This window comes from Mustelus asterias, chromosome 25, assembly GCF_964213995.1.
Source record: "Mustelus asterias chromosome 25, sMusAst1.hap1.1, whole genome shotgun sequence".
NCBI classification, from domain to species: Eukaryota; Metazoa; Chordata; class Chondrichthyes; order Carcharhiniformes; family Triakidae; genus Mustelus; species Mustelus asterias.
Genome location: NC_135825.1, coordinates 7,203,187 through 7,347,365, shown reverse-complemented (window position 1 = coordinate 7,347,365; position 144,179 = coordinate 7,203,187). Strand labels below are relative to the sequence as shown.

The 144,179-nt window shown below is 44.8% G+C and overlaps 1 protein-coding gene across 1 annotated transcript; it reads right to left on the bottom strand.

The window, feature by feature from the left end:
- Positions 1-31,609: 31,609 nt before the first annotated feature.
- Positions 31,610-128,036, bottom strand: blacat1 (BLACAT1 overlapping LEMD1 locus). Its single transcript, XM_078241965.1, has 2 exons — positions 127,915-128,036; positions 31,610-31,914 (listed from the first exon to the last, which is right to left on the bottom strand). The coding sequence occupies exon 2, from the start codon at positions 31,871-31,873 to the stop codon at positions 31,772-31,774; it is 102 nt and encodes a 33-aa protein (XP_078098091.1). The 5' UTR covers positions 31,874-31,914; positions 127,915-128,036; the 3' UTR covers positions 31,610-31,771.
- Positions 128,037-144,179: the final 16,143 nt, after the last annotated feature.

Here is a 144,179-nt window from a genome sequence, read left to right as displayed (position 1 = left end):
AATCAAACCCAGGTCTCTGGCACTGTGAGGCAGCAGCGCTTGCCACTGTGCCTCCCTCCGTGCCGCCCCCCCCCCCCACCGTGCCGCATTTAAGGCAATAGATGGTGTGCCAATCAAATGTGCTGTTTTGTCCTGGAAGTTGTTAAGCTCGAGTGTTGTTGGAGCTGTAGTCATTCAGAGAAGTGGAGAGTATTCCATCACACTCTTGATTTGTGTCTTATAGATAATGGAAAATATGGGCGGCACGGTAGCGCAGTGGTTAGCACTGCTGCTTCACAGCTCCAGGGTCCTGGGTTTGATTCCCGGCTCGGGTCACTGTCTGTGTGGAGTTTGCACATTCTCCTTGTGTCTGCGTGGGTTTCCTCCGGGTGCTCCGGTTTCCTCCCACAGTCCAAAGATGTGCGGGTTAGGTTGATTGACCAGGTTAAAAATTGCCCCTTAGAGTCCTGAGATGCGTAGGTTAGAGGGATTAGTGGGTAAATATGTGGGGCTTGGGTGGGATTGTGGTCGGTGCAGACTCGATGGGCCGAATGGCCTCCTTCTGCACTGTAGGGTTTCTATGATTTGGGGAATTTACTTGCCACAGAATATCCAGCATCTGACCTGTTCTTATAGCCACAGTTTCTAATAAATGGAATTCTTTTCCACAGAAAGTTGTGGAAGCCAGGACATTGAGTGTATTTAAGAGATAGATAGATTCTTCATTGGTAAAGGGATCAAAGGTTACGTGAAAAAGGTAGGAGAATGGGGTTGAGAAATTTATTAGCCATGATTGAATGGCAGAGCAGACTCGATGGGCCAAATGGCCTAATTCTGCTCCTATATCTTATGGTCTTATATATGACTTGTCCAGTTGAGTTTCTCGTCAATGTTAACCCCTAGAATGTTGATGGTGAGCATACACCCCCATTGAAAGTCAAGGGAAGGTGGCTGAACTCTCAGTTGTTGGAGATGGTCATTTGTGTGGCATAGAGCTAGTTGTCACTTATCCGACCAAACCTGAATGTTGTCCAGGTCACACTACATGCAGCAAAGACTGTTTCATTACCTGAGGAGTTGCAAATGAAACTGAACAGTATGCATCAGTTCCCATTTCTGACTTTGTGATGGAGGGAAGACCATTGGTGAAGGAGCTGAGGAACTCCTGCAACGATGTTGTAACTTTTCACACAACTGCCAGAAGGGGAAAAAATCAATTTGGTCGCAGGTTTCATAAATGTGGAATTGTATTAAATATAGAATAAAAGATATCTGAGAATGATTATGAAGCTATAATTCTATCAAGGAGCAGAGGCAATTTACATATAAAATAATGGATTCTAGGTGAGATTACAAGGAGGTAATCTATTCAAGTGGTTGAGATGATGATAAAACTGAATTCTGATCATTTGAATTCAGAATGAGACTACATTCTTTTTTTTTAATGTGTCTTGTCTCCTGCCAAATGCGGATGTGTTTCATTTTCTGGCAATTACATTTCTTACCTTGATGAACCTAAAAATTAAGCTGTGGATGCACAATTTGGTAATACTTCAGGGGGGATTATTGTCAGTTCAATAAACGCATAGTATGAAGTATTTATAAACTTTTATTCACCCCACCTGATTCAAATTAGAAAAAGGGAAGTGCTTTTCCAATACTAATACAGGGCGGCACGGTAGCACAGTGGTTAGCACGGCTGCTTCACAGCTCCAGGGACCTGGGTTCGATTCCCGGCTTGGATCACTGTCTGTGTGGAGTTTGCACATTCTCCTCGTGTCTGCGTGGGTTTCCTCCGGGTGCTCCGGTTTCCTCCCACAGTCCAAAGATGTGCGGGTAGGTTGATTGGCCATGCTGAAAAATTGCCCCTTAGTATCCTGGGATGCATAGATTGGAGGGATTAGCGGGTAAAATATGTAGGGATATGTGGGTAGGGCCTGGGTGGGATTGTGGTCGGTGCAGACTCGATGGGCCGAATGGCCTCTTTCTGTACTGTAGGGTTTCTATTCTATTTTTCCAAATGATCCATCTTTAGTGCTTACTTGAAAATAACATTTTCAATCAACAACTGGTAATTCATGGGGGTTGCTAGGTAACAAAACACAATACCAGTTGCCTAGAGGATACATTTTCCATTTTGTGAAAATGCTGAAATGTGGCAACTATTGCTATTGCTTTTCTGCAAAATATCCTGCCCCCTGGGATGACTAACATTGAGTGCGAGGGGACAGCAGTATCCCTGAAGGCACTTTAAGTTACTCAATCATAAAACTAGTGTGAGGGCAACTATATTGATCATAGCATATCCAGTACAGGCTGCCACTAACTCACACTTAACATTTGTTAAAGTTATAGAATAATTTGAAGGGGTGGGGCGGGGTGGGGGATGCTGTGATTAGCTCAGTTGCCCCCTTTATCCTTGAGAGTGGAAGGCATTGGCAAACCATCACTGACAATAACTACCATCAACTTGGCTCAGAATGATGTGTTAGCAGACAAATGAGCCAAGGAGTTGCCTTCAGGCACAGCACACATACTATCCCATAGAATATACACTTTATTCTGTATTCATGACAAGAAATAAAGACATGACTGCTTTAATATACAGATGCATTATTTCTTCCAGCAATTTTGTGTAGTACTTGGAAAGTGAGGAGTGGTGTGCAGGGTTTATCAACAGATCCCTTTGTGAATGTCCAACTTGTCAATCATAAACATTTCAAAGTCATAATTTACATAGAGCAAAAGCCCCAAACTGTTTTGAAGTAAAAGTATATGTCTATGATGCAATGTTTATACATGGAATTAGGAGAATCAGGAGCTGATCTAATGTCACCATTTTGTCAGCTGTCTGGTAAAACAGGAATCCCCTGAAGAAACCTTGATATTGTTATGGACCCTTTTTCTCCAAATCAGAACGAAAGAAAATTGGATGGATCTCTTTGACAATTAAGTAAAGTTGTCAATCATAATAGGTTTTGGAGACTGCCTGCCTGCCAAGTTGCCAGGCACGGAATCCTTCCAGTGTATAGCCAGGCTGTGAGAAACTTGCTCGCAATACTGCCTGATGTAGCAATTGGAAAGGGAGTGGGCTCGGGACTAATTTTAAATTTCTATCAACTGCCCATCTTGGCACCTGTTTAGTCAGATTGTGCTTGCTGGTAACTGATTATCTTTTTCTACTAAAGAATTTTAGAAACAAGAACAGCAGATTCTCCCTCAGCATAAAAAATATATAAATACTCTATTTTTATGAAGTTCAACAGGATAGACAGATCTTCAGTCTGCACCATCTATATGTGCACATATATGTAGGGCCATAATTTCCTGACTCCCCAATATGGATTTGGGTGTACCCCAAAGATGTGCTGGGGAATGCCTCTTGGAAATTTCCATGTAAAAGTTTATTCCAGAGGGGCTAACTTTCCCTGGACAATTGTGTTGGGCTGGGAACCAACCAACAAAGTGATTTAAATTACTAACTTATAGTTAGTAATTACCCTCATAGTTACTCTGAAGAGCTTCTAACTTCAGAGTAACTGTTTTAAACCCCTAGTCCAAGTCCTGCACGGTACATCCCACACAATACATCCTACACGGCCCCGACCTCCCAGGGGACACCCCCACCCCCCACTCCCCCCCCCAAATCAAGAGGCCCACCTCTCACAGTATTCTCCACTCCCCCAAATCCACAATTCAACCCCTCTGACTTGAACAACGCCCCCCCCCTCCCCCCCGCCAATGTCTGGGTCACCCCATTTCCAGATTCCCCACTCGCCCACCCCCATATCTGGATCTCCCCATGTCCACATACCACCACCATGTCCAGATTCCGCCCCCCCCACCCCATGTCCAGATTCCGCCCCCCCCACCCCATGTCCAGATCCCACTGCAATGTCAGGATCCCCTCCTGTCCAGATTGCCCCACCATGTCTGGATTCCCCCCCTATGTCCAGATCTCCCCCCTCCCCATGTTTGGATCTGCTTCCCATGTCTGGATTCCCCCCAATTTCCGGATTCCCCTCCCCACACATCCAGATTCCCCCATGTCTGGATCCTCTGCCCATATCCGTATTTCCCACATGTCTGGATTCCTTCCCCTCCCCACCCCCCCACCACACCCACCACGCCCAGATTGCACTCCGTACCCAGATCCCCCCATGTCTAGATTCCTAGATCCCATCCCCGCATGTTCAGATTCCTCTCCCCAACCCTGCCGAGTCCAGATCCCTCTCCTGTCCGGATTCCCGACCCCATGTCCACATCCACCCCCCTCATCGATATCCGATTCCCCATCCCCACATCCCATTCACTTAGCTTAGAACCCTACCGTCTTCATTTCAATGGGACCTTTAAATTCACATGCTCCTTCGCTCTGCTCCTTTTGCACTTCACCACTGGAGCTGGGGACATGCTTTACTTGTTCAACCTCACCTGGCCTGAGTCAGGAAAGTCGGGTGACATCTTAAGCACAGATAAGTCTGCTGCTGACTGCCACTTTGAGGGAGTTACAGGCCATATATTTAAACCCTTACACATAATATACACTTCCTGTAAAGTATATAATTCGTTTCCTCACACTATTTCTGTTTGCACCCTTTGATGTTGTTTTCATGTCATGCTTGAACTTACTATTAATTTTCTTCACTTGAATCCTGCCCAGTAAGACCCTTTATTATCGCTTAGTAACACCTTGCTCCTCTGATACCTTATCCACATTAATGGAAACAAAAATTGAGTGAGGTGCAGAACAGTCACCAGTTGAATAACACCGGTTTTACACTATCGCCAGAAGACAAAATTGCTCCCCCCACCACCAAAAATTTAGCAGCAGTGCAATCTCTGTTTTTGGCTGCTTTTTTTTTACTGTTCATTATCCCTTGGGGGCCATTGCATCTTTCTCCTCTCCCATTGTATTTAGGGTGAAATAGATTTCTTTTCGGAATTAATTTCCTCAAGTTAATTGGAGACTTTAGAATTGATTGGCGGAAGGCTTAAATAAAATATATGTACCAAATGGCAAGTGAGAGAACTTTTTAAGGATACATAAACATTAGTTTGTTTTAGCAAGTACACGACTTCAACTTTAAGGAGTAATTTTCTGCATTTCTCCCTCTTCTCCCCCTGCTGATGTGACGGGCAGAGAATAAGACCTCCGCCAAGTCTCCCTGCAGTTGAGTACTGGTAGCTGCAGAAGACAAAATTTGAACAGCTGGTGTGACTGATTTAGCTGTCCATCCTGCCTACAGGGAGGTTTGAAGCCCCCTGGGCCACACTGACACTGTTCATGTCAGTAAATGCAAATTCTTGACCTAATATGCCATGGTACAGCACATTAAGAGTTTGCCAGTGTATGGACAACTGCCCATTTCATATACATTTTTTAAATTGCCGATAGCTACCAGAAATCAGCAAAATATTATAGCCTTTAGCTGACAGCAAGACGGGCTATAACTATCTAATTGCAGCAGCGGTTCACTAAAACACTTCATAGCATAATAGAATCAAGTAATTAACAGACGACACATAATCCATCAGTACATAGATTTATTGGACATGCTGAAAATTCTACCAAAAGTGCTCACTCACACTGCATAGATTTGTCATTGAAGTACATTACATAATAAATAATAATTACATTCAATAGACAGCAGCAATTTATATGTTCAGTCCTTCATTTACCAGGACAGAATATGAAAATATTTGTATGCCAAACACAGTGTAAAACAAATGACTCAATAAGCTTCAGATAATTACAAAGGTGATTAGTTTTCCGGGACGACTTCCAAAATTCTTAACACCAGTAACAATTCTGGTAAATATTAATTATTATAGTTTTTTTTGAAGTCAACTTCATTATGACATTACATATTAACCATTTGGCCAGATTTTGCTCTCAAACTAACTGAGCTAATGGCACGGCAAATCAGACGTCTGGCCATATACCAAATCCAAAAATTGCTGACCAAACTGCATTGCTCCAAAATTAGCTTCAGGCAAATGCCTTTTTTGTGGTCTACCTTGTCATTGAATGTTGTGGAGTTTCTGCATTTGCACAATAGACACAAATTAAGCTCACCACAGAAAGTTGAAGTTCTGTCATTACAATCACATGTATCTTTTTAACAATGTGATAACTGCTAATTACTGCCAATCAGCCTCTGGTGCTGAAAATCAAGTGAAATTTAAATACAAGCAGAAAGACTAGACAACCACTTCAGGTCCAACCACATCCAAAACAAAATTCTGATGTTAAGTCCCACTGGAACCATTGCTCTGTCTTTTATCTTTGAGATGTGGACAGAATTGCAGTATAGTTCCATCAATTTACTTTAGTAGTAGTTAGATTTCTTTATTCAGACTTTTCCTTCTTATTTAACTAAGTTGACACCAGAGGGTAGGGGTGGCACAGTGGTTAGCACTGCTGCCTCACAGCGCCAGGGACTCAAGTTCGAGTCCAGCCTTGGGTGAGTGCCTGTGTGGAGTTTGCACATTCTCCCCTTGTCTGTGTAGGTTTTCACCGGGTGCTCCGGTTCCCTCCCACAGTCCAAAGATGGTGGATTGGCCATTGCTAAATTGGCCCTTAGTTTAGGTTAAGGGGATTAGCAGGCTAAATGCATGGGGTTATCGGGTTAGGGCGGGTGGTGGGCCTGAGTAAGATCCCCTCTGTTGGAGAGTAGACTCATTGCAGACTCATTGGGCTGAATGGCCTCCTTCTGCACTGTAGGGATTCAGTGGGTGCAATGTTACCTGCCGTTCACGCCACACTCCTGCTGCAGCAAGGTCGGAGAATTTGGAAGCCAGACAAATCTCCATTCACTGCAGTGGGATGGGAAAATCCCACCAGTGTGAACGGTGGTGAGAGCCCGGCTTATGATTCTATGATCTCCCTCTGCCTGGCAGAAAAGGGGCAGTGGTGGAGTTGAAGTCCAGGTTGTCAACTCACTGACTTGTTCCTGCTCTGCTGGCAATTTTCCCCATGGCCTCTGCTTAGATAGAGGCAGGTGCCATGTTAACTTGTGCAGATCAGGATGCTTTAGGCTATGGTGCTATTGGCATTGCCTATCAAGCAGAGCATGCATTGTGGTTACTCTCCTCAATAAAACCTGGTGGTGGAAGAGGCTCCAAAAAAGAAGTCTAAAATTATTTATGTAGGGCCAGAAGGAACAAGAGTAAATAATGCAGAATGCTAGCATGATAAGCCCCTTTGCTCTGCCCACCTCAACATCGGCAATTGCTTCTGCCGCTTCTTGTTTCCATCTTTCTGCTGGCTGGGTCAGCCTCCAAGCTACCTGATATTGTGAGAGGTCACTGCTGCATGTTACTGAGGCCTGGTCCTCAAAATAGGTGAGCCTATTCCTGGGGGGATTAGACATGTGGTCAATATTTAAAATCTATCCTCCTAAGTCACACCAATGAGTTCTGATGGGTCAGTTGGTAATGCACTTGCCTCTCTGAGTAATGTTATGGGGTTCAGTGGGACCTTTAAACTCATAACCTAGACTAATACTTCCAGTGCAATACTGAGGGAGTACTGCATTGTCAGAAGTGGCAGCTTTCAATTAAGATGCTAAATTGAGGCCCCATCTGTCCTCTCGTTGACTTAAAGGATCCCATGGCACAATTCATTTAAGAGCAGGGAGTCCTTCCTGATGTCCTGGTCACCATTTATCCCTCAGCTACCATCATTAGGACAGATTATCTGGTGATATTCACATTACAGTTAGTAGAACATTGCTGTGCAAAAATTGGCTGTTGTGTTACTTGGACTACAACAGTGACTATACTTTGAAAGTACTTCATTGACTGTAAAGTGCTTTGAGTATAAAATGCAAATCTCCCTGTAATCGCTCTTCTGTTGAACTAATTAGGAACTAAGTAAACTATCTAAGGATTAACTTCTAACTTGTAAGTAAGTGCCTGGCAATTATCCATTTTTTTATATAAATAAGCCACCCAAATCTTTAGGTTAGCTTAAAGCCTGTAACTCACACCCATCCTTTGTTCTTTATATAAAACTAATTAAACCCTCAGAATAGACTGTAATCCGTAACTTGTTCTTGAATATCCATCATTTTGTATGACTGAATCCATAGATTACAATATGTAATTCCATTCTAGATAATCAGTAGTACTTGTCTCCTATGGTGTGGACATGGGAATCACACAGTGCAGAAGGAGGCCATTTGGCCCACTGGCCTTTTGAAAGTGCTCCAATTTGACCTCCTGTTGTCTCCCTATTATCCAGAAAATTCCAAACAAATTTGCTTCCATCATCCTGTCAGGCAGTACATTTCAGATCACAATAGGTCATTGCATGAAGAATTTTCTTCTCTTCTCTCCTCTTGTTTCAATATATTTACTTTTGGGAAAACTGAAGTAATGTACCAGTCTGCTCCAGGAAAACCCTATCTTGAGCCCAAGGTTACAGTCTATGACTAGAACCTGTCTGCAGTGGATAAGTTCACCTATCTTTGCAGTACACTCTTTCAATCTGTCTATATTGATGATGACACACATGCAAAAATTTCCAAAGCTAGTGTAGCCTTTAGTCCAAGAATGAAGAGGAATAAATCTGCCTATGGAGCAATAGTCCTGTTCACTCTGCCCTCTGCATGCAAGTCTTGGACTGTGCACCAGTGTCATGCCAAGAAGCTCAACCACTTTCACTTGGGTTGCCTTTGGAAGCTTCTGAAGATCAGATGACAAGACTAAATACCAGACACTGAGATGCTCACCAGAGCTGGCATCTATAACACTCCAAGCATCCATACCACATTGAGATCGTCACAACTGAGCAGGGCTGGTCATGTAGCCAGAATGCCTTGACACTTGCTTACCAAAGCAATCTTCTATGAAAAGTTTGAGTCAGGAGTGTGCTCTCATGATGGTCAGTGAAAATGCTACAAGGACGCTCTGAAGGCTTAGGAGTTTTGATATCGACTCTAAGCGCTGGGAGAAGCTCGCTAGGATTGCTGCACCTAGTGCAATAAAATAAAAAATGCTGCAGCATTAAACACATACCAGAAGCAGGGAGAAAATGCATGCAGAGGAAATCCCAAGCCAGCAACTCGTCTTAAACTCAATTCTCTGTGGTATCCTGTCCTAATTGCAGCAGAATCTTTCAGGTGCAGTTCAGTCTGAGCAATCACCCACATACCCACTCAAACCCGAGCAAGCATTACAAATGATGAACAAGATCATCTTCGCCTTGAAGGACAAACAAAAAGACTTATGGGAAAAATTATAGAATGTCATAGAACAGAAACTCACGGAATGACTTGAATGATAATGTTGAAAGCTGGATATTTCAGCAATTAAGAATGGGTAGCTGAACAGATTCTGGATAATTAGGCCAATTATTAACATCTTACATACAGGTTTAGATTGTGACATTCATGTTGGAAGGATGACATTCAGATTTAGCACACCGTGCACACAACTCAAAACTTAGCTATATAATGGGAGATATCATCCACACTGACTAGATTCTAGCATTAAACTCTCCTGAATCGATTCTGTCACTTACAATGTCATTCAGGTTTCTTACTAGTGGTACAAAACACATTAAGTAGCATCACTCCTTTGCGGACTAAATGCTGCTCTCAACTCTAGTCTAACCCAAGTGTAATGGCAAAGAATAATCTCTCCATCTTCTCCCCACCACCACACCCCCCGCCCCCCCCGCCCCCCGCCGCCCCCCCACCACCACCATCCCCAGCTAACACTAAATGAAAATGGGAAGGGAGGAAGGTTAAGTCTTTGAGCTAATGCCTAGCTTTATCCTGCCATTTTAATAATCCGCCTGCATAACTCGAGATACTTGACACAGATCAAACTTCAGAGGCAGCACCATCCTGAATGACATTCAGCAGAGGTCACGGGCTGAACTGATTCTGTGGAAATAATCAGTTTAATGAGGCTCTGATGCTGAAGTAACCTCTGACAAAACTGTCACCATTTGAATTATACAACACAGGAGGCCATTCAGCCCTTCCTGCCCAAGTCAGCTCTTTGGTAGAGCTATCCTCCATTCACTCACTTTCTCAATTGTCCTGTAATAATTTTCCCTTCGCGTTTTTATCCAATTCTTTTTTGCATGTTACTGCTAAAGCTGCTCCATCACCCATTCTTGATCCTAACAACTTGCTTTGTTTAAAACAAAATTTCCTCATATTGCCCTCATTCTGTGGCCAGTCAACTTAAAATCTGGGTCCTCTGGAGAAGACAAATGCAAGAAGTGTCGTCAGATTTGTTGGGAGATTCACTGGCTGCTTTAACCTTTACGAACTTTACGAACCCTACCTTAATTAATAACAACAGAAAATGCTGGAAATACTCAGCAGAAATGGCAGGATTTGTAGTGAGAGAAACAGAGGCTTCAGGCCAATAACTGTTCATCAGAACCAGCTTTATTCTGTTGATGTACCAACAAACTATGTAATAAATATATTTAAAAGCTGCTGTAAATGTAAAAGCTAAATACCGTGGATGATGGCAATCTGATAAGAAAACAGAGAATGTTGCAAATACTCAGCAGGTCCAGCAATATCTGTGAAGAGAGAAATAGTTTCAGGTCTTTGATCTTGCATCAAAACTGAAAAAAGTTAAGAATTTAGTTGGTTTTGAACAACTAACAGTGGGATGTAGGAAAGAAGAACACAAAGGAAGTTCTGTGATGGAGGGCAGGGGAAATTGAATGGCAAAATACTTCATGATGCAAGACCAAAGTGATTGGCAATGGGAAAAGTGAAGAAAGTAAAGGAATGTGTGGAGGAGATATGAATGGCAGGACAGTTGCTGTCTGAATGCAAAGTTAATGAATAAGAGGAAAAAAACGGCAAAGAAACATAAAATAAAATAAGGCAGAGGTTATGATCGAAAATGGTTGTACTCAATGTTGAGTCCAGAAAGTTGTAAAGTGCCCAATTAGAAGATGAAGTGTTGTTCCTTGAGCTTGTGTTGAGCTTTATTGGACCACTGTAGGGTGGCCAAAAGGTCAAGTGTGGGAGCAAGGTGGAAAATTAAAACAATAAGAAACTGGAAGCTCAGGGTTATGCTTGCGGACTGGAACAAAGTTGTTCCACAAAGTGCTCTCCCAGCCTGTGTTTGGTCTCTCCTGCCTAGAAGGGACCACATCATGAGCATTGACTACAGCTTATTAAGTTGAAAAGATGTACAAGTAAAATCATTGTTTCACTTGGAAAGTGTCTGAGGCCTTGGGTGTCGAAAAGGGATGAATTAAAAAGGCACATGTTGCGTGTACAGGAAAAGATGTTGTAGGAAAGGGAGTGTTGGCGGTACTAAGGTGGAGTGGATCTGAGTGTTGAGGAGGGAGGATCCCATCAGAATGTTGAAAGGGAGGAGAGGGGAAGATGTCTTTGATGGTGGCAGCACTTTGGAGGTGGCAGAAATCATAGAATCCCTACAGTGCAGAAGGAGGCCATTTGGCCCATCGAGTCTGCACCAACCACAATCCCACCCAGGCCCTATCCTCATGCATTTACCCTAGCTACTCTCCCTGACACTAAGGAGCAATTTACCATGGCCAATCCACCTAACCCGCACATCTTTGGACTATGGGAGGAAACCGAAGCACCCGGAGGAAACCCATGCAGACAAAGGGAGAACGTGCAAACTCCACACAGATAGTGACCCAAGCTAGGAATCGAACCTGGGTCCCTGGCGCTGTGAGACAGCAGTGCTAACCACTGTGCCACCATGCCACCCACGGCAGATGGCAGAAGATGATCTGTTAAATACAAGGCAGGTGTAGAGGAAAGTGAGGACCAATACTGCATTCAGATATAGATCCTTGAGAACATCAGAGGTAACGGTGCGGGAGCATGAAGAGAAACCATTGCAAGTGACTCTTTGGGTATGGTTAGAAAGATAAGAATGGAACCAGGTGAGAGCATTCCCATCAAGCTGCACAATAGAAGATAGGTGTCAGAGGAGGATGGTGAAATCAGTGCATGAAATACAATGAACATGGTCGAAGGTCTTGTCAACTAAGGTTGGGAGAGTTCTTAATGGAGGAAAAATAAAGACATATCAGAAATGCGAGCATGGAAGGTTGGACTGACCGAACCAACGTGACAGGTGAAAAAACTAGGAGAATAGAATAGAGCCCCTACAGGAAATGGAGTGTGAGGAAGTGTAGACAAGCTAGTGTGGGAATCAGTAGGCTTATATTGAATGTTGCTTATTGCTTATTCCCAGAAAAGGAGAAAGAGAAGTCAAGGAAGGGAAGAGACGTGTCAGAGATGGACCATGCCTCATCCAATATATCTTTCTTTCCCTCAACCCTGGTTGACAGATCTCTCGATGTGGAGATGCCGGCGTTGGACTGGGGTAAACACAGTAAGAAGTTTAACAACACCAGGTTAAAGTCCAACAGGTTTATTTGGTAGCAAAAGCCACAAGCTTTCGGAGCCTTAAGCTCCTTCTTCAGGTGAGTGGGAATTCTGTTCACAAGCAGGGTATATAAAGACAAAAACTCAATTTACAGAATAATGGTTGGAATGCGAATACTTACAGCTAATCAAGTCTTAAAGGTACAAACAATGAGCATTAAGACAGGTTAAAGAGATGTGTATTGTCTCCAGACAGGACAGCCAGTGAAATTCTGCAAGTCCAGGCAAGCTGTGGGGATTACAGATAGTGTGACATGAACCCAATATCCCGGTTGAGGCTGTCCTCATGTGTGCCTAAGGGTCAAAGTGGCAATGCCCAGGGGGCACCTTGACATTGCCCACTGGGCAATGGGCAGTGCCAAGGAGGTGGGGTCAGAGAGAGCGGGGCCTGTGGGGGGAAATCTTTGGGGATAGGGGTCCCACTGCCACTCTGCACTTGAGATCAGTGGCAGATGGAAAGAGGACAGCGATCAGAGCCAGTCATCGGGTTTTATCACACAGTCAAGTGTGACAGATCTCTCTGCCATGTCCATACTATCTCATGCACTTCTGCTCTACCCCTCTCCTTCTTCCCAGAACTCCCGGCAGGTTTCTTTCGCCTGGTTTCCATTTCTAAAACCCTGTTGGGGAAGATTCCAACGTAAGAAATGATACAGTGAGAAAGCCCTAGACATTAATCTATTTAAATGAAGGCCAGGATTCTCCCAAAAATATTCTAAGTGCCGAATTTACATAAAAACTGGAGTAATTTTCGCTGTTTTTTTAAAGCAGGTTTTTGAAAATGAATCTCCCACATTCTGTGCACTGCAGAGTGCCTCAGGGAGAGCCAGAGGCAGGGCCTATTCCCACTGGAGAGGCTGGCAGCATAGCACTGAGCGGGCCACTGCGCATGTGCCGATCTGTCAGTGAAGATTGGTGCCTGTGCAGTAGCGCCGCACTGCTGGCCTTCCGACTACTGGCCAACTTGATTGCTGGCCAGCCCCATGACCCCACAATGCTGCCTCTCTGATCCCCCCCCCCCCCCACCATGCCCTGATCACTGACCTCCCGGACCTATCCGGGTCAGGAGCGACTCCTACCCCCCCGCCGGCCTGCCTCGATCTCCCTCCCACACCCCCCAGCCTCGATCTCCCTCCCACACCCCCACTCCACCACCGGCAGCCCCGAACTCCCCAGCAGGACGACCCCTCCCTCCCACCCCGATGACTGGCCCTGATCGCTGTCCTCTTTCCATCTGCCACTGATCTCAAGTGCAAGAGTGGCAGCGGGATCCCTACCCACCCCCAAGGATTTCCCCCCCACAGGCCCCGCTCCCTCTGACCCCACCTCCTTGGCACTGCCCATTGCCCAGTGGGCAGTGCCAAGGTGCCCCCTGGGCATTGCCACTTTGACCCTTGGGCAGTGCCAGGGGGCCAAGCTGGCAATGCCCAGGGGGTGCCCCCCGTTACCCCCGATTTCGTGGGGACCCTGAATGACCTCCCTTCACTCCAGCAGGGTCAGGTTGCCAGCTCCCTGTTACTGGGGAGCTGTTGAAGCCTCACTGGAGTGAAACACTCCTGCCGGGAGAGGGGAGGGGGGATAGATGCTAGTGGGCCCGGAGACTTCAGTCCTGGGCCCACTAATAAGATTAAAATGCTCATTTAAATATTTAAAGCGGCTCTGCACCAATTTAGATCATACCTTTTGCCCCCATTTTGTTTCATGTTTCTTTGCTGGATTTTTTTCACTTGTTTTTCTCTTATTTTCTTAACATTCGGACAGCAGCTGTCTTGCTATTCGCACCTCTTATACTTGTCCCATTCCCATTCCTTTTCATCTTGCACCCTCCATCTATTGGAGACCTCCCCTTTTGCTCTTCTTCCAACCCTTGCCCCTTTCATTTGATTAAAAAAGGATTAGAAAGGCACAGAAATGGCCCATTTGGCTTGAATCAGCTTATGTCAATGTTTATGCTCCACTCGAGCCAACTCTCGATTACATTTCGAACTTTTCCCACTCCTGATGAATGCTCGCAGACCTGAAATGTTAATGCTGTTTCTCTTTCCACAGGTGTTGCCAGACCTGCTGAGCATTTTCAGCATTTGCTTTTGCACTAAATCAGGCTGAGATGGAAAGCTGTTCAGAGATGGTATTTTCATTTCAAAAAATTGTTTTGACTGAGACCTTGTTGAAATTTAGGCTCCAGCTGACACAGACCTGTAATACCCAATTAAATCAAAAACTTCTTTCACACAAAAGCCTTCAGGGACAACCCTATTGTATCTAGTAATGCAAAAGGTCACACACTCTAGTATTCGTTAAGCATAAAATCCCTCACACAGGCTCGCATTACTTGCACAGGCAAGAATGTTTCCTGGTACTGGACCTTCTTGGAAAGATCAATGTTACTTCGGGCAAACAGGTCTTGTCCCCACACAAGCCCATATCACACAATATCCCCCCACAAGCCCATATCACACAATATCCCCACACAAGCCCACACCACACAATATCCCCACACAAGCCCACACCACACAATATCCCCACACAAGCCCACACCACACAATATCCCCACACAAGCCCACACCACACAATATCCCCACACAAGCCCACACCACACAATATCCCCACACAAGCCCACACCACACAATATCCCCACACAAGCCCACACCACACAATATCCCCACACAAGCCCACACCACACAATATCCCCACACAAGCCCACACCACACAATATCCCCACACAAGCCCATATCACACAATATCCTCACACAAGCCCATATCACACAATATCCCCACACAAGCCCATACTACACAATATCCTCACACAACCCCATACCACACAATATCCCCACACAAGCCCATACCACACAATATCCTCACACAACCCCATACCACACAATATCCTCACACAACCCCATATCACACAATATCCCCAAACAAGCCCACACCACACAATATCCCCACACAAGCCCATATCACATAATATCCTCACACAACCCCATACCACACAATATCCCCACACAAGCCCATACCACACAATGTGGTAATGCATTTTGGAAGGTCTAATATAGATAGGAAATATACAGTAAATGGCAGAACCCTTAGGAATATTGATAGGCAAAGGGATCTGCGTGTACAGGTACACAGGTCACTGAAAGTGGCAATGCAGGTGGAGAAGGTAGTCAAGAAGGTATATGGCATGCTTGCCTTCATTGGCCAGGCTATTGAGTTTAAAAATTGGCAAATCATGTTGCCGCTTTACAGAACCTTAGTTAGACCGCACTTGGAATATAGTGTTCAATTCTGGTCGCCACACTACCAGAAGGATGTGGAGGCTTTGGAGAGGGTACAGAAAAGATTTACCAGGATGTTGCCTGGTATGGAGGGCATTAGCTATGAGGAGAGGTTGGAGAAACTTGGTTTGTTCTCACTGGAGCGATGGAGGTTGAGGGGAGACCTGATAGAAGTCTCCAAGATTAGGAGAGGCATGGACAGAGTGGATAGTCAGAAGCTTTTTCCCAGGGTGGAAGAGTCAATTACTAGGGGGCATAGGTTTAAGGTGCGAGGGGCAAGGTTTAAAAGAGATGTACGAGGCAGATTTTTTTACACAGAGAGTGGTGGGTGCCTGGAACCCGTTGCCGGGGGAGGTAGTGGAAGCGGATACGGTAGTGACTTTTAAGGGGCATCTTGACAAATACATGAATGAGATGGGAATAGAGGGATATGGTCCCCAGAAGCGTAGGGGGTTTTAGTTAAGTCGGACAGCATGGCCGGTGCAGGCTTGGAGGACTGAAGGGCCTGTTTCTGTGCTGTAATTTTCTTCGTTCTTTGTTCTTTGTACAAGCCCATACCACACAATATCCCCACACAATATCCTCACACAAGCCCATACCACACAATATCCTCACACAAGCCTATATCACACAATATCCTCACACAAGCCCAAACCACACAATATCCTCACACAATATCCCCACACAAGCCCATACCACACAATATCCTCACACAAGCCCATATCACACAATATCCTCACACAAGCCCATATCACACAATATCCTCACACAAGCCCATATCACACAATATCCTCACACAAGCCCATACCACACAATATCCCCACACAATATCCCCACACAAGCCCATACCACACAATATCCTCACACAAGCCCATATCACACAATATCCTCACACAAGCCCATATCACACAATATCCTCACACAAGCCCACATCACACAATATCCTCACACAAGCCCATATCACACAATATCCTCACACAAGCCCATACCACACAATATCCCCACACAATATCCCCACACAAGCCCATACCACACAATATCCTCACACAAGCCCATATCACACAATATCCTCACACAAGCCCATATCACACAATATCCTCACACAAGCCCATATCACACAATATCCCCACACAAGCCCATACCACACAATATCCTCACACGAGCCCATATCACACAATATCCCCACACAAGCCCATACCACACAATATCCTCACACAAGCCCATACCACACAATATCCCCACACAGGCCCATACCACACAATATCCCCACACAAGCCCATACCACACAATATCCTCACACAAGCCCATACCACACAATATCCCCACACAAGCCCATACCACACAATATCCCCACACAAGCCCATACCACACAATATCCCCACACAAGCCCATACCACACAATATCCTCACACAACCCCATACCACACAATATCCCCACACAAGCCCATACCACACAATATCCCCACACAAGCCCATACCACACAATATCCCCACACAAGCCCATACCACACAATATCCCCACACAAGCCCACACCACACAATATCCCCACACAAGCCCATACCACACAATATCCTCACACAAGCCCATACCGCCCAGGAAAGTAGATCACTTGCTCACACCCCCAAAAGAGAGAATGCACAAAGCTCGTTACTGACTTGCAGCCAATTCAATTTCCCTCATTACAAAAAGTAACTGATTTCTGTTGTTTGCCAAACATGTGTAAAGTGAAAGGGCACACAACAGGAACATTTGGATAAATCATGAAGAAATTATTTTAAAACTTACTTAATTGTTATAAGATAGCACCATCTTTTCACAACTTCTTACACACCCAATCCTCATTTTATAGCACTTGCGTTATCTCTGTTACATATTCCACCATTATTATAATCCTGTTTGTATAATGATCCCCATTGCCAATACAAGGCTGTCAATTAAAAAATTTCCCCATCCTCAGTAAAGGTCTCTCAGCTATACATGCTTTCTATTACCCAAAGAATTGGATAAATACTTTAAGGGAATAAAATTGCAGGATATGGGGAAGGATCAACGGATTGGGATTAACTGGATTACTCGTCAAAAAAAGCAGTGCAGACTTAATGGCTTCCTTCTGTGCTGGATTATTCTATGATCTTGTTACCTGCTTCTCATTATAACTTTATTTTAAACCCTACCTTAGCACAAGGCTTTGAATTATGGAGCATTATTGACTACAGATGTATCTCCATACATAATCTTTAGTTATAGACCAATTTCTGTCACTCATTTTACCTCAGCGAAAGATTATTAATTATTGGAACCCTATTACATGCAATACCTTATGTAAGGCTTTTAGTTCTTCACTGCACATTCCATCCTGAATTGTAATAATCCTGTTGCATATTGTACTCGCAGTGTAAGTCCCCCAATCATAAAAGCAGCTGGAAAGGGTGCAAAAAGGATTTACAAGGATGTTACTGGGACTGGAAGGTTTGAATTATAAGAGACTGGATACCCTGATATTACTCTATTACATCCTCTGGCTGAGTGCAACACTTTATTTAAAAGAACGGCCTCTGTTATAACCCAACTGCAGGATATGCCTTTTGCCTTTAGAAGATCATTCTCTAACACAAATTCTACCCCATTACAAAGCTTTTGGACTTAAAACAATCCCGGGACTCCACTCTACTTCATTACAAGAACCATAGAATCCCAGAGTGCATAAGGAAGCCATGCGGTTCATCGGGTCTGCACCGACTCCCCAAAAGAGCATTCCACCAGGGCCCTATCCCTGTAACCCCACATATTTACCCTGGTAATCCTCCTAACTGACACATACAGTCATAGAAATATACAGCATGGAAACAGGCCCTTCGGCCCAACTTGTCCATGCAGACCAGATTTCCTAAACTGAACTAGTCCCATTTGCCTACATTTGGCCCATATGCCTTTAACCTTTCCTATCCACGTACCTGTCAAAATGTCTTTTAAATGTTGTAATTGTACCCACCTCTATCACCTCCTCTGGCAGCTCATTTCATATAGGCACCACCCACTGTGTGAAAAAGTTGCCCCTCAGGTCCCTTTTAAATCTTTCCCCTCTCACCTTAAACCTATGCCCTCTAGTTTTGGACTTCCCTATCCTGGGGAAAAGACCGTGGCTATTCACCTTATCTATTCCCCTCATGATTTATAAACCTCTATAAGGTCACCCCTCATCCTCCTACTCTCCAGGGAAAAAAGTCCCAGCCTATCCAGTCTCTCCTTATAATTCAAACCTTCCAGTCCCTGTAACATCCTTGTAAATCTTTTTTGCACTCTTTCCTGTTTAATAACATCCTTTCTAAAGCAGACTAGAATTGTGTGCAGTACTTCAAATATGGCCTTACGAATGACTTGTGTAGTTGTGACATAACGTCCCTATTGCTGTACTCAATGCTCTGACCAATGAAGGCAAGTTTGCCAAACACCTCCTTCACCACCCTATCTACCTGTGATGCTACTTTCAAGGGACTATGTACCTGCACCCCTGCAAGGTGAGAGGGGAAAGATTTAAAAGGGACCTGAGGTCTCTCTGTTCAACAACACTCCCCAAGGCCCTAACATTAACTGTGTAAGTTCTGCCCTGGTTTATCTTGGCAAAATGCAACACCTCACATTTATCTGAATTAAACTCCATCTGTCATTCCTTGGCCCACTGGCCAGTTGATCAAGATCCCGTTGCAATCTTAGATAACCTTCTTCACTGTCTACTATGCCACCAATTTTGGTGTCATCTGCAAACTTACTAACCATGCCTCTATGTTCTCATCCAAATCGTTTATATAAATGACAAACAACAGTGGACCCAGCACTGATCCCTGAGGCATAGTGCTGGTCACAGGCCTCCAGTCTGAAAAACAACCCTCTATCACCACCCTCTGTCTCCTACCAGCAAGCCAATTTTGTATCCAATTGGCTAGTTCTCCCTGGATCCCATGTGATCTAATCTTACTGACCAGTCTACCATGTTGTACCTTGTTGAAGGCCTTGCTAAAGTCCCTGTAGACAACATCTACCGTACTGCCCTCATCTATTTTCTTGGTCAGCCTACAAAAAACTCTATCAAATTTGTTGGACGTGATTTCCCACGCACAAAGCCGTGCTGACTATCCCTAATCACAGTAAGAAGTTTAACAACACCAGGTTAAAGTCCAACAGGTTTATTTGGTAGCAAAAGCTTTTGCTACCAAATAAACCTGTTGGACTTTAACCTGGTGTTGTTAAACTTCTTACTGTGTTTACCCCAGTCCAACGCCGGCATCTCCACATCATTATCCCTAATCAGTCCTTGCCTTTCCAAATGCATGTAGATCCTGTCTCTCAGAATCCCCTCTAACAACTTACCTTCCACTGACGTTAGGCTTACTCATCTGTAGTTCCCTGGTTTTTCCCTGCTGCCTTTCTTAAATAACGGCACACCATTTACCTCCCTCCAGTCTTCCGGCACCTCACTCATGGCTGTCGATGATACAAATATCTTCGCTGGGGGCCCCGCAATTTCTTCCCTAGCCTCCCACAATGTCTTGGCATACACTTGATCAGGTCCCAGGGATTTATTTACCTGTATGTGTTTTAAGACCCCAACACCTCATTTTCTGAAATTCAAGACATTACTATTTACTTCCCCGAGTTCACTAGCTTCCATGTCTTTCTCCAGAAATATTAGTTTAGGATCTCATCCATTTCCTGTGGCTCCACACATAGATGACCTCATTGATCTTTAAGATCTCTCCCTAGTTACTCTTTTGCTCTTAATATACTTATAGAATCTCTTTGGATTCTCCTTTACCTTATCTGCCAAAGCTATCTCATGTCCCCTTTTTGCCCTCCTGATTTCCCTATGAAGCGTATTCCTACACCTCTTGTACTCCTCAGGGGATTCACTTGACTTCAGCTGCCTATACCTGACATATGCTTCCTTCTTTTTATTGACCAGAGCCTCAATCTCTCTAGTGTTCCCTACTCCTGCCAGCCTTGTTCTTCACCCTAACAGGAACATGCTGGCCCAGAACTCTCATTATCTCGCCTTTGAAAGCTTCCTACTGGACATCTTGGGACATTAAGGGGCAATTTAGCATGGCCAATCCACGTAACCTACACATCTTTGGACTATTGAACTTTGGTTCAGTTATGGAACAATCTTTATTATGCACCCTACCTGTATACTGGTTTTGGTTGTAACATCATGTGTATAATGCACCCAAACTGAAGTTTTTGGTTACACAATGATTCCTCTTCCACACTTACTTCAGTGTCTGATGTTAGTTATTTTAAAAAACTCAAACACACTCTACCTTAGTATTTCTATTACAACCCTTCCTCGGTAAAGACTTTTAGGCAAGAACACATTCTAAGAACACATTTAGGGTGTCACGGTGGCACAGTGGTTCACACTGCTGCCTCTCAGCGCTGGGGACCCGGGTTCAATTCCACCCTCGGCTCACTGTCTGTATGGAGTTTGCACGTTCTCCCTGTGTCTGCATGGGTTTCCTCCAGGTACTCCAGTTTCCTCCCACATTCCAAAGATGGAGAGTGCAGGTTAGGTGGATTGGCCATGCTAAATTGACCCTAGTGTCAGGGGGATTAGCAGGGTAAATGGGGGTTATGGGAATAAGGCCTAGGGTGGGATTGTGGTCGGTGCAGACTTGATGGGCTAAATGGCCTCCTTCTGTACTGTAGGGATTCTATGATTACATCTTTTTCTTTAATCCTAGTTGCCACAATATATAACCCTATGTTATACCGACAAGCTGGGGCTCAGTGGTAGCATATTTGCCTCTGGGGAAGAAAGTTGTGGGTTCAAGTCCCACTTCAGAAACTTGGATGCATAACCTTGAATGCTCTATCTGAAAGGATGGAGAGAGTTGTTTTCAGTACAACTTTCAAAAGAGAACTGGATACATACTTGAAGGAGGAAGCATTTGAAAGGCTATAGGGAAGGAGGAGGGCAATGGGATTAGTTGAACACCTTTTCAAAATGAGCTGACTCAATTCAATGCGCTGTATTATGACACTTTCGGTGCAGTATTGCTGGAGTGTGGCACAATTGGAAGTGCTGGCTTACAAATAAAAAAAAAACAAGGCACCGTGTGCCCTTCAGACTAACATAAAAGATCTTTCGGCACTATTCAAAGAAGAACAGGAGAGTTCTCCCAATTTCTTAGCTAATATTTTATTCCCAAACCCATAACATTAAAGCAGATAGCCTTGTCTTTTGCCTCACCATGAGAGCTTATTGTGCACAATTTGGCTATATTTCATTACATTAAACATTAAAAGTAATTAATTTTCTGTAAAGTGGTTTGGAATACTGTGAAAGGAACTGTGTAAATTCTTTCTATTACTCTAAGTATAGGGTTATTTGTTATTCTTCTATTACACCCTCTACATTAATATAAGGCTTTTAATTATAGTGATCTATATTAAATATCCTAAATATAAGGCTCAGAGTATTCAAAATATCCCTGTACACACTGCCCACACTCAAATATGGCTTTCTTATAAAAGTTCCCTATCCACTCCCACTATAAGGCTATTTTGTTATAAAGCTATCTCTAATTCACATCAACCTGAATATAAGGCTGCAAGCTTGATTACTGACTCTTATACACATGCTGTAAAATGTTTAACTATTAAATTATTCCTATTGCTTTGCATTTTCACAAGACTATAATTATACACCTATCTTAGTCGTAAATTTGTTCCAGGAGCAAAGACCAATTCCACACAGGAAATGATGGTTTGTGTGAAATTATGGAGCGTGGCTCCTGAATTCTACACGGTAGATTACAAATCTTGTTTGTAATATCCTACTTTGCTGGGATAAACCTGTAACACAAGCTTTAAAGACATTGTTTTTCCAAAACGTTGCTGTGTCATGTTCTGAAAGTTTCATTCGCTGCACTGTATATATGTGAAAGAAATCACTCTGAACAGGTGTGGAACATGTGAAAGACAGTGCTCAGTGACCTCCGTATCTGGTAAGGTTGTACTTTGTGTCTATATATACATCATCTGAAAGATGAAACATAGTACACCCCGCCCCCCGTCACCACCTCCCCAACATAGTACACCCTGCTCCCAGTACTTACCTATGGGGAGCTACGCTGCACTAACTGCACTTGACAAATAATTCACAGAATGTGAATCATCTGAAAGATGATGTGGGAGAAACTAGTGTGCATTGAGTTCATTTTACAGGCATATAACAGACACAGAGCATATCAGTTTAGCAATCGGATGGCCTGGAGCCAATGCATTAGTGGTGGCCCCACTGCTAAATTAGTGTGGCCTTCTTTTTAGGTAGCCTGAACATTTATCTGAAACAGGCATTCAGCCCCTTGAATAAGTTAACTGGGGTACTGCTGACCGTTGGGGGACTTTTAGCTGAAATTGGTCAGTGATGTCTTGAGCTTGCCTAGCAGGGGATTGTTCAATGGATCCATGACTGCCAATGACAGGTAATCATTTAAAAACAATATTTTAAATAGACTGTTCTTTGGAACCAAGGGAAAGCAGGGAGTAGCTCTCCCAGTAACTTCTCAGGATCACCACCCCCCCCCCCCACCCCCGCCCCCCGTCACCACCTCCCCAACATAGTACACCCTGCTCCCAGTACTTACCTATGGGGAGCTACGCTGCACTAACTGCACTTGACAAATAATTCACAGAATGTGAATCATTTTTGGATGGTGCAAGTGTATAAAAGGTGTTATGTGGTGCGAGATTATTTTCCTGAAGCATGAGGCAGAGAAACTGCATTTTGATGAGGGAGTGATTACATTTAGGTTATTGAGTAGGATGATCAGCCATGATCGTAATGAATGGTGGAGCAGGCTCGAAGGGCCAAATGGCCTCCTCCTGCTCCTATCTTCTTCTATGTAAAGCTGCTCTTGAAATCCGAAGGTACACATTTGTCTCATAAATGGTTTGTCACACTACCTGCACATCACCCAAAAAATTAAGATGCATTAATGAGCAAGGATAGAAAGAAATTTATCAGAAATATAACTGGACTACCAACAAATTGAGATCCACACTAGTCCTACATGCATAAGCTAAACTTGATCCAGAGGTTGGGGAATTCTAATCTTTGTATCATACTGAAATGCTCCTGTCATGTTAACTAAAAATACTGTAGGAGTTCCTCCAAGCCTGAGGAGGGCACTGTCACAATATGCCATGCACCTTATATATTTTCACCGCAATGGAGAGATCTATCAAATGAAATAAATAAACATGAGTTCTTTGTACTAAATCTTCACCAATTTTTAAGTAATTTGAATCCAGAGAAATAATATATATATATACTATATTGGGTCACAGTAAAGAAAGTGCATTCTTATTAAAAAGTACACCTGTAGGTGACTCAGAAATCCACAGATTACACTCGATGAGACTGTCGGATTGCACAGATTTTTTTTGAAGAGTAGATCAGGGTGATACTTTATTAGAAAAGTAACTAAAATTGTCATTTGTCTCAAAGTGACTTTCACTTGATGATATTTCTGCATAGAATTTAATTAATGTTAATATCTTCTATCACTGCTGATTTTTTTGAACAGCAAAGCCAATGGCAACATTCATTCTTCAAACAATTCAATATTATTCCTTGGAGTATTTACAGTATTGTATGGATATTCACTGTTTGCATATTACCTTTAGCATGGAGTTGAAATTCCCCTAAAAACTTTAGTTAAAAACAAGTATAAAATAGGAAACAACAAATTGGGAATACAACACTCTTGCCTCTCTTGTGTCCCAATAATTGTGATTAAACCCAAATTTGAACATGCCAAATCAAAAGCAAAATACTTCAGATGCTGGAAATCTGAAATAAAGGCAAAAAATACTGGAAGTACTCAATCAGGCAGCATCTGTGGAAACAGAAACAGATTAAAATCAATAACAAAAGATTATAATAAGAAGTCATCAACATGAAACCTGTGAACTCTCTTTCTCTCCATAGATGCTGCCTGAGTATTTATTGAATTTTCTGTTAGAACTAGTCAAGTTTATGGATGCATGTGTTGCATTACCTGCCTCTGTCTTCTAGGTATCACTACTGGTCTTTGTAAATACAATTAAAAGCTAACTGGATCAGATTAACTACATTGGTAATGATTGCTCGAGATGACAATTTAGATTTGTATTAAAGTCTCACTTGCACTTTTTTTTTCTCTTTGGTATAACAGATAGAGCAAAACATTGAACACTGCTAAAACCAGATTGTTTCTGAGATTAGTTTAACAACATTTTACAGAATGGCACAAAATAATATGTCGGTAAACAGTATCTCTGACAGCATCAGAAAAGACAAAAGACAAATTTATGTTTTGAGTGTGAGCCTTGAATGGAAGCTAGTTAATGCTATTTATCTGGAACATCAAATCTGTTATTGAATAAATATCAGTGGTGGATGGTTATAACTGGAAACTGGCAAATAAAAAGGCTCCTGTAGAGGACTAAAGAATAATTGTTAAGTCAGTAGTTACTTCCACTGACTATTTAAAGGGGCTTGCTTATCTTCCAGATCTGAAAAAGGCCACATCAGAAACAGTAACCTTTTCCCTTTTTAGTTGGATCACTAGAATTTTTTAAATTTTGACTTAACATCATTTGTACTTTTCTCTTAACATCAGTAAAATGCAATGTTGTGTTCAGAGTTCCCATCCCAGATTCTATATCCTCGATAAATCTCCGGTACTCGCAAAGCACCATAATTGCAATGAAACAACATGTCACAACCATCCTGTCATTACTGGATAAAAAAGGTCTGTATTTATTTCTTGTATTACTTGTACATTGATTCGTTAAAATATCCATTCACCTATTCATTGACACAATAATAGTCAAAATGTTGCTGATTATTCTGAAAAATAAAACAGACAGCTAATGCACTGATACAGTTTATCAGTCGTAAAACTAGTGCATTTTCACAGATAAGTAAGATTTTACATGGCACCTTCCCTTGGTACATAAAGGGATGGTAGACATCGAGGATACTCAAGACCACCAGGATACATTTCTGCACACATGACAACTGAATACAACCGTATTCATTTAAGCATGGTAAAGGATGAACAAATAGTGGTCAAATAAGTTTCTTCGTCCAGAACTAATTTGCAACCAGGAAAAATAAAACAAACCTCCTTATTCCCTGTGCATTCCTCCCACTCCCCGCCCGGCAAACCATCCAGTGTTAGTAGATGCAATGGGTTGTAATTGTTTGACTGAGTCTCCTCCATATAAATAGGAATATACAGCCTGTCTCTGTTTTCTAGCAGGTATGCGATCAATACTTTACAGCTATTTTGACATTCTTAGGGTTTAGATTTTCATTGATAATCAAATACCCCATCAATCAAAGAAGTTAATTACCAGTATGTATAAAAATATATTGTACACAGTTAAATAGAATTATGTGGACTATAGAGGTTATCTATATATTTAAATATATGCATTTATTCATTTTACACAGAAATTCATTTTTACATGATTAGATAAGGTCTCATTGTAACTGTATAGTCCGGAGTAACCAGTTCTTCATCCTGATATATTTTTTCATTCTACTTTAAGCAGAACACAAATTAAGACTGTATTAAAGATCCTGAGACAAGTCATCTGGAAGTTCAAACAGTCGCCCCAGTTCAGGATAATTGAAGGGAAATTACTAAAATTACACAGAGTATTCCAAATGCAGTTAGGGTTGCTTCAGTAACAAAACCCACAACAGTAACAAAATTACAGGTGGCAATCTTCCATATCTATTGGTGAAACTGCAAATTTGTTGATCCTGAGTCTGCCTTGTCGCTGGTGTGAGGTGACATTCACACTTCATGATTAACCACCGTGATGTTATTAGTTCAGGAAAAAAAACCTGTGCAGATGATTACCAGGGAAAGCTAAATTCATGACATACCATGCATGCGTAATATAAGTATATTTATGTGATTATCTTTCCCCGATCCTTAAGTGTACCATCTTTTTTTTGAATCCTACAAACACTGTAGAAAGAAGAACATTAATATTGCATACTGCATTGCAATCAGTGATCAGAGTGATCACAAGCATCAACGCCAAAAATCGTGGTGACCACAAGCTCCATAATCAGTGATTATAGCGACCACAGGCATTTAAATCAGTGATCATACTGACCGCAAGCCTTGATCAGCTTTTGTCCATATAAAGTGAAACCTGATGTGTGTCTGAAATAAAGCATAAACATCTGTGGAATTCTTTAACTTTAAATAAGTATTTTTGATTAAATTAGATATCTATTTGGAGTGTGGTTCTGAGTTGAATGAAGAGATCCTTTTTATTACACTCACGTATAAGAATTTTCTTTGCTTTAAAAGAAAGACTTTTGCTTGATGTTTAAAAGAAAATCCCAAGAATTAAATATTTATCTTAAACTTTGTCAGTGGAAAAATGTGGGACTAAATTTTCTAATCCTCTCAGATTCAGAATGTGCCTGATTGGAAAATCCCACCATTTTCTATCCATTGAAGTCAACTTTTTACACGTGATTTTCCGGTCAACCAGCTGCTGCTTCTGAATAAATGAAATTTACGAGCCATGTACCAAAGTCATACATGACCACTGCGACAACTGTGACTGCAGACTCACTGCATTTCTTGATTAGCCTTGGCTGGAGAAATCTAGGTCGCAATTCTCCAATCTCACCCATGACTGGGATTCTCCGGGTCCCGCCGCTGTGAACGGAACTTTGGCTGAGAATTCCAACCTTAGTCGACTTTCTCCGCAGTAAATATTTCTTGCTTTGAAACATTAAATTCAACTTTGTGTATTTACTTAATACTTCTGAACACTGATAAGTTAAGAAATAAAAAAGTTGGACATGCTGCAAAAGACTCAGCAGGTCTGGCAGCACCTGTGGAGGGTGAAATGGAGTAAATGTTTCGAGTCTATGGGCGCGGTTTTCCGGCCACGCCCGCCCCAAGTCCGGAAAATCTTGCCCAAGGGTCAATGGACCTTTGCATGATCCGTGTCCTGCCTGCTACAATTCCCATGGTGGGCGGGATGGTAAAATTTAACCCTACCTGACTCTTCTTCCAAAGAAAAGTTGCCGCATTTTTGTTTTTATTTCAGATTTTCAACACTTCCTAGTATTTTGCTTTTATTTTACTGATAAATTTAGTTTCATTTTATTAAACGTTCCATGTTAAATATTTAGCAATTGGATGAAGGGGAAAATCTTTTTATTTAATCATAGAATCATAGAAACCCTACAGTGCAGAAGGAGGCCATTCGGCCCATCAAGTCTGCACCGACCACAATCCCACCCAGGCCCTACCCGCTAATCCCTTTTTTTTACCCGCTAATTTACTCGCTAATCCCTCTAACCTACGCATCCCAGGACTCTAAGGGGCAATTTTTAACCTGGCCAATCAACCTAACCCGCACATCTTTGGACTGTGTGAGGAAACCGGAGCAAACCCACGCAGACACGAGGAGAATGCGCAAACTCCACACAGACAGTGACCCGAGCCAGGAATCGAACCCGGGACCCTGGAGCTGTGAAGCAGCAGTGCTAACCACTGTGCTACCGTGCCGCCATAATGAGTTATGATGATCGGGAATACATTGCCTGAAAGAGTGGTGTCTGCAGATTCAGCACTAACTTTCAAAAATGAAACTAAGTAAATATTGGAAGGAGAAAAACTTAAAGAGCTACGGGGGAAGAGCAGGGAAGTGGGGTTAATTGGAAAGCTCTATCAAAGGCAGTGCCGGATTTAGACTTGGTGAGGCCCTAAGCTATATAAAGCTTGGAGGCCCCTTGTTAAAAAGTTACGCCAAAAGGTCTCACAAAGGTGCGTACCAAAACAGGACCTTGGGTCGCCACAAAAAAATTGAAAACATAATTATGCCTTTTAATTATTTAATAGCAAGGTATTTAAAGTGAAAAATACAAATTATTTTCAAATGAATGCTTTTACTGATTACATATTTATCATTTGGCTGGCTTGAACTCTCTCTCATAGATTTTGGTAATTTTTTGAGTTGCTTTCTTTTTCTTTTCTGGTATCCGCTCTTAAATGTTCTCTTCATTGTAAACCTTCCGAAGTTTTGTGAGGCCCCTGCGGATTGTGAGGCCCTAAACTGTAGCTTGTTTAGCTTATGCCTAAATCCGGCACTGATCAAAGGGCTGGCACAAGCCCGATGGGTGAATAGCCTCCTGCTGTGTTGGGTGATTCTATGATTGTCTCATAATAATGGAGATTAAAAACAAATTTTTGAACAAATATTTTTATGCATTTCTATAGGTTATCAATAATAACCGTCTTTGCAATACTCTCTTCCCCCTCTTATTCTTTGGGATTAAATCGCGTGCCCAGCTGAGAGGCGAGGCCTGTGACTTGTTCCTAAACTTCCTGCAGTGCTCCTTTGAAAGTGGTCTGCAGGAGTGGAGATGGATCAGCCTTTTAAATTTGCCTGCTTTCCCTCCCTGCTGAGAAATCCCTCTTGCCCCGTTTGTCTTACTGCAAAAAGCAGTGTTATGTAACGTCAAACATGCCATGTCATGTAGTGAAATGTTTTAGAATTCAGCAATACCACCTTAATCAGAATTTAACAAGAGAAGCAAGTGTTCTATTTAGGTGGGTGAAAATGCTTGCTTGTTAGCTACTCAATCTCAGCCAATATCAGTTGGTGCGTCCCATTTGGCTTCAGTTCCCTTGAACCAAAGAGGCAAATTTCAATCATTGTTGTTAACTCTATCTGTCAGCTAAAGGAGTTGCACTGCTGTAAAACTGCTATCATTGCACAGAGTTATCATTTTCATAAGAATCTTTTAAAATTTAAACAATTATTTTCTCCTTGCGCATATCTCTAGACATAAAGCTCAGGATAGATAGCCGATGGCCCTCACAGTTATTTAAATTTCTAACTTTAATAGCCGAGGAATTGAAATAGGAAATGCTGCAAATACCTAGCAGGTCAGTCAGCCTATAGAGAGAAAAAGAAAACAGATTATAATCCTTTCAGATGACTGCCTATCATCCAAGCCTAAAATACCGATTCTGACTCTTGTGCATTTGTGGCAGTTTTTGCTTTTATTTCAGAGTTCCAGCACTTGCAGATTTTTGTTTTACTCACTGTGCAGGCGTTCATATGATGATTGGACACTTGACAGGTTACTTGAGGTGGCTTGGGACCCATGGAGCTGTACCTAGTGAAGAGCAATTGCTTCCAGGAGTGGAGGTAGAGAGGTAAGAAACATAACAGAAAGGAAGGTAAAATGTTTACAAAAATAACCAACTAAATTAAACAATGATAGTTTTAGATATATGAAAGTGAGAATTATATGAAATTAATTTAAGTGGTTCTTATTGGATCCTCCTAGAAGCTGCTATATTCCATGGATTACATTTTGGGTTGTGACAAGGTGGTGGAAATTACAGCACTGAGGTGGGCCATTCGGCCCCACTGATCCATGTCCAGTGCTCATGTTCTTCACAAGCCTCCACCCATCCTTCTTTATCCAACCCAACCTACTTCATCTAAGAAACATTTGCTCTCACCAAAGGAGGGATAAAAAGGAGATTTATAACTTTGACCTTTCTTAAGAAAACAAACTCATTTAAATAAATTTACGATTCAGTTTGACTAATTTCTCAGCTCTGCGGGTATCAGAGATGCTCCGTGGCCTGTCAGACTCATGAAATATGGAAAGTGCAAGTGTAACAGAGACTTCAGTCTGTTCCAGTGCAGCACATGGTATTTGCGGAACCCGACAAATAGTGATTTACCAAATCCCTTTCCTGCCTGTGGAAGCTGCTCGTCGGCAATAAATGACTTCCTTTACATTTCAAACACCCAGATGTTGCCATGTAAGAGGAGGTAACTGTGGGAAACCACTCTCATCCCATTATCCTCTTCAAAATTAAAATAAAAGCTGTTACCCGAGCTCATATATTTTGGGAGGACTGTGTTGCAGAATGATATCCTGAAGGTGAGAGTTCTAGATTGCATTGTAACCCCACTGGAGATCAAGCTAGAGCAGCTAATGAACAGCATTTGAACTCTAAGGTTGTGTCAAAAGCCTCAATACACGACAGCAATAATTGGTATTTAATGGCACAGCCTGATAATGTCTGCATTGCAGAGTTCCAATAGGGAACTCTCCAGACATTAAAAATTCATCCATTCGACACTACAACAAAATCATAAAGGTGTTTTAAAGCAAAATATGACATTTTCTCCCTATTTTCTTTGAACACCTTCATTTATTAGCTATAAAATGTTAGAACGAGGAGAAAAAAAGATGTTTTGGAGCCATGTACATGATGAGACCTCCAGCAATACAACCAATTAGAGTTGGCAGCCCTAATTTCCAATGAAAATGACAAGTTACAGTGCAGATAATAGCAGTTATTGGCAAGACTTCCTTCATTGTTTTGATAACAAGGAACAAGATATAACTATGATACATCACAATTCTTCATTTTAGAGGGAGTAATCTAACTGAATTTCCTTTCTAGATCAGTGGTACTGGGACATTGCTAGTACAGGAATAATTGTATTCCTTACAACTTCAATTGTCCCCAGTACTTCTTTTTTGAAGAAAAGGTAATTGGATTTAAGACACTAACAGCTCCCCATTCCCAAACACCAAAGAAAATATCAAGTGAAATTGAACACTCAGTACAATCTGCACTCTTCAGAAAAATATTTGGATACTGCACACTGACGTTTTTTGAAATACGTGGATCTGTAAAAAGAGAACAGATGCTAGAACCATTTTGTGTCGAATTTGTAGTATTTTCCTTTTGAGTGGAACTGTCGATAAGTAAACCACGTGTTCATGTCTTAAGTTGTGACGACCTATTTCCTAGAGGATGCTAATGCAAAAGAGACATTAATACACACTCCCAACAGGTCAGGACCGAGGTCTTGCTCTCTAGAAGGACAATGTCAAATACAGTCTATCTCATACCCCTGACGGCTAGTTCATTGCTATGGAGCAAGAGCATCACGTTGGATTCCAAGAGATACAGCTGGCCCCCTTTGTAAGTGGGGGCCCAGTTGAGTATACCATAATCCTGAGCCCATTTTTACACAGATGTTTCCCGTTCAGAACCATGTTCTTCCTTCTTTTTCTTAGAATTGCAAAAGCCATGGAGTCCACAGAAGCAAGCAAAAGTGAACTGGGGCATCACCTATGAGAGTCAGTGCATGGCATCAAATAATCGTTGATCTGAAAAATAAATAAAAGTGTTTTCAGGATTTGAGAGAAATATGAGGGAAATGTTAAGAGCAGGATTACTAATGCAATTTTATAGATAATGGCCGGAATTATACCGCCACGCCAAACCCAGAATCGGGGTGGGCGAGGCTCGCAGAACAGAATTCTCCATTGGCCTTGGGTGGAGTTTTACAAGCCTCGCCCGAGCGAGGCCATAAAATAGCGGCCAACAGCTCTGGTTTTTCTGGATCTTTATATGAGATCCAAGCAATTGCCAAAAAGGCCGCCCTCTCTCCCTTTGCAGTTTGATATCGCATTCTCTGCTAAACACAGTTCTGATTCAACAGGTCGTGAGTTGACGGTAACATTTTCCTTTTGGGGAATGGAAACAGATGTCAGAACTGTTTCCAGGTCCTGTTCTACTCAGAGGGTGGGGGTGGGGTTAGATTTCCCATTGACCCACCCAACCCCATCCCCACCCTCTGAGTAGGACAGGGCCTGGAAACAGTTCTGACATCTGTTTCCATTCTCCAAAAGGAAAATGTTACTGTCAAAAGGAAATCTGTCATTGGGCCCAATTTTGATGGGGATGCCCCCTTAATTGGCTTGGAGACAGTTTTGGCAGCCAATCAGTGGCCATGGCAACTTGAATGCAGGTGTGACTGTGCAAGTGTGGGCCTAATTTAAACAGACCATGGCAGCCATTACTGTGGCTGCGATTTCATTGCATTGCCTACAGTTGGAAAGATGTCCTAGGAGATGCAGAGGCCTGGACCCCTAGCAGGGCTGCCCCTCGCTGCCTGACAGCTTATCAACCATTCTGCCTGAACTAGCTAGGTGGAAATGTAAGCTGTGAGGAGGACACAAAGAGAGTCAGACAGGTTAAGTGAATGGGAAACACAATGATGGATGGAATATAATGGGGGGAAGTATGAGGTTATTCACTTTCGTAGAAACAATAGAAAAGCAGAATATTTTTCAAAGGTGTGAAACAGGAACATAATAGGAGCAGTGTACCTGTTTAAGCCTGGCCACCATTCAGTATGATCATGTTGATGTTCAGTGTACTTACATACGGTTCACAAACATTTAGTATGCAAGTATAGAAAGGCAAATGACATGCTAGCTTTAATTGCAAAGGGATTAGAGCACGAAAATAAAGAGGTCTTACCACAGTTGTTGAGGGATTTGGCAAAACCACACTTGGAATAGTGCATGCTGTTTTAGTCTCCATATTTAAGGAAGGACATGCTTGCATTGGAGGTTACTCCATTGTTGATTACATTTAAGGTTGAGATAGGCAGAACTTTAGAATCTCAGGGAACCGAGGGATATGAGGAGTGGGTGGAATGTGGAGTTGAAGCCAAAGATCAGGCATGATCATATTGAATGGTAACCAGACAAACTGCTCCTATTTCTTATGTTCTTATCTAACTGTATGCCAATGACTAAGACCCCTTCTGTGTCATTCACCCTTTCATGCAGCCTACCGAGTTTCCCGGACTGGCCATGACTAGCTCCCAGCTACGCGTTTGCCTTCATGCATCTGGTTTGCCCCAGGCAGCCTGCGTGTCGTATATTCACCCTCAAAATCTGAGCATGCCCTTCACCGAGCTCTCAAAAGCTCTTTAACAATGTTTATTGTGGTTAATGGATTGGACACAGTCTCAGCATCATCGCCCCCATAGCTCTGGCCAAACGTGCTGGCATCGGAAATGAAATTGTGAATCCGGCAAATGGTATTTTTGACCCCTGTCAGCCCCCGCTCCCTACATGCCCCGTGGGACCTAGGAATTCAGCCCGATCTTTCTGCACAATGTCCAGCCTCAAAATTAATTACTTAAAAGTGATGAAAAAGTAGCAAATTTTTATCCGAGTAAGTTAAAGTGCCCTGCATGAATTTCAGCTCACTCAACTCTTTTCGATCTACAGAACAAAGAAGTCTTATTTAATTTTAATTAATTTTATTTCACTTAAGAGAAATGAGCTGAAGTATTTCAGGTCAGCATCCTCATTAATTTACCAAAGCAAGCAGAGCTGTGATGGTTTTGGGTCTGGTGTTATCGTAGTTATGTACTGGATTAGCAACCCAGATATAAGTGAGACCAATTCCAACTCATGCTCGCTGAGATCTGGCTTTCTTTTGCAAGCATGGGGCATTGCAAAATGAGCCAAATAATCCATTAGCTGCAAATCACAGTCAAGCAATTACAGGATTACAATCAATGAGGGAAGCATTGAAGACATTCACCCAAAGAGGCTGCTTTATGAATGATCCTGTAGATATTGTACGGCAGCTTGGTGGTTATGGTAGCCTAATTGCTGTAAGTTCAAATACTATCATGGAAAATTGTGAAACTGAATTGGATATTAGCAATAGAGCATGTGAATGATCACATACTTATTGGAGTGTAAATAAAAATTAGCTGGTTCATTAATGTGGTTTACACTTGACTGAAAGATATAGGTTTACATGCATTTTCACACAAAAAATGTAAATATGCAAGTACCTTTCTTCATACAGCTGTTTACCACAAGTTAATATAATCTTAGTGATGGAAATAGGAAATATTAATTAACTTTAATGTAAGTAAACTGATTCAATGATGCATCAGGTGGCAGTCACATCTTTAGCCATTTAAGTGCCAGGCTCTGCAATTTCCACCAAATCCCTTCACCTCTCCACTTGTCTATCTTCTTTTAAGATCTCTTTGACCTAAGATTTTGTCCATCCCTCCTAAAATCTCCTCCTTCTTCCAGTTTTTGATTACACATGTTTAGCTATGTTAAAGAAAATATATAAAAGGCAAAAATACACTTGCATTTCTATAGTGCCTTGCATGTCCTAAAGTGCTTTACACTTCATACAGGGTGCTCTTACCAAAAACATTCTAAGTGCCGAATGAGCGTGAGAATGGGAGAGAATCACGTCTGTTTTTTCAGTGAGCTTTCAGAACGATCCTGTGGCACTTAGTGCAAAAAAAGAGGCAAAGTGTGATTCTCACCAATAGGGGGAGTGGACAGAGTCTATTCTTGGCAGAAAGCCGGCTGCTCACACTAGTGAGTGCTATCATGCACGTGCAGATCTTCAGTATTCTGTGCAATAGAACACTGAAGAGCTGTCAGTCCCTCCACTCCCTTGGATATCGAAGCGAGGCTGGTCACACTGGAAATCCAGGGCCGGTAAAATTGCGAGAGGCGCGAAACCGGGCACAAACCCGATTTTTCGCCTCTCATGGATCTTACCAGCTCACCATGCCAATCGACCAGCATGACAAGCCGGTAAGATAGCCCCTATAATGTCAAAAAAGCGATAGCCAATTTGCATGCAGCATGTTTCCCACAAACCAACAATGCTAACATAACTGGGTGGGCCTTCTTAAACAGCCTGCCTCAGCACTCACCAGCCCCCATGGCAACCATCTGCTTCTAGGGTTGAAGGGCCCGACTCAATCTGCCACCCTGGTTCCCCAGGGTGCAAATCGGGTTTAACGGTGCTGTTTAAATCAAGAGTTGGAAGATTTGTTGACTCAAACTGTCTGCCTTGGTAGTGAAAATCCACTCCTGAGAGTAACCCCCAATATAAGTGTATTAGGGAAAAAAAAGATATAATTGCACTTCAAAGGACCAACTCAGTTGCAACGTTCCCTGAGAAGTAAATATTGCTGAGATCTACTGCACACATTTCCTGTCAGCACTGGACATAACTCCTACCTAGCCTGCAAACACGGGCCCTGTACATGACTGATCCTGAAATCAGTGCAGTGCTGCAATGATGACGTTGGCATGCTCTCCTTCAGAAAATAAGTGTTTGGAAGTGTCACATCCATAAGTACCACCCAATCATTTCAGGCTTATTATGGTTTTTAAAAAAAATCTGAGACCTTTACAAATACCTTTGACCCGTTATAAATGAAAAATAATGTGCATGCTAACAGATGGCTGGAATGGATCCTTGAGAGAACTCTGGGGTAATTTTTCAAGCCTCAGTCATTCACAGTAGCTCTAAACAACACACATGAATGAATTAATGATTTGAAAAATGGATTAGGGTTTGAAATGTGCAGCCTGACTGATGCAAGAGGAATACATTCAATGTATAATCAACCTCAGGAGTATAAGTTTGACAACAGGATGATTTTCTGAATACGTCTTGCTCTCTTTTCTTTTACTTCACCATTTCTGCACTTCTCTCCCCACATTTATCCTAAATTTTCTGTTGCTTCCTGTTCTTCACAAGCCCCCGAATTCAGTTCAGGATCAGCTTCAAGGCAGATTGGGATTAACTTTTTTAAAAATACAGATTGCACAGACAGAACCATTTCAGAAGTCTGTGGTGGGCTACATGATGGGAATCCCTGTTACAACTAACTCTAGCAGCTCTGGGTTGCAGAGAGAAAGGTTATGGCCAGGGTACCCAGTGCTGTTCACCACAGAAATCTTCTTACGTGCGCTTGTTGAATTTTTCTTTCATTCGTGGGACATGGCCGTCACTGGCTGGCCAACATTTATTGCCCAACCCTATTTGCCTGAGGGCAGTTGAGAGTCAACCACATTGCTGTGGCTCTGGAGTCACATGTAGGCCAGACCAGGTGAGGACAGCAGATTTCCTTCCCTAAAGGACATTATCATAGGATCATAGAAACCCTACAGTGCAGAAGGAGGCCATTCGGCCCATCGAGTCTGCACCGACCACAATCCCACCCAGGCCCTACCCCCACATATTTACCCACTAATCCCTCTAACCTACACATCTCAGGACTCTAAGGGGCAATTTTTAACCTGGCCAATCAACCTAACCCACAGATCTTTGGACTGTGGGAGGAAACCGGAGCACCCGGAGGAAACCCACGCAGACACGAGGAGAATGTGCAAACTCCACACAGACAGTGACCCGAGCCGGGAATCGAACCCAGGACCCTGGAGCTGTGAAGCAGCAGTGCTAACCACTGTGCTACCGTGCCGCCCATTAATGAACCAGATGTGTTTTTCCGACAATTGACAATGGTTTCATGGTCATCAATAGATTCTTAATTCCAGCTACTTCTTATTGAATTCAAATCCCACTATCTGCTGTGACGGGATTCGAACCTGGGTCCCCAGAACATTAAGTGAGTTTGTGGATTACTAATCTAGTGATAATACCACTAGGCCATCACCTTCTCTGAGAACAGGATGAGAACAGGATCAGATTTAGCTTTGATATCTCTGACTGAATAACATATTAATACTTACTGTACAGCAACAACATGCTTTTGCATGCATTATTATGAATGATTATTTTCCATTTTAACAGAACGAGAAGGACCAGGTGTTAGAGAAATTCCAAATAATCAGGGATTTAAGACACTGACAAAACAACTAGCACTGAGTGAAATGACTCCAGATCAGACTTACAGACTAACGGGGGAACTGTCTACATAAAGACACATATAATCACAGTAAGAGATTTAAACAAGCATTTCTGATTTAAACATATATTTTGGATTTTAAAAGGTATTTTTAAAGTAATCTGTACACTTGAGCCAAAAGCAGGCTGCTCCAGAGCATGATGGGATGAAGACTAACCACATTCTTTGGAACAATGAAACCATAGAGTATGTATATTCTTATCAGCATAAGTTACGGACAGTATTGGTTCTCAAAGCCATAGTATGAATAGAACTGTTCAATTTGTACTGATAAGACAGTGCTTCTCAGACATGGGAATATCATCTGTCTGACTCGACCATTGACGTAATTGAGAGTTGGTGAAAACAGTATCTTTGAACTCTATAGCTAAGCATCAGGGGTTGCTAAGAGACAGGGGAAGAAGCATTTGGATTCTATGGACCAATTAAATGATGTCAGAGGGTAGAATGTAATTGGCTAAGGTATATGACAACTGTTAACAACGATTGATTTGTACTAGTGATGACTGGTTCGTAACTAACGGGAAAGTGGGAAAAGTGAACTTGAAAATGTATACTTGTCCTATCTGATTATTGTAACTTCAGAGTGGTATTGGAATCATAGAAACCCTACAGTACAAAAAGAGGCCATTCGGCCCATCGAGTCTGCACCGACCACAATCCCACCCAGGCCCTACCCCCATATCCCTACATATTTACCCACTAATCCACACATCTCAGGACACTAAGGAGCAATTTAAGCATGGCCAATCAACCTAACCCGCACATCTTTGGAATGTGGGAGGAAACCGGAGCACCTGGAGGAAACCCACGCAGACACGAGGAGAATGTGCAAACTCCACACAGACAGTGACCTAAGCCGGGAATCGAACCCAGGACCCTGGAGCTGTAAAGCAGCAGTGCTAACCACTGTGCTACCGTGCCGCCCAATGCTCAGGGCCTTGTGAGGTGTTAGACTGCCCAATGCTCTCCCAGCGATTGTCGGTCAAATAAAGATACAACTTTAACCAGGATGCTGACTTTGCGAGTCTTTGTATTAGCTGTAGTTTTTGGCAATACCTAGTCTCTGAAAAAACCCCGCAACACCAGGGTATTTAAATTTAAACTTTAAAGTTTTATAAAGGTAGGAGTAGATGTTAGGCAGTTCTTTTCCTGGAGAGTAGTAAGCCTCTGGAATACATTGCTAGATGGTGTGTTTAGTACTGCCCTTCTGTATCACCTTCAAGAGTGGACTTGACTGGAGCAAAAATTGCATCATTCGGAGGTACAGGTAACTTTCTTTGTAGATAATACTCAGTCCATGTGATCTCCTTAACAGTGTTTCGATCACTTGACAGGGCTGGAAAGCTATATTTCAGAGTACTTTTTCCCTTATTGGCCTTAGGATTTTTCTTGGATTTGTTTCCACTCTTAGAAGATGATTTGGCTGTGGTATGAAGCATGAGGGATCTGTCAAAATCTTGTGCGTCAGCTTTCATGGTGTATGGGCCAGGCTTGAGAAACTGAATGGTCTTTTCCTGTCCGCTGACTTCATATCTTCATCCACTTGTCTGGGTGAGTGCTGCTCCAACATCACTCAAGAGGCTCAACACTATCCAGCCAGCTTGATTGACACCCCATCCACCTTAAACATTCATTCCCTCTACCACCGATGCACAGTGACAGCAGTGCCTACCATCTACAAGATGCACTGCAGCAACTCACCAAAGTTCCTTGGGCAGCATCTTCCAAACCCACGACCTCCACTAACTGGACGGACAAGGGCAGCAGGTGCATGGGAGCACTGCCACCTGGAAGTTCCCCTCCAAGCCATTCACCATCCTGACTTGGAAATATATCACCGTTCCTTCACAGTCGCTGGGTCAAAATCCTGGAACTCCCCCCCCTAACAGCACTATGGGTGTACCTACACCATATGGGGACTGAAGTGGCTCTAGGAGGTGACTAACCACCAGCTTCTGAAGGGCAATTAGGGATGGAAAACCAATGCTGGCAAAGCCAGCGAATCCCACATCCAGTGAAAAAAATAAATGAAAAAAAAATTACATATACACATATCTACATAGAAATTATATATATAGATATGTGTATGTATTGATTTTTTTCATTTATTTTGTGTGTGCATATATATATACATATATATTATATATATGTATGTGTGTATATACGCACACACATCTATATACATAAATATATGGAAGTGTCAAGCCAGTTCACAAACAGTGGACACTAAACAAGGAAAAAAATAATTTAGGGAGCAGAAACATTGCTAAATAGAAAGATCTTAAGGAGGCTTTTTGATGTTGAAGGTGATGTAATGAGGCAAAATGAGGAAGAGGAAATCAGAGGGCAGCCACATCGAAGCTTCGGCTACAAATGGGGAAGTGAAAGTTCTAGTCAAAAGGGATGGGTTTTGGAGAGATGGGAAGACATGGAAAAGGGGTCTGCTAGGACAGACATTAATCCAGCATCAAAAGGAATGGGGGTGGGTGCAGGCTGGAACTTATGGCTGGAAAAGGCTTCTCAAATAAACTTGGATGAGAACTGGGATTCCAAAGTGAGTTTGAGGATCTTGGAATGGACCCAGTGAAATACAGAGAGTCAATGTATCATGGTAAGAACGGGGATCATGAGGGTGTGGGATGTTTACATTGCATAGGAAATTCCTCTGTGAATTCTGGAGATTTGTGTAGGGTGTGTCCCCATATCCGGACCCTGACTGAGGGCAAGCTTGATTTCATCCTGCGAGCCCCTATAAGAAACCTATGCTTGAGCTGGTAAAAATGGGGATGAGGATTTCAATAAGGGTGGTGGTGGGTTGAATGGAGTTTGAATGATTGAAGGTGGATGAATGATGATGAAGAATGAACCATGATCATTGGGAACTTTGACTTCTAGATGCTGTAGTCTGGATGTAGACCAGTGAGCCTAACGTCAGTACTGGGGAAATTGCTGGAGTCTATTATCAAAGATTTTATAACTCAGTATTTGGAAGGCAAATAAGAGATAATAGCGTGGTCAGGTAGAAATGATGGGCCAGTGGTGGCACGGTGATACAGTGGTTAGCACTGCTGCCTCACAGCGCCAGGGACCTGCATTCGATTCCCAGCTTGGGTCACTGTCTGTGAGGCATTTGCACATTCTCCCCATGTCTGTGTGGGTTTCGTCCGGGTGCTCCGGTTTCCTCCCACAGTCCGAAAAATGTGCTGGTTAGGTGCATTGGCCATGCTAAATTCTCCCTCAGTGTACCCGAACAGGCGCCGGAGTGTGGCAACTGGGGGATTTTCACAGTAACTTCATTGCAGTGTTCATGTAAACTTACATTAGCTACCCTCCAATCTTTAGGAACTATTCCAGAGTCCAAAGAATTTTGGAAAATAACTCAATGGATCTACTATTTCCAGGGCCACTTCTTTAAGTACTCTGGGATGAAGATTATCAGGCCCTGGAGATTTATCCACCTTCAATTCCATCAATTTCCCCAAAACCATTTCCCTACAAATGCTGATTTCCTTCAGCTCCTCACTAAAATATGTTTCTCTCAGCACTTCTGGCACATTATTCATGTCTTCCTTTGTGAAGACTGAAGCAAAGTACAAGTTTAATTCCTTAGTCATTTCTTTATTTCAGGGTACATGCTGAGAGATGGTTTCCCCTAGCTGGAGAGTCTAGATGTGGAGATGCCGGCGTTGGACTGGGGTAAACACAGTAAGAAGTTTAACAACACCAGGTTAAAGTCCAACAGGTTTATATGGTAGCAAAAGCCACACAAGCTTTCGGAGCATATATGCCCTGTTTGTGAACAGAATTCCCACTCACCTGAAGAAGGGGCTCGGGGCTCCGAAAGCTTGTGTGGCTTTTGCTACCAAATAAACCTGTTGGACTTTAACCTGGTGTTGTTAAACTTCTTACTGTGGAGAGTCTAGAACAGTGGGCCATAGTCTCAGGATAACAGATTGGCTATTTTGCACTAAATAAGGAGAAACCACCTCACCCAAAGGATTATGAGCCCTTAGCATTCTCTCTTCCAGAGGACTATGAACACTAAGTCGATGAGTATGTTCAAGACTGAGATTAATTAAGGGCAGCACGGTGGCACAGTGGTTAGCACTGCTGCCTCACAGCACCAGGGACCCAGATTTGATTCCTGGCTTGGGTCACTGTCTGTGTGGAGTTTGCACGTTCTTCCCTTGTCTGCCTGGGTTTCCTCTGGGTGCTCTGGTTTCCTCCTACATCATGAAAGACGTGCTGGTTAGGTGCATTGGCCATGCTAAATTCTCCCTCAGTGTACCCAAACAGGTGCCGGAGTGTGGCGACTAGGGGATTATCACAGTAACCTCATTGCAGTGTTAATGTAAGCCTACTTGTGACTAATAAGTAAACTTTACTTTACTTTAAATTGATCTCTGAGCAGGAAGAAATTCAAGGAATAGGTGGATTGATGTAGAAAAATCTTATTGATGGGTAAAGCAGGCTTAATGGGCTGTATGGCCTACTTTGCTCCAGTTCTCATGTTCTTTCTCCACCAATCTGTCTGTAACGCACCCTTTTTCTTCAAGCTTCTTTAATACATCAGCCCATAACTTCTGATCCCCGGAGGGTGGTATCTGGGAGGTGCCCCAGAAGATGGGCTGGGGGACCAGTTGGAAGTCCCCATGCAGGAATTGCACAGGAAGTTCAAATCTCTCATTACCCTCCACAGAGAGCCATCCAAAACTCTGATTTAAATTGCAGACTTCAGATAGTTCCAACTGTACTACCAGAATAGCTACCCAGGGAAAGTTACACAAATTAAACCAACTTCTGGGTAATTAGAAGTTACCCAAGCAAAACACTCCTATCCCTGTACTCAAATCCTCTCGCTATGAAGGCCAACATACCATTTGCCATGATCAAGATGAACGACGGAGCAGGCTCGAAGGGCTGAATGGCCTCCTCCTTCTAGTTTCTATGTAAACCCTTGAAGAATTTTAAACATTTCAGTGAGATCACCTCATTCTTCTAAATTCAAACCCAACTCAATCTCGCCTCAGAGGGTAGCCCTTTCATCTCCAGAAATCAGTCTAGTAAACCTTCCTTGCAGCAAGCAGCTGCATGTTTAAGGAATGATCAATAAAGAGAGGTTTTGGGAGGGGAAGGAGCAGTGCCTGAAAATCCACTCATACCTGCTTAATGATTACATGGTGAGATAATGGAGAGTGACTCATGCCTGTGGGAGAATACTGCACAAATTGGCCAGTGGCTCCAGTGATTTGAAGGAAATCGTCAACAAAAAAACACAGAGATATACTTCCTCTCATGTGAAAGTGGGATAAATAAATGATCAAAGTTAAACACCATTTTTCAAAAATGTACAATCTTCCATATTACTTATTTCACAACAAGATGCAGAAAAGATACTTGAGGCAAATTTACATTCATTCCACTGCTCCCAAAGTACAGAAGTCAATGGTGTTGAAAGATGGGGCTACACACGATGTTCTGACCGATATGCATAGGTAGGCAGAATGGTCTATTTTAGCATTCTGGCACAGTTTCTCTGCATCACACTGTTTAGTGTGCACTCGCTGCAAAGCGACAAAAAGAAACCCGTTGCTGTTGTTGGCAGCAAAACACTGGAAGACAAAGCAGCTCATTGACAGGATGTCTCTTCCCCACTCTCGAGCCCTCATGACCCTCTCCCGCATCACCAGATAATCCCCAAACAGCTCAGTGCCCTTGTACGATTTAGAAAACTCAGAAAAGTTGCAACATTTTTTTTTAAAAGATGCCTCCTCTTTGCTAGTTTCAGGAATTGTTTTTCTCCCCTGGATCTATTTTGGTTGGTCTCAGAAATTCGTCTCAGATGATATTTAAAAAAAAGTTATTATGCAATTCAGAGCTGGTGAGAATGTCTTGTTTCCAATGGGGTGTAAGGACGCACTTCTGCAGTAATTAGAAGCTTTGAGAACATTGACAATCCTAAGGATGCAACAGATTTTGTAAATAGAACCATAATGTATTTATGACACAACAATAGAATGGTTATATTACTGAAGGAAGCTATTCGGTCTGTCATCTCCCTAATAGCTCTCCACAAGAGCAGCTCAGCTAATCCCACTTTTCCACCCTTTCCCCATTGCCCTGCAATTCTCTTCAGATAATTATCCAATTCCCTTTTGAAAGTGACAGTCGAATCCTCCTCCATCATAATTTTTGGCGGTGCGTTCCAGATCTTAACCACTCGCCTGCTTAAAAATAGTTTTTCCTCGCATTCTCTTTGGTTCTTTTGCCCTCACCATAAATCTGGTGTCCTGTTGTTCTTGAACATTCCACCAATGGGAACCATTTCTCTCTATCCAGTCTGTCTGGACCCCTCTCAGTATTTGAACTCGAATCTTCTCTCAAACCTCTCTTCTCGAAATTTCTCTGATCTGATTAGATGGGGAGGAGAGGAATGAAGTGGCGGGGCAGCTGTGGAAGCGTAGATGTGGGTGAGGGGGTTGGGGGTGGTTGGGGAAAGAGAGAGATGCTGTTGGTGGGGGAGGTGGTTGTGGAATGGGTGAGCTAGTGTGCAGTGGGAAAAGCCATTGTGAGTTAATAGTGTGCAGGTGTGAATAGGCACTAGAGGGTGGGGGGTGTGGGGGGGGGGAAGAAAGAGGGGAAAAGGGGGTCTTAGGGAGGCAGTCCATGGTGTCAACTGATGACTCCTGGGGGCATACTAAGGGAATTGTGCATAGCAAAGGATGGTGAGGGTTAAAGGGAGCTATGGGAGGTGGGAGGGTGGAAGGGAGAGAGTTAGACAATGACAGGTGAAGGGATGCTGAGGGTTGTTGGAGGGAATATGGAGGTAAAAGTGGATTCGGCAGAATAGGGGGGAGACAGGTCTACTATCAAGATGGTAGGCTCCTTGGAAGGGTAGGGGACATGGACATTTATCTGCATGGCATGGAGGGTGATGGAGGAGGATTGAAGGGTAACTGTGGGAAAGTCAAACGTTATACCTGAGGAGGGGGTCAGTTGTTATGGGGGGGGAAAGAGGTGGGCCATGAGAGGAGAGGTAAAGGTATTGGACTGGACATCAAAAGTAATATGAACCACGGGCCACTCGCAACTATCTAGACCCTCATGGTGGCGATCTCCAGATGATACATAGGAGCTGGGTTATTGGGGGTGGGCGGAGACAGGGGTTAGTCCAGCTGAATGGGACCTCCAGCATGTAGTACTGACAATGCTAGGGCATTGGGACAGGCAACGTGTGAAGGGCAAAGGCTCCATTGACACATGGCCCACAAGGGTCCTGGCAAATGTCTTTGCCTCCCTGTGCATGCAGGATTCCAGGAGACATAGCGCCAGTCTGATGTCCCTCTGTAGATGGGTGGGGTGTAGGGGGGACGGGGTGAGCAGGGGATGGATGCACAATATTAAGGACTACATCAGACCTCATTAAAGTGCATGCTCTGTTTACAAAAGTGTAATAACATTAACAATCACAGTGCACCCATACAACCACAATGTGAAATCATAACGTTTTAATCTTTCATTCCCCACCACTTCTTTTAGGTTCTCCCTCCACATCCGTAGCCTGGGTGGAGGCAGCTTGCTGAGCAGTTTGCCCTGTTGTTGTGGGTGGCCTTACTGGCCATCCTCTGGAGAACCGAGACTTGGAGAGCACTGGCTTACTCTGGCTGGCCTGTTGTGGAGTAACTGCTCCCTCGGTGCTGACAGAGGGTGAAGCTAAAGGGGTCACATGCAAAGGGAATTCTGAAGGGCGGTTTACCCTCAGAGAGTCCTTCGTGGAGGTCCAAGGGGTGTCCAAATGCCACTTCTCCTCCCTTTGGGTGCCGAGGGCCCCTGCCTGACTCCTTGAGGATAATGGGCACCGGAGGGAGGTGAAGGTGCCCAGTCTCCCTTTCGTGTAGCCACTGCAAAAGTTCACCCGTGGCTACAGCGATGGAGTGCAGGTCTGTGTGCATCTCCGGCAGAAACTAGCTGTTCTGTTAGTTGAGGTCCTGCATGGTATCTGCCACCCCCTCCATGGAGACTTTGATGCAAACACATCAACATCACTTTATCAGCAGCAGGTGGGTGGGTAGCCTCTGTCTCATGTGCCATTCTGTGGAGGGGCCTCCAGCATCTCTGCCTGATGTCCCCCTCCTCTCACAGCATCACGGGCAGGGCCGATTCCAGCGACTCGCCATCTGACTTGGACGTCGCGCATGCCCTTCCCCCAGCAGGTCGCCCAAGTGTGCCAGCAGGCCTGCACAGTGGCACAGTGGTTAGCACTGCTACCTCACAGCGCCAGGAACCTGGGTTCAATTGTGGTCACTGTCTGTGCAGAGTCTGCACGTTCTCCCCGTGTCTGCATGGGTTTCCTCCGGGTGCTCCAGTTTCCTCCCACAGTCTGAAAGACGTGCTGGTTAGGGTGCATTGGCCATGCTAAATTCTCCCTCAGTGTAACCCAAACAGGCATCGTAGTGTGACGACTAGGGGATTTTCACAGTAACTTAATTGCAGTGTTAATGTAAGCGTACTTGTGACATTAGTAAATAAACTTTAAAGTGTCAGTTTAAAGTTGGCTGACCCCGCAGACATGTGTCTGTGCGGTGATCACCGGAATGTGAGAACCTGGCTGAACTAGACCTAGTACCCACCAGGCAGTGTGTCCCTGCGTCACTGGAGGTTGCGGGTGATTGTGGTGATGCCTCTTCGGGTGCACTATCTTCCTCTCCCTCAATGTCCTCGGCCTCTGAGGGCTGGCGGGACTGCTGGACAAGCTAGGGCTTCCTCTTCTGCCCTTCCCTTCTTTGTGCTGGCACCTGTACGTGAGAGAGGAGAGAGCGAGTGACTGCATGAGCTGCCTGCAACACAGAGGAATGTGTGACCCTTAAGCTTCTATGTGACTATATTATGCATGGATTCTTACTGGATGAAGGTCACCTTTGCATCTGCACAGGCCTGGTCCAGTTCCCCTCCTGCTCGCTGGGCTGCACGCTCCTCGGACTCAGTAAGATTCTTGAGATCAAGCCAGCTCCTTCTCCTCTCTGACTTCACTGTTGTGCCTCAACTCTTCCTGTGCAAAGAGAGACGATAGGGTTGAGAGCAGTTGGGTTCCATGTATCTTTCCCATGCCTCCAGTCTTACAAACATCCCACTGAATTGTGTGCCCATCTGATTGAAGCACTGCAGGCTGTCCACAAAGGCAGCACCCATCAGAGCAGCGAGCCCATGCAGATAGAAGGATAAAGCTCACAGGGACATGTCATTAGTGGTACTTGCTGGTGCCCTCAATGCCTGAGACCCTTCCCCAACCCCACCCCTCCCCTCCCAGACAGCATGTGAGCTCTCTGTGTGGAAGGGTGAGGGACTTACAGTGGCCTCCCCACCTGTAGACCAGATGGACTGCAGTGGGGCTATGAGGCATCATCTTATCACGCTGTGTAGCCCTTTAATGCATGGACTGCACGGATGGTACCCTTGTCACTGAGGCCTGTGTCCCCTTTACCATTGAGTGAGGTGAGTGTGAGCACTTATTCTGGCGTCAGCAATGTGCAGTCCGTTTCCTGTGCTGCAGGCAGTTCTCTGATGGAGGCTATGGGCACTGAACACCCTGGAGACTTCCCAAAAAACAGGGTTGGTCATCCAGATCAGCCTCCTCCTCCCACGCTCGAGCTACTCTGTATCACTAACAATCCAGGATCCCGTATACCCCATTAACTGCTTTCTCAACCCAATGCCACCTTCAATGATTTGTGCACAAAATGCCCACGGTCCCTCTGCCTCCCCTTTAGAATTATATCCTTTATTTTACATTTCCTTTCCTCTTCCTTCCAAAATTTATCGCTTCACAGTTCCCTGCGTTAAATTTCATCTGACACTTGTCCGCCCATTCCACCAGCCTGCGTATTTCTTTTGACGTATATTATCACGGTTCACAATACTTCCCACTTTTGTGTCATCTGCAAATTCTGAAGTGTCATCAATCTGAAACTTTGGGCTGGATTTTTGTGTTCCTCCTGCTGGGTGTGTTAGGGGAGTGCATATGTTATGTCGGCTGGCTAGTCCACTATCTCCCTGCCCACCCCCCATAATACTGGAGATGGGTAAGGCGCTCACTAGTCCGCCTTCTCTTAGGCCTATTGAGGTTCTTAAGTGGCCAATTATTGCCCACTTAAGGTCCTCAATTCACTTCCACCACTACACTACACTGGCCAACAGAAGACAGGCTAGAGTGGGCAGGCTGTTTCTTTCACCAGCTTTGGTGAAATGGGGGTAAGCAAGAAGTTACCTCCTTTGTGGGGATGCCCTGTGCGCAAGGGGGCATCCCCCCCCGGGGCATTCCCACCCCGCACCCCCCCCTACAATTTTACTCTCCCTTTTGTACCTTCCCACCTGGCCTTCAGACACCTCCCCCACCCCAAACCTCCTCACATCACTCCCCAGCCTGGTGGCGACATCCTCTTCATCTTTGGGACTGCTTGTAGTACCAGCAGCTGCCACTACTCAGTTCTGGTGCTGCCGGCCAATCAGATTGGTGGCGGTCCTTCTTGCCCCAAGAGAAGTCTGAACCTCACCTTAAGGCCATCCAAAGTGTGTTAAGATTACTGGTCAGCCTGGTTTAAAGTAGAGCTAAATCGTGGTATCACGAAGCACTTCTTCTTGCCTGCCTTCATCGACCGAGGCGTTGAGTATAAAAGTTGGCAAATTATGTTACAGTTGTATAAAACGTTGGTTAGGCCACATTTGGAATACTGTGTTCAATTCTGGTCGCCACACTACCAGAAGGACGTGGAGGCTTTGGAGAGAGGGCAGAGAAGGTTTCCCAGGATGTTGCCTGGTATGGAGGGTATTAGCTATGAGGAGAGATTGAATAAACTGGGATTGTTCTCCCTGGAAAGACGGAGGGTGAGGGGCGACCTGATAGAAGTTTATAAAATTATGAGGGTGAACAGATGGAAGATTTTCCCCAGGGCAGAAATGACAGGGGGCACAAGTGCAAGATAAAGGTTCAATGGAGATGTGTGCGCGGGAAGTTTTTTTACAGAGAGGGTTGTTGGAATGCACTGCCTAGTGAGGTGGTTGAGGCAGATACGTTAGCGACATTTAAGACTTATCTGGATAAACACATGAACAGATGGGGAATAGAGGGATACAGGTGGTTGGTCTGGATAGGACAACGTGATCGGCGCAGACTTAGAGGGCCGAATGGCCTGTTGCTGTGCTGTACTGTTCTTTGTTCACAGAAAAGGTAGGGGGGGGGAATAAGGAATCAAGCAGGAAAGTGGAGATCAGCCACGATCGAACTGAATTGCAGAAAGTGCAGGAGGGGCTGAATGGCCTATTCATTTGCCCATGTTCCTGGACATATGTTTCCAGCCTTTATCATTTTCTTTGTTTATATTGAAATTAGTTTCCCGTACAACTGTAAAACCACAGTGGTTTTCACATTATGCATCTCTGTTGCACTCAAGTGGGCAGAATTACAATTTACACACATACTGATCCTATATTTTTTACATCATGGATTAGCCAGCTCATTTATAAACCCTCCTTTATAACAAGAGTGGGAAACGCATTAGAAAGAAAACAGGGATGCATCATCAGCCAGTATAGTTGGAGCATGCAGCTACTCTGGCTTTCATGCATTGCTCACTATCTTTCGAAGGTGGGTAGCCGTTAACTCAACTGTAGATTGACGAGAATCAGGTTCCCATCAACAACATCAAGGCAACCTTCCACCCTGCGTGGTTATCTAATATGCCTCTTCTGTAGGAACCATGAATTGGATTCAATTTGAATTTGAACAAAGAACAAAGAAAATTAGAAAATTACAGCACAGGAACAGGCCCTTCGGCCTTCCAAGCCCGCCCTGACCATGCTACCCATCTGAACTACAAACCCCCTACCCTTCCGGGGACCATATGCCTCTATTCCCATCCTGTTCATGTATTTGTCCAGATGCCCCTTAAAAGTCACGATTGTATCTGCTTCCACTACCTCCCCCGGCAGTGAGTTCCAGGCACCCACCGCCCTCTGTGTGAAAAGCTTGCCTCGTACATCTCCTTTAAACCTTGCCCCTCGCACCTCGCAATTTGAATCGGTTTTTGGAGCAAGCAAAGAAATAGATTAAGGGCTGGCCCTGTCCCCCGTCTCCCCCCCCCCCCCACCGCCGCGTATTGCCTTTGAAACTTTGAGAGAGGAATACATGTTTTTTTAAAAAGTCCACACTGCATGGCGCCACAGTATCAGTTGCGGCTTGGTGTGTAGCACTTTCATATCTGAGGCAGAAAGTTGTAGGTCCAAGTTCCTCTCTGGAGACAATCTGGCTGACACTTGAGTGTTCACTGAGGACCATTCAAAGTGCAGCTAGACATTAGGAGTAGTAAGGTAAAGGATTCAGGTGGTCTGATTGGCCACTTATTGGCCATTACTGTCATATTCTTGTGTACTGCTTGTAACCTTTATTCTCTTCAGACTAACATTGGTAATTGCAGAGCAGATGGGCAGTGGGCATTTTAGCTCCTGCGCTTCTCATTAATGTAATGTGTTTGCAGCAATAACTACAAGCAGGCAGAATGATAGCGAGCATTCAATCACTTTGTATTGTTCCACCCTTACCTCCCCAACCCCAACTCACCTCCTCCGTATTATCCACAGACAGTGACTCATCGCTGATCCATTTTCACCACATCATCGATTTCTCTGCGCAAACACTATTGTGGCAGTGAAATTCTAATATGGTCCACTACATCTGGGTAATCAAACTGTGGATGTGGTGCTTCAGCTCACAGAGTCCTTAGAGATGGAATTAATGGATTGAAAGCGAACAGATTTCAATCTAATGTTCCTCAGAGATGCATTATAAAGAAATCATTCACTTCAGTCTATCCATTTCACCCAATAGATGAAACCGGAGTTGTATTTTCACGGGCACTGAACTGCCCTTGGGGGGTTTAACAGATGCCCAATAACTCCTATTAGAGCAGCAATAAAATCATTGTGTTTCAAAGCAGTTGATTTTCTTTCTTTGAACCAAGAAAATACTTTTTTTAAAACATGTATACAGTGGAATGGATTAAGGTCACCACATTCTACAAAAAATAAACAATTACCTCAGTTAAAATAATATCTGTGGTTTGACAATAATGGGTACCTCATAACCCTCGACTTGAAAGACAAATTCATACCAGCAAAAATAACCATGTTATTTTGATTGTAAAATGAAACGTAAGTTTGTATAAATCCACTTATTTTGGCTAATTTTCACCCTTGCTTATCTTAAGATGATGATCCGCATTAAGCCTTGGCTCAACAGGTGCTGCTAATCCTCCATTACCGAGCTCGAAGTGGTCACTTTTCATATGAGATTTGATTTGATTTATTATTGTCACATCTATTAGTATACAGTGAAAAGTATTGTTTCTTGCGCGCTTTCCAGACAAAGCATACCATTCATAGAGAAGGAAAGGAGAGCTTGCAGAATGTAGTGTTACAGTCTTAGCTAGGGTGTAGAGAAAGATCAACTTAATGCAAGGTAAGTCCATTCAAAAGTCTGACGGCAGCAGGGAAGAAGCTGTTTTTGTGTCGATTGATTTGTGACCTCAGACTTTTGTATCTTTTTCCCGACGGAAGAAGCTGGAAGAGAGATTGTCCAGAGTGCGTATTAATTATGCTGGCTGCTTTGCTGAGGCAGCGGGAAGTGTAGACAGAGTCAATGGATGGGAGGCTGGTTTGTGTGATGGATTGGGCTACATTCACGACCTTTTGTAGTTTTTTGCGGTCTTCGGCAGAGCAGGAGCCATACCGAGCTGTGAGAATCTAGGCAATAACTTTGGGGAGGTGGGGAGGGCTATAAACAAGCAAATAATGGATGCGTGCAAAAACGGAACGGCAATAATCATGGGGGACTTCAACCTGCATATTGATTGGCTGACTCAAGTTGGAAGGGGTGGGATGGAGGAAGAGTTCTTAGAATGCTGTCGGGACAGTTACCTTGAACAGTATGTTACAGAACCGACGAGGGAACGAGTTATCTTAGATCTGGTAATGTGTAACGAGGTAGGTAGAATTAAGGATGTTCTTGTGAAGGACCTTCTTGGGTCAAGTGATCACAATATGGTCGAATTTCTGATACAAATGGAAGAGGAGAAAGTAGGGTCCCATACCACTGTCCTCTGTTTGAACAGAGGGAAGTACGATAGGATGAGGGCTGAATTGGCTAAGGTGGACTGGGAGAGCAGACTGGTAGGTAGGACAGCTGAGGAACAGTGGAGGATTTTTAAGGAGATCCTTTTCAGTACTCAGCAACAATATATTCCGGTGATAAAGAAAGGCTGTAAGAAAAGGGATAACCAGCCGTGGATAATGAAGGAAATTAAGGAGAGTATTAAATTAAAGACCGATGCGTACAGAGTGGCCAAAAATAGTGGAGAATTGGAAGATTGGGAAAACTTTAAGAAACAACAAAGAATGACTAAGAAAGCGATAAAGAAAGGAAAGAAAGGTTATGAAGCTAGGCTAGCTCTAAATATAAAAGATGATAGTAAAAGCTTTTACAAATATATAAAAAGGAATAGAGTGGCAAGAGTGAATGTTGGACCCTTGGAGGACGAGAGGGGGGATTTAATAGTGGGAAATGAGGAAATGGCTGAAACTTTAAATAAGTTTTTTGTGTCAGTCTTCACGGTGGAAGACACAAATAATTTACCGAATATTAACAATAGAGGGTTGGTAGGAGGAGAGGTAATCAATACAATTAATGTTACCAGGGAGGCAGTGCTTGGTAGACCAATGGGACTGAAGGTGGACAAGTCCCCGGGCCCGGATGGAATGCATCCCAGGGTACTGAAAGAAATGTCAGAGGTAATAGCGGATGCGTTAGTGGTTATTTATCAAAATTCGTTGGATTCTGGGGTAGTGCCGGCGGATTGGAAAACGGCTAATGTTACGCCGCTGTTTAAAAAAGGAAATAGACAAAAGGCGGGTAACTACAGGCCGGTTAGCTTAACGTCTGTAGTTGGGAAAATGCAGGAATACATCATTAAAGAAGAAATAGCAGGCCATCTGGATAAGAATGGTTCGATCAAGCAGACGCAGCATGGATTCATGAGGGGAAAGTCGTGCTTGACCAACTTGTTGGATTTTTATGAAGATGTGACTAGTGCGGTTGACGGAGGGGAACCGGTGGATGCGGTGTTTTTGGATTTCCAAAAGGCATTTGATAAGGTGCCTCACAAAATGTTGCTGAAGAAGATTGGGTCACACGGATTTGGGGGTAGAGTGTTAGCGTGGATTGGGGATTGGCTATCCGACAGGAAGCAGAGAGTCGGAATAAATGGGTGCTTTTCTGGTTGGCAGATGGTAACTAGTGGCGTGCCGCAGGGATCGGTACTGGGGCCTCAACTATTTACCATTTATATAGACGATCTGGAGGAGGGGACTGAGTGTAGGGTAACAAAGTTTGCAGATGACACAAAGATAAGTGGAAAAGTGAATCGTGTGGAGGGCGTAGAAGGTCTGCAGAGAGATTTGGACAGGCTGAGTGAGTGGGCGAGGATCTGGCAGATGGAGTATAACATTAACAAATGCGAGGTTATTCACTTTGGAAGAAATAATAGCGAATTGGATTATTATCTAAATGGAAAGAAATTACAACATGCTGCTGTGCAGAGGGACCTGGGGCTCCTTGTGCCTGAGACGCAAAAGCCCAGTCTGCAGGTGATCAAAAAGGCAAATGGGATGTTGGCCTATATCGCAAGGGGGATAGAATATAAAAGCAGAGATGTCTTGCTGCATCTGTACAGGGCATTGGTGAGGCCGCAGCTGGAATACTGTGTGCAGTATTGGTCCCCTTATTTGCGGAAGGATATATTGGCCTTGGAGGGAGTGCAGAGAAGGTTCACCAGGTTGATACCAGAGATGAGGGAAGTTGATTATGAGGAGAGATTGAGCAGATTGGGTTTGTACTCGTTGGAATTTAGAAGGCTGAGGGGGGATCTTATAGAGACCTATAAGATAATGAAGGGGCTGGATAGGGTAGAGGTGGAGAGATTCTTTCCACTTAGAAAGGAAACTAGAACTAGAGGGCACAGCCTCAAAATAAAGGGGGGTCAGTTTAGGACAGAGTTGAGGAGGAACTTCTTCTCTCAGAGGGTGGTGAATCTCTGGAATTCTCTGCCCACTGAAGTGGTGGAGGCTACCTCGTTGAATATGTTTAAATCACGGATAGATGGATTCCTGATCGGTAAGGGAATTAGGGGTTATAGGGATCAGGTGGGTAAGTGGAACTGATCCACTTCAGATCAGCCATGATCTTATTGAATGGCGGGGCAGGCTCGAGGGGCTAGATGGCCTACTCCTGCTCCTATTTCTTATGCTCTTATGTTCTTTCAATGGGCTATTCCAGCACCGAGAGCATCGTAGATAGGTTCACAGCTGTCCATCCGTGTGCATTATCCAGCACAGTAAGAAGTCTCACACCACCAGGTTAAAGTCCAACAGGTTTATTTGGAATCACGAACTTTCAGTCCACTCACCTGATGAAGGAGCAGCGCACCGAAAGCTCGTGATTCCAAATAAACCTGTTGGGCTTTAACCTGGTGTTGTGAGACTTCTTACTGTGCCCACCCCAGTCCAACGCCGCCAGCTCCACATCATCATTGTCCAGCAGGAATTAATGGGACATTGCCGTATGTATTCAAAGAATAATAACTCCTAAATCACCATCACCCAACCTCAAGTTTACAACATCTCAATTGCTCAGGAATGCGCGTACTGTAAACCACCTAACGTTTTGCTTCTTTATTTTCTGTTTTCGGTTGTCCTGTTACCAGGGTTTGAAAATTGCAGTCAAGAGGAGAGATTGAACAGGCTGGAGATGTTTTCCCTAGAACAGAGGAGGCTAAAGGGTGACCTAATTAAAGGTACAAAATTATGAGCAGCCCAGACAGAGCCTGACTGAGCCAAACCGAGCCTGTTTTTCAATTCTATCCTTCTAGAAAATGGAGCCTCGGGCTTGGTTTACTTTTTCCATGCTCTTGCTAATCTGTTCAACAACTTTTAGTCAATGATGTATTTAGACTTCAAGACCCCTTTATTCCTCTACCCCATCCAGACTTGCACCTTCCAAGTAATAAGAGACCTCCTTATGCTTCCTACCAAAATGTACTGGCTCACATTTATCAAATGTGCCAAGTATTTTGACAAATATTTTTCCATTCTGCAAGCGTATTAATGTCCTCTTGTAATTTGTTCCAGCCCTCCTCAGTATTGACTATCCTCCCCATATCACCACCAACACTTTGGACATTCGCAAATTTAGAAATTGGGTATTTGATTCCAAATCCAAATCATTCATGTAATTAGTGAACCACAGTGGGTTTTCCTCCGGGTGCTCCGGTGTCCTCCCACAGTCCAAAGATGTGCGGGTTAGGTTGATTGGCCAGGATAAATTGACTCTGGTGTTAGTGGATTAGCTGGGTCAATATGTGGGGTCATGGGGATAGGGCCTGGGTGGGATTGTGGTCGGTGCAGACTCGATGGGCTGAATGGCCTCCTTCTGCACTGTAGGGAGTCTAAGATTCACAGTGGTCCCAGCTCTCATCCTTGTGGAACACCAGCTCCAACCTTCTGCCACACAGAAGAACTGCCTTTAACTTCCACCTTCTAGTTTGAAGCCAGTTCACGATCAATTCAGCCGCTTGTCTTCAGACTCCACTTGCCCTGTCCTTGCTCATTAGTCTTATCAAAGACCTAAAAATCCAGACAAATTACATTGATTGGATTACTATTCTCTGTTACCTCCTCAAAACATTTAATAATTGGTCAAATAAGATTTTCCCTTTTGAAATGCATGCTGACTATTCATTATTATATATCACATTTCTAGATTTTTTTTCTTTTTACCTTCAGCAAAGATTCCATTATTTTTCCTACTACCGGTCTATAGTTCCATGGACATGTTCTATTCCTCTTAAATATAGAAACAGAGGGATATGGGCCAAATGCGGGCAATTGGGACTAGCTTAATAATTTAAAAAAGGGCGGCATGGACAAGTTGGGCCGATGGGCCTGTTTCCATGCTGTAAACCTCTATGACTCTGACATTCCCCCCTTTTATTTCACATGCGCTCATCTCATTGCTCTTCTCATCTTTGAGTCATTTCTACTTGTTCTGTCTTCCTGGCTAAATACCCTGGGTGACGTGGTGGCACAGTGGTTAGCACTGCTGCCTCACAGTGCCAGGGACCTGGGTTCAATTCCTGGCTTGGGTTCCTATCTGTGTGGACTTTGCACATTCTCCCCGTGTCTGCATGGGTGTCCTCTGGTTTCCTCCCACAGTCCAAAGATGTGCGGGTTAGACCATGTGCATTGACCATGCTAAATTCTCCCTCAGCGTACCCGAACAGACGCCGGAGAGTGATGACTAGGGGAATTTCACAGTAACTTCATTACAGTGTTAATGTAAACCTTACTTGTGACTGATGAATAAATTTTACTTTTACCGATGCAAAATAGTTATTTAATATTTTTGCTATCTCTATCATTAGCTGAATATTATCCTGCCCATCTCTTCATTGTTTTCTTTTATTGATGTGGCTGGAAAATGTTTTACTGCTTTGTTATACGCTTCTTGATAACTTAATTCCAGTGGTTTCTATTCAGTGGTTCTCCCAGTCTTTAGCAAGTTTTCCCTCCTCACCAATCAAGCTTGACATTAGGTATGAATGGCAGGGTGTTGGCGACCTGTTGTGCTCTGGCAAAATGAAATTGAGGAAAATATCGTCACCAGCAGAAATGTTTCTTTCATAGCAACTAGGACCCAAATGAACACCCGAACAGGGACTTGAACCCTGGACCCTAAAAGCCTGATGCTCTACCGACTGAGCTATCCAGGCCCCTGACTCACCTGATAAAGGAGCAGTGCTCCGCAAGCTCATGATTACAAATAAATCCGTTGGACTAGGACCCAAATGATAAGAGAGCAGCAGCTAATTGGAAAGGAGCTGATTAGGGCTATTGTGATTTCCAGCTTAAATATTCTTGGGAAAAAAATCTGATGCCAATTACTTGCCAATTTTAGGAAAATGAATTAGGAATGCAGCATAAATACATTAAAACATTGTGAAGGAAGAATAAATAAGCTAAGTGGAGATAAAGAAAAGATCAGAGATGGAGGGATAAACACACAGAAAGATCAGAGACATGGGGGTAGATAAACTGAAGTCTCACAGACAGAAAGGTAAATAGACATTACTTAAAAGCTGGAGAACTGTTTAATCTTGCTGCTTTACCTAAACTGGAAAAGTGGGTTGAATGTTCAAATCCTTTTATCCATCAGGTGTGACCACCGACCTTTCCGTGTTAACTTAGCTGTGCTTTCTTTGGGTGAGCAAATAAACAAAATCCGCAAGTTGAGGGATAAATTAAAAGGCAGCCCCAGAAAGAGATACTGCATCAAAGAAAACAGAACCTCTTAGGAAACTTGAAATGCCAAAACAAGATGAAGGGGTTGATAAAACACTTCAGTCCCTGCAGTGCCGTCTGGGCACGGATAACCTCGAAGATGTGGGTGGACACCACGTACTCCCTTTGCAGGGACGCCTGGCAGCGAACATAGCTGCAGAAGAGGGGAAGAGAGTCGGCATGGATAACACTGTTGTGCAGAGGTATTGATAAAGCTACCAGGCATCAGAATTCAGACAGCTTGAATCCTCCAGTGTGAGTACTTGCCCCTGCGGTGACCCTAATCCAGCAGCAAGACAAGACAGGGAGTGATGTAATCCCATTGCCACCTCTGCGGCTCCAGGTTGACACTAGCTGTCACGCTTACACTGTTAAAATAGGAACTATTGAGAATGAGCTTTAGTGAGTATCCACAGAATCCCTGCAGTGCAGAAGAAGACCATTCAGTCCATCGAGCCTGCGCCAACCACAATCCCACCCAGGCCCTATTCCCATAACCCCACATATTTACCCTGCTAATACCCCTGACACTAAGGTCAACTTAGCATGGCCAATCAACCTAACCCGCACATCTTTGGGCTGTGCGAGGAAACCGGAGCACCTGGAGGAAACCTACGCAGACATGGGGGAGAATGTGCAAACTTTACACAGTGACTCAAGCCGGGAATCGAACCCGGGTCCTTGGCGCTGTGAGGCAGCAGTGCTAACAGTATGATTGAACAGGTTGGAAGGAGATCACATGGCTGCAATGATTTGCGTCAGCACAGACCAAAACCAACCCCGAGCAGCGTAATTAGACCTGGTTCCAGTCCAACCTGCAAAGTTAGGCTCAACTCTTAACAGCTACAATTTGGAATTGTACTTTACCCAAATTAGTTGTGAGATGCATTAAACAAACGCTCAACCTCACTATGTTGCAGAATTAACACAGAACCCCTTAGGGTAGTGACATTTCTGTAATTGTATGGATTATAAAACAAATCCATTGCTATCTGCAAGGTTCCAATTGCTAATACTGGTACCAGCTGGCACTGGGGCACATTTGCAGTATCATTCAATGGCATCTGGAGAATTCTGACTGCCAATACCTGATGCTATCTGGTACTGGGCAGGTGCCAGCTGTCACTCCATGGTATCTGGAGGGTTCAACTGCTAATTCTTGATACTACATTGCACTGGACAGATGCCAAGCATTATTCAGTGGTATCTGGAGGGGTTTAACTGGTAATATCTGACAGCAGCCAGCAGGTGTTTTGCTTGGGGTTGAAATCACAAATATTGTCCACCGAATATTTGGAGAATTTAGAGCAGCTGAAGCTAGAAATCTCAGTTCACTTTTTTAAAAATTGAGCGAGCTGTGTTGTCTGTGTCCATGGCGACTTTCCAACGTAACAATCATGGCACCTTCCAACAAAAAATATGTAAACAATATTGAGATATTTTGACTGAAAAGCTTTATATAAATGCTCTTATTTGCTTATGCTTATTTGCTTTATAAATGCTTATGCGGCACGTGGCACAGTGGTTAGCACTGCTGCCTCACAGACCCAGGGACCTGGGTTCAATTCCTGGCTTGGGTCACTGTCTGTGTGGAGTTTGCAATTCTCCCCTTGTCTGCGTGGGTTTCCTCCGGGTGCTCCGGTTTCCTCCCACAGTCCAAAGACGTACAGGTTCGGTGGATTGGCTGTGCGAAATTGCCCCTTTATTCCAGGGGAATTAGCTTGGGTAAATGCATGGGGCTATGGGGATAGGGCCTGGATGAGATTGTGGTCGGTGCAGACTCGATGGCCTGAATGGCCTCCTTCTGCATTGTATGATTCGATAAGTTATTATCTGAAAGGTTAGCAAATGGCTTTTTAAAAATCAACTCTTGAGATATGGGCAATGGTGGCTGGGCCAGCATATATTGCTCAACTCCTAGTTGCCCTTGAGAATGTGGTGGTGGCTGCCTTGTGGAACTATAGGACCATAGAAAAGTTACAGCATCGAAGGAGGCCATTTGGCCCATCTTATCCATGCAAGCCCGAGGACACCCAGGTGCCCTTCCTAATCCCACCTGCAGTTCATGTGAGAAATACTATTTGATTGGGCCAATGATGAAGCAGTGATGGTCTATGCTCAAGTGAGTATAATGTGTGTCTTGTAAGGCAACTTGCTTTGCTGTTTCCATGCACCTGCTGCCCTTGTCCTTCCAGGTCATGGAAGATTTGGGAGGTGCTGTCGAAGATGTCCTGGAGAATTGCTGCAATGCGACCAGGCAAATCCAGTCTTGGGTGAAGTGGATGCTTAAAATGGTAGATGGGTGCCAATCAAGCTTTGTCCTGAATGGTGCTGAGCTTCTATGTGTGTTGAGGCAAGTGGACAGTATTTAGTTGCACCATTTACTCGTGCTTTGCGGGTGGTGGAGAGGTTTTGCAAGAGTCAGCTGAGCCACTCGTAACACAATGTGCTGGTTAGATGCATTGGCCATGCTAAATTCACCCTCAGTGTACCCGAACAGGTGCCGGAGTGTGGCGACCAGGGAATTTTCACAGTAACTTCATTGCAGTGTTAATGTAAACCTACTTGTGACACGAATGAATAAACCTTAAACTTTAAACAATACCCAGTCTCCGATCCACTCCAGTAGCCTCGATATTCACGTGGCTAGTCCAGTTGAGTAGCCCTCAGAATTTTGATGCACGGGACTCAGTGCAACGGTTGCCAATATTGGAAACAGTCTGCAACACATGATTATCCTTTCCTGCATTTCAACCAGGTGATATTAACACAGGAGAACAATCTGAAATCACACAATCAACTTCCAAAGCTGCTTAACTAAGTGTTTTAGTTATGCCACTCCCATTCTTCATTCGCTCAGTTGTGATCAGCAATTCTTCCTGGTCCTTGTAGACTAGTCCGCCATTTTGTACTTTGTAACCTCCATCTCAGATACTTTGAAAATGAAAAGAAAATTCTATTCTCTTCACATACTTTTTGTTGACAATAATCAAACTGTGGTTCAGTGCTGAGAATGGAAGAATCAGATCAGGGGATTTTTTACAGTAAGGAGCCCAGTGGAGGGGTCATTCAATGTGCAAACCTATTGGGCTGGATGAAATTATGAAGCAAATCAGATCAGGCATTCCAAATCTAGTAAAGTTAAATATTGTAGATCAGTTTTATTTTATTGCCAGCAATGATCCTTCTATTTGAAAGATAAACAGGAATATTTGATCTGTGCTGTGATATTGTTGTATGCCTATAAATTGACATTTAATTCTTTTTCTGGAGACTGAGCTGTCGTATCACGCAGTGAGCTTGCCACACCTTTGCCCTACCACATAGCATCTCTGACACATGTCTGTGGTGTCACACGACACACTGTTACTAACCCCTATTGTGACAGCGTAATGTTGTATGCCTCGTAAACCTGTCATATACCGGCTTCAGCACTCTGCACTCCTTGCAAATCAATTGCGCATCTACTGCATTGCATCCATGGTCCATCTCCATGCATGCACTGTGAAGCACTGCACTCTGTGACCCTGAGCTGCATGTCCTCAACAATCTATTGGACCCAATGGTATAAATTAAAATGTATTTCTATATCAATCGCAAGCTCTTGATGTTCTAATATAGCCAATGGAATACTTTTGCATTGTAGTTACTGTTGCAATCATAGATCCATAGAATCCCTACAGTGCAGTAGATGGCTGTTCAGCCCATTGAGTCTGCACTGACACTCCCACCACCCTGCCTTATCGCCATAACCCCTCATATTTACACTACTAATCCCCCTAACCTATATATCTTTGGATACTAAGCAGCAATTTAGCACGGTCAATCCACCTAATCTGCACATCTTTGAACTGTGGGAGGAAGCTGGAGCACCCAGAGGAAATCCACACAATTACCCAAGGCCAGAATCAAACCCGTTTCCCAGGCACTTTGAGGCAGCAGTGCTACAAAAGGTTGTGAATGTAGCCCAATCCATCACGCAAACCAGCCTCCCATCCATTGACTCTGTCTACTCTTCCCGCTGCCTTGGCAAAGCAGCCAGAATAATTAAGGGTCCCCACGCACCCCGGACATTCTCTCTTTCACCTTCTCCCGTCGGGAAAAAGATACAAAAATCTGAGGTCACGTACCAACCGACTCAAGAACAGCTTCTTCCCTGCTGCTGTCAGACTTTTGAATGGACCTACCTTGTATTAAGTTGATCTTTCCCTACACCCTAGCTATGACTGTAACACTACAGTGGCACTCTCTGTAGCACCCTAACACTGTAGCACTCTCTCCTTTCCTTCTCTATGAACTGTATGCTTTGTATAGCGCGCAAGAATCAATACTTTTCACTGTATGTTAATACATGTGACAATAATAAATCAAATCAAAATAAAATCAAATGTTGGAAATGTGACATTTAATTTTTGCAGCACAAACGCCTCCCCCCCCTCCCCAAAACAGCAATAAAACAAATTTTAGGTGTTGAATGAGGGAGAACATCTCTGTTCTTCTTTGAATAGCAATCTTTAACGTACATTGGAGGACGAACAGGGCCTTAGTTTAATGTCTCATTTTAAAGGCAGCATCTCCCGACAGCGCAGTGCTCCCTCAGTCCTGCACGGACATATCAGGGTAGACATTGTGCTCCATGCAGTCGCTGGACCGGGAGCTGAACCATTCCAATCAGCTTGACTCATGTAGATCAGGCCCAGGACAGGGTGGTTTTGGTCTCCCGTCCTGTTTTGTCAGCCTGGATCTGAAATGTCTCAACTTGTTGAGACTCTGAATTGGATTTGATTTGATTGAATTGGAAAAGTATTAAAAAAAAATTCTGACTCAACGCTGAGAGTAACTACCCACTGAGGCACAGCTCACACTAAAACAAAATACAGCTGACAAATCGAGACTGACAAATGTTGGGTTTGTTTTTGTTTTGTGAGCCTCGATCCTACTCCAATCTTCACGTGTCTTCTGTGTAATATGTGTGCGCCTTCTGTTATCAATCACTAATTGCAAAGCTATTGCTCAAATCCCCAATTGAGCAGGTACTGCAGCAGCAGGCACTGAATAGCAGATTAGAGAGAGTAGCAGTAAATTCTTCTTCTGCTCTGTCCGTAATTAGAAGCCATATGGCATCATTAAAACCTTGGCTGGTCCCCTCACACAGTAACGCACGTTCACATGTTATGTCTCTTGGTTGTTTGGAGGGAGCCATTTCTGCTAAATTAAATGCTCTGCTTTACAGGTTGGAGCACAATGCCTCCAGCACGTAATAAATATCTGTGTTAATTCCCAGGCAACTTCTGTATCGTAAGCTGCAACACTTCAAAAAGCATTTCATCGGCTGTAAAGCGCATAGAGACAGGTACAGAGACACTGGGCGGACTTTTACCGGCACGTCCGCCCGACCTACGTACGATCCTGCCTGAGGCCAACGGAGAACGCCGTTCTCTGAGCCTCGCCCGCCCCCCGAATCAGGGCAGGTGTGCCGGTAAAATTCTGGCCACTATGTAAAAGCAAATACTTTCTTCTTTTAAAGAAAGCAGTTAGTTTGATTTGATTTATTATTGTCACATGTATTAGTATACAGTGAAAAGTATTGTTTCTTGCACTTGTGGGGGGAAGGGATTTGGAAAACAATATATCAAAATGGAAGACAAAATTCATGACCTGAAGTTGTTGAAGTCCATGTTGAGTCCAGAAGGCTGTGAAGTGCCTAATTGGAATTTAGAAGAACAAGAGGAGGTCAAATTGAGGTGTACAAGATGATAAAAGGTATGGATAAAGTAGACGTGAAGCGAATGCTTTCCCTTGTGGAGCATTCTAGGGCAAGAAGTCATAGTCTCAGGATAAGGGGTAGCAAATTTAAAACAGAGTTGAGGAGAAACTACTTCTCCCAAAGGGTTGTGAATCTGTGGAATTCGCTACCCCAAAGTGCGGTGGATGCTGGGACAGTGAGTAAATTTAAGGAGGAGTTAGACAGATTTTTAATTGGTAATGGGTTGAAGGGTTATGGGGAGAAGGCAGGAAAATGGGGATGAGGAGCATATCAGCCATGACCGAATGGCGGAGTGGTCTCGATGGGCTGAATGGCCTAATCCTGCTCCTATATCTTATGAACTGATGAGATGCTGTTCCTCTAGTTTGCATTGGGCTTCACTGAACATTGCAGCAGGCTGAGGGCAGAATGTGGGCACGAGAGCATGGTGAACTGAAATGGCAAGTGACAGAAAGGTCGGGTTCATGCTTGCAGACTGAATGATTAGGCACTTTACAGTTCTCCATTTTGATACATTCTTTTCCCAATCTCCCCCTCCCCACCTCCGCAGGACTACTCTATAAATTGTTATGCTTTGCTTATGGTCACATGGACTTGAAACTCGTTAACTCTGTTTCTCTCTCCGCAGCTGCTGCCAGAGCTGCTGACTTTCCCCAGCATTTTCTGCTTTTAGTTCAGATTTAAAGTTAAAGTTTATTTATTAGTCACAAATAAGGCTTATATTAACACTGCAATGAAGTTACTGTGAAATTCCCCGAGTCGCCACACTCCGGCGCCTGTTCGGGACAATGCTCCTAACCAGCACGTCTTTCGGACTGTGGGAGGAAACCGGAGCACCCGGAGGAAACCCACACAGACAGTGACCCAAGCCGGGAATTGAACCCGGGTCCCTGGCACTGTGAGGCAGCAGTGCTAACCACTGTGCCACCGTGCTGTCCAACATCTGCACTATTTTGCTTATATTTTCCAGTGTTTGGCGTCTTAAAGTAAAAGTTGTATGAGTTATCACATGGGATGAAATATAAAGGTCACCATGAAATTTCACAAGGAATCTTCGAATCTAGTGAAACAACAGAATGTGACTGCAACCTTCTGTGACCCAGATAGCTTGTCATAAGTCATAGAACTTTACTGTGCCTGATAATTACTAATGGCAACATTTTGAATTCTGAAACTTTGACGGAACTATATTACATGTGAATATCATTAACTTGCATACACCATCAATAAAAAAAGTCTCTGTTTTTCTTGTTCTTTTCATGAACCCAGGATGTCCCAATGCATTTTGCAAATCAGTGAAATGATTCTGAACTATGGTCACTGTTGTAAAATAGGGAACTGTGTTTTTCCCAGATCCTTTAGCTTCAGGTGAATTTTCCTACTTTTCTCTGTTGCACATTTCCAACCTGCCTCCAGCATTCTGCACACTTCCATTCCAAGGGAAATGTTTTCTGAGTCTCTCCAAAATCCTGCTCCAGTTGGCCACAGGATGGTCTGAATTGCAAACATCTCCCAAAGCCATCAGTGGGGCAATATAGAAACATACAAAATAGAAGCAGGAGTAGGCCATTCGGCCCTTCGAGCCTGCTCCACTATTCATCTTGATCATGGCTGATTATCGAATTCAAAATCCTGATTCCCCCCTTCCCCTCCATAACCCTTGATCCCTTTAGTCCCAAGAGCTATACCTAATTTCTTCTTGAAATCAGACAACATTTTGGCTTCAACTACTTTCTGTGGTAGTGACTTCTACACATTTACCACCCTCTGGGTGAAGAAATTTCTCCTCACCTCAATTCTAACTCAAACAATGACCCCCTAGTTCTGGACTTCCCCATGGGAACATTCTTTCTGAATCTCCCCTGTCTAACCCTGTTAGAATTTTGTAAGTTTCTATGAGATCCCCTCTCTTCTAAACTCCAGTGAATATAATCCTAACCGACTTAGTCTCTCCTCATATGACAGACTTGCCTTCCCAGGAATCAGCCTGGTAATCCTTCACTGTACTCCCTCTATAGCAAGGTCATGCTTTCTCAGAGAAGGACACCAAAACTGCACACAGTACTCCAGGTGTGGCCTCACCAACGCCCTATACAATTGCAGCAAAACATCCCTATCCCTATATTCAAATCCTCTCGCTATGAAGGACAACATACCATTTGCCTTCTTTACTGCCTGCTGTACCTGCACACTAACTTTCAGTGACTGATGCACGAGGACTCCAAGATCTCAGTGAGTATCCACCTCTCTCAATTTACACCCATTCAAGTAATAATCTGTCTTCCTATTATTGTTACCAGAGTGGATAACCTCACATTTATCCGCATTATGCTGCATCTGCCATGCAGATGCCCACACACTCAGCCTGTCCCAATCATGCTGAAGCATCTCTGCATCCTCCTCACAGCTCACCCTCCCACCCAACTTTCTATCATCTGCAAATTTGGAGACAATACATTCAGTTCCCTCTTCCAAATCATTAATATATAATGTGAACAGTTGGGGACCTAGCACAGATCCCTGGATATGTAATTGACTCCGCTGCGTTGAATCCTATTGAACCAATTTTGATCTGAGTGCTAATTTTCCCTATTATTGGTCAGCAGCTAATTACACAAATTCAAAATTGAATCTCAGTGATGGTTGACCTGAGCAGAAATGCGACTGACGAAGGTGGAGTGGTCATACTGGTACCAGCTGGCGCTGGGGCACATTAGCAGTATCGTTCAATGGCATCTGGAGAATTCTGACTGCCAATAACCGCAATACAAGCAACCCTGGTACTCACTCAACAACAGTGTCAACATATCGAGTATTTACAGAGTGATAGAGGTTTACAGCATGGAAACAGGCCCTTCAGCCCAACTTGTCCATGTCACTCTTTTTTTTAAACCTTGAAGCTAGTCCCAATTGCCTGCATTTGGCCCATGTCCCTCTCTTCCCATCTTACCCATGTAACTGTCTAAACGCTTTTTAAAAGACAAAATTGTACTCGGCTCTGGCAGCTTGTTCCAGCCACTCACCACCCTCTGTGTGAAAAACATTGCCCCTCTGGACACTTTTGTATCTCTCCCCTCTCACCTTAAACCTATGCCCTCTAGTTTTAGACTCCCCTACCTTTGGGAAAAGATGTTGACTATCTAGCTGATCTATGCCCCTCATTATTTTATAGATCTCTATAAGATCACCCCTCAGCCCCCTACGCTCCAGGGAAAAAAGTCCCAGTCTATCCAGCCTCTCCTTATAACTCAAACCATCAAGTCCTAGTAGCATCCTAGTAAATCTTTTCTGCACTCTTTCTAGTTTAATAATATCCTTTCTATAATAGGGTGACCAGAACTGTACACAGTATTCTAAGTGTAGCCTTACCAATGTCTTGTACAACTTCAACAAGACGTCCCAACTCCTGTATTCAATGTTCTGAACAATGAAACCAAGCATGCTGAATGCCTTCTTCACCACCCTGTCCACCTGTGACTCCACTTTCAAGGAGAAACGTATTTAATTTTAACGTATTAAAACACTGCTGGTGCTCCCCAGGAATAGTATCAGATAATATTGGACACTGAGGCACATCAGAAACAAAAGGACAAATGATCAAAATCTTGGTCAAAAAGATGGGTTTTAATGACTGTCTTATGAGGAGGAGAGAGTGAGGCAGAAAGGTGTAGAAGGATATTCCAGAGCCTAAGTCAACTGAAGGCAGTCAGCATTGGTAGAGCGATGAAGATCAGGGATGTTGAAAATGGTCAGAACTGAAGCAGTTCCTTGAAGCTGAAGGATTGAAGGAGGTTGTATAGGTCGGGAGGGCTGAATCCATAGAGAATTTAGAACACTCTTTACATTAGAACACCAATAACAGCACCTTTGAATTTTGTTTTGCCAGTTTCGGCTGATAGAACATAGAACAGTACAGCACAGAACAGGCCCTTCGGCCCACGATGTTGTGCCGAACTTTATCTGAAACCAAGGTCAAGCTATCCCACTCCCTATCATCCTGGTGTGCTCCATATGCCTATCCAATAACCGCTTAAATGTTCCTAAAGTGTCTGACTCCACTATCACTGCAGGCAGTCCATTCCATACCCCAACCACTCTCTGCGTAAAGAACCTACCTCTGATATCCTTCCTATATCTCCCACCACGAACCCTATAGTTATGCCCCCTTGTAATAGCTCCATCCACCATCAGACTACCTATCCAACACTGTGCCAATCATCAATCCTTCTCTTCACTGAGTCAGCTGATCAAGAGGTTTCACCAGTCCAAGGACAATGCTAGTTGCTATAAGTGGTTTGTTACTTGTCTATTTCATCATGGGAGTTTTTTTTTTAAAGATTGAGAAATCCAGGTGAAGGACCAAAGCCCACAGTCCAAAGATGTGCAGGTAAGGTGGATTGGCCACGTTAAATTGCCCCTTTGTGTCAGGGGGATTAGCAAGGGTAAATATGTGGGGTTGTGAGGATAGGGCTTGGGTGGAATTGTGGTTGGTGCAGGCTTGATGGGCCGAATGGCTTCCTTCTGTACTGTAGAGATTCGAAAACACTAGCAGATAAGTGGAAAATTGAGATAAATTAAAAGAAAATGATCAGCTGTCACCAAGTTAAAGCAAGATAGTGTTGTCTTCAACACAGAAGAAAGAGAGAGTAAAAGGATTGTTTTGATTTGCCTATCATAGAAAGAATCATAGAAACCCTACAGTGCAGAAAGAGGCCATCTGGCCCATCGAGTCTGCACCGACCACAATCCCACCCAGGCCCTACTCCCATATCCCTACATATTTACCCACTAATCCCTCTAACCTACACATCTCAGGACTCTAAGGGCAATTTTAGCATAGCCAATCAACCTAACACGCACATCTTTGGACTGTGGGAGGAAACCGGAGCACCCGGAGGAAACCCACGCAGACACGAGGAGAATGTACAAACTCCACACAGACAGTGACCCAAGCCAGGAATCGAACCTAGGTTCCTGGAGCTGTGAAGCAGCAGTGCTAACCACTGTGCTACCGTGCCGCCCTATCTATGCAGAGGCTGGAGAACATATGGAATGGTCTCTCCATGGACGCTGCAAGGGATAATTGTGTCATTAGTTTTGTGAAAATGGATGTTATTTTAACAAATATTTTGGGAGAATATTATGTTATTCTGTAAAGAAGGCTGTGTGTCTGCGCATAAATGATTAAATTAAACTGGGGAAAGGTTAATGGAGACCATTTGTCTGGATGAGTTGAGGGATGAAAGGAGTGAAGGTGCTAAGTGCATGCATTTTAATGAACCTACTGTCAATTGGTTTTAAAGTAAATAGGTACAGTTTAGAAATTTGCATTAGGAGATAGAGAGGGATGTAGTTTTTCAGCTATTAAATTTTAAAGGGAATTTAAAGCTTGCAAAGGCAGGGTCAATAGGAAAGGCATGAAAGATTTTTATATGTTGGAAGAGTTTAAGTTAAAATAAGTTCTGAGAACGGAATCAAATGTGAAAGGGAAGAATGGATAATGAAGGAGAGGTGTTGAGCTGATTTGGAGCTGGTTGCGTGTGGAAGATCTCTTGAAAACAGCTCCGTGCTGGAGAAGAGGTGACGTTTGAAGCAGCCATCAGTCAAGCAGAAAAGTCTTGGGCTGCAAAAAGCCTTGATCTGAAGTTCTTTTGGATTTCCACAGCAGATTGGAAAAGAGTTTGAGAAGTAATTTGGTATACCTTTGCTAAAGCAACAGCAGTTTTGCCTTGGATAATATTACTGGATTTTTAAAGTTAAACATCTAAAAGGGAATATTGTCTGGAAGGTGTTTACTTGTGGGTCTGACCAAGTAGGGAGTCTTTTGGGTGGAATGTTTAGTACAACTATTTTAACTGTGTAAATATAATCTTGTGTGTCCGCATTTTCTTTTCTTCTTGTGAATAAATTTTACTTTTGATGTTTTAAACTTCAAATGTGTTACTGGACTTCTTGTTGCTGAGATCTGTATGTTTTCTTCTCATTTTCAGAAAATAAGAAAAAGGTTATGGTCCATAAGCCAAGTTGCTCAGCAATTAATATCTGCTGTGGTCACAACAGTTTCACCATTGAAAGATTCTTACTGGTTGTATCACAGCTTGGTATGGCTCCTGCTCTGCCCAAGACTGCAACGAACTGCAAAAGATCATGAATGTAGCCCAATCCATCACGCAAACCAACCTCCCATCCATTGACTCTGTCTACACTTCCCGCTGCCTCGGCAAAGCAGCCAGCAGAATTAAGGACCCCACGCACCCCGAAGATAATCTTTTCCACCTTCTTCCATTGGGAAAAAGGTATAAAAATCTGAGGTCACGTACCAACCGACTCAAGAATAGCTTCTTTCCTGCTGTTGTCAGACTTTTGAATGGACTTACCTTGTATTAAATTGATCTTTCTCTACACCCTAGCTATGACTGTAACACTACATTCTGCACTCTCTTGTTTCCTTCTCTATGAATGGTATGCTTTGTCTGTACGGCGCGCAAGAAACAATATTTTTCATTGTATGTTAATACATGTGACAATAATAAATCAAATCAAATCGAAGAGAGAACTGGGCGAAGACCTGGAATAAGATTTAATGGCCAAGTATCATAAGAGCTACAGTGGGATATGATCATTCTTAGACACTACTACTGGCCATTTGGTCTTTTCCATAGCCTGGATTCATGTGTAATATTGGAATTTAAATACCTATTGATTGAAGGAAGTAGGAAAAGCTGAAGAACACACGAAGTTCTGTAGGTTTGAGGACCTGAAATTGAAAAAAGTGGGGTCCAAATGATGAGCTTTGATATCGGCGGGACAAATGTGCAAAAAATTGAAAATAGTTTTTAAAAATCTGCTAACGTAAAAGTGACAATGAGGTTCTCAAATTGTTGTCAAATCCCAACCGGTTCCTGAATATCCTTTCGGGAAAGAAACTGCCATTTCTACTGTCTGACTCCAATCTCGCAACCGACTTGGTTGTCTCTTAACTGCCCTCTGAAACAGCTTAGAAAACTACACAGTTACGTCAAATTGTTACCACTGATTCAAGAAGGCAGGCTGCCACTGTTGCAACCACCATGATGATGGGAGACAGTGCTATAGTGGTAAAGTCACTAGACTATTAATCCATTAGGCCCAGGCTAATGTTGAGGGACTTTGGTTCAAATCCCACCACAGCAGCTAAATTCAATTAATAAAAGTGAAAGCTAGTCTTAGTAATAGTGACCATGAAACTATCATTGCTTTTCTTTTTGTCGAAAACCCATATGGTTCACTAATGTTCTTTAGGGAAAGACATTTGCTACCTGTACCTGGTCAAACCTACATGTGACACTAGACAAACAGCAATGTGGCTGACTCTTAAATGCCCTCGGAGATCACAGAATCCTACAGTGCAGAAGGAGGCCATTCGGCCCATCGAGTCGGCACCAACTATAATCCCAGACACTATCTCCATAACCCCATGCACTTATCCAGCTAGTCCCCCTGACACTAAGGGGCAATTTAGCATAGCCAATCCACCGCACATCTTTCGGACTATGGAAGGAAACCGGAGCACCCGGAGAAAACCCACACAGACACTGGGAGAATGTGCAAAGTCCACACAGACAGCGACCCAAGCCGGGAATCGAACCCGGGTCCCTGTGAGGCAGCAGTGCTAACCACCGTGAGATGGCCAAGAAAGCCAATCAAGTCAAGGGCAATTAGGGATGGGCAGCCTTGTCAGTGACATTCCATTAAAGAAACGGCGAAAAAAAACCTTCACATGGCAATAAAAGATAGGAAAAAAATGTTTCTGACTTTGATCATGATGTTCATTCGCATCCTTACATTGAATTTGAAAAAGTACATGCAAGATAGCATGTGAGGAAGTACAAAAGGGGATAGTTTAGGGCCATTGGATTTAGTGGCATCAATAGAGAAGAAGATGAATGGCAAAAGTTTGATTTGCAATCCCAAATTTGATGGAGTGAAGTAACAAATGAAGACTACGAAGTATTCAAAGAAGTTGTTTTTAGCGAGGGTTAATGGACAATCTGAGATTTACAGCACTGCTGTGCATCAGTCAATGTGAAGGTGTTGGAATAGTAATACCAGACACCTTATTGATCCACATCAATAGTAAAGCAGCAGATGACACAGGCTCTCCCTGCTGCTCCTAATCAGTGTCAGTTTGATGGATAAATTGTCTGCCTGAACCATCATGTCTGCTTTCGAAATGTTCTCCCAATATATTTATATATATATAGTCTCATCCCAGAGGACAGGCACGATCTGCATTGCTGGCAATTGCAACAAAAATGAGAAGCATAATTCTTCAATACGTTTCATTTGACCTGGCCATTATCCATCTGAAAAGTTTCATGCGACAAGCCACATTCAGCTAAACATATACAGGTGAATAAACTCTTAAGTAGAAAACAAATCATTAGGAGCATTGGGGATTTATTAGAGTTGTACAAGGTTATGACAAGTTAGGAGAAGGTAAGACAGAGGAGTACTGTTCTCATTAGCTGATGGTATGAGGAGTAGGGGAGATAGATTTAAGATTATGGCAAGAGATATGAGGGGGTATTTGTAAGGGAGAACCTCTTGGTGCAGCAAGTAGTTATGGCCTGGCACTTGCTATCTATGAGGATGGTGGAAGCAGAGAACACCAGTGATTCCCACAGTCCAGTGATGTGCAGGTTAGGTTGAGTGGCCATGATAAATTGCCCCTTAGTGTCAGGGGGATTAGGAGGGTAAATATGTGGGGTTATGGGGATAGGACCTGAGTGGGATTGTTGTCAGTGCAAGCTCGATGGGCCAAATGGCCTCCTTCTGCACTGTGGATTCTATGATTTTATGATTTGAAAAGGAAATTGGATGGACATTTGAAGGAAATAAGTTTGCAGGAGTCTGGGGATATAAGACCATTACACCATAAGACCAAAAGATAGAGGAGCAGAATTAGGCCATTCGGCCCATCGAGTCTGCTCCGCCATTCAATCATGGCTGATGTGATTCTCATCCCCATTCTCCTGCCTTCTCCCCGAAACTCTGGGTCCCCTTATTGATCAAGAACCTATCTATCTCTGTCTTAAAGACACTTAGTGACAACTAGGGTTGGGCAAGAAATGCTGGCCAGCCAGCGACGCCCATGTCCCACGAATGAATTTTTAAAAATGACCTGGCTTCTGCAACCTTCTGCGGCAATGAGTTCCACAGATTCACCACTCTCTGGCTGAAGAATTCCCTCCTCATCTCTGTTTTAAAGGAGCGTCCCTTCACCCTGAGATTGTGCCCTTGGTATAGTGAGTAAATCACTGGATTGCCCTATGGAGGGCTGGCAGGGCTCGATGGGCCAAATGACTTCCTTTTGTGTTGCAAATTACTCTGTGACTCTAGATGCAGAAGGCAGAATGCTGCCCCAAAGCCTCATGATTTCCAGAGGCATGATTCACATGATATTGAAGACATTATGAGGATGTCGACAACACGGAATTTTCTCTCCCCTCATCCACCCACACACTGGGTGGTCCTCTTTTCCTTGAACCCATTAATGTCACTTCTCCCAAGTGTGGCACGTGAAACCTGAGTGCTTCGCAATCACTAGTGGTGGCACTAAAACAGTAAAGTATTTTGAAAGACAATACAGATTGATATAATTTGTTCTTCTACTTTTGGGGGTTAGCAGCACCTTTCTACCAGCAGAGGGGAATGGTGGTGCAGTGGTACTGTCACTGGGTTGGTAAGCCAGAGACTCAGGCTGATGTTGTGGGTTCAAATCCCACCGTCGCAGCTGATGCAAATTTAATTCCCATTAATGGAATACAAAGCTAACCTCAGTAATGGTGACCACGAGACTATCGTCAATTGCAAATCTGGCTCACTAACGTGCTTTAGAGAAGGAAATCTACCATCCTTACCTGGTCTACATGTGACTCCAGATCCACAGTAATGGGGTGGAGATGCCGGCGTTGCACTGGGTTGCTCAGTAAGAAGTCTCACAACACCAGGTTAAAGTTCAACAGGTTTATTTGGTGACTCACCTGATGAAGGAGCGGCGCTCCGAAAGCTCGTGCTACCAAATAAACCTGTTGGACTTTAACCAGCTGTTGTGAGACTACTTACTGTGTCACAGTAATGTGGTTGACTCTTAACTTCCCTCTGAAATGGCCTAGCAAGCCACTCAGTTCAAGGGCAATATAATGCAGGCAACAAATGCTCGCCAACGATGCACAGATCCCATGAAACAATTAAAAAAAGATATTTTAACCATGTCATTTCTGTTGCCTCGGTGATAGAGAAAGGAACCCAGGAGTTATACATAGAAATACTGGATTTTAAAAAGACCTAAGTTTTATATTTTAAAATGGACACAAACCTTGAAGATGGCTGAGTCAGTCACGATGTGGAGATGCCGGCGTTGGACTGGGGTGAACACAGTAAGAGTTTTAACAACACCAGGTTAAAGTCCAACAGGTTTATTTGGTAGCAAATACCATTAGCTTTCGGAGCGCTGCCCCTTCGTCAGATGGAGTGGAAATGTGCTCTCAAACAGGGCACATAGACACAAAAATCAAGTTACAGGATGCTGATTAGAATGCGAATCCCTACAGCCAGCCAGATCTTAAAGATACAGACAATGTGGGTGGAGGGAGCATTATGCACAGGTTAAAGAGATGTGTATTGTCTCCAGACAGGACAGCCCGCAAGTCCAGGAGGCAAGCCAAGATTCGCATTCTAATCAGTATTCTGTGACTTGATTTTGTGTCTCTGTGCCCTGTTTGAGAGCACATTTCCACTCCATCTGACGAAGGAGCAGCGCTCCGAAAGCTCATGGTATTTGCTACCAAATAAACCTGTTGGACTTTAACCTGGTGTTGTTAAAACTCTTACTGAGTTAGTCACTGACAGGAATGGCTGCAGGGGGTTTCTCGAAGGGATAATAGAACCCCTCTCTGAGTTTCCTGACAATTAACTCCCAAAAAGAACCCAGAGGCTGATTGTCATCCCCAGTGAAAACAAAGGAACATAATTGTCATCCCATTTCGAAGACCCTGGGTGTAATTACCGAGACTGACTAGCATATTCTGGTTTCCTCTTGGAATATACAAAGAAGAGGATTAAAAAGCTAACCGAGAGAGCTACCCAGTGCCTGCCTCTGTCTGTCTATTGGTTTGTGTGTGTGTGAGTGAGTGAGTGAGTGAGTGAGTGTGCGTGTGTGTGTGAGAGAGATAGCGGAAAGTGTGTGTGTGTATGGGAGACAAGTGAATATCTTTGTGTGTGTGTGTGTGTGTGTGTGGAGGGGGGGTGTCTGTATGTGTATTTGTGTGTGTGTGTGTGTGTGTGTGTGTGGAGGGGTGTGTCTGCATGTGTTGTGTGTGTGAGTGTGTGTGTGTGAATGTATGTGTGTGTGTGAGAGAGAGAGATAGAGGAAAGTATGTGTGTGTGAGAGAAGTGAATATCTGTGTGTGTGTGTGTGTGGGGGGGGGGTGTCTGTGTGTGTATGTGTATTTGTGTGCGTTTGTGTATATGTGTATATATGTATTTGTGTGTGTGCGTGTGGGGGGTGGTGTATGTGTGTGAGTGTGTGTTTGTGTGAGTGTATGTGTGTATTTGTGTGTGTGTGTGTGCAAGTGTGTGTGTGAGTTTGTGTGTATTTGTGTGTGCGTGTGTGTTTATGAGTGTGTGTGGGTGTGTGTGAATGTGTGTGTGTGTATTTGTGTGTGTATTTGTCTGTGTGTGTGTGTGTGTATTTGTGTGTGTGTGTATTTGTGTGTGTGTGTGTGTATGAGTGTGTATTTGTGTGTGTGGGTGTGTGTGAATGTGTGTGTGTGTGTATTTGTATGTGTGTGTGGGTGTGTGTGAATGTGTGTGTGTGTGTGTGTATGTGTGTGTGGGTGTGTGTGAATGTGTGTGTTTGTGTGTGTGTGTGTGTATTTGTGTGTGTGTGTGTGTGTGTGTATTTGTGTGTGTGAGTGTGTGTGTGTGTCTGTGTATTTGTGTGTATGGGTATGTGTGTGGGTGTGTGTCTGCTGTGAGAAAAGCAGTTTGTAGTTTTCCACACTGTGGGTGTGTGATGCAGTAACTGAAGCAGTGTCGCTCCAAAAAAACATAGCCGCCTTTTGCAGGAAAATCTAAAAACCCTCTCTCTGACTGTGGAAGTCAACCAGCCGGCAAAAAAAAAAATCAGAACTGGAAAATGAACTGAAATATTTTTACCAAACCACAGAACACCTGAATCGAAGATTCAAATACTCACCTGCAGAAGTCAACGATACTGGAATCAATTTATAATGACCTCTCTGCTTCATCATTTACACCTCGCAAGTCAAGGTCTGTTCCGTAGAACTTGTTGTTTATATTTACTTAAAATTGGGCTCAATTCTTAATTCTAATCCATATGAATGTCGATGTATATGTTAATAAACTTACTCTATCTTAACACATGGGTGCCTGGTTAAATTGGCTTCATTATAAGCATAACTACTGGACCTAGAACAAGGGAAAGGGAATCTTTGTCAACTTTGACAAAGTGTCATCTGGACTTGAAATGTCAGCTCTTTTCTCTCCTTACAAATTCTGCCAGATCTGCTGAGATTTTCCAGCATTTTCTCTTTGGGAAAGGGAACTTTGTTAGATGAAACCTTTGTTGCTACCAGCAGGGGGTGGGGTGAATAAGACATGGAGTCAGTCATGTTATAGAATCCCTACTGTACAGAAAGAGGCTATGAGTCTGCACCGATTCATCAAAACAGCGTCCCCCCACCCCCACCCAGTAACCCAGCATATTTAGCACAGCTGATCCCCCTAACCCGCACATCTTTGGACTGTGGGAGGAAACCAGAGCACCCAGAGGAAACCCACGCAGACAGCGTGCAAACTCTGCACAGTGACCCAAGGCTGGAATTGAACCCAGGTCCCTGGTGCCTTGAGGTGGCAGTGCTAACCACTGTGTCACCGTGCCGCCCCAAATCACCCGAGTTTGTAATAATTTGGGAGTATTCCAGCCTGATGGTGACAAATCGAGGGGTCTTGCCCGGATCAACAGCTTTTGGGGAACCTCACGTGGAGCTGGTTGTAGCACTGTGCATAGAATTACATGGAACTTACAACTCAGAATTAGGCCTTTCTACAAGCCCACAGGTGTTTGACAACAGAAACTTCCTCCCACTCTACTAAACCATCATCAGAACCTTCTCTTCCTTTCTGCTTCATGCACTATTTAGCTTCCTCTTAAATGCAACCATTCTATTTCTCTCAACTTTTCCATGTCAAGTTTCTCATTCTAACCACTGTCTGGGTAAAGAATTATTTTGTTCACTCAATGTTGTTTAAATGCCAGCATTGCTGATCGTATAGAAATAGCTGGGCAAGTTCTGGAGATTGATGATGTGAGGGAGCTGGAGTAACAATTCTTAGAGATAGAGTCACTTTGTTAGTTGGAGTGAATTACTCAGACTGATAGAGTAAAGGAGTTGTACCAACACAACTGTCACTTAAATAGCACCTTTACCACAGTAAAATATCTCAAGGTGCTTCACAGGAGTGTAAAATCAGACGCAAAAATATTTAGACACCAAACAAGTTTGGTCCAAAAAATATGGTTTAAGCAAGAAGGAAGACTCGGAAAAATAATTTTGATTTGTTTTTATGGGGTATGGTGTCGTTGGCCAGGCCAGCATTTATTGCCCATCCCTAATTGCCCTTGAGAAGGTAGTGGTGAGCTGCCTTCTTGAACCGCTGCAGAGCATGTGGGGTAGGTACATCCACAGTGCTGTTAGGAAGGGAGTTCCCAGATTTTCAATTTCCCAGTGACAATGAAGGAACAGCGAGAACGTTCCAAATCAGGATGGTGTGTGGCCCGGTGGGGAACTTGCAGGTGGTGGTGTTCCCATGAATCTGCTGCCCTTGTCCTTTTATATGGTAGAGGTCATGTGTTTGAAAGGTGCTGTCAGAGGAGCCTTGGCGAGTTGTTGCAGAGCATCTTGTAGGTGGTAGACACTGCTGCCACTGTGCGTTGGTGGTGGAGGGAGTGAATTTTGAAGGTGGTGGATGGGGTGCCAATCAAACGGGCTGCTTTGTCCTGGATGGTGTCAAGCTTCTGTTGGAGCTGCGTTCAGCCAGGCATGTGGAGAGTATTCTATCACGCACCTGACTTGAGCCTTATAGATGGTGGACAGGCTTTGGGGAATCAGGAGGAAGGTACTCACTGCAGAATTCCCAGCCTCTGACTGCTTTTGTAGCCACAGCATTTAAATGGCTGATCCAGTTCCATTTCTGGTCAATGGTAACCCTCAAGTGGGCATTCAGTGTTGGTGATGCCTTTGAATGTCAAGGGGAGATGGTTAGGTTCTCTGTTGTTTGAGATGATCATTTACTGGCATAAATGTTACTTGCCACCTTTCAGACCCAGCCCCAATGGTGTCCAGGCCTTGCTGCATATGGATAAGGACTGCTTCAGCATCCGGGAAGCTGCAAATAGTGCTGAACATTGTGCAATCATCAATTAGCATCTTCAGTCTGACTTTATAATGGAGGGAAGGTCATTGATGAAGCAGCTGAAGATGGTTGGGCCTAGGACACAACCTTGAGGAACTCCTTCAATGATGTCCCGGGACTGATTGACCCCCAAGAACCACAAGCCAGGTATGACTCCAACCAGTGGAACGTTTCCCCCCTTTTTCCCACTGACCCCAGTTTTGCTAGGGCTCCTTGATGCCACATTCAATCAAATACTGCCTTGATGTCTCACCTCCCCTCTTGAACTCAGCTCTCTTATCCATATTTGGGCTAAGATTGTAACGAGGTCGCCCAGGCAGAAACTATGTGAGCGCCAGTTTATCACCGAATAAATTCAGCATGATCGCACTGCCATGGACCCTTCCATTATTTTACCGATGATTGAGAGTAGACTGATGGGACGGTAATTGCCTGGGTTGGATTTGTCCTGTTTCTTGTGTACAGGCCATAGCTGGGCAACATTCCACATTGCCGGTAAATGACAAATGTTATAGTTGTCCTGGAACAGTTTGGCCAGGGGCATGGTAAGTTCTGGAGCACAAATTGTTAGTACTTTTGCTGGAATGTTGTCAGTGCCCGTAACCTTTACAGTTTCCAGAGCCTTTAGCCATTTCTTGATATCACCCGAAGTGAATTGAGTTGGCTGAAGGCTGGCATCTGTGATGCCGGGGACCTCCGGAATAGGCTGAGGTTGATTATCCACTCGGTGCCTCTGGTCGAAGATGGTTAGTGTGGGCCTAGCGTGTGATACAGGAATGGCAATAGCTGGGATGAGTAAGAGATTTGGAGGAATGCAGAGCTCTTGAAAGATTACAGGGCTGGCAGAGGTTGCAGATATTACAAGTGGTGAGGCCATGGGTTTAATTTAGTATTGTTGCACTCAGTAACTCTTTCCTGGTTATCAAAAATATATTTATAGACAGGAAGAAAAATAAAATTCAATAGTAATCTAGTTATATTTGCTGTTCTTCATTTGATTTTATGCATGATTTTATTTCCCTTCCCCCCTTTTGGTTTTCCATGTATGATCGCACACCATTCCTGTCCCTACATCCCAAGATGTGCGAGTTAGGTGGATTGGCCATGCTAAATTTCCCTTAGTGTCAGGGGGACTAGCTAGGGTAAAATGCTTGGGATTATGGGGATTGGGCCTGGGTGGGATTGTGGTCAGTGCAGACTCGATGGGCCAAATGGCCTCCTTCTGCACTGTAGGATTCTATGATTCTATGCTGTGAGGACAAGCAGGAAGAGCTCCTGTAGGGCATCTGGAAAAACCACTTTGAGCTTACAGGTGCTATTGTTGTGTCTTTTATTTTTATTTCTTCTCCCGTACAAGTCTTCAACTTGGCAGAAGTGTTCTTCAAGTTCAATTGTTGGACTCCTTCTCTTAGGTACTGAAATGCATGCTCACCCATGGCCAATGCCCCTATATCCAGTTCCATCTGAAGATGCTTCCCATTTACCCAGAGCATTACAGTAACAGGGTCTATCTTGCCTGTTTTTAGATTAAACAGAGAGTGAATAGCAGAATCACTGGTGCTAGGCTCTTCCACATTGTATACCTGTAACATCTTGGTTGATCAATTTTTAAAAAATTCATTCGTGGGACATGGGCGTCGCTGGCTGGCCAGCATTTATTGCCCATCCCTAGTTGCCCTTGAGAAGGCGGTGGTGAGCTGCCTTCTTGAATCGCTGCAGTCCATGTTCTGTGGGTTGACCCACAATGCCGTTAGAGAGGGAATTCCAGGATTTTGACCCAGCAATTGTGAAGGATTGGCAATATATTTCCAAATCAGGACGGTGAGTGGCTTGGAGGGGAACTTGCAGGTGGTGGTGTTCCCATGTATCTGCTGCCCTTGTCCTTCTAGATGGAAGTGGTCGTGAGTTTGGAAGGTGCTGTCTAAGGATCTTTGGTGAATTGCTGCTGTGCATCTTGTAGATAGTACACACTGCTGCTACTGAGTGTCGGTGGTGGAGGGATTGAATGTTTGTAGATGTGGTGCCAATCAAGCGGGCTACTTTGTCCTGGATGGCGTCAAGCTTCTTGAGTGTTGTTGGAGCTGCACCCATCCAGGCAAGTGGGGAGTATTCCATTCCTGACTTGTGCCTTGTAGATGGTGGATAGGCTTTGGGAGTCTGGAAGTGAGTTACTCGCCACAGTATTCCTAGCCTCTGACCTGCTCTTGTAGCCACTGTGTTTATGTGGTGAGTCCAGTTGAGTTTCTGGTCAATGGTAACCCCAAGGATGTTGACAGTGGGGGATTCAGTGATGGTAACACCACTGAATGTCAAGGGGTGGTGGCTAAAGTGTCTCTTATTGGTGATGGTCATTGCCTGACATTTGTGTGGCGCGAATGTTACTTGCCACTAGTCAGCCCAAGCCTGGATATTGTCCAGATCTTGCTGCATTTGAACATGGACTGCTTCAGTATCTGAGAAGTCGCGAATGGTGCTGAACATTGCAAATTCATCTCAGTGCAATTCGATGTGATTTAATTCTTGTAATTATTTACAATGAGAGGGAATGAGTATCGGTTTAATTCATTAATACTCTATACATTAGCATTGAGTGTAAAAAGATTTCTCCGTACAACGAGATTGCATGGAAAGGAGTTTGATTAATTGAAATATTACCATCTAGAATGAATAACAAGTCAGCTGTTTTGCCAGAATTCGATTAATGGCAGAGAATGAAAGAGGTTTCCATTAGAACTTGAGATAAAGGGATGGAATGCGAAAGCAGGGATGGCGCATTACATTTCTCCAGACAGATTGCAAGGGACGTGTTTTCACACAGTTGGCACAACTGCTTTTTTCTGGAAAAACATTAAAAACATAGATTGACAGTAAACTGGAAACAGAAACCATCTCGAGTCATCCTGCAAGATGATACTAGTTTCCTTAACTCAGTGGTTCCCAAAGGGTGCGGCGCGCCACACTGGTGCGGCGAGAGGGGATGGCAAGTGTGGCGGGAAGATTCAAGGACAATCAAAGAAACATTTAAACATGGTTTAAACAAGCATTGTTTTATACTTTCTGGATGTCCCATGATCATATTATAAAGTAGTTGTGTTCTATGTTATGAATCAAGCACTGCGAGGAGTTTTTTTCTTTTTGTTTTTGGATGTATTTCTTATCAATAAAATATTCGGTGGGGCACGAGCAAATTTCTATTCCGAAAGTGCGACCCAGTGAAAAAAGTTTGGGAACCACTGCCTTAACTGAACTCCACTGATAAACAAAACCTCACCGACAAGAACACAAGAAATAGGAGCAGGAGTGGACCATTTGGCCCTTCAAGCCTGCTCTGCCATTCAATACAATCATGGCTGATCTTGAGTTTCAAATCCATTTTCCAGCCTGCTCTCCACATCTCTTGATTCTCTGAGATTCTGAAAAAAATGTTCAATGTATTCAATGATGAAGCGTCCATAACCCCATGGGATAGAGAATTTTAAAGATTCATAACCCTTTGAGTGAAGTAATTTTTCCTTATCTTGGTCCTAAATGACCAGTCCCTTATAGAATCCCTACAGTGCAGAAGGAGGCCATTCGGCCCACCGAGTCTGCACCAAACACAATCCCACCTAGTCCCTATCCCCATACATTTATCCTAGCTAGCCCCTCTGACACTAAGGGGCAATTTAGCACAGCCAATCAACCTAACCCGCACATCTTTGGAGTGTGGGAGGAAAGCGGAGCACCCGGAGGAAACCCACGCAGACACGGGGAGAACGTGCAAACTCCACACAGACAGTGACCCAAGGCGGGAATCGAACCCTGGTCCCTGGCGCTGTGAGGCAGCAGTGCTAACCACTCTGCCACCGTGCCACCCCATCCTGAGGCTGTGCCTGTATGTTTTAGATTTCCCAACAAGCAGACATGCCGCATTTCTTGTCAATTGTTACGACCGGTTCCTGGGTGAGGTCCCCCAGTTTGTTATGTTTCCGGACAAGATACCCCCAAATTGGTGTGAGGAGCACGGGGAGGGGAACTGTGCCACCGTGCCATGAGGCAACTCGGTGACACAGTGGTTAGCACTGCTGCCCCTCACAGCGCCAGGGGCCCAGGTTCAATTCCGGCCTTGGGTGACTGTGTGGAGTTTGCATGTCCTTTCCATGTCTGCGTGGGTTTCCTCCGGGTGCTCCGGTTTCCTCCCACAGTCTAATGATGTGCACGTTAGGTAGATTGGCCATGCTAAATTGCCCCAAGATGTGTAGGTCAGGGGGGAATAGCGGGGTAAATACCTGGAGTTTCAGGGAACAGGTTTGAGTGGGATTGCCCCTTAGTGTCTGGGGGATTACGTGGGGTTACAAGGATAGGGCCTGGGTGGGATTGTTGTCAGTCCAGACTTGATGGGCTGAATGGCCTCCTTCTGCACTGTTGGGATTCTGTGATTCTAGGAAGGATAAACTTCTTTATTCAACTTTCTGATATTCTACAGTAAAGTTTGTTTTTGTTTGTTCAAAACCCAGATAATCTTGTAACTTTATTCAGTTAGTGAATAAAGTTACAAGAATCTTGAAAAATCTTGAATCTCAAATTTTGTCTCCTTGAAACAAAATGTTATTGGCCCCTAACTGATTGTCATTGAAATCTTGAGGACCTGAGCTAGGGTCTTCACAAGCCCATCTCTACATTTCAAATGCTCTTCACAACGAGTTGTAAGTAGCACAAACAAGAATTGAGCAACTTCAGGCAAATAAAAACAAGAAACAGCTTTTTTCTCAAATAAATCCTAAGTTACAAAAATGACCGAACCTGACTGCTCTGGAGTCACCATCTGACACGAGGCTCACTTGTTGGGAGCTGGTCACAGTATTAGTATATCAAACAAAATATGAGATCAACGAAAGGATCACGTAACAATAAAATAACTAGTTTCAGAGAAATAGCAATGGAAATTTGAGGGCAAGTTGTTTCACCCGTTGTCTTGACGACGGGGTGCTTGGGAATTTAGGGGAATATTCATCTGCAGCATCACGTTGTCAGTCTTCCTCCGCTGCAAGGAACAAATAAACTGACCACTCTAACATGCTAGCTGGCTGTGGCAAAGTTGGTAGCCTCCAAATCAGAAGATTGAGTGAAAACTATATGTTGTCACACAGGAGGAAAACGGGCAAACCTGTATTTATATAGCGCCTTTCACAACCTCAGGGCACCTCAAAGCACTCGACAGCCAATGTAGCACTTTAAGAGTGTATTCACTGTGGTAATGTTAGAAACAGAGCAGCCAGTTTACAAGGTTCCACAAATAGTGAAATGATAACACCCAGTTCTTAGTAGTTGGTTGAGGGATAAATATTCACTGGGTCAGCAAGGGAAACTGCCCTGCGTTTCTTCGAACAGTGCTGTATTATCCTTTCCGTTCACGCAAAAGGTCAGATAAGGCCTCAGTTTAATGTCTGATTTGCATGGCAACACACCTCTGACAGTGCAGCACTCTCTCAGCACCGACCGCAGGACAGGAGGTGGGTGTGGGGTTGGGGGGGGGGGGACGAACTGGGAACAAAGCATCTTAAACAAAGCATCAAATGCTTTTATTTCTGGCAACGATTTAAAAGACACCCTGTGGATCACTAATTTTGGCTTGGCATGGGGAAAACTTTGGCAATTGTTTACTCAAAGACATGGCCCTTTTAAATTGCCTGTCGCAGGTCAAAGCTGCAGTCACAGGTTGCAGGTGCAGTGTTCTATATGAGTCACACACCTGCTACCTGCCAATGAATATCTGAAAGAGAGAGAGAGACAACTCATAGCCGTGAAACTGCCAGCGGGACGACTGCGGCACAATCACCATTGTGCTTGTCACGGCAGCTTGTTTGGTTAGCTGTTTCTAAAGCCAGTGTAGCTATTCTGTAACCGATTCCACAATAAAACCCTCTAAATTGGCTAACCTGACAGCAAGTGTGCACATCATGTTTTCTCCAGCTTCATGTTCTGCCCCATTACCTACTCCCCCACAGCCCTGCCATTTGCAAATCGACTGGATGTGGCTAGACCTGTAAAATCATACAGGCTTACAGTATGGAAGGAGACCATTTGGCCCATTGTGCCTGTGTCAGCTCTTTCCTCATAGCCCATGCGAGCAGGAGCACCTCTTGTAGGGCGTCACGGTGGTACAGTGGTTAGCACAGCTGCCTCTTAGCGCCAGGGTTCGATTCCTGGCTTGGGTCACTGTCTGTGTGGAGTTTGCACATTCTCCCTGTGTCTGCGTGGGTTTCCTCCGGGTGCTCTGGTTTCCTCTCACAATCCAAAAGATGTGCAAGTTAGGTGAATTGGCCGTGCTAAACTCTCCCTCTGTGTACCCGAACAGGTGCCGGAGTGTGGCAATTAGGGGATTTTCACAGTAACTTCATTGCAGTGTTATTGTAAGACTACTTGTGACTAATAAATAAACTTTAACTTTAACTTCATATCCAAGTTGCTTTTGAAAGTTCCTGTTAAGTCTTCTTTCATCACCCTTTCAAATTCTCCATTCTAGATTTTTAAAAAACCCTCTTTATCAACCCTCTGATTCTTTTGCTAATTATCTCAGATCTGTACGCTCTGGCTATAGACCTTCCTGCCAGTGGAAAGAGTGGATAAGGAGAAACAATCAAAACACATCATCAGTTTGAACACCTTGATGAACTCTGCCTTTAAATTTTCTCTGCTCCAAGGAGACCTATTGCAACTTCGCTGGTCTCTCCACGTAACTAAAGTCCTCCATCCACGATAATAGCCTAGTAAATCTCCCCTGCTACTCTCCAAGGCTTTGACATCCTCCCTAAAGTCTGACGCCTAGAATTGAACACAATGCAATGAAAATTCTAAACTGACTCATGTCTTAATGTAACCAATGATACCATGATGTGAGGATCAGCTGACCAGTTGATCTAGTAGACAAAATGTAACCAATGGCAAAATGATGTTTTTGATTTGATTTGATTTATTATCTATTAGTATACAGTGAAAAGTATTGTTTCTTGCGCGTGAGACAAAGCATACTGTACATTGGGAAAAAAAATGGGTGAGTGCAGAATGTAGTGTTGCGGGCATAGCTAGGGTGTAGAGAAAGATCAACTTAATATGAGGGAGGTCCATTCAAAAGTCTGATGGCAGCAGGGAAGAAGCTGTTCTTGAGTTGGTTGGTACGTGACCTCAGACTTTTGTATCTTTTTCCTGATGGAAGAAAGTGGAAGGGAGAATGTCCGGGGTGCGTGGGGTCCTTAATTATGCTGCTTTGCCGAGGCAGCGGGAAGTCTAGACAGAGTCAATGGATGGGCGGCTGGTTTGTGTGATGGATTGGGCTACATTCACGATCCTTTGTAGTTTTTTGCGGTCTTGTACAGAGCAGGAGCCATACCAAGGTGTGATACAACCAGAAAGGATGCTTTCTGGTGAGTTCTGGTCAGTCAGTGGTGGTCAGTTGACCAGCTGATTCAGTATAAATAGAAAGCAGACGGGGATTGTTTTGAGCATATGTGGTCCAGGGCGTGGCCCGAGTGGTGGTGTCATGAATTTTCTTTATTAAACCTTTACTTTGCTGGAGTATCCTTACTGCTGGATAAACAACTCACATCCTTTTAGAGATTCCCTTCAGCTCTGGACAAAGTTCTTCCCTCCTCTATTGAAGGAGATGGTCACATTGGAGTAGATACTCAGGATATAATTGCCTATCGCTTGCAACAGGTTGTAAAAGGGTTTCAGACTGTCCTGAAAGGAGAGGGTGGTGAATGTGTGGAATTCACGAACACAGAAAGTAGCTGAGGCCAAAACATTGTCTGATTTCAAGAAGAAATTAGATATAGCTTTTGGGACTAAAGGGATCAAAAGATACGGGGGGAAGGGGGGATCAGGATATTGAATTCGATGATCAGCCATGATCAAAATGAATGGCGGAGCAGACTCGAAGGGCCGAATGGCCTCCTCCTGCTTCTAGTTTCTATGAATGTGTGTGTTTTTTAATTGGTCCTTCCCAGATCTATTTTTCAGCATTCTGCTTTCATGGAGAAAACAATCCAATTAGGCCAGGTGATGTAGTTGGGGTTCACATGTTATCTGGGGAGCCCTGGCCACTCCCTGTCATGTGATGACAAAACCTCAAGCCATCCACACAGTATAACTGAATCCACACACAGTCAGTAGAGAGAGGGAAGGTTGAAAGAATTATTAGGAAGTGCAAGCTTGTCTGCACAACTAGCCCACAGTCACCTCCGTCACCCCTGAGTCAAAAGGTCAGGTGAGATAGGAGGGGCTGGGTTTCAAGGTAATAATTATCACTGGAGTCGCAATCCAACTCAGTTGCCACTCCACCAGAGGGTACGGCCCAATATTTATTAACTGCATGAAGCTGCTGTCTCTCGTTGTACCAATCTGAATCATTACGTGGAAGAGCCATTCTGCCCAAACAGTCGATGCTAATATTTATGCCTCACTTGGCGTCTCCACTCAGGATTTCTCAGCCTGATGTATGTATCTGACTGCCCTCATGAGGGTAAGCTCAGCAAATCTTCAATACTACTTTCTGACAGGAGCTTAGAGGGGTCCGAGAGAAAGCATGGAGGCAACTATCTAAAACCAACTTAAGAGTAGGAGGTGTCCAAGACTAAACTTGCAGTAAAGATTGAGCGTGCTGTGATTGTCAAAATGCTGCAGCCTCCAACACATTTGCACGCTAGTCCACTTGACTATTTTGTTGTATTCATTGCGTTCAGCCCAAAATTAACGCCATTAGTAATGGAAACACTAGCAAGGTAAGGTAATTAGACATAGTCCATGAGGGACCACAGGCATCTCCCCATGTTAGAGAGCGGGAGAGACAATAGTTATAGCGCTTGAGGAGCAGCACTCCCCACATCAAACACAAGGCTAAGCAAGGAGACAGACCTTCACAAACCAGTCAGTACAGCTTTGGGACCTGTGCCATTGGCATCATTCTGCAATGCACTGCAAATAGCCAATCAAGCTAGCTGACCCTCATGAGGGGCACTTTCAGTGCTTCACGCAATCAGGCAGCATCCAAAGTGAACTAAGATACGAGCAAATTACTGCGGATGCTGGAATCTGAAACAGAAACAGAAAATGCTGGAAAATCTCAGCAGGTCTGACAGCATCCGTGGAGAGAGAAGAGAGCTAACGCGCTCTGATGAAGAGACATTCAGACCCAAAACTGTAACTCTATTCTCTCTCTGATGTGGAGTTGCCAGCGTTGGACTGGGGTGGGCACAGTAAGTAGTCTCACGACACCAGCTTAAAGCCCAACAGGTTTATTTGGTAGCACGAGCTTTCGGAGCGCCGCTCCTTCATCGGGTGAGTCACCTGATCACCTGATGAAGGGGCAGCGCTCCGAAAGCTCGTGCTACCACATAAACCTGTTGGACTTTAACCTGATGTTGTGAGACTACTTACTGTGCCTGTTCTCTCTCTACAGATGCTGTCAGACCTGCTGAGATTTTCCAGCATTTTTCTGTTTTTGAACAGCTGTTCACCAAACAGAGCAAAATGATAAGATCTGTTTGGATGACACAGTATCTAAAGCACCGAATAACTGACCTGAAACATTGACTTTTTTTTCTCTACAGCCAAATCCCCGTCGCCATTTTCACAGATATTTCAGATTTACAGAATCCTTTGCTCAGATATTTATTCCCACATGTTCTGAACGTACCCACCGGTGAAACAATTTCTCCATATCCACTTTATCGACCCCCTTTATAATTTTAAAATGAAAATATTGAAGCCTCTATCAGGTATCCTTCTTTAGTCTTCTCTTTCCCAGAGAAAAGAGCCTGGCCTGCTCAATCTTTCACGATAGTCGCATCCTCTGAATTCCAGCAACATGGGTGCAATCCTCTAAAATGTATTTATTAGTCACAAGTTACATTAACACTGCAATGAAGTTACTGTGAAAATCCCCTAGTCGCCACACTCCAGCGCCTGTTCAGGTCAATGCACCCTAATCAGCACGTCTTTCAGACTGTGGGAGGAAACTGGAGCACCCGGGAGGAAACCCACACAGACACAGGGAGAACGTGCAAACTCCACACAGACTGGGACACAGACCCCACCCAAGCCGGGAATCGAACCCAGGTCCCTGGCGCAGTGAGGCAGCAGTGCTAACCATTGTGCCACCGTGCCGCCCCCACTCCCCCTGAACGGGTCAGCGCAGGGAATGGTGTCGTGAAACTGCAGGCTCCCCTCGCATTCCTGAACATTCTACCCTCACTCCCAAATGCCTTGGGACGTTTCATTGCATCAACGGGACTATATAACTGCTGTGTGTGTGTGTTGAATGTGATGCATTAAATCGGGGCATTGTGTTGCAAATATGACAAAGACTGTTTACACATCCACGGGCCAAAAATGCTGCAGGGGCTGATTCCCACAGCAAGTCGAGTCAAATAGCTCCACCTGCCAATCAGTGGAAAACTCAACACTCTTGGGGATGCAGAGATAAATAAATAAACAAACACAGGGAATATTATCAAAGGCACAGTTTGCTGTTTGATTTTGTTGATGCAAATGAAGGCCCAAGGTAGTAGTTTCAAACACCCAGGGGTAATCACATTCTCCACTGAAATAACATTTCAATCGCGAGGTTATCTATTATCTATCCATTATCTCAAGAAGGTAATTTTCTGGTTTGATGGACTCATTGGACCAAAGCCCCTGTTCCCAGTCCTCTCGGAACAGGAAGTTTAAATAGCTGTATCGCCAAACCAGTCACCTACCTCCAGCTTCTTCCCATATCATAGAATCATAGAATTCTACAGTGCAGAATCATAGAATCATAGAAACCCTACAGCACAGAAGGAGGCCATTCGGCCCATCGAGTCTGCACCGACCACAATCCCACCCAGGCCGTACACCCATACCCCTACATATTTTACCCACTAATGCCTCTAACCTACGCATCTCAGGGCAACTTTAGCATGGCCAATCAACCTAACCCGCACAGCTTTGCCATTTGGCCCATCGAGTCTGCACTGACCACAATCAGGTAAATTGGCCGTGCTAAATTGCCCCTTAATGTCAGGGGGACTAGCTAGGGTAAATGCATGATGTTATGAGGATAGGGCCTGGGTTAGATTGTGGTCCGTGCAGACTCGATGAGCCAAATGGCCTCCTTCCGCACTGCAGGGATTCAATGATTCTATGATTGTATGATTCTATCACCTCTCAAGTAAACACCACATTATCATTACGTGATCACTTGTTCCACATCTTCCCCATTTAAGATGGGGAAACCAGTGGCTGAGATGTAACTGTGTGCATGAACAGTCATTATGTGCAATCCACTTTATAACAGACGGATTGAATAGGTTAATAAAACTTACTATTCACATAGGGTGAAATATGGATTAAGCTGCTGCAGCTGGTGCATAGTCCATCGCGTCTCCTCCAACCCCCGGTTTGTTGTGTAAAGGAGAAAGCTGAAGGCTAGTTGTAGACTAATTTGTTACATAGGCCTGGAACCTCTAATTTGGTTTGGGCACACGGTCTGAGCATGCGGTTGTGCCATTTGACGGTGCTGCAGACGTTCTTGTGCTGGTGTCACCAGTGTGGACAACCTGCAGCCCTTCATTGGGTGCAGGGCTTATTGCACAGGCCTCTGGAGGGGCCTCCATTTCTACCGATGTAGAGGGCCTGTGTTGTTGGCTGAAAGGCTGGGGTACTGAGGCTTCTGCTGGTGCTGATTCTGGGGCCTGTAATAGGTGACATCGGTTTCGTACATAGTGAGTACCGTCCAAGACTGCCACGTAACTGTCCGATTGTGGGACATGGTTGTGTACCACTGTCAACTTGTCATGGCCACATTTGATTTGATTTGATTTGATTTATTATTGTCACATGTATTAGTATACAGTGAAAAGTATTGTTTCTTGAGCACTATACAGACAAAGCATACCGTTCATAGAGAAGGAAAGGAGAGAGTGCAGAATGTAGTGTTACAGTCATTGCTAGGGCGTAGAGAAAGATCAACTTAATGCAAGGTAAGTCCATTCAAAAGTCTGACGGCAGCAGGGAAGAAGCTGTTCTTGAGTCAGTTGGTACGTGACCTCAGACTTTTTTTTCCCAACAGAAGAAGGTGGAAGAGAGAATGTCTGGGGTGCGTGGGGTCCTTAATTACGCTGGCTGCTTTGCCGAGGCAGCGGGGAGTGTAGAGTTAATGGATGATAGGCTGGTTTGCGTGATGGATTGGGCTACATTCATGACCTTTTGTAGTTTCTTGTGGTCTTGGGCAGAGCAGGAGCCATACCAAGCTGTGATACAACCAGAAAGAATGCTTTCTATGGTGCATCTGTCAAAGTTGGTGAGAGTTGTAGCTGACATGCCACATTTCCTTCGTCTTCTGAGAAAGTAGAGGCGTTGGTGGACTTTCTTAACTATAGTGTCGGCATGGAGGGACCAGGACAGGTTGTTGCTTGACCTGGACACCTAAAAACTTGAAGCTCTCGACCCTTTCTACTTCGTTCCCGTTGATGTAGACAGGGGCATGTTCTCCTTTACGCTTCCTGAAGTCGATGACAATCTCCTTAGTTTTGTTGACATTGAGGGAGAGATTATTGTTGCCGCACCAGTTCACCAGATTCTCTCTTCATTCCTGTACATCTGGTCTGGAACCTGACCGCTTGACCAGATGTTATTGGGCTGAGCCTGTGAGCTTTGTGATCAGAGTGCAGTTTCCCTCTGAACTGGTGTTCCATGAGGGCACCACTCACAATGTTTTTGGGTTTGGGCTGCAAAAGAACCTTGGTAGTAGGAGCTGTGGTCCGAGTGCACCTGGAGAATAGTCAATGTGCTGATGAGGGCAGACCCTGTCAAGGCCGGTTTTGCAGGATGAGGATTGCTGTATAGAAATTCACATGATCCTGGGAAGATTTCTCTCGAAGATGCTTGGCTGAGCGTACCGTCTGTTCCACCAATCCATTGGATGTGGGCCTTGGGAGCTGATCGTAATGTGCTCAAAGCCCTGTGTGTGTGTGTGTGTGTGTGTGTGTGTGTGCAAAGTTTCGAAATTCAGCAGAGGTGAATTGGCGAGAGTTGAGTCATGAGTTCCTGAGGGATGCCGTGTGTGGGCAAAGTATCTCTTGAGTTCGATGATGACTATGTTACTCATCGTGTCTGGCAAGTTGTCAAGTTCAAATCACCTGGAAGACGAGTCGACGAAGACTAAATGTTCTTTACCGTTACATTTGAAAATGCCAGTGACTGTGATTGCCCAATGGGAGGTCTGGGACCTCGTGTAGGTACAGCGGTTGTTTTGTCTGGTGCGGCATGGTGTTTGGGGCGGCACGGTGGCACAGTGGTTAGCACTGCTGCCTCACAGCTCCAGGGACCCGGGTTCAATTCCCGGCTCGGATCACTGTCTGTGCGGAGTCTACACGTTCTCCCCGTGTCTGCGTGGGTTTCCTCCGGCTGTTCCGGTTTCCTCCCACAGTCCAAAGATGTGCGGGATAGATTGATTGATTGGCCATGCTAAATTGACCCTTAAGTGTCCTGGAATGTGCAGGTTAGAGGGATTAGCGGGATAAATATGTAGGTTTTATGGGAATAGGGTCTGGGTGGGATTGTTGTCGGTGTAGACTTAATGTGCCAAATGGCCTCCTTCTGCACTGTAGGGTTTCTATGACTTGAGTGCATTGAATGGTGCATATCTGGAGACTTACCTCTCCACGTCAGCACACACTGGGGGCCGGTACAATGATTCCTTGGCCCTGTACATAGTTGCTTCCAAACCAGGGTGACCCTGGTGAAGTTGTTAGGTGTAGTACCTCTGAAGAGATGGAGGGATGCCGAATCTCTGGCCACACAGCATCAGTCCATCATTTACTGTAAAGTGGGCTTGTCCATGGGGATGGCCATCTGTCCTATAGACAATGTCTTGCCTGGATCTGGCTCCACACCATCGCCTTTCAGTAAGCGACCCACATAAGGAGCCGTTGACCCTGAATCTGCATTTTGCAGGGTGAAACTTCACTAGTATGGTCTCAATTCTGTCGAGGATGAGATGTCCATAATGTTCTTGCATGACCCCAGACCAGGGTGTCAGCAACAATGCTATCGCAAAGTTGGGTCTGCAAAGAGTTGCTCCATGCACGACTGGAAGATCTCGCTGTCAGTGACGATCCCATTGGGCATATGAGGAAAACGATACCTGCCTATCGGAGACATGAATGTGGTAAGTTTCCAAGATTCTTCAGCTAGCAGGATCTGTCAGAACCCATGTTTCACATCCAGGATGTTGAACACTGAGGTGGTAGGTATTCCTGCTCTCTGTTCCACTGTCTTCATAGGGTGATGGGGTCTGAGCAGTGCCTTGTTTAAATGCACTGGGTCAATGCATGTCCTGACTGTACTAATTTTGTATATTGGCATTTCGAGTCCATATGATCCTTTTACAGAACCTTCTGTAGAAGGGTCACTGCACTTGAAAATGTAACTCTGTTTCTCTCTCCACAGATGCTGCCAGACCTGCTGAGTTTATCCAGCATTTTGTGTTTTCATTTTGTTACTGAGAAGAATTCCCTAGATCTACTTTGAAATAGTGTCCTGGGCTTTTTTCTAACCGCTTGCTCAGGACTTACTCAGTTAATGAAAGGGCGTTGGGGAGAATTATAGAACAAAGAAGTCTTAGAAACATAGAAGTGTTGATGAAGGTAGGGCAGTTGATGTCATATACATGGATTTTAGTAAGGCGTTTGATAAGGTCCCCCATGGTCGGCTTATGATGAAAGTGAGGAGGTGTGGGATAGAGGGAAAGTTGGCCGATTGGATAGGTAACTGGCTGTCTGACCGAAGACAGAGGGTGGTGGTCGATGGAAAATTTTCGGATTGGAGGCAGGTTGCTAGCGGTGTGCCGCAGGGATCAGTGCTTGGTCCTCTGCTCTTTGTGATTTTTATTAATGACTTAGAGGAGGGGGCTGAAGGGTGGATCAGTAAATTTGCTGATGACACCAAGATTGGTGGAGTAGTGGATGAGGTGGAGGGCTGTTGTAGGCTGCAAAGAGACATAGATAGGATGCAAAGCTGGGCTGAAAAATGGCAAATGGAGTTTAACCCTGATAAATGTGAGGTGATTCATTTTGGTAGGACAAATTTAAATGTGGATTACAGGGTCAAAGGTAGGGTTCTGAAGACTGTGGAGGAACAGAGAGATCTTGGGGTCCATATCCACAGATCTCTAAAGGTTGCCAGTCAAGTGGATAGAGCTGTGAAGAAGGCCTATAGTGTGTTAGCTTTTATTAACAGGGGGTTGGAGTTTAAGAGCCGTGGGGTTATGCTGCAACTGTACAGGACCTTGGTGAGACCACATTTGGAATATTGTGTGCAGTTCTGGTCACCTCACTATAAGAAGGATGTGGAAGCGCTGGAAAGAGTGCAGAGGAGATTTACCAGGATGCTGCCTGGTTTGGAGGGTAGGTCATATGAGGAAAGGTTGAGGGAGCTAGGGCTGTTCTCTCTGGAGCGGAGGAGGCTGAGGGGAGACTTAATAGAGGTGTATAAAATGATGAAGGGGATAGATAGAGTGAACGTTCAAAGACTATTTCCTCGGGTGGATGGAGCTATTACAAGGGGGCATAACTATAGGGTTCGTGGTGGGAGATACAGGACGGATATCAGAGGTAGGTTCTTTACGCAGAGAGTGGTTGGGGTGTGGAATGGACTGCCTGCAGTGATAGTGGAGTCAGACACTTTAGAAACATTTAAGCGGTTATTGGATAGGCACATGGAGCACACCAGGATGATAGGGAGTGGGATAGCTTGATCTTGGTTTCAGATAAAGCTCGGCACAACATCGTGGGCCGAAGGGCCTGTTCTGTGCTGTACTGTTCTATGTTCTATGTTCTAGAAACATAGAAACCCTACAGTGCAGAAGGAGGCCATTCGGCCCATCGAGTCTGCACCGACCACAATCCCACCCAGGCCCTACCCCCTACCCCCTAACTTGGTGTATATGTTCATAGCTCTTTGAAAGTGGAGTCACAGGTGTACAGAGTGGTGAATGTAACCAGTGACAACTTTGTATTGGATGTAATGTGACCAATGGTAACAAGTTGTAAGGGTCAGCTGACCCAGTAAACCATGGGACCAATTACAGAATGATGTGATGGTCAGCTGACCAACTGACTCACTATAAATAAGGACCTGTTGAGAATTGTGTGGAACTTGGATTGGCCCAGGGCGAGGCCCTAAGTTTGGAGTAATGAAGTTTCTTTATTTGACTCCTTTCTTTGATATATCAGTTGGAGTAAGTTTTGTTATATTTTTATTGTCTGCGTTTGAAGAGTTCCTTATGAAGAAACAAAGAAGGCTTTCGGCATGCTTGGTTTCATTGGTCAGAACATTGAATACAGGGGTTGGGACATCTTGTTGAAGTTGTACAAGACATTGGTAAGGCCACACTTGGAATACTGTGTACAGTTCTGGTCATCCTATTATAGAAAGGATATTATTAAACTAGAAAGAGTGCAGAAAAGATTTACTAGGATGCTACCGGGACTTGATGGTTTTAGTTACAAGGACAGGCTGGATAGACTGGGACTTTTTTCCCTGGAGCGTAGAAGGCTTAGGGGTGATCTTATAGAGGTCTCTAAAATACTGAGGGGCATAGATCAGCTAGATAGTCAATATCTTTTCCCAAAGGTAGCGGAGTCTAAAACTAGAGGGCATAGGTTTAAGGTGAGAGGGGAGAGATACAAAAGGCCCAGAGAGGCATTTTTTCACACAGAGGGTGGTGAGTGTCTGGAACAAGCTGCCAGAGGTAGTAGTAGAGGCGGGTACAATTTTGTCTTTTAAAAAGCATTTAGACAGTTACAGGGGCAAGATGGGTATAGAGGGATATGGGCCAAATGTGGGCAATTGGGACTAACCTAGTGGTTAAAAAGAAGGGCGGCATGGACAAGTTGGGCCAAAGGACCTGTTTCCATGCTGTAAACCTCTATGACTCTATGACACTACCTGGGGGATTAAAAGATGTGTAATTGCCGGCGTTGGACTGGGGTAGGCACAGTAAGTCCAACCAACCAGGTTAAAGTCAAACTAAATAAACCTGTTGGACTTTAACCTGGTGTTGTGAGACTACTTACTGGGGGATTAAATAGGATGTCCCTGAAAAGGTGGCCTCTCCAACAGTGCAGCACTCCCTTAGTGCTACATGGGATTGTGAGTCTAGACTTTGTGCTCAAATCCTGGGGCATTGACTGACTGCTGGGAAAATGTACGGAATGGAATGCGCCATCAAAACAAAGCCCCATTGCTTTTCCACCCATTGATTCAACAGGATGGAAAGTTGGACCCCAGAACCTCGTCTCTGACTTTCCATTAATCGCCCCAACAGGTGATTGAATGGCTACACCAACAGGAGAATCAGCCCTGGAATAATCTTTCGCAGGGATGTATAATAGGTGCTGTCTCCATCAATAAGTGTCATCGAACTCAGACTGCTCGATAAACGCTTCGTCTTTTCTCCCTTCCAAAAAAAAAACCCCTCTTGCCCAATATAATCTAAATTGAACTTCAAATCTAATTTCATCGCCTTGGAGCTGGAGAATGAGATTGCAATTCAGACTTTAAGAAAAGAGGGAGGAAAGCTGGGCAGAATGGGGCATCGAGAGACGTGTTGCATCTTTAATGATGAAGCCAGTCTGAAACACTTCAACAAAAATCAGAATCTGATGCCTGGCATGACATAAGCACCCAGAAACAATATGCTATATGGAAACCAGTTACAATTTAACGCTCCATCAAGCATTTCAATAGCGCCCCAGTAAATTGAAATCTTTACAGCTATGAGGAATCGGCTCAGGCTACAGACAGCAATTTGTCAGAGGAGACTTGTCCTTCTGATAGAAGCTGTCAGCTTGCTTTGCTGCGATGACCAGTGATACATGGAGGATTCGCCTTCCATATGAATCACAGATGAGACACAATCAGAGCGATTTAATGGCATTAACGCCTTCATTCTCTCAGTTCAAATACCTGTAACTTGTAATAAAAAGCCACGTCTTTTATTGCAGCGATTTTCACAGCCTAAGAACATCCCAAAACCTTTTTGCAGCCACTGAAGTACTTTGGAAATGTGATCACTGATTACCGCGCAGCCTTAATTTGTGCACAGTAAGCTTCCACAAACCCGCCGTGAGATAATGATCAAATAGCTTCCCATCTTCGAGGGTCCTACCCGGGGATGTATCCCGAAGATCCCACCACAGCAGCTGATACACTTTAAATTCCATTACTAAATCTCACAACACCAGGTTAAAGTCCAACAGGTTTATTTGGAATCACGAGCTTTCGGAGCTCTGCTCCACTCACCTGATGAAGGGGCAGTGCTCCGAAAGCTCATGATTCCAAATAAACCTGTTGGGACTTTAACCTGCTGTTGTGAGACTTCTTGCTGTGCCCACCCCAGTCCAACGCCGGCATCTCCACATCATGGCTTTCATCAATAAAGTCTAGAATCAAAATTAGTCTCAGTAATGGTGATGATGAAACTATTGTCAATTATGATAAAGACCCATCTGGTTCACTAATGCCCTTTTGGGGAGGAAATCTGCCGTCCTTATCTGGTCTGGCCGACATGTGACTCCAGATCCCACAGCTGTCAACTCTTAACTGCCTTCTTAAATGGCCTGGCAAGGCATTCAGTTCAAGGGCGATTAGGGATAGGCAACAAATGCTGGCCTTGCCAGCGATGCCCACATCCCATGAACACATTTTTAAAAAGGTGAACTGCCCACTCTCCCCACTGCGCGAAATTACCCGATTACCCAGATTAAACATCTGTTGGGCAACTACCCTGCACTTACCCTGGAACCATCTGAAACTCCAATTTAAATCAGAAACTTTGGATGGTTCACACTGTCTGACCAGACTAGTTACCAGGAGAAGGTAGAAAAATTAAAACCATTTCTAACTCCTGGGTGACTTTGCTCTCAATAATCCCCCTGCCTCCCCAGCCACCCACTTGCACCGTCTTGACAAACCCCCATACTCCCGACTACCCTCCCAACCCTCTCTGACAAACCCCTACCCCCCCCCGACTACTGTCCCAGCCCTCTCTAACAAACTCCCAGCCCCCCAACAACTGTCCCATCCCCCCACTGACTAACCCCCACCCTGCCCCCCGCCCCCCCCCCCGACTATTGTCCCATCCCCCCCTCTGACAAAGATGTGGAATTGCCGGCGCTGGACTGGGGGTGGGCACAGTAAGTAGTCTCACAACACCTAATAGAGGTATATAAGACGTTGAGAGGCATAGATCGGGTGGACTCTCAGAGGCTTTTTCCCAGGGTGGAAATGGCTGCTACGAGAGGACACAGGTTTAAGGTGCTGGGGGGTAGGTACAGGGGAAATGTTAGGGGGAAGTTTTTCACACAGAGGGTGGTGGGCGAGTGGAATCGGCTGCCGTCAGTGGTGGTGGAGGCAAACTCAATAGGGTCTTTTAAGAGGCTCCTGGATGAGTTCATGGGACTTAATAGGATGGAGGGTTATAGTTAGGCCTAAAAAGTAGGAATATGTTCGGCACAACTTGTGGGGCCGAAGGGCCTGTTTTGTGCTGTAGTTTTCTATGTTTCTATGTTTCTACCAGGTTAAAGTCCAACAGGTTTATTTGGTTGCACGAGCTTTTGGAGCGTTGCCCCTTCAGCACTCACCTGATGAAGGAGCAGCGCTCCGAAAGCTCGTGCTACCAAATAAACCTTTTGGTCTTTAACCTGGTGATGTGAGACTACTTACTGTCTCTCTGACAAACACCCACCCCCCACCCCGACTACTGTCCCATCCCCCCCTCTGACTAACCCTCACCCTCTCGACTGCAATCCACATCTGTGATTACCATCCCTTAACTAGTCTCCTCCATCCCCTGACTTACCATCTGCCTCATTCTACCCTTCCCACTGAGACCACCCGGTTTCTCCCCAACCCATTCTAACCCCCCGACTGACCACCCGAGCCCCCTGATCCACCCGACCTCCTCCCCAGACCACCTGACACCCCTGCCCCTGAGGTCATGGCTTCCTTTCACCTGCCTCTGCTGCACTCAACTGTAAGTCTGCTGCGATGTAATATTCTCACCCAGGCCGGGACAGAAAGTCAGGTGATTAAAACTGCAGCTGCAATCTAGTGGAAGTAAAAAGGGGCAGAGTGGCACTCTGACTGTGAGCGATACTCAGAAGTTCTGATCCAATCTGTTTCAGTGATGTTGGTTGAGAGATAAGTATGTGGAGAACTTCCTGGTCCCTCCTCAAAACAGAGCCAGAGGATCATTTACATCCACCAAAAAGGTCAGACTGGGACTTGGCTCATCCAAAAGACAGTACCTCTGACAGTGCAGCCCTCGCTCAGTACTGCACTGCGAGTGTCCACCTAGATTATGTACTTAAGTCCCGAGAGTATATCTTGAGCCAACATCTTCTAACTACACGGGGGTGAGAATGCTCTGAGCTAAGGCTGACATTATAGAATGTGACTCACGGGGTTCAGTTTAGCTCTGTTGGCTGCATGACTGGTTTGTTGATGCAGAGCAATGCCAACAGTGCGGGTTCAATTCCTGTGCTGGCTGAGGTTATTTATGAAGGTCCTGCTTTCTCAACCTTGCCCCTCACCTAAGGTGTGGCGATCCTCAGGTCAAATCACCACCAGTCACAGCCTCTGGGACAATGGTGCCTTTATAACTCACTATCATGGTTCACTGCAGAAACGTTCCCTGATTTATTTTCGATCCTGTATTCGCAATCGCAGATTCTTATTCATTGTTGAACTGCTCATTTAATAACATTTTTGCACTTCGCACAGGAGTCCAATTTAACCTGTGAAAATATCCCTGTTGTGTTTTTATATATAGTACCAATTTATTAAAATGAATTTTGTTGACAGGATGTCAGTCACGTTGGCATTCATTGCTGATCTGTGATTTCCTGGAAAGGCTGCTACAGGATCTGTTCTTCGAACTGTTATAATCCTCGATCTGGTCCTGTTCTTTTTTAAAATTCATATGTGGGACATGGGCGTCGCTGGCTGGCCAGCATTTATTGCCCAGCCCTAGTTGCTCTTGGAGCGCAGTTGAGAGTCAACCACATTGCTGTGGCTCTGGAGTCACGCTAACTTCACAGTAACTGGAATTTCACAGTAACTTCATTGCAGCGTTAATGTAAGCCTTACTTGTGACTGATAAATAAACTTTATATTTTACTTTTTTTCAAATTTATTTATTAGCCATAAATAGGCTTAATTCACATTGTCAAAATCCCCTCGTCGCCACACTCCAGCACCTGTTTGGGTACACAGAGGGAAAATTTAGCATGGCCAATGCACCTAACTTGTAGCATGAAGACCAGACCAAATAAGGACGGCAGATTTCCTTCCCTAAAGGGACATTCGTGAACCAGATGGGTTTTTCCGACAATCGACAATGGTTTCATGGTCAACAGTAGATTCTTAGTTCCAGATTTGTTTTTATTGAATTCAAATTCCACCATCTGCTGTGGTTGGATTCGAACCCGGGTCCCCAGAACATTAGCTGAGTTTCTGGGTTAATAGTCTAGCAATAATACCACTAGGCCATCGCCTCCATTACAGGACATTTCAGGATGTTAATCTTGATGGTAAACACATGGTGATTTCTGTTCAAGGCAGGCTGGTGTGTGTTGTGGTGGGGAACATGGAGATGATAGTGTTCCCATAATATTGCTGTTCCTCTCCACCCTGTTGGTAAAGGTCGAGGATGTGCGTTGACATAAGCTTGGTGAGCCACTGCAGTACCAATGTAAATCATACAACCTACAGCCACTGTGCACCAGAGGTAATATTGAAAGTTGTGACCATCAAACAGACCACAGATGGTGTTCAATCTCTTGAGTGTTGTTGTAGTCTCTACAGAATTGTAATCGAACAGGAAATGGCAAGGGGCCAAAGAAGGAGACACAGCACGGTGGCACAGTGATTAGCACTGCTGCCTCACAGCGCCAGGGACCCAGGTTCGATTCCAGCCTCGGGTCACTGTGTGGAGTTTGCACGTTCTCCCCATGTCTGCATGGGTTTCGTCCGGGTGCTCCGGTTTCCTCCCACAGTCCAAAGATGTGAGGGTTAGGTGGATTGGCCATGCTAAATTGACTGTAGTGCCAGGAGGATTAGCAGGGTAATTGTGTAAGATTACAGCGATAGGCCCTGGGAAGGATTGTGGTCGGTATAGACTCGATGGGCCGAATGGGCTCCTTCTGTACTGTAGGGATTCTATGAAGGGTGATCAAAATCTCAGTCAATGAAACTGGTTTTGGTGAGAGTCTGAGAGAAGGAGCGAAAGGTGGTGACATAGAAACATAGAGAGGTAATTCCAGAACTTAGCACCTGAGCAGCCGATGGAATGGAAACCAATGGCGGATTGAAGGAAATAATTGCAGAATAAGGAATGTGCACAAGGGGGCCAGAATTGGAAGAATGCTGAGATCTTGGAGGGTTGTAATTTTGGAAGACATTGGAGAGGTCAGCAGGAGACAAAACCAGGAGAGACCCGAACACGAGGATGAGGATTTGAAAATGGAGGTGCTGGTGGACCGGGAACCAATGTTGACCAGTGAGCACGGAGGTGAGGGCTGGATAGAATTTGAATATAGGCAACAGAGCTTTAGCTCAAGTTTACAGAGTGGGAGGAGGGAGACCAAGCAGGACAATGTTGGATGTAATCGAGTTTGGAGGTGACAAAAGAGTGGACGAGGGTTTTAGCAGGGTTGAAGCAGGGTGAAGATGATATTACAGAGCTGGGGCTTTTTACTATGTTAAAGGCGCTAGACAAATGCAACTTGTTGGGACGGTGTTGTGCTGATGGAGAGAATGTGAGTCAGAAGCTCCAATCAGTGTCAAATAGGAGGCCAGATTTGCAAACTGTCTAGTTTGAGATGTTATATTCTATTGGTCAGAATGTAAATGCTTGAGCAGTCAGACACCTGTCCGTCCCGTGTCTATGATGTGGAGATGCCGGCGTTGGACTGGGGTGGGGTGGGCACAGTAAGAAGGCTCACAACACCAGGGTTAAAGTCCAACAGGTTTATTTGGTAGTACGAGCTTTCAGAGCACTGCTGTTGGACTTTAACCTGATGTTAGAGTGAACGTTCAAAGACTATTTCCTCGGGTGGATGGAGCTATTACAAGGGGGCATAACTGTAGGGTTCGTGGTGGGAGATATAGGAAGGATATCAGAGGTAGGTTCTTTACGCAGAGAGTGGTTGGGGTGTGGAATGGACTGCCTGCAGTGACAGTGGAGTCAGACACTTTAGGAACATTTAAGCGGTTATTGGATAGGCACATGGAGCACACCAGGATGATAGGGAGTGGGATAGCTTGATCTTGGTTTCAGATAAAGCTCGGCACAACATCGTGGGCCGAAGGGCCTGTTCTGTGCTGTACTGTTCTATGTTCTATGTTGTGAGACTTCTTACTGTCCCGTGTCTGACAGGAAGCACAGTGGAGCTGATACTGTTGTAAAGTCCAGGCTGTAACTAGCAACGCAAGGGCAGCAAGATAATGTTAAATGTGTCGAAAGAAAAGTGAGAAGGCTGCAGCAATTCTCGTCACCACAAGGCTAGGCAGGGGAATAATTTGCCAGGGTCCTAATCCTGATGGTTATCCAAGGAGCCATATGGAAAAACAGGAGCCAGCTTGGTTGTAATGCGACAGATAATTAATGGCCCATTTATACTTGTTGTCTGGATTCATGTGAGGAGATGCTCTCTGGGCTGAATACGGTTATAATCTGGCTGTGGGCTTGTGCCCCAGGAGAGGCGTGGAATGTAGACGGGCAGAGTCAGTGTGAGATACACCAATCATTGGCATGGGACAAGGACAAGACTATTATTGTGTTATTAGTCACAATTAGTGTCTCTTTACTCTGCTGTGGGCAGTGAGATGCTTAAAAAACAAATTACACTACGTCTCTGACAGGACTTAATTACACGAGGGACAGTGTCACCAGTTTATTGCGTAATTAATTTTTTGAACTTTTTTTTCCCTCTTTAAACCTTTGGGGCTGAAACTATTAAAGATGCAGCACATCACCTGATAGGGACTTGTTCTAAAGCACAGACCAGCCAGCCAGAGGCTTAGTTTATCCATAGAACAAATGGCTCAGTGTCAGACAGCAGACGGACGGTGCAGTGTCACTCAAAGGTAAATTAGGGCCTGCAGGGCTTGTACAGGTTAGTCTCGATCGCCAGCCCAAAGATACCACAGCGCTCAGGAGGTACTCAGCTGTTCATGCCATGTGTTACTGGCTGGGTTTAGGCTGCCTTTCGCTGTTCCCTTCTACATGACAACAACTGCGTTGCTGCTGGTTTTGCTTCATGGTCCCAGGTCAGTAATCCAGATGCTGCACGTTAATAAATGGGAAATCATTTATTCTGGAAATCTAAAATATAATCTGGGAATGGAAAAGAAGAATGAGAGGTGATCTCATTGAAACATGGAAGATTCTAAGAGGCTTGTCAGGGTTGAGGTTGTTTCCCCTGACTAGGGAATCCAGGGTAAAGGGCCAATCATTTAAGACCATAAGCCCATAAGACATAGAAGCAGAATTAGGCCACTTGGCCCATCGAGTCTGCTCCACCATTCAATCATGGCTGATTTTTTCCTCACCTTCGTTCTCCTGCCTTTTCCCCATAACCACTGGTCCCTTTATTAATCAAGAACCTATCTATCTCTGTCTTAAAGACACTCAATGACCCGGCCTCCACAGCCTTCTGCAGCAAAGAGTTCCACAGATTCATCACTCCCTGGCTGAAGAAATTCCTCCTCATCTCTATTTTAAAGGATCGTCCCTTTAGCCTGAGGTTGTGCCCTCTGGTTCTAGTTTTTCCTACTAGTGGAAACATCCTCTCCATGTCCACTCTATCCAGGCCTCGCAGCATCCTGTAAGTTTCAATAAGATCCCCCCTCATCCTTCTAAACTCCAACGAGTACAAACCCAGAGTCCTCAACCGTTCCTCATACAACAAGCTCTTCATTCCAGGGATCATTCTTGCGAACCTCCTCTGGACCCTTTCCAAGGCCAGCACATCCTTCCTTAGATATAGGGCCCAAAACTGCTCACAATACTCCAAATGGGGTCTGACCAGAGCCTTATACAGCCTCAGAAGTACATCCCTGCTCTTGTATTCTAGCCCTCTCGACATGAATGGTTACATTGCATTTGCCTTCCTAACTGCCGACTGAACCTGCACATTAACCTTAAGGCCTTAAGTTAATTTAGGACTGAGAGATTTGTTCACTCAGACTGTGAATATTTGGAACTCTTTACCCCAGAGAGCTGTAGATGCTCCATCATTGACTATACGTAGGGCTGAGGTGGGTGGGTTTTTGGTCTCTCGGTGAGTCAAGGATTAGCGGAAGTTGAAGTAGAAAATCAGCCATGTTCCTATTGAATAGCAGAACAGGAGTGAGGGGCCGAATGGTCTTCACCTGTTTCCCATTTCTTATTTCTTAGAAACCAGTGCCTGAAAGGAAAATCTTTTTATAGAAGTCCCTGCAAAATAAATCTGGCATAAATTTATAACCCTTAACTTTATTCTAGTTTTGTCTCTGTGATTCTATCCTGCTTTGTATTTGCAATATTTTCTATTTATATTTTAGCTAGTACGTGGGTAGGTACATTAATTAGGAACATTGGGAATATTCTGCCCCTTAGGCATGCTCTGCCATTCAGTTAGATCACAGTCGATCAAATCCATTTACCTGCCTTGCCCTGGCTCCCTCGATACCCCTTACCTAAGAAATATCTAATTATTTCTATCTTGAAAGTTTAAATTGACCCAACATCATGATGAGAAGGGGATTTCTCTTGTTCATTATTTGGAAAAAGTGTTTCTTAATTTCTCTCCTAAGTTACAGGAGAGAACTATCATCTTCAAATTCCGGCCCTTTGTTGTTGATTTCACCACCAATGGGAATAGTTTTTTTGTATTGCACCCACGTGCACAGATCCCTGAAAGTTGGGACTGATGCGTGTTATCATACACGAGGCCAGATGCTCGGGAAATAAAGGCTTTTATTTACTGTAATGAAGCAGCCAATAATTATATACACGATCCCAGACTGAGGGGTCCCAGCCAGAGCAGGGACCTTTATACCTCTCCCAGGAGGCGGAGCCCGACTGGGATGTACCACAACACTACAATACAAAGGTGTAACAACCCCACCCTAACCCCAACAGCAACAAGTAGCACAACCCATCCCTAACCCAACAGTAACATATGTACATCCTTGTAGTACTGGCCAGACCCTGGCTCAGTACTATCCAGTGGGAACCAACGATGGTTCACCACAGGGACCCAGGTTGATAAGGTTGTTAAGGAGATGTATGGTGTGTTAGCTTTTATTGGTAGACGGATTGAGTTTCGGAGCCATGAGGTCATGTTGCAGCTGTACAAAATTCTGGTGCGGCCGCACTTGGAGTATTGCGTACAGGACGGCACGGTGGCACAGTGGTCAGCACTGCTGCTTCACCGCTCCAGGGACCTGGGTTCGATTCCCAGCTTGGGTCAATGTCTGTGTGGAGTTTGCACATTCTCCTTGTGTCTGCATGGGTTTCCTCCGGGTGCTCCGGTTTCCTCGCACAGTTCAAAGATGTGCGGGTTAGATTGATTGGCCATGCTAAAATTGCCCCTTAGTGTACTGAGATGTGTAGGTTCGAGGGATTAGCGGGTTAATATGTAGGGGTATGGGAGTAGGGCCTGGGTGGGATTGTGGTCGGTGCAGACTCGATGGGCCAAATGGCCTCTTTCTGCACTGTAGGGTTTCTATGAGTTCTTCTATGAGTTCTGGTCGCCGCATTATGGGAAGGATGTGGAAGCATTGGAAAGGGTGCAGAGGAGATTTACCAGGATGTTGCCTGGTCTGGTGGGAAGGTCTTATGAGGAAAGGCTGAGGGCTTGAGGTTGTTTTCGTTAGAGAGAAGAATGTTAAGAGGTGACTTAATAGAGGCACACAAGATGATCAGAGGATTAGATAGGGTGGACAGTGAGAGCCTTTTTCCTCGGATGGTGATAGCTAGCACAAGGGGACATAGCTTTAAACTGAGGGGTGAGAGATATAGGACAGATGTCAGAGGTAGGTTCTTTACTCAGAGAGTAGTAAGGCTGTGGAATGCCCTGCCTGCAGCAGTAGTGGACTTGCCAACATTAAGGGCATTTAAATGGTCATTGGATAAACATATGAATGATATTGGAATAGTGTAGGTTAGATGGGCTTTAGATTGGTTTCACTGGTCGGCGCAACATCGAGAGCCGAAGGGCCTGTACTGCACTGTAGTGTTCTATGTTCTATGTTGTCATGCCAAGTACAGGCATGAAGATATTGTAAACTTTAAATTGATCCTTTTAAAAGTGGACACCAGAAGCTGTTCAAGATGGCTGCAGTTCATCATGTGACTTGGCAGTACTCAGCTCCAGACACTCCAGAAACTCAAGCAAATACCTGATTAAAATATGGAGAAGACACACTCACTTTGTGAGATCCACACGTTCCTTTGCTAAGGATGGACCATCAACAGGGAAGACCAGAACACATCAGCTGACTTGCCCTTCTACTTCACCAGGGACAATACAGGCATCGAAGCTCAATGGGTGCTGGAAGAATGTGGAATGGATCTTATTGACCCTTCATTGCTTTTGGGATGGCTCCTCATCCCAAACACAAAGACCTTGGTTGTCTGAAACTCTCAGGATGTGAAAAGCCACAACACAGGATGCTGACTGACCTGACACACCATGTTATTTGGAGAAGGACTTTGGACTTGTAACAGGTCACAATGGGTAAGGTAGCCATGTTTGTTACCTGCTTTTATAATAAAATAGCAAAATCTGTTCTGAACCTGATGCCATCAGAAGCACCATTTACGCCATCGAACCAGTTGCAAGTCAACTACGCAATCAAGGTAATATAAAGCTATATCTTGAAAGTGGGAGAAGGACTCTCGCCCCTCACCCCGCCACACATGCCATCCCCTGCCCATCCCCCACTCACTCCCAACTTGCTCCAAATTCGAATTCACCGGAGAGCTGGCCTCCTGGCAACTGAATGACGAGAAGCCTCGTCGCTTACTGAGAACTCCCTGCTTTTAAAAGATTCCACTCCAGCTAAAGCATCAAACCATCCAATAAACTACAGGCCTGCCACAAAGGAGACTGAAATAATTAAAGACTGTAATCATATTGTTTTATCTTCATTTTTATCGTGTGCGTGCGTGCGTGCGTGTGTTCACATCTTAAACCTCTGGAGTAAATGTGTGATAATAAATCATTTTCTTTATTTTTAAATTCACGAAAACTTGCTGCTAGAAATAAGTTAATTGAGACAATTTACCCTGAGGGTAAGAAGACATACTAACCTCACACGTTAAAACACTTTGATCACAGACAACAATGAAAACCTAAACTCTGTCTATTACTCTTTCAAGTCCTTTTAATATTTTAACCACTCGATTGTTTCCACAGTGACACATCAGAAGATTTTAGCACATCAATCGTAACACAAATTCCGCCCCCATATATGAAAACAAACTTCCTTTTTGGGGCCATGCACTACAGTGAAGGTACGCTTTAATCAAGCTTTGGAATAGAGAGACAGACGTCTGGTCCCAGTGTACCCTATACCATTCTTAATGCTCCACAATTAGTTTCCTGCCAATTATCCATCACATTCCTCCCCAACTGAATTGGCCAACTCCATGCTAGCCCCACTGCCTCATTGGCCATTCACATACATATGTTTGAATTAGGAGCAGGAGTAGGCCACTCGGCCCCTCAGGCTTGCTCCATCATTCAATAAGATCATGGCTGATCTGATTGTAACTTCAACCCCGTGTTATTGTCCACCCCTATCCCCAATAACCATTCACCACCTCATTAATCAACAGTTTACTTTGTTCTGCCTTAAAAATAGTCAAAGATTCTGCTTCCAATGCCTTTTGAGGAAGAGATTTCTGAAGACTCACAACATTCTGGAGAGAAAATAATTCTCTTCATCTCTGTCTTAAATGTGTGACTCCTTATTTTTAAAGAGTGTTCCCTGGTTCTAGATTCTCTGCTAATTGGAAACATCCTCTCCACATCCACCCTGTCAATACTCCGCATAATCTTAAAGGTTTTGGTCAAGTTTGATCTTACTCTTCCAAACTCTGGTGGATACAAACCTAACCTCTCCAATCTTTCCTCATAAGACAACCCACCCATTCCTGGTATTAGTTTAGTAAACTTTCTCTGAACTGCTTTCAATGCATTTATATATATTTTTTTAAATAGGGAGATCAACACAATGCATAATAATCCAGATGTGGTCTCCCAAATGCCCTGTACAATTGCAGCAAACCCTCACTACCATTGGTATTCAATTCCCCTCACAATAAACAATTAGCTTTCCTAATTACTTGCTGCACCTACGTAATAGCTTTGTGTGTGATTGATGCCCTGGGACACCCAGGTTCCTCTGCACCTCAGCGATCTGCAGTCTCTATTTAGATAATAAGTTACTTTTTTATTCTCCCTGCCTGGAGAGAGAATTTCATTTTTGCCCACACTACACTCCAAATCTCACTCACTTAACCTATTATTGTCTCTTTGTAGCCTCCTTTGGTCCTCTTCACAATCCACTTTCCTACCTACCTTTGTGTCATCAGCAAATTTAGCAACTGTATCTTCAGTCCCTACATCCAAGTCATTTATAAAAATTGTAAAAATCTGAGGTTCCAGCACTGATCCCTGTGGCACACCACTCGCCCCATCCTGCCAACCAGAAAAAAAGACCCATTTATGCCAACTCTCTGCTTCCTGTTAGCTAGCCAATCTTCAATCCCTGCCAACATGTTACCCACATACCATGAACTTTTACTTTCCACAATAACCTTTGATGTGGCACCTTATCAAATGCCTTCTGGGAATCTAAGTACAGTACATCCACCAGTTCCCCTTTATCCACACCATATGTGACTCCTTCCAATAAACTGGTTGAACGTGATTTCCCTTTCACATAACCATGTTGACTCTGCCTGATTGCCTTGAACTTTTCTAAGTGCCCCGCTCTAACATCTTTAACAACAGCTTCTAACATTTTCCCTCTGATAGCTGTTAGGCTAACTGGCCTGTAGTTTCCTGCTTTCTATCTCCTTTCACTTTTTGAATACAGGAGTTACCCATCTTACCCACGTAACTGTCTAAACGCTTTTTAAAAGACAAAATTGAACCCACCTCTGGCAGCTCATTCCAGACGCTCACCACCCTCTGTTCTGCAAGATTAAGGATGCTCACTTTAAATAAAGCAATAAATAAAGTGAAACTATAGTTAAAAGCAGTTAAAAACTGCAGATGCTGGTATGAAAAAATTAAGTTACAACAATTGTGGAAATTAAGTTATGACAAACAACTCTGTCAAGTGATGGGAAGTGATTATTAGCCAACAAGGCTTTCGGTGAGGCCAGCGCTTACATACTCAGGATAAGCGACTAATCTAAGCCTTGTGTCAGTTTCATAAACAGTGTTCCCAGCCTTGGCCACAGGATGAAAATAAGACCCTTTCAATAACAAAATTCCAAAGAGCAAAATATGGTGAACTATAACTGTTACATTTTCTGTATGAATCGACAGAACACCTTGCAATGCGAGGGGATTTTCACAGTAACTTCTTTGCAGTGTTAATGTAAGCCTATTTGTGACACTAATAAATAAACTTTAAACATGACTCACACGTCAGAGTACATTGAGTGTTGGACAGAGTTGTGTGCACAAGCAAGGATGGAGATAGCTCCTAGCCTGAACCTTTTACTATATATATCTATATATGCTATTGTTGTGAATCAATACGTACTATTAACCCATTGAATACTACAAAGATGTCATTAAGACCTCCTGGACAGTATCCAACATCCTACAACAGTGTCCTGACCAATCTTTATCCTTCAATCACTAAAATATGTTATCCAATCATTATCACATTGCTGTTTGTGGGATCTTGCTGTGCACCAAACTGGCTTACATTACAACAGTGATTACACTTCAAAAGTACTTGATTGGCTATAAAGTACTTTTGGAGATCCCGAGGCTGTGAGAGATGCAAGTCATGTTTAGGGACTCAATTTTAAACCAGTCACGGACAATTTTAAGCTGTTAGCTCTTATTGTTCGTGATAATTGATATTTGAATGCGAGGTGTGGGTAGTCCTTGCCCTTGGGTGGGTGAGCCAATTTTAATTTATCCAGCAAAACGCTTTTCGGTTTTAAAAAGGAAAAGGTTTGTTTATTTTTCACACCCTTGCCCTGGAGGTTATTAAAGAAATAATGTATTACTCACTCTCGCACTCACACTCTCATACATACACCAAAACTAGGGACAGAGGAAGATACAGACAGTATTTATAAAAACTGATTGGATCTCAGACACGATACAGGTCTGTAATGCTAGGGTTCCAAGTGCTAGGGTTCCAAGTGCTAGGGTTCCAAGTGCTAGGGTTCCTAGGGTTCCAAGTGCTAGGGTTCCAAGTGCTAGGGTTCCTAGGGTTCCAAGTGCTAGGGTTCCTAGGGTTTGGGTTAGTTTGTGGTTGCATTGCTAGGTTTTTGGAAGTGAAGGCTTTGAATTGTGAAGACGTCGCTGCAGTTGCGATGGTTCCTGTAGTTGATCAATAGCCGATTGGTCTTCTTAGGTAAGCTTGAAGATGGAACCAGATAGTGTGGAGAGAGGAGGTTCTTTATTCCCCTTTCAAGAAACAGCGATGCGACCCTTCTTTCGCCGGGTTGATTTACAGCGGTTCGATGCCTGTACTTGCTGCTCCCTCTATCCCTGTGTAATGAAATTCTGAGTTCGATTTCTGTCTGGGAGTCCTGACTTGTAGCAGTTCACTCTATTCTTAAACAGGGAGTAAAGATGGCCGCTGTATCATGTGACCCTGCAACTAAGGCCGAGTTATCTTTCAAATAAGGCCTTATGGTCATTTCAATTACAGTCTGAATCCTTGTCCCACCAGCTGCGGTGGCTTTTCATACCTTATCAGTCAGTGTGTGTGTGATGGAAAACCTTCAAAGTCAAAGTCCCTCGCTTGCACTTGGTGAGGATTTATTGAATCCAAAATGTCTAATATTGTCCGAGAATGTCTTTGTGAGAGAAGAGACAATGGTTGAAATCCACAGAAGTCGTGCGATCTCAGAGTCCACTTTTATTCACAGTCCATTTTTAAAACTACAATCTTTAAATATAATTTTCACCAAAATCCCAGATGATCATAGATCAAAGCAAATTACTGCGGATGCTGGAATTCTGAAACCAAAAGAGAAAATGCTGGAAAATCTCAGCAGGTCTGGCAGCATCTGTAAGGAGAGAAAAAAGAGCAGACGTTTCAAGTCCAGATGACCCTTAGACAAAGCTTTGACAAAGGGTCATCGGGACTCGAAACGTCAGCTCTTTTCTTGCCTTCCAGATACTGCCAGACCCAGATGACCATAGGCTGCTCTTCCCTTTGAGAGCGAGAGCTGACGGGTGGTGATTTAACCTGAGGATCACCACACCTCAGGCAAGAGGCAAGTTTGAGAAGGCAGGACCTTCATGGATAACCCCAGCCGGTACGGGAATTGAACCTGCAATGTTGGCATTACTCTGCATCATTAACCAGCTGCCCAGCCAATTGAGCTGAACCATGTATAATACTGTGATTGACAGACCAGTTTTTGATTTCATTTTTGGGAGGAAATGGGGAATGATATTCCCATCGAAATAGGAGGCCTATTTATTAATCATAAAAACATATTACCTGCGGTCCTTAATCTGAATTATTTATTCCAAAGGTAACATTTTCGTGTACAGGATCAGCGCTGTATGGTGGAACGCGCTGCCTCACATCCTTTAAAAAGTACCTGGATGAGTACTTGGCACTCCATAACATTCAAGGCTATGGGCCAAGTGCTGGCAAGTGGGATTAGGTGGTCAGGCCAGGGTGTGATGACTTCAGCCAGGCTAATGAGGTTGGCTTGCTAGAGTATGAACTACCCAATGAGTCTCAGCTGTGGCTCAGTTGGTAGCACTCCTGCCTCTGAGCCAGAAGGTCATGTGTTCAAGTCCTGCTCCAGAAACAACAGCAGAAAAGTCCAGGCCGTCACTCCAGTTTACCGTATTATTGCCAGGGATTCAGGTTCGACTCCCGGCTTGGATTACTGTCTGTGTGGAATTTGCATGTTGTACCCGTGCCTGTGTGGGCTTCCTCCAGTTGCTCTGGTTTCCTCCCACAGTCTGAAAGATGTACCCAATGAGTCCTAATTGATGGTTAAATCAGGGAGCCTCATGCTCCCTATTTAAAGCAGGTGTGTCAGACTCCCAGCCTGCATTCAGCAGGGAGCAACTGGAGAGCTGGCTGTGTACAGATGTATGGTGTAAATAAAGTAACTTGGTGACGGGACTTTCGCCTCCGTGGAGTTATTACACAGGGCCTTTCATGCGTTGGTGCAGACTCGATGGGCCGAAGGGCCTCTTCTGCACTGTAGTATTCTGTGGTGGTAGACTGCCAGTGCTAACTACAGTTGCCAACCCTGGTTGAATGAATTTCTAGACATGATGGGCCGAAGGGCCTCTTTTTCTGCTGTAAAACTCTGGAGGTTTCATCACATGACCACCTGCCTTCCTCTGTTCTGCCTGATCACCCCAAGATCTATGCTCACAGTACCCCGCCTTGCCACACCAACTGAAAATGCAAAAGATATCCTTCATTACTCAAATGGATGATTCTTGGCTGTCAAGCAGTATTTTTATTCTCCGCCTCCAGCATTTTTATAACCAGCAAATTGAATTGTTCCAAGAAGATGACAAAAAAAAAAGCCCCCACCATTTTTCTTTCCACCATTTCTATGGCTTTTCTCCCGGGTTGCGTGAAGCAGCAACTTGAATATCGTCAATTCAATTTCCGAAGACTCAAGGCCAATCTCGAATGGTTGGCAACCCTCGGACAGCAGGGGATGTGTAACTTGACTCAGGCCTGCTACTGTAACCCAATATCTAAGCAGCAAGTTCCAAACATGCGCCAGGCTGGAAGATAAGACGCTTCCTCCAAAGTGACGAAAAAGATAATTACAGGGTGAGTCAGTCCACACCTCCACATTCCTGAATGTATTCCAGGGCAATAAAAAACAGTCCTTTGATTCTTGCTTATTAATTTAAAGATTGCATAAATTTATTCAACATGTTCCAAAGGGACCAGAAGCATTGAGCTGACATCACTGGATGAGTAATCCAAAGCCCTACTCTCATTATTCCTTAGCGTATCGTTTCACACACACACACACACACACACATTGTTCCATTTTGTCATGGAATCATAGAATCCTACAGTGCGGAAGGAGGCTATTCGGCCCATCGAGTCTGCGCCGACCACAATCCCACCCAGGCCCTATCCCCATGCCTCTATGCATTTACCCTAGCTAGTTCCCCCCTGACACTAAGGGGGAATAGTCGAATTTTGTCGAACAGTAGGGAAGTGGTGGAAGGGTCTCCAAGCTGATTTTCAGCCCTTTGAGCCACTTTGACTGCTCCTTCGGTGGACAACAAGTCCTGGCATTGGGCTTGAACCTGGAGCTTCTGGTCCAAAGGTAGGGACACTACCCACTGTGCCACAAGCCCCCCACCTGCTCTAATACCCAGCTGATGAAGGAGCGGCGCTCCGAAAGCTTGTGATTCCAAATAAACCTGTTGGACTTTAACCTGGTGTTGTGAGACTTCTTACTCTGCTCTAATATGCCAAGAGAGACAAGATAAAATTCCTTCATGGCAGCTGGGGTAATTTAAATTCAATTAAATTATTCAAACAAAGTCATCAAACTATTGGATTGCTTCAAAAGCTCATGTGGACTAATTATATTTCAGGTTCTTGGACACTTGACTTCAGGAATGAGAGACTTGGAAAGAAATTGCCATCCTTGCCTGGCCCGGCCTACATGTGAGTCCAGATGCATGGCAATGTGGTTGACTCTGACATGGCCTAAGTCACTCAGTTGTATTCAACTGAGCCACCATGTTCCCAAAAGCAATAATACCGGCATTGCTGTTGACACCCATATCCTGTGGATGATTTTTTCAAAAATGATGTTCCCAAGAGAATGTGAAAATGCCCTAAGGCCAATCATGTCTGCCACTTCAAAAGGCAATGTCCAATGTTTCCACCATGGGCTTTGCTCCACAAATTTAAACTCTGGCATGAATAGCCTCTGAGCCCTGAAAGCAAAATTCAGACTATTCATCTTTCCTATTCAACAGTATTTTTTAAAATTCATGGAATGTGGGTGTCGCTGGGTGGGCCAGCATTTGTCACCCACCCCTAATTGCCCTTGAACTGAATGGTTCGCTCGGCCATTGCAGAGGACAATTTTTTTTAAAGAGTCAACCACATTGCTGTGGATCTGGAGTCACATGTAGGCCAGACTGGGTAAGGACGGCAGATTTCCTTCCCCAAAGGAAATTAGTGAACCAGATGGGTTTTTATGGACAATCTGCTCTGTATGGACATTACCTTCTTGCTACCTTTCAGGATAAACCTACTTTACTCTAGGGGCGGCTCAGTGGTTAGCACTGCTGCCTCACAGCGCCAGGGACCTGGATTCGATTCCCGGCTTGGGTCACTGTCTGTGTGGAGTTTACACGTTGTCCCCGCGTCGGTGTAGGTTTCCTCCGGTTTCCTTCCACAGTCAGGTGGACTGGCCATGCTAAACTCTCCCTCGGTGTACCCGAACAGGCGCCGGAGTGTGGCGACTAGGGGATTTTCATAGTAACTTCATTGCAGTGTTAATGTAAGCCTACTTGTGACGAATAAACTTTAAACTCCTTACAGCAATCTGATTTAGCCAACAGTCCTTTTGATAAAAGTGTCTAATATTTGTATTGAGACACCCTGATAACCCCTCACTCCTGGCAGGCGTCTAACAAATGGTTAGACAGTGGGAATAATTACAATAGGAATCAGTAACTGCAGACGTGTTTCTCACCGTGTATCCCATGGCTTTCACCCCTATGTGAGACCAAAATACTATCACATAGGAATAAAAAGCCATAGGGCACAGCAGCGACTCTGTACACACCAGAACAGCAATTTGATCCACATGTGTTTGCGCTCAATAATCAATAATCAATATCCTCTGCTTGAACTGGGACTGGGGGGGAAGGTGGGGGCAGGAGTCCTCCCATATTTTCAAATGCAGGCACCAGAAGTTTCCGGACAAATGAATCTGTCTCAGTAATACCAGTCATGAACTCTCCGGATATGCAGTCACTTCTGATGAAGCAGAGTAAGAGGGTTTTGTGGTTCCCCAGACGGATGCACTCAAGTCTTTTAACTTGAATAGAGGCACTGCGGAAATCGGGACTGTCTGTCTACGTACATAAAGAGTCTGGTCAAACAATTCTCTTCGAAATGCTGTTCCCTTCAGAAATTCACGAGTTGTAACTGTGTGTGGGCTCGGTCGCAAAGCCTCGAGCTTGCCCTCACTTTTAATTAATGGCTGATCTGTATCTTAACTCCATCAACTTGCCTCGATTCCACAATCCTTCATAACCTTTGATCTTGGCCACATTGCCCGATTGGTGATCTGAAGATGATAAGGGGGATTGACAAAGTAAATGTGGAGAGGATGTTTCCTCTTGTGGGGCAATCTGGAACAAGAGGTTGTAGTGTTTGGATAAGGGGCAGATTTAAAACAGAGGTGAGGAGAAGTTACTTCTCTCAAAAGATCGTGAGTCTATGGAATTCACTACCCCAGAGCACAGTGGATGCTGGGGCATTGAGTAAGTTTAAGGAAGAGGTGGACAGATTTTTAATTAGTACGGGTTTTTAAGGGCGATGGTTACGGCACGGAGGCACAGTGGTTAGCACTGCTGCCTCACAGCTCCAGGGACCCTGGTTCGATTCCCGTCTTGGGTGACTGCGGGGGTTTCCTCCGGGTGTTCTGGTTTCCTCCCAAAGATGTGCGGGTTAGGTGCATTGGCCATGCTAAATTGCCCTTAATTTCCTGGGATGCGTAGGTTAGAGGGATTAGGAGGATAAATATGTGGGGTTACGGGGATAGGGTCTGGGTGGGATTGTTGTCGGTGCAAACTCAATGGGCCAAATGGCCTCCTTCTGCACTGTAAGGATTCTATTTCTATGAATGGGGCGGGAAAGTGGAGTTGAAGTTGAGATGAGATCAGTCATAATTATATTGAATGGCGGAGTAGGTTCAAGAGGCTGAATTGCCCACTCCTGGTCCTAGTTCTTATGATTCTTATGGTCATTCTTTATGGTTGCACCTACACAGTAAATCTTTGCAGGCCCAAAGACTATAAGTAACCATGGTAAGCAGTGGCCGGTTCTGTTCTGAGCCAACGTCCACCCATCTGCAGCAGATACCAGATAAAGAGCTAAATCCTCCCCCGTGTGCAGTGAGCCAATTTTAGCCTTTCTACCACCTCTCAATTCCGTCAGCGAATCAAAGATCAGAATTTCTATTTTATATGGATCAGCTCCACATTCATCTACCCATTAACACATCAAGGAAGCAATGAAAGGCTTTGCTGGTTAATTCAGAAACTTTTAAAAGGAGTTCAGGTTGTCCGCTGCAATAATAAATCACAGAACTAGTTGAAGAAAGAAAGACTTCCATTAAATACCTTCCACAACATCCAAAGTGATTTATAGTCAATTACTTGTGAAATGTAGTCACTGTTTTAAAAGAATGTAAGCCAGGATTTTTAGGATTGGAAGGTTTCCCTGCTGACTGTTCCCCAGACATTTAATGTTCCTCTAACATTACTGGCTGGAGGTCGGATTTCTCCCACCTCCCAGAGCTGCCAGAAGCTGCAGTGGGCAGGACAGCGATAACAAGCAGTTCCCCCCCCAGAGCCTAACTCCTGGGGGTTCAGGATCAGGTAGATTTTGTGGGTGGAGAGGGGAGGCAAAGCCTTGTGGGGGAGGAGGGAGGGGAGGGGTGGGAGGAGGTAGGGTGTTGGCGGGTGGTAGACAGACGGGTATTGGGGTGACCTGCGATGGCTAGACGTTATAGCGGGGGTGCTGCTCGATGTTAAGAGGGCTGTAGATGGAGCTGCAACCCCCCCCCCCCCCCCCCATTCCCTAAAACAGCACCCCCCCCTTCCACCCGCCCTTCCCACCCAAGGCCTGAAACTGATTTACTTTTTGGTTTCCCCCAGACTCCGGAGCTCCTCCCGCCAGTCTAACTGAGGCAGGGAGGGAAAAGGCCCTTAGATGGTGAATAACTGGCCACTCGAGGGCCTCAGTTGGGGCAAGGGGTGGCTGGCCAGACCAGGCCTCACCTGTCCCAGTGTGAGAGAGGGTAGGCAGGAGCCCCACCGAGAAAATTTACACTCCTCCCCCACCTACCAACCCCCTAACAGGGGAGCGTAAAATTCTGCCTTATTGTGACCTAGTTACACACAAGGTCCAGCAGTTATGAAAGTTACCAATGAAATGTTATTTTAATATGTTGCCTGAGGGATAAATATAACCAGGGGAGAGTCTTCCTGATCTTCTTCAAAAGAGCCATCATGGGGTCTTTTGTGTCCATATGAGGAAAGAGATGGGTTTAACATATGTGAAAGACGTCTAGACTGGGGTTTGTGCTCAAGGCTCTGGTGTGGGCCTCACAAGGTTTATTTATTTATTGGTGTCACAAGTAGGCTTACGTTAACACTGCAATGAAGTTACTGTGAAAATCCCCCAGTTGCCACACTCCGGTGCCTGTTCGGGTACACTGAGGGAGAATTTAGCATGGCCAGTGCACCTAAGCAGCACATCTTTCGAGCTGTAGGAGGAAACCGGACCAACCGGAGGAATCCCACACAGACGCGGGGAGAATGTGCAGACTCTGCACAGACAGTGACCCAAGCTGGGAATTGAACCCGGGTCCCTGGTGCTGGGAGGCAGCATAGAATCATAGAATCTAGAGTGCAGAAGGAGGCCATTTGGCCCATCCAGTCTGCACCAACCACAATCCCACCCAGGCCCTATCCCCGTAACCCCACATATTTACCCTCCTAGCCCCCCTGACACGAAGGGGCAATTTAGCATGGCCAATCCACCTAAGCAGCACATCTTTCGAACTGTGGGAGGAAACCGGAGCACCCGAAGGAAACCCATACAGACAGGGGGAGAGTGTGCAAACTCCACACAGACAGTGACCCGAGCTGCGAATCAAACCCGGCTCCCTGACGCTGGGAGGCAGCAGCGCTAACCACTGTGCTACTGGTTCAAACTCCGAGGTGACAGTGTCAGCAACTGAGCTATAGCTGGGGATCAGCTGATGGTGCAGATACTAACTGGCAGATTTCTCAGTCTCACCCAGATTCAAGAAAATTCTAAACCCGTCTACCATCCTGGATTCGTTGGCAGAATGCAGACGGGAATGTGAGAGAATAATGATTTTTCAAATCTGTCAACTAAGCTCTAATCGTGTCAAAATGGAGCTGACATTATCGACTTCTCGCTGTCTCATTTTAGTCTTTGATGAGGTGTCAGATCCAGCTGGAAATTTCTGACCTTCTGATGATAGACGTTGGCTTTCTCAGTCTCTGAGAATGAAAGATGTGAGTCTGCCTTTGGACGCGAGGGAGAAAACCAACTGACTCATTAAGCCTATCCCAGCCTGGCAATGATGACGCAAATCTACACACCGCTCACAAAACGTTCACTCAATCACCTTTGAGCGGCAAACAGCCAGAGGGAGAAAAAAAAAATTTGGTCTACCTTGGGATGAAAACATTCTTGGAAATTCCAGCCTGGCATTCTGAAAACAAGATGTGGAGATGCCGGCGTTGGACTGGGGTAAACACAGTAAGAAGTCTCACAACACCAGGTTAAAGTCCAACAGGTTTATTTGGTAGCACAAGCCACTAGCTTTCCGAACGCTGCTCCTTCATCATCCCCCTGATGAAGGAGCAGCGCTCGGAAAGCTAGTGGCTTGTGCTACCAAATAAACCTGTTGGACTTTAACCTGGTGTTGTGAGACTTCTTACATTCTGAAAACAATCCAGAGATTGGGTTAAAAAACTGCAGATGCTGGAATCTGAAACAAAACCAGAAAATCTCAGCTGGTCTGACGGCGCCTGTGGAGAGAGAATAGAGCCAACGTTTCGAGTCTGGATGACCCTTCGTCAGAGCTGGCCAGAGATTGGGTGACAAGACATCCAATTGTCCACCTGTTTTCTAGCTGTCAGTTTGGGCCTATACTCTCTGGAATTTAAAAGATGAGGGGAGATCAAATTGAGGTATTCAAGATGATAAAAGGTATGGATAAAATAGACATGGTGCGGATGCTTCCTCTTGTGGGGCATTCTAGGACAAGAGGTCATAGTCTTAGGATAAGGGGTAGAAAATTTAAGACAGAGTTGAGGAAAAACTACTTCTCCCAAAGGTTTGTGAATCTGTGGAATTCGCTGCCCCAAAGTGTGGTGGATGCTGGGACAGTGAGTAAATTTAAGGAGGAGTTAGACAGATTTTTAATTGGTAACGGGTTGAAGGGTTATGGGAAGAAGGCAGGAAAATGGGGATGAGGAGCGTATCAGCCATGATCGAATGGCAGAGCGGACTCGATGGGCCAAACAGCCTAATTCTGCTCCTATATCTGATGAACTTATGAACTGTCAGTTTATTGGTCAGAGTCAGTGAAGACTCTGTATTTGGATTTTTCCATAAAGTAACATTTAGCTTCTAATTTATTCACTGCTTCTTATAAAAGCACAGGTCCTGGCAGGATCACTGATATCTTGCTTAAGTAGCCATTCTTCAAGTTGTAAGCTCAGGCTAGTGAGTGTGTGCAGGCTGGTTCACCCTGGGCATCATAGAAATCATAGAAACCCTACAGAAAGAGGCCATTCGGCCCATCGAGTCTGCACCGACCACAATCCCACCCAGGCCCTACCCCCATATCCCTACATATTTTACCCACTAATCCCTCTAACCTACGCATCGCAGGACACTAAGGGGCAATTTAAGCATGGCCAATCAACCTAACCCGCACATCTTTGGACTGTGGGAGGAAACCGGAGCACCCGGAGGAAACCCACGCAGACACGAGGAGAACGTGCAAACTCCACACAGACAGTGACCTAAGCCGGGAATCGAACCCAGGTCCCTGGAGCTGTGAAGCAGCAGTGCTAACCACTGTGCTACCGTGCCGCCCATCAGAGCTAAGTTTAACCCTGTGCGCAAGCAGCATCCCCGCATATGTACTTCCGATCAGAGATCACTGACCACACATTAGGGGCAGAGACCCAGCCTGTTTCCTCCCCTTTGTCCGCAGTGATATAGCAGGATACCTGGAGGGTGTCACATTCCAGCATGGACTAGCTAACAGAGTCAGAGGGGGAAAGGCAGAAATTATTTTTCGGGGAAACTCTCAAAAATGTAACTAAAATGTTAAAAATATAGTCAGGTTGTAATGAAATGCTGGAATATATACCCAGATCACATCCTGTGCCAATCACAGAATCCTACAGTGCAGAAGGAGGCCATTTGGCCCATTGAGTCTGCACCGACCACAATCCCACCCAGGCCCTATCCCCATAACCCCATGCATTTACCCCAGCTAGTTCCCCTGACACTAAGGGTCAATCTAATGCAGGCTATGTGGACATATATTTGCACAGCACCAGGGACTTGGGTTCAATTCTAATCTTGGGTCACTGTCTGTGTGGAGTTTGCACGTTCTCCCCGTGTCTGTGTGGGTTTCTTCCGGTTTCCTCCCACAGTCCAAAGATGTGTGGGTTAGATGGATTGGCCATGCCTGGCCAAGAGATAGCTGAGGAAATTGTGGAGGCATTGGTGGTGATCCTTCAGGAATCACTGGAAGCAGGGGGCGGGGGGGAGGTACCAGAGGACTGGAAAGTAGCTAATGTAACACCACTGTTTAAGGAGGGTGGAAGGTAGCAGACAGGAAATTACAGGCCGGCTAGCCTGACTTCGGTCATTGGCAAGATTTTAGAGTCCATTATGAAAGATGAGATCGCAGAGTGCTTGGAAGTGCATAATAAAATAGGACTGAGTCAGCACGACTTTGTCAAGGGGAGGTCATGTCTGACAAATCTGTTAGAGTTCTTTGAGGAGGCAACAGTGGATGTGATTTATTTAGATTTCCAGAAGGCCTTTGACAAGGTGCCGCATAGGAGACTTAAATAAGTTAAGTGCCCATGGTGTTAAGGGTAAGATCCTGGCATGGATAGAGGATTGGCTGACTGGTAGAAGACAGAGAGTGGGGATAAAGGGTTCTTTTTCAGGATGGCAGCTGGTGACTAGTGGCGTGCCTCAGGGGTCAGTGCTGGGACCACAACTTTTCACAATATACATTAACGATTTGGAGGAAGGAACTGAAGGCACTGTTGCTAAGTTTGCAGATGATACAAAGATATGTAGAGGGACAGGTTGTATTGAGGAAGCAGGGGAGCTGCAGAAAGACTTGGAAAGGTTAGGAGAGTGGGCAAAGAAGTGGCAGATGGAATACAATGTGGAAAAGTGTGAGGTTATGCACTTTGGAAAGAGGAATGGAGGCATAGACTATTTTCTAAATGGGAAATTGCTTAAGAAATCAGAAACACAAAGGGACTTGGGAATTATTGTTCAAGATTCTCTTAAGGTTAACGTGCAGGTTCAGTCAGCAGTGAGGAAGGCAAATGCAATGTTAGCATTCATGTCGAGAGGGTTAGAATACAAGAGCAGGGATGTATTTCTGAGGCTGTATGAGGCTCTGGTCAGACCCCAATTGGAGTATTGTGAGCAGTTTTGGGCCCCATATCTAAGGAAGGATGCGCTGGCCTTGGAAAGAGTCCAGAGGAGGTTCACAAGAATGATCCCTAGAATGAAGAGCTTGTGGTATGAGGAACGGTTGAGGACTCTGGGTCTGTACTTGTGTGAGTTTAGGAGGTTGAGGGGGGGCTTCTTATTGAAACTTACAGGATACTGTGAGGCCTGGGTAGATATCTGTGGAACTCGTTGCCGCAGAAGGCTGTGGAGGCCAGGTCATTGAGTGTCTTTAAGACAGAGATAGATAGGTTCTTGATTAATAAGGGGATCAGGGGTTATGGAGAAAAGGCAGGAGAATGGGGATGAGAAAAATATCAGCCATGATTGCATGGCGGAGTTGATCCGATGGGCCGAGTGGCCTAATATTGCTCCTATGTCTTATGGTCTTATGCTAAATTGCCCCTTAGTGTCCCAGGATGCATGGGTTAAGGGGATTAGCGATGTAAATATGTGTGGCTACGGGGATGGGGTCTGGCCAGGATGCTCTGTTGGAGAGTTGGTGCAGTTACAATGGGTTGAGTGGCCTCCTTCTGATCTGAGGGGATTCTATGAAATCTGATATAGTTATTTGAGGACCTGCATTTGGTTCAAACTCACACTTTGCCACTTTCAGGTGCCAGACTTGCCTCACTGGTAGGACTCTCACCCTTGAGTCAGTGGGTCAAGGATTTGAGATCCACTCCAAATAATTTATTAGACAAGTTTGGAAATTGCCCCCGATATCTCTGAATCAATACCCAAGACAGGGCGATCTCATCACTTATTTCACTGGCAGTTTATTTGAGCTTGCTGTGCACAGATTAGGCTGCCTACAACAGTGACTATACTACAAACACATTTCACTGTTTGCAAAGTGCTTTGGGGTGTCCCAAGGTGTGAATGGGGTTGTATGAAAGTGAATCTTTCCCTTGGCCACTCCACCCTCCCCAATCGCTGATGAAGGTGCATAGCAATGAACAAATGCAACAAATACAAGCCAATAGGCCTGACCCATAGGGAAGCATCAAGGCACTCAGTCCATTCCGACTGGTGGCCACAGGAGATAGCTGTGTGCAGCTCTTTGGATACTGTTGCTCTGTTGGGGGAAGGGACGTGATGACAACAGGCACAGTCGATACAGGGGACAGTCACGTCTATACAGGCAGGTCTCAGACAGCAATATTCCTTATCTACCTTCCTGATATTGAACCTATGGCTACAGCCAGCAAGGCAGAGCCTTCCAACCGTTTCGAGCTGCAGACCCCTACTGACCTCCCAAGAGCATCAGGGAGCCCCAAACAATGCCAACGCCCCTTTTTTTTGCTGCAAAATAGATGCAAACATAGAAATCAAACAGAAACAAGTCTGTTCTATCTATTGCTGTGCATATATTAGGAATTAGGAAGAGACAAACAGTCACACATACATTCACCAGCCCCCTAATGCTAACTCTTAACCAAGCTCTCTCCCAGGGTCCCTTATCATTAACATGTCGTAGCCACTTTAGGAGTGGGAAATATGGTAATAATTTAAGAAGTTCTTTCATTACAAAATTCTTAATTCTTACCTTTGGTCATTTTCACTGGAATGGTGCTGATTCTCTTAATGGACAACCTCCACCCCCCCCACCACCCCCCCCCCCCCCCCCAACTATCCCCCCCCGCCCCACGCAGACACACAGACACAGACACACACACACACACACACACAGATACATACCCATACACACACCCCTATCTCACACACATACACACACACCCCCTATCACACACACACATGCTCACTCACACATTCTCACTGACATACAGACACACACACACTCCTCTCTCTCACACACACACACACACACCCCTCTCTCTCACACACACACACACACCCCTCTCTCTCACACACACACACACACACCCCTCTCTCTCACACTCACACACTCTCACACACACACACCCCTCCTCATACAAACACACACACACCCTCCTCATACACTCTCCCTTTTCTCACATACACACTCACCCCTCTCTCTCACACACACACACGCACACACTCACACACAAACACCCTCCTCACTCACACACCTCCTCTCACACACACACACTCACACACACACACACACACACTTACACACCCCTCCTCATACACTCACCCTTTTCTCACACACGCACACACTCACACACACACTCACACACACACAAACACCCTCCTCACTCACACACACTCACACACCTCCTCTCACACACACACCTCCTCACACACAAACACCCTCCTCACACACACCCTCCTCACACACACACACACCTCCTCACACACAAACACCCTCCTCACTCACACACACACACACACACACACACACACACCTCTCCTCACACACATGCCTCTTCTTTCTGAAGAAACATGGATTTTTTTTTTGTCTGTGATTTCCTCTGGCACAGAGTTCACAATCTCAGCTCAGCCAATGGATATCAGCCATGGGTCAGTGGGTAGCAACTCTTACCTCTGTGTGATCTGAAATCCAACTGCAGAGAATTGAGTGCGTCACCTCGGCTAACACTCCCCCGTGCAGCATTCAGGGAATGCTGCCTGTCAGTGCTGCCATCTTCCAGCTGAGATGTCCCCATTTTACCCACTCTGTGAGACATAACAGAGCCCGACAGCAACTTGTTGAAGAAGAGCAGGGCTTCGGGTTAGGGTTAGGGTTAGGGTTCGGGTTCGAGTTCTCCCCGCTGTCCGGGCTAATACCTAATCTCCCAGTCAGCATCAGTAAAAACAGATTACCTGGGTCTTTATCACATTGTTGTTTGTGGGAGTTACTGTGAGCAAATTAATTGCTGCACTTCCCACATTCCAAGTGTACTTCACTGGCCGGAGAGCGGCTTTGGTGTGATCTGAGGACATGAAAAATATCCCATGAATCGGACTCTTTCTTTCTCTTCCGGATGGGGAGGATAAAATCATGGCCAGGCAGAAACGGGGGAGCCGGGGGAAGAAATATCAGTGGGACGAGGTCACCCAGCAACCCCGTTGGCGACAGTCAATGGCCCAAGGTTACAAATAGGAATTGACCCATCGTGGAGAGGTTTGGACCGCTGGCAAGAACTAAATGCACACTGCTGAAAACAATCAACCTTAAACCTCTTTAAACGAATGAAATTAAAATGGAAAAATAAAGAGGCGTTCGTAAATAAGTCGATTGCCCAACAGCCAATTTCGCCAATGATCTGAGGGCAATGGTTAAAAAGAAAAATCCCCTCTGTTGTAGCACGGGCACCTCTGCCGGTCCCACACGTTTGATTTTAACCTACCCCAGTCTTTGCCAAGCCCCAGATTTTGTAAAGCCCGCAGAACAAAAGGATCTTTTGATTACAAAGCGTTTCTGGTCTGCGGAGCAGAAAACCCTTGTATATCCTTCACTGGCTCTGCACGGGCTGCTGGAGAGAGTATTGCAGAAGCATCCTGCTGGCACATTGATACTGGACTCCTGCAATAATGGCAGTTCCCTGAGATTAAATATAAACACTGCAGTGTAGGAGAGCTCCGTTATTAGTTGGCACGCAGATCTATACTGCCATCGTTCACAGTGACTGCACACATTCTCTTCCCCTTTCCTAATTAACCAAATCACTATTTATCTTCTCTGTATTTCTGGTCATGCAGAAACATTACAATGCCACACAAATTTAATCTTAACGTGATCCTGTTGCAGTGTGTCTTGACGAAGCTAATAGGCTTTACAAGACAGACTCGCCGCTTATTCATTTGTTTTTGTTCCCAGAGTCGGAGTGGCTGAGAGATCAGTTCGAGATGGATGATTAGTGTACATATTGACTCGCTCCCAAGTTACAGTGCATTCCTACTGAAGGTGGGGGTGGTGGGAGAAGCAGGGAGGGTTGAAGAGGTTTGGGAGGCGAGAGGGTCAAGCTTACTTATCAAAGTAAAGATTAACATTCCAGACACACACAAGCCAGAGGAAACATAGACCGTGTAAGCACAGCCAGCACTGAAGCACTCTCTTCTGGATAATTCCTTTTAAAATATTCTTTCACGGGATGTGGTGGGGACAGCATTTGCCCAACTCTAATTTCCCTTGACCCAAAGGCAGCCAGATTCAGAGAATCTCCACAGTGCAGAAAGAGGCCATTCAGCCCACTTGGGTCTGCACTAACTCTCCGAAAGAGCATCTTACCCAGGATCAACCTCACCCCCCCCTCAACCTATCCCCAAAACCCCACACATTTAGCATGGCCAATCCACCTAACCTGTTCATCATTGGACCGTGGGAGGAAACCGGAGCACCCGGAGGAAACCCATGCAGACACGGGGAGAACGTGCAAACTCCACACAGACAGTGACCCAAGGTCGGAATCGAACTCGGGCCCCTGGCGCTGTGAGGCAGCAGCACTAACCACTGTCCTGCCAGAAACAGTTACACACCCTCCCATTGTCCTGACCAACATTCAAAAATTAAAATATTTTGCTTTGCCAAGTTTTCCTTTTTTTTGGAATTTAGTTCATGCCCCTCAGGAAGGTGGCCGCTCAGCTCACTGGGGCAGATTCTCTGCGCTCCCCGCGACGTGTTTCTCGCGGCGGGGGAGCGGACGGAGCTTCTGGTCCTGCCGCTGTCAAAGGGATTTCTCATCGGCTCCACCCCATGCCACCGGGAAACCCCATGACGGGGGAAGCCCCATCGGTGGGACCGGGAAGAGCCTACCAGCGGGAATAGCCGGAAAGTTCCAGCCATTGTGACTGTGCCAGCTCTTTGAAAGAGCTATCCAATTGGTGCCATCATAGGTTAGGAGATCACATAAGGCCATTTGGCCCATCCGGTTTGTACCAGCTCTTCCAACTGCAGTTCAATTAGTCTCACTTACCCCCACTTTTACCCCATTTTGCTACCATTATCCCCCCCTCCGCACCCCCCCTCCCCCACTGCCCGGTGAAGTGCCTAATTGGCACATGATGTGACGGAGATTCCTGAGAACAGGTATCACTGGGCTCTTGCCAGCTCTCCAGACAAAGGGTGGCACGGTAGCACAGTGGTTAGCAATGCTGCTTCACAGCTCCAGGGACCTGGGTTCGATTCCCGGCTTGGGTCACTGTCTGTGTGGAGTTTGCACATTCTCCTTGTGTCTGCATGGGTTTCCTCCGGGTGCTCCGGTTTCCTCCCACAGTCCAAAGATGTGCGGGTTAGGTTGATTGGCCATGCTAAAATTGCCCTTAGTGTCCTGGGATGCGTAGGTTAGAGGGATTAGTGGGTAAATATGTAGGGATATGGGGGTAGGGCCTGGGTGGGATTGTGGTTGGTGCAGACTCGATGGGCTGAATGGCCTCTTTCTGTGCTGTAAGATTTCTAAGTAATGTAGGTGACAGAGGTCGCACCTGTTGTTTGGAGAGCTTTACATTAAATTCCACCCTTTGTCTCCCATATCCTTCTTGTTCTTTGATTCCCCACATCAAGGCCTTTGGTGTTTCCTTCAAAAATCACTGCTGCTATTTCACCCTGAATTGCTTTGGACGTTCTCTCTCTTGTGAGACCATTTGTATTTGTCTGTCACATTAATGTATAGATGTGTATGTCTGAATGTGTTCCTCCTCCATTCTGTTCTCCTTCATTCCCAGTTAATATCTTCCCGTTTGACCAAAGATCCCTATTCCGTTCTATTTAACGATGTGGCCTGACCCCCTGAGAGTTTCTCCTGTGAAAATGGGTCCAAAAAATCTGGAATGTTTACGTTCCATTTGCTGAGGGTCACCACTAACCCCATGCATTTACCCGAGCTGGTCCCCCCGACACTAAGGAGCAATTTAGCCTGGGCCAATCAACCTCACCCGCACATCTTTAGACTGTGGGAGGAAACCGGAGCACCCGGAGGAAACCCACACAGACACGAGGAGAATGTGCAAACTCCACACAGACAGTGACCCAGGCCAGGAATTGAAGCCGGGTGGGTCCCTGACGTTGTGAGGCAGCAGTGCTAACCACTGTGCCACCGTGCCGCCCCAGAATGATGTAAAGGCAACGTACTCTATGAGAACAAGTTGCTTTTAATCTCTGAAGAATTAAAAAAAATGAGGGATGATCGAATGTTAAAAGGATTCGACGGAAGCTATTTCATCTGTGGGTGGGGTGGGGGGGGGGGTGGGGGGTGGGGGGGAAGGGCTGGAAATCAAGGACAAGGGGTTTAATCAGACGAAGGTACTACTCTTTTCACACACTGGCCATCGGTACAGGGCAGACTAGAGGGCTGAATAGAAAAACAGCATGACCTGCGGAGGTGTGCCATAGACTCTGTGTTGATGGACTGAGGTCAGATCAATGGTCTCTGTCCAAGCTCAATGTTGAGGGACTCAGTCCCACCTGTCAGTCGCCTGCCCCCTGCAGTTGGGTCTCTGCACTGCACCCAGGGGGCCCAAATGACCCGTAGACAAAGCCAACCCTGAATGGGAGAGCAAAGTGGTACATAGATGCTCTCCTCCTACCCAAACAAAAATAAATGCTAAGTCTACAATGAGCCTGGAGATTGTTGCTGTGCTGTTACAGGATAATACTGGAAAGCGGAGCACCTGATTGTGCAGTGTAAAGAGGAAGCTTTGTCTCTCTGTCACCACAGTAAGAAGTGAATTATGTTTGAGATTTGCTGTAACAGAGCTCGTACTGTCTGAGTGTCCCTTTGTACCTGTCCAGACGGATTATGGGATTCCAGTATGCTGCATTTTTCCAGACAGGTACATTTCACAATACAGGATACTTAATGTCTTGCTGCACCCTTATCTTCCTGAAACAACAAGGACGACTTCAGAAATTCTTGGATCTCCACAGAGCTCTGGTGAAAAGATGAATTCATCCCGTTCATCGGAACTCTGCCAGATTAGCTAACTCTGGTATTTGCTTGATGGGCACATAAAGAGCTGCCCCTTCTATTCTCGTCTGGCAGACACTAAAGCTGCTTTTAAATCAGGAGAGAGATAATTACAGCCCGATTCCTGACACATAGGTTTTGTGTAATGGGGTGTCAACCCTCAAATTTAACTGGCTGGGTTCAATAAGCTTGCCGAAAAAACCCCAGTATAACAGGGAAATAAGAACACTGATACCAACTGGGTGGCACGGCGGCATAGTGGTTAGCACTGCTGCCTCACAGGGCTAGGGTCCTGGGTTCGATTCTCAGCTTGGGTCCTGTCGGTCTGAAGTTTGGATGTTCTTCCTGTGTCTGTGTGGGTTTTTTCTGGGTGCTCCAGTTTCCTCCCACAGTCTGAAAGACGTGCTGGTTAGGGGTGTTGACCCAAACAGGTGCCGGAATGTGGCAACAAGGAGAATTTCCACAGTAACTTCATTGCAGTGTCAATGTACGCCTTACTTGTGACATTAATTACTTTATTTCTGTTCTTTTATTTTTAATTTTCCATTTTCCCCGTATCTACGTGGGTTTCCTCCCACAGTCCACGGGTTAGGCTGATTGGCCGTGCTAAATTTCCCCTTAGTATCAGGGAGACTAGCTAGGGGAAATGCGTGGGGTTGTGAGGATAAGGACCTGGATGGGATTGTGGTCGGTGCAGACTCGATGGGCTGAATGGCCTTCTTCTGCACTGTAGGATTCTATGATAAGAATGTTTAAATGAACTGATGTATACTGACATAAATTAGTGGGGAGGCAGTGGCACAATGACATTGTCACTGGACTAGCAATCCCAGAGATCCAGGGTAATGCTCTGGGGGTCTGGGTTCGAATCCCACCACGGCAGATGGTGAAATTTGAATTCAATAAAAATCTGGAATTAAATCTGATGACCATGAAACCATCGTCAATTGTCGGAAATACCCATCTGGTTCACTAATGTCCTTTAGGGAATGAAATCTGCTGTCCTTACCTGGTCTGGCCTACATGTGAGTCCAGAGCCACAGCAATGTGGTTGACTCTCAACTGCCCTCTGAAATGGAGGGCAGTTAGGGAGGGGCAATAAATCCTGCCCCAGCCAGCGATGCCCATATCCCATAAAATGGAACACCAGTAAAACAGGGGAATGAGAATACTGATCCGAAATGTTTTGTCCTGCTGGGTGGGAAAGCTAATAGAAGCGCATCTTTATGCTGGCCGGGCCTTCCAGACTCAATGAGTTTACTTGGGAGTTGCTGGTACTTACATGGAATCCTTACCTCAGTCTCCGGATGTTATCCGTGGCTCAGTGTGCACCACTCTCACCAGTCAAGGTTGTGAGTCCAAGTCCCACTCCAGAGACTTGAGCGCGTAATCTCAATCAACAATGTACTGTCGCACATTGGGAGTGCATTACTGTCTTTCGCAAGAGAAAGTGAACCAAGGCCCCAGTGCCCCTTCCAGAGGGATGTGTGAAAGATCCCACATCACTGTTTCACCGTAGATTTCTCCTCAGTGTGACGGCTAATTGTAATGATTTCAATCAGGCCATTGAGGTCGGCCTATTGGAATATGAACTCCCTGATTAAGGAGTCAATGATCGCCAATCAGGGAGTCTTTTCCTTGTAGTTAACTGGGAGTGTCAGTTCCTCTGGCACTCCCAAAGGTAGGCTACTGACTGCGAGCACTCTGTGTACTGCTGTGGGAATTGTAAATAAAGGTGAAGGGACTTCTGCCTCTGAAAACTTATTACAGTAATATCTATCCCTTAATCAACATCGCACAAACGGATTATCCGGTCATCACCACATTGTTGCTTGTGGGATCTTGCTGTGCACAAATTTTGTTTAAAGCAGATTTACAGTTTGATTAAACTAACTCAGCTTCTGACAATGGGATTTGTTTTCTTGTTGCTGGCACTGGGACAACCTAAACAGACAAATGACTTTTAAAAGAAAAATGCATATGCTTATGCTACCTTCAGGCAAGTTCAGTCCCTTCCCTGTATGGTCACGGTACTTTGAAGTTAATCAGTTACTTTCCCCTCAGCACAGGCTGGTAGCATTAGGTCCCATTGTCACTCACGCTACTCTCTGTCCGAGCAAAGAGTGAGATCAGTTTTGTCAAAACATCCATGAAAGTAGCTGCTTCCACGATCAGTCACACTTCCAAGAAAATTCCTTTTGAACACAGGTTTAATTAACCAATAAAATAAAAGCAAATTACTGCGGATGCCGGAATCTGAAACCAAAAGAGAAAATGCTGGAAAATCTCAGCAGGTCTGGCAGCATCTGTAAGGAGAGAAAAGAGCTGACGTTCCGAGTCCAGTTGACCCTTTGTCAAAACTAGATGTTTCAAAGCTTTGACAAAGGATCATCTGGACTCGAAACGTCAGCTCTTTTCTCTCCTGACAGATGTTGCCAGACCTGCTGAGATTTTCCAGCGCTTTCTCTTTTGGTTTAATTAACCAATCGGCCACTGCAATCAGGATATGTCAAAGAACACAATTCTGTCAGGGAAGCCATGATGTGGAGATGCCGGCGTTGGACTGGGGTGGGGCACTGTAAGAAGTCTCACAACACTAGGTTAAAGTCCAACAGGTTTATTTGGAATCACGAGCTTTCGGAGCGCTGCCCCTTCATCAGGTAAGGGATGAAGTAAACTCCCAAGTAGACTCACCTGATGAAGGAGCGGTGCTCCGAAAGCTTATGATACCAAATAAACCTGTTGGACTTTAACCTGGTGTTGTGAGACTACTTACCATCAGGGGAATCTGCAAGAAAAGAGGAATTCCACTGATCGACATTCACCAAAAAAAAACAAACAGGTGGTATTGTAGGCAGTGAGGAAGGTTATCAAAAATTGCAGCAGGATCTTAATCAGCTGGGGAAGTGGACCGAGAAATGGCAAATTGAGTTCAATACAGATAAGTTGAGGTATTGCACTTTGGAAAGTCAAATCAGGGTAGGACATTCACGGCAAATGGTAGGACCTTAGGGAATATCGTGGAACAGATAGGATAGACAGGAGTTCAGGTGTACAGTTCTCTAAAGGTGGAGTCACAGGGCAGTAAACAAGGCTTTTGGCATGCTGGCCTTCATCAGTCAGGGCACTGAGTATAGATAGAAGTTGGGAAGTTATGTTGCAGTTGTATAGGACGTTGATGAGGCCGCACCTGGAGTATTGGTTTTGGTCGCCTTGCTGTAGGAAAGATGTTATCAAACTGGAGAGAGTGCAGAAGAGATTTACAGGGATGTTGCCAGGACTCAAGGGATTGAGTTATAGAGAGAGATTGGACAGGCTGGGACTTTTTCCTTTGGAGCATAGGGGACTGAGGAGTGATCTTATTGAGGTGTATAAGATCATGAGAGGCATGGATAGGGTGAATGCACTTAGTCTTTTTCCCAGGGTTGGGGAATTGAGAACTAGGGGGCATTTAAGAGGGGAAAGAATTAATGGGAACCTGAGAAGCAACTTTTTTACACAGAGGGTGGTACGTGTGTGGAATGAGCTGCCGGAGGAAGTGGTTGAGGCAGGGACATTGACAACATTTAAAAGGCATTTGGACAGATACATGGATAGGAAAGGTTTAGAGGGATATGGGCCAAATGCAGGCAAATGGGGTTAGCTTAGATGGGCATTTTGGTCAGCATGGACCAGTTTGGGCCGAAGGGCCTGTCTCTGTGCCGTAGATTCTATGATTCAAATGGTTTCAGCCCAATTAATCTCTAACCATTTCCTATCACTTAGCTCCATACACTGACTAATACTTTCTTATTATTCTACTGTGTAACCTTCACACCATCAGCTGCCCCTGCCATATAACCAGCAGTTCTTAATGCAATCTACTCGTCCAATTTGCCTGATCTCAATATAACCATCTTGCTGCACTGTGACTCTATAATAATCTTCCTCCTCCTTCAGGTGCCGTGCCCGAAGGTGTCATTGGCAGCCGTGGACTTCCATAGGATTGGTCCATTATTATGGTTGTGCTGCGGTGGTTTGCCGTTGCCTTCTGCAGTATGGCTGATCAGGAATCTATCCCGCTCTCATCACCGGCTATCAGGCACAATGGAACTATTTACAGAATCATAGAATCATACAGTACAGAAGAGGCCCCTCGGCCCATCGAGTCTGCACTGACACGTGTGAAACTCCTGACCTCCCGCCTAATCCCACTTACCAGCACTTGGCCCTTAGCCTTGAATGGTATGACATGTGGATAATCAACCTGTTTGGCCACTTAATGCACACAGCTTGCATGGCCATCAAGTCCTGGAGTGGGACTTGAACCCAGAGCTTCTAGCCCAGAGGTAGGATTGCTGCTACTGTCTCTTCTATAACAAGCCACAGCTCTTAAATGGCTACCTTCCACTTAAAGTTCTCTGTTCATTGTCCATTCCCCACATGAGAACAGTAACTACACCAAAAGGTACTTTATTGGGTCTTGTGTTTTGAGACATCTAGTGGTCATGAAAGGTGATAAATAAATGTAAGATCAATCTTTCTTTTATTGTGTTATGTTTAATCAACTATTCCCTTTGCTTTGTTTAACCCATTTTTCCTAACTTGTACTGTCAATATAATCCTCTTTCCAACATTATGTAGGGGAAAGTCCAAAGATGTGTGGGTTAGGTGGTCATGCTAAATTGTCTTAGTATCAGGGGGATTAGCAGGGTAAATACATGGGGTTACGGGGATAAGGTGGGATTGTTATCAGTGCAGACTGGATGGGCTGAATGGTCTCCTTCTGCACTGTGGGATTCTATGATTCTATGAAATGTTCCCATTTCCATTAAGTATTGTCTGCCAAGCTCTTTTATTACTTACTATATACCCCACCTCTACGTGGCCATTATTGCTTAGCATGTTATGTATCCATTCTGTATGGTCTGCATTCCCCTCTTTGTATATCCCAATTGCATTGTCTACCCAGCTCTCATTCACACCCTCTGAATAGCCACAGTTGCGCCCTTTACAAAACCATTGTACACCTTTCACTGTTCTGTAACTCCTATTTCATCTACTGTGCCTCATGTGTGCCCTGGGAGAATGGCGTTCGGGGACTTGTATCAGGATGACATCTGAGCCTCCCTGAAATCCCAGTGAGCAAAGGCACCAGCCAACAAAGTCCCAGATCAAACAGAACAGAGCTTTCATCCTCAAGTGATGTTGAGTTAACCATTCCAATGCAATTAGGGTGTCATATACATTGACTACAGTTTTCCTGGCTTTGGGAGGAGAGGTTAGGAGAACATAGGAATTGCTACATGGAAGAAGGTCTAGTGCACTGTCTGTCATTGATAAAGGAGTGATTGACTATGTTGCTTAAGGCATTTGCAGATGGATATATATATATATATATTACATATAGGTGGAATGAATGGGCATAAATCTGGCAGATGGACTGTAATGTGGGATAATGCGAAGTTGTTTCCTTTGGCAGGAAGAGTAAAGAAACAGGGTTATTACTTCAACCGAGAACGAGTGCAGAATTTTGAGGTGCAGAGGGATCTCGGTGTCCTACTGCATGAGTTACAAAAAGTTAGTATGCAGTTACAGCATGTAGCCAAGAGGCTAATGGAATGTTATCCTTTATTAGGAGAGAAATTGGACATAAAAGTAAGGAGCGAAAACAGAAAATGCTGGAAAATCTCAGCAGGTCTGACAGCATCTGTGGAGAGAGAATAGAGCCAATGTTCCGAGTATGGTGTGCTATGAAGACCCCCCCCAAGTGTGAAAAATGATTCAAAATTCATCTAATTCAACTAAAACTAACCTTTATCTTCAGCTTTTTGGTCAGCACCTACCTACAAGACCCGATGAATCTCAGACCTCCCGCACGTGCGCGGTTTGGATTTTTAACGCTGGTCAGGCCCATGCACATTGACCAATGGGATTTGGAGGTGAAGACAAAAGTCCCCACGCGCCCGCGCAAAAATCCAAAACTCAAAACAGGCGCAAAATCCCCGGGAGAAGCGAGAGAGAGACAGGGAGAGGTTAAAAAAAAAACACAGACAAGAGGACAGGAAGAAGCTAGAAACAAAGTTCCCAGTAATGGAAGAAGGCAGAAAAAATAGAAGGTGTGCCCCGAAGTTTTTTCTATCGAATCATTGGGCAGAATTTTACCAGCACCTCCGCACGATCCCGTTCAAGGCCAATGGAGAATGCCATTCTCCGAGCTTCGCCCGCCCCCAGAATCGGGCGGGCGTGCCGGTAAAATTCTGGCCATAGAATCGACAGTGCAGAAGGAAGGCCATTCGGCCCATCGAGTCTGCACTGACAACAGTCCCACCCAGGTTCTATTCCCATAACCCCACATATTTCCCCTGACACTAAAGGGCAATTTAGCATGGCCAACGAACCTAACCCGCACATCTTTGGACTGTGGAAGGAAACCCATGCAGACATGGGGAGAACGTGCAAACGCCACACAGAAAGTCACCCGAGGTCGGAATTGAACCTGGGTCCCTGGCGCTGTGAGGCAGCAATGCTAACCAATGTGCCACCCGTGCCGCCCCAACTTCCACCTGCAGCTCGGGAGGGAAAGTTGGGGAGGAGTGAGGTGGGAGCTGGGGTCACAAAACAGTAAAATGCAATTTGGACCTTTCTCTCATCGGTGAAGGCAGGATTGTTCTGCTTTAGAGCGGAGAAGATTATCAGAAGACACAATGGAGCTGTTCAAAATTAGGAAAGGGTTTGATGAAAGCAAATGAGGAGAAAATGTTTCCACTAGCAGCAGAACCGGTAACCAGAAGATGCAGGTTTAAGATAATTGGTAAAAGAACCAAGAGATGAGGAGAATTTTTTTTTCCCCTCTCACACAGAGAGTTGTTGTGATCTGGAATGCGCTCCCTGGAAAGGCTGTGCATGCCAGATTCAATAGCTACTTGCTGAAGAGAATTAGGTACAAGCTTGAAAGAGAAAAGGTTGCAGAGCTCTGGGAAAAGAGCATGGGGGGTGGGGGGCGGATAGGATTGGGACTAATTGGATAGATCTTTCAAAGGGCCGGCACAGCTTCAGTGGGTCTGAATGGCCTCCTCACTCTCGGCAGAATTCTACGACTCCGTTCCAACCTCTTTACTCAGACTGGCGTCTCAAAACATCCATCAGCTGACAACTTGCCCTTTCTGGAGAAATCCTTGTGAATTTCTGAAGGATCTTACTCACTGTCATGGGCGATACATTCAGTTTGGACCAGGATTAGGCCTCCCAGTTACACAACACACAAAATGTAATTAAGTCAATTAATTAAAAGACTGGGTGGGGAGTGGGGGGGGGGAGGTTTGGAGCATGGAAAGAAAGCAGGAGCTGTGCTTCTGGTTTGCTACAATCATCTTGCGTTCCTCCCACTTGACCTGATCTTTAAATGTATTTATCAAGCGCAAATTAATGCAGACTTTTAATAATTTTAATTGAATTGTCCATCTCATTTTCTTATTCATTATCTCTTAATTAGCTGCCCAAATATACGCACATCATTTTTTTTAAAAAACGTTTAGGCATAAAGAGACTCACTTTGTCTTGAAGCTTACTAACAGCAAGAAAACTGGCCTCTCCGTCACACTACTAAGCTGCTAACAAGCCTGTGGGCAATTTTCCCAATCTCACCGAAGCTGTGAGTATCCAGACTCTGCTGCTCATTCTACAACGAATAAAGGAAGATGAATTGCAGATTCAGACCACAACAGGCAAAAAAAAGGATGGCTTCGTTGGTAAAGGCACCAACCTGGGCGATGTTGTTAACCATGATGTGGAGATGCCGGCGTTAGACTGGGGTAAACACAGGAAGAAGCTGATATTGTTATTGCATCTCATGGCTTAGACTCGATGGGCCAAATGGCCAATCTCTGCTCCTATGTCTTCATGGAGAGCTCTCTGAAGAGCTGATTTCTCCCATGTCATTGTCAAAGGAAGAAGGAGTTGCATTTATATAGCACCTTCCACTGCTCCAGGACTTCCCAAAGTGCTTTACGTTCAATGGATTACTCTTGAAGTGTGGTCACTATGGTAACATGGGAAACGAAACAGCCAAGTTGCGCACAGCAAATCCCTACTAATGTCCAGCTAATCTATTTCCCTCTGACAATGCTGCGTTGAAGTGTAAGCTGGGAGTATGTGCTTAGGTCACTGCAGTGGGTCTTGAACCTTCTGACTCAGAAGGAAAGAGTGTTACCACTGAGCCACGTCTGACACCTGGGAGGTGTTGACAGTGTTGTGGCGAACAGCTATGACAGAGACACCTGATGTCATCAGCTGTTATCTTTCAGTCAACTGAGTCAGGGGTCCGGAGCCAGAGATACAACCAAAAAACAACCTGCAGTCAGTGTACTGCCAGAACAAAACTTGTGAACAATTGCGCTCACTCAGGCATGGCGAAGAAAAGGCCTTTGACAGGGTCATCATCAGTCTCAACACAGGGGAATAGGAAATTGGGTGCAATGAAAAACTAATGACCAATTCACAATTGTATGTTTCATTCAACCACCCTCCTGATCCATAGTGGGCCTCTCTAGGCCAAGAGCAGAAGATAAGAAATAGCCATTAACTGGACACATTAAAAATCGAGGAGATAAAAGCAAAATACTGTGGATGCTGGAATCTGAAACTAAAACAGAAAAATGCTGGAAAATCTCAGCAGGTCTGACAGCATCTGTGGGGAGAGAATAGAGCCAATGTTTCGAGTCTAGATGACCCTCTGTAATGACTTCAATCAGGCCATTGAGGTTGACCTATTGGAGTATGAACTCCCTGATTAAGGATCCAATTGATGGGCCAATCAGGGAGTCTTTTCCTTGTATTTAACCGGGAGTGTCAGTTCCTCTGGCACCCCCGGAGGTAGACTGCTGACAGATAACACTCTGTGTATTAAGAGTTTGTAAATAAGGGGATTTGGGTGAAGGGACTTCTGCCTCCGAAGACTTAGTACACTTTCGTCAGAACTAAGGGAATCGGCAGAGATTTATACTATAAGGGTGGGGATGGAATGAGACAAAGGGAATGCAAATGAGGATACAGAAGGCTGAGAAGGTGCTAAAAGTGTCCATTAAGTGATCAGAATGCGTGAATGGCAGAACAGAGGTACAGATGGTTATGGGACTGCCTGGGGAATTATGGTAATGCCTTGAAGTGGAGAGGGGGTAAGAAGGAGAACTGGAATGGAAAGTGGAAAAATGGAGGTGAGAAAGAAGGATGATAAGATGAATCAAAATGAAATAAAATAAATGGAAATGGGTGAAGGTGAAGGGGAAGAGTTCACGCTCTGAAGTTGCTGAACTCAATGTTCAGTCCGGAAGGCTATAAAGTGCCCAATCGGAAGATGAGGTGTTGTTCCTCCAGTTTGTGTTGGGGTTCGCTGGAACATTGAAAAGGCCAAGGTCGGACATGTGGACAGGAGAGCAGGGTGGCGTGTTAAAGTGGCAAGCGACAGGAAGGTCTGGGTCCTGCTTGCGGGTGGACCCAAGATGTGCAGCAAAGTGGTCACCCAGTCTGCGTTTGGTCTCTCCGATGTAGTCGACCGCATTGGGAGCAGCGAATGCAATAGACCAGGTTGATGGAGGTGCGTGTGAAGCGCTGCTCCACCTGAAAGGGCTGTTTAAGACCTGGTATGGTGAGCAGGGAGGAAGTAATGGGGCAGGTGTTGCGCCTTCTATGATTGCATGGGAAGGTGCCGTGGGCAGGGGGTGAGGTGTTGGATGTGATGGAGGAGTGGACACAGTAAGAGTTTTAACAACACCAGGTTAAAGTCCAACCGGTTTATTTGGTAGCAAATACCATTAGCTTTCGGAGCGCTGCTCCTTCGTCAGATGGAGTGGAAATCTGCTCTCAAACAGGGCACAGAGACACAAAATCAACTTACAGAATACTGATTAGAATGCGAATCCCTACAGCCAACCAGATTTTAAAGATAGAGATAATGTGAGTGGAGGGAGCATTAAGCATAGGTTAAAGAGATGTGTATTGTCTCCAGACAGGACAGCCAGCAAGTCCAGGAGGCAAGCTGTGGGGGTCACTGATAATGTGACATAAATCCAACATCCCGGTTTAGGCCGTCCTCATGTGTGCGGAACTTGGCTATCAGTTTCTGCTCAGCGACTCTGCGCTGTCGTGGGTCGTGAAGGCCGCCTTGGAGAACACTTACCTGAAGATCAGAGGCTGAATGCCCGTGACCGCTGAAGTGCTCCCCCACAGGAAGAGAACAGTCTTGCCTGGAGGAGTGGACCAGGGTGGCTTTAGTGAGCAGGAATGGCTTTACGCCAAATTCAATGCCACACAGAGTCATAGAGTCGTACAGTGCAGAAAAAGCCCTTTGGCCCATTGGGTCTGCACCGACAATAACTACCACTAAAGTCACACTAATCACTATTTCCTGCACTTGTCCCTTGAATGTTATGATATTTCAAGTGCTCATCCAAATATTTTTTAAAGGTTGTAACGTTTCCGGCCTCCACCTTCCCAGGCAGCGCATTCCAGATTCCCACCATCCTCTGAGTGAATTTTCTTTCTCAAATTCCCTCAGTGGTTGAAACTGGTAATGTTGATGTATCTGAGGGAAGGTTAGGCGCAGACATAGCGCAGAAGGGAATTAAGGAATACAGAGTGGGTAGTAAAAGGTAATAGGAACAGAAGGAGACTCATGTAGATGCACTCACAGATTAAAGTCACTGAGCTATTAATAAGGTAACAATAATAGTGTTCATATATAAGTCTAGAGGTTACAACCATCTGCGGCGAACCATCTGGCATGGACCAGTTGAATTGAATGGTTCTGGGTCTGTGTTGTTGATTCTATGACATTCTGATGTCTGAGTGAACCAGCCTATTCTCAATCTTTGTGGCATACTTGGCCCCAAGATGAGCTTCCTATCATGTGTCTGCTCCATCAGCAAGACTGTCCGCTTCCACCTCTATTACATCCCCGATTCTGCCAGTGCCTCAGCTTATCCGCCACTGAAACCCTCATCCGTGCTATTGTTACCTTTCGACCTAACTATACAATACACTCCTGGCTAGATTCTCACCTTCCAACTTCCAGAAATCAAACTCATTCAAAACTCTGCTGCCCTGTCCTAACTTGCACCAAGTCCGGTTCACCCACTGCCCCTGTGCTCCCTCCTGGTTGAGTAGCGCCTTGTTTTTCAAATTCTCATGTTTGGCGAGAATCTTGGGTCTCAGTGTTAAGTCACCGAGTGTCAGCCTCGAGTTTATGTTCCACTTTCTGGAATAGAACTTGAATTCAGAACTCAGGGACAAGATTGTTAGCCAATAAGCCAGGACTTGCAGCTAAAGAAAAGTCACTTAGAACCATAGGATCCTACAGTGCAGAAAGCGGCCGTTTGGCCCATCGAGCCTGCACCGACCACAATCCCACCCAGGCCCTCATCCCCATAACCCTATGCATTTACCCAAGCTAGTCCCCCTGAGACTAAGGGGCAATTTAGCATGGCCAATCCACCTAACCTGCACGCCTTTGGAGTGTGGGAGGAAACCGGAGCACCCGGAGGAACCCCACACAGACACGGGGAGAACGTGCAAACTCCACACAGATAGTGACCCAAGCCGGGAATCAAACCCAGATCCCTGGCGCTGTGAGGCAGCAGTGCTAACCACTGTGCCACCGTGCTGCCCCAAAATCAAATTCCACCACCTGCCATGGCGGGATTCGAACCCGGGTCCTCAGAACATTGGCTGAACTTCTGGATTAATAGGCGAGCCGCAATACCACTCGGCCATCACCTTCCTTTTTTTAAAAAGGAGGAACATCCAGCGACACAAATGGCGTGATTTTCCTGTCCCACCTGCCACGGGAATCGTAGCGGGCGGGGCACAGAGCATGCAAAGATCCACTGACCTCGGGCGGTACCTTGGGGTAAGCGAGGCTGGAAAATCCCGCTCATTCTGCTGTGTGCCACGACTCAGATCCTTCAGAGGTCAAAGCGGGTGGCATGGTGGCACAGTGGTTAACACTGCTGCCTCACAGCTCCAGGGAACCGGGTTCGATTCCCGGCTTGGGTCACTGTCTGTGTGGAGTTTGCACATTCTCCCCGTGTCTGCGTGGGTTTCCTCCGGGTGCTCAGATTTCCTCCCACAGTCCAAAGATGTGTGGGTTATGTGCACTGGCCATGCTAAATTGCCTCTTAGTGTCAGGGGGACTAACCAGGGTAAATGCATGGGGTTTTGGGGGTAGGGCCTGGGTGGGATTGTGGTCGATGCAGACTCAATGGGCCAAATGGCCTCCTTCTGCACTGTAGGGATTCTATGATTCTAAATAAAGGAATTGTGTTTATATAATGTTCTTACAACCATTGGATATCTCAAAGCACTCTACAGCACCTACAAAGAGTAATCACTGTAGTAATGCAGGAAATGTGGTACACAGCAAGATCCCACAAACAACAATATGACAATGAGCAGATCATCTGTTTCTTTGGTGATGTTGAATGAGGGATAAACATTGATCCCAGGGGAATTTCCATTCCTTTCCTTTGAAATGTTGCCATTGGACCTTTTAACACCCAACCAAGATGGCAGGAGGTCTGAGTTTAACATTCCGGCAGGGAGGTGGCACTTCCGACAGCGTAGAACTGGAGTAACGGGATTGAATTCTGTGCTCGTGCCCTGGAGTGGGACTTGAACCCTGAAGTTTCTGACTCGGAGGCAAGCCACGGGGCTGACACGTGGAATATGAGTGGGGAAGATGAAACTTGTGGCACACATTCGAGATAAGTCATCCACGTGAAGGAGTGTGGCTCTGATGTGAATCATGCTGCGATACTGTACTATCTTTTAAACACCTTCTGAATACCAAGTGGGAACTGCCTAAAAATTACTTCACTGCAGATGGTTGTAACCTCTAGACTTACATAAACATTATTATTGTTACTTTATTAATAGCTCTTCCAGGGTCCAATCTGCAAGCTGCGCTGAGTTAGCTGATCCATGGATACCACCATTGGTCTCAGTTTAGGAAAGAAGGAAAGTCATTGAGAGTTCCAACCTCTGGTCACAAGCCCTGCTGGAACTGAGCGCAGTGACAGGATGTACTTCGGATATGATGGACCCCTTATAAATAAGTAGCCTGATATCACTCATGGAGATTTGGCACGTCAGCTACGACTCTCACCAACTTTTACAGATACACCATAGAAAGCATTCTTTCTGGTTGTATCACAGCTCGGTATGGCTCCTGCTCTGCCCAAGACCGCAAGAAACTACAAAAGGTCATGAATGTAGCCCAATCCATCACGCAAACCAGTGTCCCATCCATTGACTCTGTCTACACTTCCTGCTGCCTCGGCAAAGCAGCCAGCACAATTAAGGACCCCACACGCATCCCGGACATTCTCTCTTCCGCCTTCTTCCTTCGGGAAAAAGACACAGAAGTCTGAAGTCACGTACCAACCGACTCAAAAACAGTTTCTTCCCTGCTGCTGTCAGACTTTTGAATGGACCTACCTCGCATTAAGTTGATCTTTCTCTACACCCTAGCTATGACTGCAACACTACATTCTGCACTCTCTTGTTTCCTTCTCTATGAACGGTGTGCTTTGTCTGTATAGCGCGCAAGAAACAATACTTTTCACTGTATGTTAATACTTGTAACAATAATAAATCAAATCAAATCATGAATAGCAGTCACCAAGGGGAGTTAATGGATGGTGCCTGCTACCTACGGAATTATACCCCAACACAACATCAATGCCTTTATTGGAATTATTAAAAAATCACCAATACATGCATTACTATTCCCATTCACAAAGGCTATTGAATTTCAATAGGACATTGGGTTACGCTTGATAAGCTAAGTGGACCAAATAAAGGGTTATAAAGGGTTGGCACAGCATCAATGGGCCGAATGGTGACTCCTTCTGGGCTCTATGATTTTATGATTAAACTAAAAGGGAATATTTACCAGCAGATGGAACTTAGGGCACAACTAATAGAATAGATAAACTAGTGGATGTAACGTATTTGGATTTTCAGAAAGCTTTTGATAAAGTCTCACATAAGAGGTTGAGTGTGGAAAATTAAAGCGTAAGGGGTTGGGAGCAATATATTGGCATGGGTTAGAATTGTTTGGCAGACAGGAAGCATAGCGTAGGAATAAATGGGTCTTTTTCTAAGTGGCAGGCAGTGATTAGTGCAGTCCCACAGGAGCCCAGCTATTCACATTATATATCAATGATTTGGATGGGAAAACTAAAAGTAATATTTCCAAGTTTGATGATGACACAAAACCAGCTAGAATTGTGAATGGTGAGGAGGATGTGAAGAGGCTTTAAGGTGATTTAGACAAGTTGAGTGAGTGCATAACAGATGCAGCACAACATGCATATGTATGAAGTTATCCACTTCAGACAGAGAAACAGAATGGCAGGGTAAAATTTAAATGGTGAGAGATTGGGAAATGTTGGCGTACAAAGGGACCTGGGTATCCAGATAGACCAGTCATTGAAAGCAAGCATGCAGGTGCAGCAAGCAGTTAGAAAGGCAAATGGTATGTTGGCCTTCATTGTAAGAGGATTAGCGTACAAGAGCAGGAATGTCTTACTGCAGCTGTAGGGGGCCTTGGTGAGACCACACCTGGAGTACTGTGTGCAGTTTTGGTCTCCTTATCTAAGAAAGGATACACTTGCCACAGAGGGAGTGCAGCCAAGGTTCACCAGACCGGCTCCTGGGATGGAAGAATTGTGGTAAAGAGAAATTGGGTCGACTTGACCTGTATTCACTGGAGTTTAGAAGAATGAGAGGGGATTGAATTGGAATGTACAAAATTCTGACAGGGCTGGACGGACTGGATGCAGGGATGCTGATTTTTCTGACTGGGGGGGTTCTAGAACAAGGAGTCGCAGTCTCAGGATACAGGGTATGCCACTAAGGACTGAGATGGGGGGGAAACTTCTTCACTCAGAGGTGAGCCACAGAAGGCTGTGGAGGCCAAATCACTGAAAATATTTCAGAAGGACATAGATTTCTCGACTCCAAGGGGTGTGGGGAGAGAGGAGGAGCGTGGTGTTGAACTTGAGGATCAGCCCTGATCATATTGAATGATGTAGCTGGCTCAAAGGGCCGAATGGCCTACTCCTCGTCCTATCTTCTATGTTTTTATGTTTATATTTAGTGAGTTCTATCAAGGCTTATAAAACTCATTATACCAAGAACCTCAAGAACATTGTTCCCATGTTTGCAATATTTCATGAAGATAAAATGAACTGCACTTAGTCCCAGGCCTTACAGCTGAAGGGATAACCAAGTCCCTGCTTTAAAATGGGAATTGTCAAATCCAGTGCTTGCAGGAGTTTCAGGATTTTGACCCAGTGACGGTGAAGCAATTACGATATATTTCCAAAGATGAAGAAAGACTTCCAGTTTTTCTGTCTGGCCCCAGTTTGTATCTCATTACCGAAGGTCTGATGTGCTGGATTTTGGGGAGGTTTCAGGGGAGTGGTCAGTTTACCTGCGCTGGACCTCATTTTATTATTTCCCAGTGTTGCCACTTTCACACTGTAGCAATAACTTGGCTCTTAATCCTTCAGCAGCGCAAGTTTCTCCAACTCCTAGCACCCACAACAAGAGTCCAGTCATACAGCTCAAGTGTTCAGCAGAAACATCCTAGCTTAGGAGGGACAACATTTGTAAGTATTCTGCTGGAGGCTTTTCGTTGTCCAAGGGAACACGAAAGCACCAACATCTCCACCGACGGAGCGGTTTGCCTGGTTGGAATCTGAGTGCGAAACAGTTTTCTTTGTGTACAATGCCTCTGCACAGTCGCCTGGGACCAAAGTGCACAAGGCACTGCTGTCTCTGTGGATCAGCACAGACAAAATATTTCAACTAATTAAGTAGCTAAATAAACGATCCTCTCTGTTATATTGAGAGAATAGCTAATGCATGAAACACTATTTAACTTCCACTGAGGCAGTCCTATCTCATAAGTCGCAGTCTCCTTTAATCACCTGTCACTTATGTAAGTTTCCCTCTTTAGTTAAATATAGCATTACACCCATCATGCGTTCTATTTATGCCCTGCATTTAAATACATTCCGCTTCACTCTCTATGTTAACTTTCTCGCGCCCTGTAGAACTGCCTTACACACACACACACTCATACACAGACACACACGCACACACAAACACTCATACACACGCACACACACACTCATACATACACACACACACACACACACACACAAACACACACTCATACATACACACACACAGACACACACGCACACACAAACACACACTCTCCCGATATCTTTTCATGGGTTTCCTTCGGGTGTTCCGGTTTCCTCCCACACTCCAAAGATGTGCGGGTTAGGTTGATTGACCATGGTAAATTGACCCTAGTGTCAGGGGGACTAGCTAAGGTAAATATGTGGGGTTACGGGGATAGGGCCTGGGCGGGATTGTGGTCGGTGTGGACTCGATGGGCTGAATGGCCTCCTTCTGCACTGTCGGATTCGATGATAACAGAGGTGCTATCCTTCACATTGTGGAAGGCCCACTACACTAAGAAGAGAAGGAAGTTGTCCCAGGTCAATATTTACCCTTAACTTAAGGTGACTAAAAAACACTCATTACTGTGTGTGGGATCTTGCTGTGTGAAAATTGTATTTCCTGCAGAATACTTAAAAATTAGTTAACCGGCTAATATCCGGCGGTTATGAAAGGGAGTACTTAAAGGCAAATCTCTTTTTTACAATGTTGCATTAGAAAGGGTTAAAGGGTCCAGCTTTAACGTGTATAAAAATCACCTAAAGCTTCTCCTTCCTTGTTTCTGATGCCACCTTGAATTTTTTGCATTGTGTTCTCACCCCGCAGTGGCCGCCTCCCTCTCCGTCGCTGTTTAAAGAGCAGCGGACCTTTCACCGGACAGGCAGTCCGATGAATCAACAGTGTGCAATGGGCAGGTGTTTATCAGAGCACTTCAGAATACTTCTGATTCCAGAAAGGAATACAGTCATAAAAGGGCCTTTCTAACATCACCAGCTGAGAACATTTGGTCCCCGGTGCAGCCAAGCAGCCAGTGCAGTCTCACAGATCAATACACTGAGTGTGAACTGGTTAAGCTTCAATTCCTGCCTTTGGAACAGCTGGACATTTATTTGTTAAAATGTAAAGTCAGCCTACTCTGCAAGGGGGATGGGGGGGGGGGAATAGCCAGAAGTTGTGTTCGATGCTGGAGTGGGTGCAAAAAATACCCAGGTCCTTCAGGCAGAGTTTCAGGAGCTCGGCAAAAAATAGGATCTCTCAGAGGGAATTCCTCCCAGTGCCAGAGTGCGTCGTTACAAGAGGTGAATACAGCTCCATGCATGACTGGAGAGGCGGTGTAGGAGGGAGGGTTGCAGGTTCCTAGGACTGAGTTGGGAGGGAGAGGTGCGGATGAGTTGCCCACCTGGTGCCCAATTAAGGGTCACTTTCCGCTCTCGTGGACATTTCTACAAGTGAACCAGGTTCAAGGAGTGGAGCGATGGCCTAGTGGTATTATTGCTAGATTAATAGTCCAGAAACTCAGCTAATGTTCTGGCG

Bases quoted from the DNA above. Each gene is read 5' to 3' on its own strand.
- blacat1 (XM_078241965.1), bottom strand. From the start codon at position 31,873: ATGCCCCAGTTCACTTTTGCTTGCTTCTGTGGACTCCATGGCTTTTGC.